Genomic DNA, 139,894 nt, shown 5'->3' on the forward strand with positions numbered 1-139,894 from the left:
ATTCTATGTTGTCCTGGAGAGCTTGCAGAGCACTGGGGAAAGGCAGGCAGAGAATTCCCTGCTAGCACCTTCTCTGTGCCTGGGAAGCAGAAGTGTTCACATTGCTTCGCAAGAATCGCTTTTGTGCAGAAAACACTAACACTTGTTCAGAAGGAAAGAAAGCACAGAGCCCCAGATTTTATGTTGTCCTGGAGAGCTTGCAGAGCACTGGGGAAAGGCAGGCAGAGAATTCCTTGCTAGCACCTTCTCTGTGCCTGGGAAGCAGAAGTGTTCACATTGCTTCGCAAGAATCGCTTTTGTGCAGAAAACAGTAACACTTGTTCAGAAGGAAAGAAAGCACAGAGCCCCAGATTTATGTTGTCCTGGAGAGCTTGCAGAGCACTGGGGAAAGGCAGGCAGAGAATTCCCTGATAGCACCTTCTCTGTGCCTGTTCACATTTCTTCGCAGAATCGCTTTTGTGCAGAAAACAGTAACACTTGTTCAGAACGAAAGAAAGCACAGAGCCCCAGATTCTATGTTGTCCTGGAGAGCTTGCAGAGCACTGGGGAAAGGCAGGCAGAGAATTCCCTGCTAGCACCTTCTCTGTGCCTGGGAAGCAGAAGTGTTCACATTGCTTCGCAAGAATCGCTTTTGTGCAGAAAACAGTAACACTTGTTCAGAAGGAAAGAAAGCACAGAGCCCCAGATTTTATGTTGTCCTGGAGAGCTTGCAGAGCACTGGGGAAAGGCAGGCAGAGAATTCCTTGCTAGCACCTTCTCTGTGCCTGGGAAGCAGAAGTGTTCACATTGCTTCGCAGAATCGCTTTTGTGCAGAAAACAGTAACACTTGTTCAGAAGGAAAGAAAGCACAGAGCCCCAGATTTTATGTTGTCCTGGAGAGCTTGCAGAGCACTGGGGAAAGGCAGGCAGAGAATTCCCTGATAGCACCTTCTCTGTGCCTGTTCACATTGCTTCGCAGAATCGCTTTTGTGCAGAAAACAGTAACACTTGTTCAGAAGGAAAGAAAGCACAGAGCCCCAGATTCTATGTTGTCCTGGAGAGCTTGCAGAGCACTGGGGAAAGGCAGGCAGAGAATTCCCTGATAGCACCTTCTCTGTGCCTGGGAAGCAGAAGTGTTCACATTGCTTCGCAATTATCGCTTTTGTGCAGAAAACACTAACACTTGTTCAGAACGAAAGAAAGCACAGAGCCCCAGATTCTATGTTGTCCTGGAGAGCTTGCAGAGCACTGGGGAAAGGCAGGCAGAGAATTCCCTGCTAGCACCTTCTCTGTGCCTGGGAAGCAGAAGTGTTCACATTGCTTCGCAGAATCGCCTTTGTGCAGAAAACACTAACACTTGTTCAGAACAAAAGAAAGCACAGAGCCCCAGATTCTATGTTGTCCTGGAGAGCTTGCAGAGCACTGGGGAAAGGCAGGCAGAGAATTCCCTGCTAGCCCCTTCTCTGTGTCTGGGAAGCAGAAGTGTTCACATTGCTTCGCAGAATCGCTTTTCTGCAGAAAACACTAACACTTGTTCAGAACAAAAGAAAGCACAGAGCCCCAGATTTGCTGTTGTCCTGGAGAGCTTGCAGAGCACTGGGGAAAGGCAGACAGAGAATTCCCTGATAGCACCTTCTCTGTGCCTGTTCACATTGCTTCGCAGAATCGCTTTTGTGCAGAAAACAGTAACACTTGTTCAGAAGGAAAGAAAGCACAGAGCCCCAGATTTTATGTTGTCCTGGAGAGCTTGCAGAGCACTGGGGAAAGGCAGGCAGAGAATTCCCTGATAGCACCTTCTCTGTGCCTGTTCACATTTCTTCGCAGAATCGCTTTTGTGCAGAAAACAGTAACACTTGTTCAGGAGGAAAGAAAGCACAGAGCCCCAGATTTTATGTTGTCCTGGAGAGCTTGCAGAGCCCTGGGGAAAGGCAGGCAGAGAATTCCCTGATAGCACCTTCTCTGTGCCTGGGAAGCAGAAGTGTTCACATTGCTTCGCAAGAATCGCTTTTGTGCAGAAAACACTAACACTTGTTCAGAAGGAAAGAAAGCACAGAGCCCCAGATTTTATGTTGTCCTGGAGAGCTTGCAGAGCACTGGGGAAAGGCAGGCAGAGAATTCCTTGCTAGCACCTTCTCTGTGCCTGGGAAGCAGAAGTGTTCACATTGCTTCGCAAGAATCGCTTTTGTGCAGAAAACAGTAACACTTGTTCAGAAGGAAAGAAAGCACAGAGCCCCAGATTTTATGTTGTCCTGGAGAGCTTGCAGAGCACTGGGGAAAGGCAGGCAGAGAATTCCCTGATAGCACCTTCTCTGTGCCTGTTCACATTGCTTCGCAGAATCGCTTTTGTGCAGAAAACAGTAACACTTGTTCAGAACGAAAGAAAGCACAGAGCCCCAGATTCTATGTTGTCCTGGAGAGCTTGCAGAGCACTGGGGAAAGGCAGGCAGAGAATTCCCTGCTAGCACCTTCTCTGTGCCTGGGAAGCAGAAGTGTTCACATTGCTTCGCAAGAATCGCTTTTGTGCAGAAAACACTAACACTTGTTCAGAAGGAAAGAAAGCACAGAGCCCCAGATTTTATGTTGTCCTGGAGAGCTTGCAGAGCACTGGGGAAAGGCAGGCAGAGAATTCCCTGCTAGCACCTTCTCTGTGCCTGGGAAGCAGAAGTGTTCACATTGCTTCGCAGAATCGCCTTTGTGCAGAAAACACTAACACTTGTTCAGAACAAAAGAAAGCACAGAGCCCCAGATTCTATGTTGTCCTGGAGAGCTTGCAGAGCACTGGGGAAAGGCAGGCAGAGAATTCCCTGCTAGCCCCTTCTCTGTGCCTGGGAAGCAGAAGTGTTCACATTGCTTCGCAGAATCGCTTTTCTGCAGAAAACACTAACACTTGTTCAGAAGGAAAGAAAGCACAGAGCCCCAGATTTGCTGTTGTCCTGGAGAGCTTGCAGAGCACTGGGGAAAGGCAGACAGAGAATTCCCTGCTAGCACCTTCTCTGTGCCTGGGAAGCAGAAGTGTTCACATTGCTTCGCAGAATCGCCTTTGTGCAGAAAACACTAACACTTGTTCAGAACAAAAGAAAGCACAGAGCCCCAGATTTGATGTTGTCCTGGAGAGCTTGCAGAGCACTGGGGAAAGGCAGGCAGAGAATTCCCTGATAGCACCTTCTCTGTGTCTGGGAAGCAGAAGAGTTCACATTGCTTCGCAGAATCGCTTTTCTGCAGAAAACACTAACACTTGTTCAGAACAAAAGAAAGCACAGAGCCCCAGATTTGCTGTTGTCCTGGAGAGCTTGCAGAGCACTGGGGAAAGGCAGGCAGAGAATTCCCTGATAGCACCTTCTCTGTGCCTGTTCACATTGTTTCGCAGAATCGCTTTTGTGCAGAAAACAGTAACACTTGTTCAGAAGGAAAGAAAGCACAGAGCCCCAGATTTTATGTTGTCCTGGAGAGCTTGCAGAGCACTGGGGAAAGGCAGGCAGAGAATTCCCTGATAGCACCTTCTCTGTGCCTGTTCACATTTCTTCGCAGAATCGCTTTTGTGCAGAAAACAGTAACACTTGTTCAGGAGGAAAGAAAGCACAGAGCCCCAGATTTTATGTTGTCCTGGAGAGCTTGCAGAGCCCTGGGGAAAGGCAGGCAGAGAATTCCCTGATAGCACCTTCTCTGTGCCTGGGAAGCAGAAGTGTTCACATTGCTTCGCAAGAATCGCTTTTGTGCAGAAAACACTAACACTTGTTCAGAAGGAAAGAAAGCACAGAGCCCCAGATTTTATGTTGTCCTGGAGAGCTTGCAGAGCACTGGGGAAAGGCAGGCAGAGAATTCCTTGCTAGCACCTTCTCTGTGCCTGGGAAGCAGAAGTGTTCACATTGCTTCGCAAGAATCGCTTTTGTGCAGAAAACAGTAACACTTGTTCAGAAGGAAAGAAAGCACAGAGCCCCAGATTTTATGTTGTCCTGGAGAGCTTGCAGAGCACTGGGGAAAGGCAGGCAGAGAATTCCCTGATAGCACCTTCTCTGTGCCTGTTCACATTGCTTCGCAGAATCGCTTTTGTGCAGAAAACAGTAACACTTGTTCAGAACGAAAGAAAGCACAGAGCCCCAGATTCTATGTTGTCCTGGAGAGCTTGCAGAGCACTGGGGAAAGGCAGGCAGAGAATTCCCTGCTAGCACCTTCTCTGTGCCTGGGAAGCAGAAGTGTTCACATTGCTTCGCAAGAATCGCTTTTGTGCAGAAAACACTAACACTTGTTCAGAAGGAAAGAAAGCACAGAGCCCCAGATTTTATGTTGTCCTGGAGAGCTTGCAGAGCACTGGGGAAAGGCAGGCAGAGAATTCCCTGATAGCACCTTCTCTGTGCCTGTTCACATTGCTTCGCAGAATCGCTTTTGTGCAGAAAACAGTAACACTTGTTCAGAAGGAAAGAAAGCACAGAGCCCCAGATTCTATGTTGTCCTGGAGAGCTTGCAGAGCACTGGGGAAAGGCAGGCAGAGAATTCCCTGATAGCACCTTCTCTGTGCCTGGGAAGCAGAAGTGTTCACATTGCTTCGCAATTATCGCTTTTGTGCAGAAAACACTAACACTTGTTCAGAACGAAAGAAAGCACAGAGCCCCAGATTCTATGTTGTCCTGGAGAGCTTGCAGAGCACTGGGGAAAGGCAGGCAGAGAATTCCCTGCTAGCACCTTCTCTGTGCCTGGGAAGCAGAAGTGTTCACATTGCTTCGCAGAATCGCCTTTGTGCAGAAAACACTAACACTTGTTCAGAACAAAAGAAAGCACAGAGCCCCAGATTCTATGTTGTCCTGGAGAGCTTGCAGAGCACTGGGGAAAGGCAGGCAGAGAATTCCCTGCTAGCCCCTTCTCTGTGTCTGGGAAGCAGAAGTGTTCACATTGCTTCGCAGAATCGCTTTTCTGCAGAAAACACTAACACTTGTTCAGAACAAAAGAAAGCACAGAGCCCCAGATTTGCTGTTGTCCTGGAGAGCTTGCAGAGCACTGGGGAAAGGCAGACAGAGAATTCCCTGATAGCACCTTCTCTGTGCCTGTTCACATTGCTTCGCAGAATCGCTTTTGTGCAGAAAACAGTAACACTTGTTCAGAAGGAAAGAAAGCACAGAGCCCCAGATTTTATGTTGTCCTGGAGAGCTTGCAGAGCACTGGGGAAAGGCAGGCAGAGAATTCCCTGATAGCACCTTCTCTGTGCCTGTTCACATTTCTTCGCAGAATCGCTTTTGTGCAGAAAACAGTAACACTTGTTCAGGAGGAAAGAAAGCACAGAGCCCCAGATTTTATGTTGTCCTGGAGAGCTTGCAGAGCCCTGGGGAAAGGCAGGCAGAGAATTCCCTGATAGCACCTTCTCTGTGCCTGGGAAGCAGAAGTGTTCACATTGCTTCGCAAGAATCGCTTTTGTGCAGAAAACACTAACACTTGTTCAGAAGGAAAGAAAGCACAGAGCCCCAGATTTTATGTTGTCCTGGAGAGCTTGCAGAGCACTGGGGAAAGGCAGGCAGAGAATTCCTTGCTAGCACCTTCTCTGTGCCTGGGAAGCAGAAGTGTTCACATTGCTTCGCAAGAATCGCTTTTGTGCAGAAAACAGTAACACTTGTTCAGAAGGAAAGAAAGCACAGAGCCCCAGATTTTATGTTGTCCTGGAGAGCTTGCAGAGCACTGGGGAAAGGCAGGCAGAGAATTCCCTGATAGCACCTTCTCTGTGCCTGTTCACATTGCTTCGCAGAATCGCTTTTGTGCAGAAAACAGTAACACTTGTTCAGAACGAAAGAAAGCACAGAGCCCCAGATTCTATGTTGTCCTGGAGAGCTTGCAGAGCACTGGGGAAAGGCAGGCAGAGAATTCCCTGCTAGCACCTTCTCTGTGCCTGGGAAGCAGAAGTGTTCACATTGCTTCGCAAGAATCGCTTTTGTGCAGAAAACACTAACACTTGTTCAGAAGGAAAGAAAGCACAGAGCCCCAGATTTTATGTTGTCCTGGAGAGCTTGCAGAGCACTGGGGAAAGGCAGGCAGAGAATTCCCTGCTAGCACCTTCTCTGTGCCTGGGAAGCAGAAGTGTTCACATTGCTTCGCAGAATCGCCTTTGTGCAGAAAACACTAACACTTGTTCAGAACAAAAGAAAGCACAGAGCCCCAGATTCTATGTTGTCCTGGAGAGCTTGCAGAGCACTGGGGAAAGGCAGGCAGAGAATTCCCTGCTAGCCCCTTCTCTGTGCCTGGGAAGCAGAAGTGTTCACATTGCTTCGCAGAATCGCTTTTCTGCAGAAAACACTAACACTTGTTCAGAAGGAAAGAAAGCACAGAGCCCCAGATTTGCTGTTGTCCTGGAGAGCTTGCAGAGCACTGGGGAAAGGCAGACAGAGAATTCCCTGCTAGCACCTTCTCTGTGCCTGGGAAGCAGAAGTGTTCACATTGCTTCGCAGAATCGCCTTTGTGCAGAAAACACTAACACTTGTTCAGAACAAAAGAAAGCACAGAGCCCCAGATTTGATGTTGTCCTGGAGAGCTTGCAGAGCACTGGGGAAAGGCAGGCAGAGAATTCCCTGATAGCACCTTCTCTGTGTCTGGGAAGCAGAAGAGTTCACATTGCTTCGCAGAATCGCTTTTCTGCAGAAAACACTAACACTTGTTCAGAACAAAAGAAAGCACAGAGCCCCAGATTTGCTGTTGTCCTGGAGAGCTTGCAGAGCACTGGGGAAAGGCAGGCAGAGAATTCCCTGATAGCACCTTCTCTGTGCCTGTTCACATTGTTTCGCAGAATCGCTTTTGTGCAGAAAACAGTAACACTTGTTCAGAAGGAAAGAAAGCACAGAGCCCCAGATTTTATGTTGTCCTGGAGAGCTTGCAGAGCACTGGGGAAAGGCAGGCAGAGAATTCCCTGATAGCACCTTCTCTGTGCCTGTTCACATTTCTTCGCAGAATCGCTTTTGTGCAGAAAACAGTAACACTTGTTCAGGAGGAAAGAAAGCACAGAGCCCCAGATTTTATGTTGTCCTGGAGAGCTTGCAGAGCCCTGGGGAAAGGCAGGCAGAGAATTCCCTGATAGCACCTTCTCTGTGCCTGGGAAGCAGAAGTGTTCACATTGCTTCGCAAGAATCGCTTTTGTGCAGAAAACACTAACACTTGTTCAGAAGGAAAGAAAGCACAGAGCCCCAGATTTTATGTTGTCCTGGAGAGCTTGCAGAGCACTGGGGAAAGGCAGGCAGAGAATTCCTTGCTAGCACCTTCTCTGTGCCTGGGAAGCAGAAGTGTTCACATTGCTTCGCAAGAATCGCTTTTGTGCAGAAAACAGTAACACTTGTTCAGAAGGAAAGAAAGCACAGAGCCCCAGATTTTATGTTGTCCTGGAGAGCTTGCAGAGCACTGGGGAAAGGCAGGCAGAGAATTCCCTGATAGCACCTTCTCTGTGCCTGTTCACATTGCTTCGCAGAATCGCTTTTGTGCAGAAAACAGTAACACTTGTTCAGAACGAAAGAAAGCACAGAGCCCCAGATTCTATGTTGTCCTGGAGAGCTTGCAGAGCACTGGGGAAAGGCAGGCAGAGAATTCCCTGCTAGCACCTTCTCTGTGCCTGGGAAGCAGAAGTGTTCACATTGCTTCGCAAGAATCGCTTTTGTGCAGAAAACACTAACACTTGTTCAGAAGGAAAGAAAGCACAGAGCCCCAGATTTTATGTTGTCCTGGAGAGCTTGCAGAGCACTGGGGAAAGGCAGGCAGAGAATTCCTTGCTAGCACCTTCTCTGTGCCTGGGAAGCAGAAGTGTTCACATTGCTTCGCAGAATCGCTTTTGTGCAGAAAACAGTAACACTTGTTCAGAAGGAAAGAAAGCACAGAGCCCCAGATTTTATGTTGTCCTGGAGAGCTTGCAGAGCACTGGGGAAAGGCAGGCAGAGAATTCCCTGATAGCACCTTCTCTGTGCCTGTTCACATTTCTTCGCAGAATCGCTTTTGTGCAGAAAACAGTAACACTTGTTCAGAACGAAAGAAAGCACAGAGCCCCAGATTCTATGTTGTCCTGGAGAGCTTGCAGAGCACTGGGGAAAGGCAGGCAGAGAATTCCCTGCTAGCACCTTCTCTGTGCCTGGGAAGCAGAAGTGTTCACATTGCTTCGCAAGAATCGCTTTTGTGCAGAAAACACTAACACTTGTTCAGAACTAAAGAAAGCACAGAGCCCCAGATTTTATGTTGTCCTGGAGAGCTTGCAGAGCACTGGGGAAAGGCAGGCAGAGAATTCCTTGCTAGCACCTTCTCTGTGCCTGGGAAGCAGAAGTGTTCACATTGCTTCGCAGAATCGCTTTTGTGCAGAAAACAGTAACACTTGTTCAGAAGGAAAGAAAGCACAGAGCCCCAGATTTTATGTTGTCCTGGAGAGCTTGCAGAGCACTGGGGAAAGGCAGGCAGAGAATTCCCTGATAGCACCTTCTCTGTGCCTGTTCACATTGCTTCGCAGAATCGCTTTTGTGCAGAAAACAGTAACACTTGTTCAGAAGGAAAGAAAGCACAGAGCCCCAGATTCTATGTTGTCCTGGAGAGCTTGCAGAGCACTGGGGAAAGGCAGGCAGAGAATTCCCTGATAGCACCTTCTCTGTGCCTGGGAAGCAGAAGTGTTCACATTGCTTCGCAATTATCGCTTTTGTGCAGAAAACACTAACACTTGTTCAGAACGAAAGAAAGCACAGAGCCCCAGATTCTATGTTGTCCTGGAGAGCTTGCAGAGCACTGGGGAAAGGCAGGCAGAGAATTCCCTGCTAGCACCTTCTCTGTGCCTGGGAAGCAGAAGTGTTCACATTAATTCGCAGAATCGCTTTTGTGCAGAAAACACTAACACTTGTTCAGAACAAAAGAAAGCACAGAGCCCCAGATTCTATGTTGTCCTGGAGAGCTTGCAGAGCACTGGGGAAAGGCAGGCAGAGAATTCCCTGCTAGCACCTTCTCTGTGCCTGGGAAGCAGAAGTGTTCACATTGCTTCGCAGAATCGCTTTTGTGCAGAAAACACTAACACTTGTTCAGAACAAAAGAAAGCACAGAGCCCCAGATTTGCTGTTGTTCTGGAGAGCTTGCAGAGCACTGGGGAAAGGCAGGCAGAGAATTCCCTGCTAGCACCTTCTCTGTGTCTGGGAAGGAGAAGAGTTCACATTGCTTCGCAGAATCGCCTTTGTGCAGAAAACACTAACACTTGTTCAGAACAAAATAAAGCACAGAGCCCCAGATTTTATGTTGTTCTGGAGAGCTTGCAGAGCACTGGGGAAAGGCAGGCAGAGAATTCCCTGCTAGCACCTTCTCTGTGCCTGGGAAGCAGAAGTGTTCACATTGCTTCGCAGAATCGCCTTTGTGCAGAAAACACTAACACTTGTTCAGAACAAAAGAAAGCACAGAGCCCCAGATTCTATGTTGTCCTGGAGAGCTTGCAGAGCACTGGGGAAAGGCAGGCAGAGAATTCCCTGCTAGCCCCTTCTCTGTGCCTGGGAAGCAGAAGTGTTCACATTGCTTCGCAGAATCGCTTTTCTGCAGAAAACACTAACACTTGTTCAGAAGGAAAGAAAGCACAGAGCCCCAGATTTGCTGTTGTCCTGGAGAGCTTGCAGAGCACTGGGGAAAGGCAGACAGAGAATTCCCTGCTAGCACCTTCTCTGTGCCTGGGAAGCAGAAGTGTTCACATTGCTTCGCAGAATCGCCTTTGTGCAGAAAACACTAACACTTGTTCAGAACAAAAGAAAGCACAGAGCCCCAGATTTGATGTTGTCCTGGAGAGCTTGCAGAGCACTGGGGAAAGGCAGGCAGAGAATTCCCTGATAGCACCTTCTCTGTGTCTGGGAAGCAGAAGAGTTCACATTGCTTCGCAGAATCGCTTTTCTGCAGAAAACACTAACACTTGTTCAGAACAAAAGAAAGCACAGAGCCCCAGATTTGCTGTTGTCCTGGAGAGCTTGCAGAGCACTGGGGAAAGGCAGGCAGAGAATTCCCTGATAGCACCTTCTCTGTGCCTGTTCACATTGTTTCGCAGAATCGCTTTTGTGCAGAAAACAGTAACACTTGTTCAGAAGGAAAGAAAGCACAGAGCCCCAGATTTTATGTTGTCCTGGAGAGCTTGCAGAGCACTGGGGAAAGGCAGGCAGAGAATTCCCTGATAGCACCTTCTCTGTGCCTGTTCACATTTCTTCGCAGAATCGCTTTTGTGCAGAAAACAGTAACACTTGTTCAGGAGGAAAGAAAGCACAGAGCCCCAGATTTTATGTTGTCCTGGAGAGCTTGCAGAGCCCTGGGGAAAGGCAGGCAGAGAATTCCCTGATAGCACCTTCTCTGTGCCTGGGAAGCAGAAGTGTTCACATTGCTTCGCAAGAATCGCTTTTGTGCAGAAAACACTAACACTTGTTCAGAAGGAAAGAAAGCACAGAGCCCCAGATTTTATGTTGTCCTGGAGAGCTTGCAGAGCACTGGGGAAAGGCAGGCAGAGAATTCCTTGCTAGCACCTTCTCTGTGCCTGGGAAGCAGAAGTGTTCACATTGCTTCGCAAGAATCGCTTTTGTGCAGAAAACAGTAACACTTGTTCAGAAGGAAAGAAAGCACAGAGCCCCAGATTTTATGTTGTCCTGGAGAGCTTGCAGAGCACTGGGGAAAGGCAGGCAGAGAATTCCCTGATAGCACCTTCTCTGTGCCTGTTCACATTGCTTCGCAGAATCGCTTTTGTGCAGAAAACAGTAACACTTGTTCAGAACGAAAGAAAGCACAGAGCCCCAGATTCTATGTTGTCCTGGAGAGCTTGCAGAGCACTGGGGAAAGGCAGGCAGAGAATTCCCTGCTAGCACCTTCTCTGTGCCTGGGAAGCAGAAGTGTTCACATTGCTTCGCAAGAATCGCTTTTGTGCAGAAAACACTAACACTTGTTCAGAAGGAAAGAAAGCACAGAGCCCCAGATTTTATGTTGTCCTGGAGAGCTTGCAGAGCACTGGGGAAAGGCAGGCAGAGAATTCCCTGATAGCACCTTCTCTGTGCCTGTTCACATTGTTTCGCAGAATCGCTTTTGTGCAGAAAACATTAACACTTGTTCAGAAGGAAAGCAAGCACAGAGCCCCAGATTCTATGTTGTCCTGGAGAGCTTGCAGAGCACTGGGGAAAGGCAGGCAGAGAATTCCCTGCTAGCACCTTCTCTGTGCCTGGGAAGCAGAAGTGTTCACATTGCTTCGCAAGAATCGCTTTTGTGCAGAAAACACTAACACTTGTTCAGAAGGAAAGAAAGCACAGAGCCCCAGATTTTATGTTGTCCTGGAGAGCTTGCAGAGCACTGGGGAAAGGCAGGCAGAGAATTCCTTGCTAGCACCTTCTCTGTGCCTGGGAAGCAGAAGTGTTCACATTGCTTCGCAGAATCGCTTTTGTGCAGAAAACAGTAACACTTGTTCAGAAGGAAAGAAAGCACAGAGCCCCAGATTTTATGTTGTCCTGGAGAGCTTGCAGAGCACTGGGGAAAGGCAGGCAGAGAATTCCTTGCTAGCACCTTCTCTGTGCCTGGGAAGCAGAAGTGTTCACATTGCTTCGCAAGAATCGCTTTTGTGCAGAAAACAGTAACACTTGTTCAGAAGGAAAGAAAGCACAGAGCCCCAGATTTTATGTTGTCCTGGAGAGCTTGCAGAGCACTGGGGAAAGGCAGGCAGAGAATTCCCTGATAGCACCTTCTCTGTGCCTGTTCACATTGCTTCGCAGAATCGCTTTTGTGCAGAAAACAGTAACACTTGTTCAGAACGAAAGAAAGCACAGAGCCCCAGATTCTATGTTGTCCTGGAGAGCTTGCAGAGCACTGGGGAAAGGCAGGCAGAGAATTCCCTGCTAGCACCTTCTCTGTGCCTGGGAAGCAGAAGTGTTCACATTGCTTCGCAAGAATCGCTTTTGTGCAGAAAACACTAACACTTGTTCAGAAGGAAAGAAAGCACAGAGCCCCAGATTTTATGTTGTCCTGGAGAGCTTGCAGAGCACTGGGGAAAGGCAGGCAGAGAATTCCCTGATAGCACCTTCTCTGTGCCTGTTCACATTGTTTCGCAGAATCGCTTTTGTGCAGAAAACATTAACACTTGTTCAGAAGGAAAGCAAGCACAGAGCCCCAGATTCTATGTTGTCCTGGAGAGCTTGCAGAGCACTGGGGAAAGGCAGGCAGAGAATTCCCTGCTAGCACCTTCTCTGTGCCTGGGAAGCAGAAGTGTTCACATTGCTTCGCAAGAATCGCTTTTGTGCAGAAAACACTAACACTTGTTCAGAAGGAAAGAAAGCACAGAGCCCCAGATTTTATGTTGTCCTGGAGAGCTTGCAGAGCACTGGGGAAAGGCAGGCAGAGAATTCCTTGCTAGCACCTTCTCTGTGCCTGGGAAGCAGAAGTGTTCACATTGCTTCGCAGAATCGCTTTTGTGCAGAAAACAGTAACACTTGTTCAGAAGGAAAGAAAGCACAGAGCCCCAGATTTTATGTTGTCCTGGAGAGCTTGCAGAGCACTGGGGAAAGGCAGGCAGAGAATTCCCTGATAGCACCTTCTCTGTGCCTGTTCACATTGCTTCGCAGAATCGCTTTTGTGCAGAAAACAGTAACACTTGTTCAGAAGGAAAGAAAGCACAGAGCCCCAGATTCTATGTTGTCCTGGAGAGCTTGCAGAGCACTGGGGAAAGGCAGGCAGAGAATTCCCTGATAGCACCTTCTCTGTGCCTGGGAAGCAGAAGTGTTCACATTGCTTCGCAATTATCGCTTTTGTGCAGAAAACACTAACACTTGTTCAGAACGAAAGAAAGCACAGAGCCCCAGATTCTATGTTGTCCTGGAGAGCTTGCAGAGCACTGGGGAAAGGCAGGCAGAGAATTCCCTGCTAGCACCTTCTCTGTGCCTGGGAAGCAGAAGTGTTCACATTAATTCGCAGAATCGCTTTTGTGCAGAAAACACTAACACTTGTTCAGAACAATATAAAGCACAGAGCCCCAGATTCTATGTTGTCCTGGAGAGCTTGCAGAGCACTGGGGAAAGGCAGGCAGAGAATTCCCTGCTAGCACCTTCTCTGTGCCTGGGAAGCAGAAGTGTTCACATTGCTTCGCAGAATCGCTTTTGTGCAGAAAACACTAACACTTGTTCAGAACAAAAGAAAGCACAGAGCCCCAGATTTGCTGTTGTTCTGGAGAGCTTGCAGAGCACTGGGGAAAGGCAGGCAGAGAATTCCCTGCTAGCACCTTCTCTGTGTCTGGGAAGGAGAAGAGTTCACATTGCTTCGCAGAATCGCCTTTGTGCAGAAAACACTAACACTTGTTCAGAACAAAATAAAGCACAGAGCCCCAGATTTTATGTTGTTCTGGAGAGCTTGCAGAGCACTGGGGAAAGGCAGGCAGAGAATTCCCTGATAGCACCTTCTCTGTGCCTGGGAAGCAGAAGTGTTCACATTGCTTCGCAGAATCGCTTTTGTGCAGAAAACACTAACACTTGTTCAGAACAAAAGAAAGCACAGAGCCCCAGATTTGCTGTTGTTCTGGAGAGCTTGCAGAGCACTGGGGAAAGGCAGGCAGAGAATTCCCTGCTAGCCCCTTCTCTGTGCCTGGGAAGCAGAAGTGTTCACATTGCTTCGCAGAATAGCTTTTGTGCAGAAAACACTAACAGTTGTTTAGAACGAAAGAAAGCACAGAGCCCCAGATTTGCTGTTGTCCTGGAGAGCTTGCAGAGCACTGGGGAAAGGCAGGCAGAGAATTCCCTGATAGCCCCTTCTCTGTGCCTGGGAAGCAGAAGTGTTCACATTGCTTCGCAGAATCGCTTTTCTGCAGAAAACACTAACACTTGTTCAGAACAAAAGAAAGCACAGAGCCCCAGATTTGCTGTTGTCCTGGAGAGCTTGCAGAGCACTGGGGAAAGGCAGGCAGAGAATTCCCTGATAGCACCTTCTCTGTGCCTGGGAAGCAGAAGTGTTCACATTGCTTCGCAGAATCGCCTTTGTGCAGAAAACACTAACACTTGTTCAGAACAAAAGAAAGCACAGAGCCCCAGATTTGCTGTTGTCCTGGAGAGCTTGCAGAGCACTGGGGAAAGGCAGGCATTGAATTCCTTGCTAGCACCTTCTCTGTGCCTGGGAAGCAGAAGTGTTCACATTGCTTCGCAAGAATCGCTTTTGTGCAGAAAACACTAACACTTGTTCAGAAGGAAAGAAAGCACAGAGCCCCAGATTCTATGTTGTCCTGGAGAGCTTGCAGAGCACTGGGGAAAGGCAGGCAGAGAATTCCTTGCTAGCCCCTTCTCTGTGCCTGGGAAGCAGAAGTGTTCACATTGCTTCGCAGAATCGCTTTTGTGCAGAAAACATTAACACTTGTTCAGAACGAAAGAAAGCACAGAGCCCCAGATTTTATGTTGTCCTGGAGAGCTTGCACAGCACCGGGGAAAGGCAGGCAAAGAATTCCCTGATAGCACCTTCTCTGTGCCTGTTCACATTGCTTCGCAGAATCGCTTTTGTGCAGAAAACAGTAACACTTGTTCAGAACGAAAGAAAGCACAGAGCCCCAGATTCTATGTTGTCCTGGAGAGCTTGCAGAGCACTGGGGAAAGGCAGGCAGAGAATTCCCTGCTAGCACCTTCTCTGTGCCTGGGAAGCAGAAGTGTTCACATTGCTTCGCAAGAATCGCTTTTGTGCAGAAAACACTAACACTTGTTCAGAACAAAAGAAAGCACAGAGCCCCAGATTCTATGTTGTCCTGGAGAGCTTGCAGAGCACTGGGGAAAGGTAGGCAGAGAATTCCCTGATAGCACCTTCTCTGTGCCTGGGAAGCAGAAGTGTTCACATTGCTTCGCAAGAATCGCTTTTGTGCAGAAAACACTAACACTTGTTCAGAAGGAAAGAAAGCACAGAGCCCCAGATTTTATGTTGTCCTGGAGAGCTTGCAGAGCACTGGGGAAAGGCAGGCAGAGAATTCCTTGCTAGCACCTTCTCTGTGCCTGGGAAGCAGAAGTGTTCACATTGCTTCGCAAGAATCGCTTTTGTGCAGAAAACAGTAACACTTGTTCAGAAGGAAAGAAAGTACAGAGCCCCAGATTTTATGTTGTCCTGGAGAGCTTGCAGAGCACTGGGGAAAGGCAGGCAGAGAATTCCCTGATAGCACCTTCTCTGTGCCTGTTCACATTGCTTCGCAGAATCGCTTTTGTGCAGAAAACAGTAACACTTGTTCAGAACGAAAGAAAGCACAGAGCCCCAGATTCTATGTTGTCCTGGAGAGCTTGCAGAGCACTGGGGAAAGGCAGGCAGAGAATTCCCTGCTAGCACCTTCTCTGTGCCTGGGAAGCAGAAGTGTTCACATTGCTTCGCAAGAATCGCTTTTGTGCAGAAAACACTAACACTTGTTCAGAAGGAAAGAAAGCACAGAGCCCCAGATTTTATGTTGTCCTGGAGAGCTTGCAGAGCACTGGGGAAAGGCAGGCAGAGAATTCCTTGCTAGCACCTTCTCTGTGCCTGGGAAGCAGAAGTGTTCACATTGCTTCGCAGAATCGCTTTTGTGCAGAAAACAGTAACAGTTGTTCAGAAGGAAAGAAAGCACAGAGCCCCAGATTTTATGTTGTCCTGGAGAGCTTGCAGAGCACTGGGGAAAGGCAGGCAGAGAATTCCCTGATAGCACCTTCTCTGTGCCTGTTCACATTGTTTCGCAGAATCGCTTTTGTGCAGAAAACATTAACACTTGTTCAGAAGGAAAGCAAGCACAGAGCCCCAGATTCTATGTTGTCCTGGAGAGCTTGCAGAGCACTGGGGAAAGGCAGGCAGAGAATTCCTTGCTAGCACCTTCTCTGTGCCTGGGAAGCAGAAGTGTTCACATTGCTTCGCAAGAATCGCTTTTGTGCAGAAAACACTAACACTTGTTCAGAAGGAAAGAAAGCACAGAGCCCCAGATTTTATGTTGTCCTGGAGAGCTTGCAGAGCACTGGGGAAAGGCAGGCAGAGAATTCCTTGCTAGCACCTTCTCTGTGCCTGGGAAGCAGAAGTGTTCACATTGCTTCGCAAGAATCGCTTTTGTGCAGAAAACAGTAACACTTGTTCAGAACGAAAGAAAGCACAGAGCCCCAGATTCTATGTTGTCCTGGAGAGCTTGCAGAGCACTGGGGAAAGGCAGGCAGAGAATTCCCTGCTAGCACCTTCTCTGTGCCTGGGAAGCAGAAGTGTTCACATTGCTTCGCAAGAATCGCTTTTGTGCAGAAAACACTAACACTTGTTCAGAAGGAAAGAAAGCACAGAGCCCCAGATTCTATGTTGTCCTGGAGAGCTTGCAGAGCACTGGGGAAAGGCAGGCAGAGAATTCCTTGCTAGCCCCTTCTCTGTGCCTGGGAAGCAGAAGTGTTCACATTGCTTCGCAGAATCGCTTTTGTGCAGAAAACATTAACACTTGTTCAGAACGAAAGAAAGCACAGAGCCCCAGATTTTATGTTGTCCTGGAGAGCTTGCACAGCACCGGGGAAAGGCAGGCAAAGAATTCCCTGATAGCACCTTCTCTGTGCCTGTTCACATTGCTTCGCAGAATCGCTTTTGTGCAGAAAACAGTAACACTTGTTCAGAACGAAAGAAAGCACAGAGCCCCAGATTCTATGTTGTCCTGGAGAGCTTGCAGAGCACTGGGGAAAGGCAGGCAGAGAATTCCCTGCTAGCACCTTCTCTGTGCCTGGGAAGCAGAAGTGTTCACATTGCTTCGCAAGAATCGCTTTTGTGCAGAAAACACTAACACTTGTTCAGAACAAAAGAAAGCACAGAGCCCCAGATTCTATGTTGTCCTGGAGAGCTTGCAGAGCACTGGGGAAAGGTAGGCAGAGAATTCCCTGATAGCACCTTCTCTGTGCCTGGGAAGCAGAAGTGTTCACATTGCTTCGCAAGAATCGCTTTTGTGCAGAAAACACTAACACTTGTTCAGAAGGAAAGAAAGCACAGAGCCCCAGATTTTATGTTGTCCTGGAGAGCTTGCAGAGCACTGGGGAAAGGCAGGCAGAGAATTCCTTGCTAGCACCTTCTCTGTGCCTGGGAAGCAGAAGTGTTCACATTGCTTCGCAAGAATCGCTTTTGTGCAGAAAACAGTAACACTTGTTCAGAAGGAAAGAAAGCACAGAGCCCCAGATTTTATGTTGTCCTGGAGAGCTTGCAGAGCACTGGGGAAAGGCAGGCAGAGAATTCCCTGATAGCACCTTCTCTGTGCCTGTTCACATTGCTTCGCAGAATCGCTTTTGTGCAGAAAACAGTAACACTTGTTCAGAACGAAAGAAAGCACAGAGCCCCAGATTCTATGTTGTCCTGGAGAGCTTGCAGAGCACTGGGGAAAGGCAGGCAGAGAATTCCCTGCTAGCACCTTCTCTGTGCCTGGGAAGCAGAAGTGTTCACATTGCTTCGCAAGAATCGCTTTTGTGCAGAAAACACTAACACTTGTTCAGAAGGAAAGAAAGCACAGAGCCCCAGATTTTATGTTGTCCTGGAGAGCTTGCAGAGCACTGGGGAAAGGCAGGCAGAGAATTCCTTGCTAGCACCTTCTCTGTGCCTGGGAAGCAGAAGTGTTCACATTGCTTCGCAGAATCGCTTTTGTGCAGAAAACAGTAACAGTTGTTCAGAAGGAAAGAAAGCACAGAGCCCCAGATTTTATGTTGTCCTGGAGAGCTTGCAGAGCACTGGGGAAAGGCAGGCAGAGAATTCCCTGATAGCACCTTCTCTGTGCCTGTTCACATTGTTTCGCAGAATCGCTTTTGTGCAGAAAACATTAACACTTGTTCAGAAGGAAAGCAAGCACAGAGCCCCAGATTCTATGTTGTCCTGGAGAGCTTGCAGAGCACTGGGGAAAGGCAGGCAGAGAATTCCTTGCTAGCACCTTCTCTGTGCCTGGGAAGCAGAAGTGTTCACATTGCTTCGCAAGAATCGCTTTTGTGCAGAAAACACTAACACTTGTTCAGAAGGAAAGAAAGCACAGAGCCCCAGATTTTATGTTGTCCTGGAGAGCTTGCAGAGCACTGGGGAAAGGCAGGCAGAGAATTCCTTGCTAGCACCTTCTCTGTGCCTGGGAAGCAGAAGTGTTCACATTGCTTCGCAAGAATCGCTTTTGTGCAGAAAACAGTAACACTTGTTCAGAAGGAAAGAAAGCACAGAGCCCCAGATTTTATGTTGTCCTGGAGAGCTTGCAGAGCACTGGGGAAAGGCAGGCAGAGAATTCCCTGATAGCACCTTCTCTGTGCCTGTTCACATTTCTTCGCAGAATCGCTTTTGTGCAGAAAACAGTAACACTTGTTCAGAACGAAAGAAAGCACAGAGCCCCAGATTCTATGTTGTCCTGGAGAGCTTGCAGAGCACTGGGGAAAGGCAGGCAGAGAATTCCCTGCTAGCACCTTCTCTGTGCCTGGGAAGCAGAAGTGTTCACATTGCTTCGCAAGAATCGCTTTTGTGCAGAAAACACTAACACTTGTTCAGAAGGAAAGAAAGCACAGAGCCCCAGATTTTATGTTGTCCTGGAGAGCTTGCAGAGCACTGGGGAAAGGCAGGCAGAGAATTCCTTGCTAGCACCTTCTCTGTGCCTGGGAAGCAGAAGTGTTCACATTGCTTCGCAGAATCGCTTTTGTGCAGAAAACAGTAACACTTGTTCAGAAGGAAAGAAAGCACAGAGCCCCAGATTTTATGTTGTCCTGGAGAGCTTGCAGAGCACTGGGGAAAGGCAGGCAGAGAATTCCCTGATAGCACCTTCTCTGTGCCTGTTCACATTGCTTCGCAGAATCGCTTTTGTGCAGAAAACAGTAACACTTGTTCAGAAGGAAAGAAAGCACAGAGCCCCAGATTTTATGTTGTCCTGGAGAGCTTGCAGAGCACTGGGGAAAGGCAGGCAGAGAATTCCCTGATAGCACCTTCTCTGTGCCTGGGAAGCAGAAGTGTTCACATTGCTTCGCAATTATCGCTTTTGTGCAGAAAACACTAACACTTGTTCAGAACGAAAGAAAGCACAGAGCCCCAGATTCTATGTTGTCCTGGAGAGCTTGCAGAGCACTGGGGAAAGGCAGGCAGAGAATTCCCTGATAGCACCTTCTCTGTGCCTGGGAAGCAGAAGTGTTCACATTGCTTCGCAGAATCGCTTTTGTGCAGAAAACACTAACACTTGTTCAGAACAAAAGAAAGCACAGAGCCCCAGATTTGCTGTTGTTCTGGAGAGCTTGCAGAGCACTGGGGAAAGGCAGGCAGAGAATTCCCTGCTAGCACCTTCTCTGTGTCTAGGAAGCAGAAGTGTTTACATTGCTTCGCAGAATCGCTTTTGTGCAGAAAACACTAACACTTGTTCAGAAGGAAAGAAAGCACAGAACCCCAGATTCTATGTTGTCCTGGAGAGCTTGCAGAGCACTGGGGAAAGGCAGGCAGAGAATTCCCTGCTAGCACCTTCTCTGTGTCTGGGAAGCAGAAGAGTTCACATTGCTTCGCAGAATCGCCTTTGTGCAGAAAACACTAACACTTGTTCAGAACAAAATAAAGCACAGAGCCCCAGATTTTATGTTGTTCTGGAGAGCTTGCAGAGCACTGGGGAAAGGCAGGCAGAGAATTCCCTGATAGCACCTTCTCTGTGCCTGGGAAGCAGAAGTGTTCACATTGCTTCGCAGAATCGCTTTTGTGCAGAAAACACTAACACTTGTTCAGAACAAAAGAAAGCACAGAGCCCCAGATTTGCTGTTGTTCTGGAGAGCTTGCAGAGCACTGGGGAAAGGCAGGCAGAGAATTCCCTGCTAGCCCCTTCTCTGTGCCTGGGAAGCAGAAGTGTTCACATTGCTTCTCAGAATAGCTTTTGTGCAGAAAACACTAACAGTTGTTTAGAACGAAAGAAAGCACAGAGCCCCAGATTTTATGTTGTCCTGGAGAGCTTGCAGAGCACTGGGGAAAGGCAGGCAGAGAATTCCCTGATAGCACCTTCTCTGTGCCTGGGAAGCAGAAGTGTTCACATTGCTTCGCAGAATCGCTTTTGTGCAGAAAACACTAACACTTGTTCAGAACAAAAGAAAGCACAGAGCCCCAGATTTGCTGTTGTCCTGGAGAGCTTGCAGAGCACTGGGGAAAGGCAGGCATTGAATTCCTTGCTAGCACCTTCTCTGTGCCTGGGAAGCAGAAGTGTTCACATTGCTTCGCAAGAATCGCTTTTGTGCAGAAAACAGTAACACTTGTTCAGAAGGAAAGAAAGCACAGAGCCCCAGATTCTATGTTGTCCTGGAGAGCTTGCAGAGCACTGGGGAAAGGCAGGCAGAGAATTCCTTGCTAGCACCTTCTCTGTGCCTGGGAAGCAGAAGTGTTCACATTGCTTCGCAGAATCGCTTTTGTGCAGAAAACAGTAACACTTGTTCAGAACGAAAGAAAGCACAGAGCCCCAGATTTTATGTTGTCCTGGAGAGCTTGCACAGCACTGGGGAAAGGCAGGCAAAGAATTCCCTGATAGCACCTTCTCTGTGCCTGTTCACATTGCTTCGCAGAATCGCTTTTGTGCAGAAAACAGTAACACTTGTTCAGAACGAAAGAAAGCACAGAGCCCCAGATTCTATGTTGTCCTGGAGAGCTTGCAGAGCACTGGGGAAAGGCAGGCAGAGAATTCCCTGCTAGCACCTTCTCTGTGCCTGGGAAGCAGAAGTGTTCACATTGCTTCGCAGAATCGCTTTTCTGCAGAAAACACTAACACTTGTTCAGAACAAAAGAAAGCACAGAGCCCCAGATTTGCTGTTGTCCTGGAGAGCTTGCAGAGCACTGGGGAAAGGTAGGCAGAGAATTCCTTGCTAGCACCTTCTCTGTGCCTGGGAAGCAGAAGTTTTCACATTGCTTCGCAAGAATCGCTTTTGTGCAGAAAACAGTAACACTTGTTCAGAAGGAAAGAAAGCACAGAGCCCCAGATTCTATGTTGTCCTGGAGAGCTTGCAGAGCACTGGGGAAAGGCAGGCAGAGAATTCCCTGCTAGCACCTTCTCTGTGCCTGTTCACATTGCTTCGCAGAATCGCTTTTGTGCAGAAAACACTAACACTTGTTTAGAAGGAAAGAAAGCACAGAGCCCCAGATTCTATGTTGTCCTGGAGAGCTTGCAGAGCACTGGGGAAATGCAGGCAGAGAATTCCCTGCTATCACCTTCTCTGTGCCTGGGAAGCAGAAGTGTTCACATTGCTTCGCAAGAACCGCTTTTGTGCAGAAACACTAACACTTGTTCAGAAGGAAAGAAAGCACAGAGCCCCAGATTTTATGTTGTCCTGGAGAGCTTGCAGAGCACTGGGTAAAGTTAGGCAGAGAGTTCCTTGCTAGCACCTTCTCTGTGCCTAGGAAGCAGAAGTGTTCACATTGCTTCGCAGAATCGCTTTTCTGCAGAAAACACTAACACTTGTTCAGAACAAAAGAAAGCACAGAGCCCCAGATTTGCTGTTGTCCTGGAGAGCTTGCACAGCACTGGGGAAAGGCAGGCAGAGAATTCCCTGATAGCACCTTCTCTGTGCCTGTTCACATTGCTTCGCAGAATCGCTTTTGTGCAGAAAACAGTAACACTTGTTCAGAACGAAAGAAAGCACAGAGCCCCAGAGTCTATGTTGTCCTGGAGAGCTTGCAGAGCACTGGGGAAAGGCAGGCAGAGAATTCCCTGCTAGCACCTTCTCTGTGCCTGGGAAGCAGAAGTGTTCACATTGCTTCGCAAGTATCGCTTTTGTGCAGAAAACAGTAACACTTGTTCAGAAGGAAAGAAAGCACAGAGCCCCAGATTTTATGTTGTCCTGGAGAGCTTGCAGAGCACTGGGGAAAGGCAGGCAGAGAATTCCTTGCTAGCACCTTCTCTGTGCCTGGGAAGCAGAAGAGTTCACATTGCTTCGCAGAATCGCTTTTGTGCAGAAAACAGTAACACTTGTTCAGAACGAAAGAAAGCACAGAGGCCCAGATTCTATGTTGTCCTGGAGAGCTTGCAGAGCACTGGGGAAAGGCAGGCAGAGAATTCCCTGCTAGCCCCTTCTCTGTGCCTGTTCACATTGCTTCGCAGAATCGCTTTTGTGCAGAAAACACTAACACTTGTTCAGAAGGAAAGAAAGCACAGAGCCCCAGATTTTATGTTGTCCTGGAGAGCTTGCAGAGCACTGGGGAAAGGCAGGCAGAGAATTCCCTGCTAGCACCTTCTCTGTGCCTGGGAAGCAGAAGTGTTCACATTGCTTCGCAAGAATCGCTTTTGTGCAGAAAACAGTAACACTTGTTCAGAAGGAAAGAAAGCACAGAGCCCCAGATTCTATGTTGTCCTGGAGAGCTTGCAGAGCACTGGGGAAAGGCAGGCAGAGAATTCCCTGATAGCACCTTCTCTGTGCCTATTCACATTGTTTCGCAGAATCGCTTTTGTGCAGAAAACAGTAACACTTGTTCAGAAGGAAAGAAAGCACAGAGCCCCAGATTTTATGTTGTCCTGGAGAGCTTGCAGAGCACTGGGGAAAGGCAGGCAGAGAATTCCTTGCTAGCACCTTCTCTGTGCCTGGGAAGCAGAAGTGTTCACATTGCTTCGCAAGAATCGCTTTTGTGCAGAAAACAGTAACACTTGTTCAGAAGGAAAGAAAGCACAGAGCCCCAGATTTTATGTTGTCCTGGAGAGCTTGCAGAGCACTGGGGAAAGGCAGGCAGAGAATTCCCTGCTAGCACCTTCTCTGTGCCTGTTCACATTGCTTCGCAGAATCGCTTTTGTGCAGAAAACAGTAACACTTGTTTAGAAGGAAAGAAAGCACAGAGCCCCAGATTCTATGTTGTCCTGGAGAGCTTGCAGAGCACTGGGGAAAGGCAGGCAGAGAATTCCCTGCTATCACCTTCTCTGTGCCTGGGAAGCAGAAGTGTTCACATTGCTTCGCAAGAACCGCTTTTGTGCAGAAACACTAACACTTGTTCAGAAGGAAAGAAAGCACAGAGCCCCAGATTTTATGTTGTCCTGGAGAGCTTGCAGAGCACTGGGTAAAGTTAGGCAGAGAGTTCCTTGCTAGCACCTTCTCTGTGCCTGGGAAGCAGAAGTGTTCACATTGCTTCGCAAGAATCGCTTTTGTGCAGAAAACACTAACACTTGTTCAGAAGGAAAGAAAGCACAGAGCCCCAGATTTGCTGTTGCCCTGGAGAGCTTGCACAGCACTGGGAAAAGGCAGGCAGAGAATTCCCTGATAGCACCTTCTCTGTGCCTGTTCACATTGCTTCGCAGAATCGCTTTTGTGCAGAAAACAGTAACACTTGTTCAGAACGAAAGAAAGCACAGAGCCCCAGATTCTATGTTGTCCTGGAGAGCTTGCAGAGCACTGGGGAAAGGCAGGCAGAGAATTCCCTGCTAGCACCTTCTCTGTGCCTGGGAAGCAGAAGTGTTCACATTGCTTCGCAAGTATCGCTTTTGTGCAGAAAACAGTAACACTTGTTCAGAAGGAAAGAAAGCACAGAGCCCCAGATTTGCTGTTGTCCTGGAGAGCTTGCAGAGCACTGGGGAAAGGCAGGCAGAGAATTCCTTGCTAGCACCTTCTCTGTGCCTGGGAAGCAGAAGTGTTCACATTGCTTCGCAGAATCGCTTTTGTGCAGAAAACAGTAACACTTGTTCAGAACGAAAGAAAGCACAGAGCCCCAGATTTGCTGTTGTCCTGGAGAGCTTGCAGAGCACTGGGGAAAGGCAGGCAGAGAATTCCCTGCTAGCCCCTTCTCTGTGCCTGTTCACATTGCTTCGCAGAATCGCTTTTGTGCAGAAAACACTAACACTTGTTCAGAACGAAAGAAAGCACAGAGCCCCAGATTTTATGTTGTCCTGGAGAGCTTGCAGAGCACTGGGGAAAGGCAGGCAGAGAATTCCCTGCTAGCACCTTCTCTGTGCCTGGGAAGCAGAAGTGTTCACATTGCTTCGCAAGAATCGCTTTTGTGCAGAAAACAGTAACACTTGTTCAGAAGGAAAGAAAGCACAGAGCCCCAGATTTTATGTTGTCCTGGAGAGCTTGCAGAGCACTGGGGAAAGGCAGGCAGAGAATTCCCTGATAGCACCTTCTCTGTGCCTGTTCACATTGCTTCGCAGAATCGCTTTTGTGCAGAAAACAGTAACAGTTGTTCAGAAGGAAAGAAAGCACAGAGCCCCAGATTCTATGTTGTCCTGGAGAGCTTGCAGAGCACTGGGGAAAGGCAGGCAGAGAATTCCCTGCTAGCACCTTCTCTGTGCCTGGGAAGCAGAAGTGTTCACATTGCTTCGCAAGAATCGCTTTTGTGCAGAAAACAGTAACACTTGTTCAGAAGGAAAGAAAGCACAGAGCCCCAGATTTTATGTTGTCCTGGAGAGCTTGCAGAGCACTGGGGAAAGGCAGGCAGAGAATTCCTTGCTAGCACCTTCTCTGTGCCTGGGAAGCAGAAGTGTTCACATTGCTTCGCAGAATCGCTTTTGTGCAGAAAACAGTAACAGTTGTTCAGAAGGAAAGAAAGCACAGAGCCCCAGATTCTATGTTGTCCTGGAGAGCTTGCAGAGCACTGGGGAAAGGCAGGCAGAGAATTCCCTGATAGCACCTTCTTTGTGCCTGTTAGCATTGCTTCGCAGAATCGCTTTTGTGCAGAAAACATTAACACTTGTTCAGAAGGAAAGAAAGCACAGAGCCCCAGATTTTATGTTGTCCTGGATAGCTTGCAGAACACTGGGGAAAGGCAGGCAGAGAATTCCCTGCTAGCACCTTCTCTGTGCCTGTTCACATTGCTTCGCAGAATCGCTTTTGTGCAGAAAACAGTAACACTTGTTCAGAAGGAAAGAAAGCACAGAGCCCCAGATTTTATGTTGTCCTGGAGAGCTTGCAGAGCACTGGGGAAAGGCAGGCAGAGAATTCCTTGCTAGCACCTTCTCTGTGCCTGGGAAGCAGAAGTGTTCACATTGCTTCGCAAGAATCGCTTTTGTGCAGAAAACAGTAACACTTGTTCAGAAGGAAAGAAAGCACAGAGCCCCAGATTTTATGTTGTCCTGGAGAGCTTGCAGAGCACTGGGGAAAGGCAGGCAGAGAATTCCCTGATAGCACCTTCTCTGTGCCTGTTCACATTGCTTCGCAGAATCGCTTTTGTGCAGAAAACAGTAACACTTGTTCAGAACGAAAGAAAGCACAGAGCCCCAGATTCTATGTTGTCCTGGAGAGCTTGCAGAGCACTGGGGAAAGGCAGGCAGAGAATTCCCTGCTAGCACCTTCTCTGTGCCTGGGAAGCAGAAGTGTTCACATTGCTTCGCAGAATCGCTTTTGTGCAGAAAACAGTAACACTTGTTCAGAAGGAAAGAAAGCACAGAGCCCCAGATTTTATGTTGTCCTGGAGAGCTTGCAGAGCACTGGGGAAAGGCAGGCAGAGAATTCCCTGCTAGCACCTTCTCTGTGTCTACGAAGCAGAAGTGTTCACATTGCTTCGCAAGAATCGCTTTTGTGCAGAAAACACTAACACTTGTTCAGAAGGAAAGAAAGCACAGAGCCCCAGATTTTATGTTGTCCTGGAGAGCTTGCAGAGCACTGGGGAAAGGCAGGCAGAGAATTCCCTGCTAGCACCTTCTCTGTGCCTGTTCACATTGCTTCGCAGAATCGCTTTTGTGCAGAAAACAGTAACACTTGTTCAGAAGGAAAGAAAGCACAGAGCCCCAGATTCTATGTTGTCCTGGAGAGCTTGCAGAGCACTGGGGAAAGGCAGGCAGAGAATTCCCTGCTAGCACCTTCTCTGTGCCTGGGAAGCAGAAGTGTTCACATTGCTTCGCAAGAATCGCTTTTGTGCAGAAAACAGTAACACTTGTTCAGAAGGAAAGAAAGCACAGAGCCCCAGATTTGCGGTTGTCCTGGAGAGCTTGCAGAGCACTGGGGAAAGGCAGGCAGAGAATTCCTTGCTAGCACCTTCTCTGTGCCTGGGAAGCAGAAGTGTTCACATTGCTTCACAGAATCGCTTTTGTGCAGAAAACAGTAACACTTGTTCAGAAGGAAAGAAAGCACAGAGCCCCAGATTTTATGTTGTCCTGGAGAGCTTGCAGAGCACTGGGGAAAGGCAGGCAGAGAATTCCCTGATAGCACCTTCTCTGTGCCTGTTCACATTGCTTCGCAGAATCGCTTTTGTGCAGAAAACAGTAACACTTGTTCAGAAGGAAAGAAAGCACAGAGCCCCAGATTCTATGTTGTCCTGGAGAGCTTGCAGAGCACTGGGGAAAGGCAGGCAGAGAATTCCCTGCTAGCACCTTCTCTGTGCCTGGGAAGCAGAAGTGTTCACATTGCTTCACAAGAATCGCTTTTGTGCAGAAAACACTAACACTTGTTCAGAAGGAAAGAAAGCACAGAGCCCCAGATTTTATGTTGTCCTGGAGAGCTTGCAGAGCACTGGGGAAAGGCAGGCAGAGAATTCCTTGCTAGCACCTTCTCTGTGCCTGGGAAGCAGAAGTGTTCACATTGCTTCGCAGAATCGCTTTTGTGCAGAAAACAGTAAAACTTGTTCAGAAGGAAAGAAAGCACAGAGCCCCAGATTTTATGTTGTCCTGGAGAGCTTGCAGAGCACTGGGGAAAGGCAGGCAGAGAATTCCCTGATAGCACCTTCTCTGTGCCTGTTCACATTGCTTCGCAGAATCGCTTTTGTGCAGAAAACAGTAACACTTGTTCAGAAGGAAAGAAAGCACAGAGCCCCAGATTCTATGTTGTCCTGGAGAGCTTGCAGAGCACTGGGGAAAGGCAGGCAGAGAATTCCCTGCTAGCACCTTCTCTGTGCCTGGGAAGCAGAAGTGTTCACATTGCTTCGCAAGAATCGCTTTTGTGCAGAAAACAGTAACACTTGTTCAGAAGGAAAGAAAGCACAGAGCCCCAGATTTGCGGTTGTCCTGGAGAGCTTGCAGAGCACTGGGGAAAGGCAGGCAGAGAATTCCTTGCTAGCACCTTCTCTGTGCCTGGGAAGCAGAAGTGTTCACATTGCTTCACAGAATCGCTTTTGTGCAGAAAACAGTAACACTTGTTCAGAAGGAAAGAAAGCACAGAGCCCCAGATTTTATGTTGTCCTGGAGAGCTTGCAGAGCACTGGGGAAAGGCAGGCAGAGAATTCCCTGATAGCACCTTCTCTGTGCCTGTTCACATTGCTTCGCAGAATCGCTTTTGTGCAGAAAACAGTAACACTTGTTCAGAAGGAAAGAAAGCACAGAGCCCCAGATTCTATGTTGTCCTGGAGAGCTTGCAGAGCACTGGGGAAAGGCAGGCAGAGAATTCCCTGCTAGCACCTTCTCTGTGCCTGGGAAGCAGAAGTGTTCACATTGCTTCACAAGAATCGCTTTTGTGCAGAAAACACTAACACTTGTTCAGAAGGAAAGAAAGCACAGAGCCCCAGATTTTATGTTGTCCTGGAGAGCTTGCAGAGCACTGGGGAAAGGCAGGCAGAGAATTCCTTGCTAGCACCTTCTCTGTGCCTGGGAAGCAGAAGTGTTCACATTGCTTCGCAGAATCGCTTTTGTGCAGAAAACAGTAAAACTTGTTCAGAAGGAAAGAAAGCACAGAGCCCCAGATTTTATGTTGTCCTGGAGAGCTTGCAGAGCACTGGGGAAAGGCAGGCAGAGAATTCCCTGATAGCACCTTCTCTGTGCCTGTTCACATTGCTTCGCAGAATCGCTTTTGTGCAGAAAACAGTAACACTTGTTCAGAAGGAAAGAAAGCACAGAGCCCCAGATTTTATGTTGTCCTGGAGAGCTTGCAGAGCACTGGGGAAAGGCAGGCAGAGAATTCCTTGCTAGCACCTTCTCTGTGCCTGGGAAGCAGAAGTGTTCACATTGCTTCGCAGAATCGCTTTTGTGCAGAAAACAGTAACAGTTGTTCAGAAGGAAAGAAAGCACAGAGCCCCAGATTCTATGTTGTCCTGGAGAGCTTGCAGAGCACTGGGGAAAGGCAGGCAGAGAATTCCCTGATAGCACCTTCTTTGTGCCTGTTAGCATTGCTTCGCAGAATCGCTTTTGTGCAGAAAACATTAACACTTGTTCAGAAGGAAAGAAAGCACAGAGCCCCAGATTTTATGTTGTCCTGGATAGCTTGCAGAACACTGGGGAAAGGCAGGCAGAGAATTCCCTGCTAGCACCTTCTCTGTGCCTGTTCACATTGCTTCGCAGAATCGCTTTTGTGCAGAAAACAGTAACACTTGTTCAGAACGAAAGAAAGCACAGAGCCCCAGATTTTATGTTGTCCTGGAGAGCTTGCAGAGCACTGGGGAAAGGCAGGCAGAGAATTCCTTACTAGCACCTTCTCTGTGCCTGGGAAGCAGAGGTGTTCACATTGCTTCGCAAGAATCGCTTTTGTGCAGAAAACACTAACACTTGTTCAGAAGGAAAGAAAGCACAGAGCCCCAGATTTTATGTTGTCCTGGAGAGCTTGCAGAGCACTGGGGAAAGGCAGGCAGAGAATTCCTTGCTAGCACCTTCTCTGTGCCTGGGAAGCAGAAGTGTTCACATTGCTTCGCAAGAATCGCTTTTGTGCAGAAAACAGTAACACTTGTTCAGAAGGAAAGAAAGCACAGAGCCCCAGATTTTATGTTGTCCTGGAGAGCTTGCAGAGCACTGGGGAAAGGCAGGCAGAGAATTCCCTGATAGCACCTTCTCTGTGCCTGTTCACATTGCTTCGCAGAATCGCTTTTGTGCAGAAAACAGTAACACTTGTTCAGAACGAAAGAAAGCACAGAGCCCCAGATTCTATGTTGTCCTGGAGAGCTTGCAGAGCACTGGGGAAAGGCAGGCAGAGAATTCCCTGCTAGCACCTTCTCTGTGCCTGGGAAGCAGAAGTGTTCACATTGCTTCGCAGAATCGCTTTTCTGCAGAAAACACTAACACTTGTTCAGAACAAAAGAAAGCACAGAGCCCCAGATTTTATGTTGTCCTGGAGAGCTTGCAGAGCACTGGGGAAAGGCAGGCAGAGAATTCCCTGCTAGCACCTTCTCTGTGTCTACGAAGCAGAAGTGTTCACATTGCTTCGCAAGAATCGCTTTTGTGCAGAAAACACTAACACTTGTTCAGAAGGAAAGAAAGCACAGAGCCCCAGATTTTATGTTGTCCTGGAGAGCTTGCAGAGCACTGGGGAAAGGCAGGCAGAGAATTCCCTGCTAGCACCTTCTCTGTGCCTGTTCACATTGCTTCGCAGAATCGCTTTTGTGCAGAAAACAGTAACACTTGTTCAGAAGGAAAGAAAGCACAGAGCCCCAGATTCTATGTTGTCCTGGAGAGCTTGCAGAGCACTGGGGAAAGGCAGGCAGAGAATTACTTGCTAGCACCTTCTCTGTGCCTGGGAAGCAGAAGTGTTCACATTGCTTCACAGAATCGCTTTTGTGCAGAAAACAGTAACACTTGTTCAGAAGGAAAGAAAGCACAGAGCCCCAGATTTTATGTTGTCCTGGAGAGCTTGCAGAGCACTGGGGAAAGGCAGGCAGAGAATTCCCTGATAGCACCTTCTCTGTGCCTGTTCACATTGCTTCGCAGAATCGCTTTTGTGCAGAAAACAGTAACACTTGTTCAGAAGGAAAGAAAGCACAGAGCCCCAGATTCTATGTTGTCCTGGAGAGCTTGCAGAGCACTGGGGAAAGGCAGGCAGAGAATTCCCTGCTAGCACCTTCTCTGTGCCTGGGAAGCAGAAGTGTTCACATTGCTTCACAAGAATCGCTTTTGTGCAGAAAACACTAACACTTGTTCAGAAGGAAAGAAAGCACAGAGCCCCAGATTTTATGTTGTCCTGGAGAGCTTGCAGAGCACTGGGGAAAGGCAGGCAGAGAATTCCCTGATAGCACCTTCTCTGTGCCTGTTCACATTGCTTCGCAGAATCGCTTTTGTGCAGAAAACAGTAACACTTGTTCAGAACGAAAGAAAGCACAGAGCCCCAGATTCTATGTTGTCCTGGAGAGCTTGCAGAGCACTGGGGAAAGGCAGGCAGAGAATTCCCTGCTAGCACCTTCTCTGTGCCTGGGAAGCAGAAGTGTTCACATTGCTTCACAAGAATCGCTTTTGTGCAGAAAACACTAACACTTGTTCAGAAGGAAAGAAAGCACAGAGCCCCAGATTTTATGTTGTCCTGGAGAGCTTGCAGAGCACTGGGCAAAGGCAGGCAGAGAATTCCTTGCTAGCACCTTCTCTGTGCCTGGGAAGCAGAAGTGTTCACATTGCTTCGCAAGAATCGCTTTTGTGCAGAAAACAGTAACACTTGTTCAGAACGAAAGAAAGCACAGAGCCCCAGATTTTATGTTGTCCTGGAGAGCTTGCAGAGCACTGGGGAAAGGCAGGCAGAGAATTCCCTGATAGCACCTTCTCTGTGCCTGTTCACATTGCTTCGCAGAATCGCTTTTGTGCAGAAAACAGTAACACTTGTTCAGAACGAAAGAAAGCACAGAGCCCCAGATTCTATGTTGTCCTGGAGAGCTTGCAGAGCACTGGGGAAAGGCAGGCAGAGAATTCCCTGCTAGCACCTTCTCTGTGCCTGTGAAGCAGAAGTGTTCACATTGCTTCGCAAGAATCGCTTTTGTGCAGAAAACAGTAACAGTTGTACAGAAGGAAAGAAAGCACAGAGCCCCAGATTTTATGTTGTCCTGGAGAGCTTGCAGAGCACTGGGGAAAGGCAGGCAGAGAATTCCTTGCTAGCACCTTCTCTGTGCCTGGGAAGCAGAAGTGTTCACATTGCTTCGCAGAATCGCTTTTGTGCAGAAAACAGTAACAGTTGTTCAGAAGGAAAGAAAGCACAGAGCCCCAGATTTTATGTTGTCCTGGAGAGCTTGCAGAGCACTGGGGAAAGGCAGGCAGAGAATTCCCTGATAGCACCTTCTCTGTGCCTGGGAAGCAGAAGTGTTCACATTGCTTCGCAGAATCGCCTTTGTGCAGAAAACAGTAACACTTGTTCAGAACTAAAGAAAGCACAGAGCCCCAGATTTTATGTTGTCCTGGAGAGCTTGCAGAGCACTGGGGAAAGGCAGGCAGAGAATTCCCTGCTAGCACCTTCTCTGTGCCTGGGAAGCAGAAGTGTTCACATTGCTTCGCAGAATCGCCTTTGTGCAGAAAACACTAACACTTGTTCAGAACAAAAGAAAGCACAGAGCCCCAGATTCTATGTTGTCCTGGAGAGCTTGCAGAGCACTGGGGAAAGGCAGGCAGAGAATTCCCTGCTAGCCCCTTCTCTGTGCCTGGGAAGCAGAAGTGTTCACATTGCTTCGCAGAATCGCTTTTGTGCAGAAAACAGTAACACTTGTTCAGAACAAAAGAAAGCACAGAGCCCCAGATTTGCTGTTGTTCTGGAGAGCTTGCAGAGCACTGGGGAAAGGCAGGCAGAGACTTCCCTGCTAGCACCTTCTCTGTGCCTGGGAAGCAGAAGTGTTCACATTGCTTCGCAGAATCGCCTTTGTGCAGAAAACACTAACACTTGTTCAGAACAAAAGAAAGCACAGAGCCCCAGATTCTATGTTGTCCTGGAGAGCTTGCAGAGCACTGGGGAAAGGCAGGCAGAGAATTCCCTGCTAGCCCCTTCTCTGTGCCTGGGAAGCAGAAGTGTTCACATTGCTTCGCAGAATCGCTTTTCTGCAGAAAACACTAACACTTGTTCAGAAGGAAAGAAAGCACAGAGCCCCAGATTTGCTGTTGTCCTGGAGAGCTTGCAGAGCACTGGGGAAAGGCAGACAGAGAATTCCCTGCTAGCACCTTCTCTGTGCCTGGGAAGCAGAAGTGTTCACATTGCTTCGCAGAATCGCCTTTGTGCAGAAAACACTAACACTTGTTCAGAACAAAAGAAAGCACAGAGCCCCAGATTTGATGTTGTCCTGGAGAGCTTGCAGAGCACTGGGGAAAGGCAGGCAGAGAATTCCCTGATAGCACCTTCTCTGTGTCTGGGAAGCAGAAGAGTTCACATTGCTTCGCAGAATCGCTTTTCTGCAGAAAACACTAACACTTGTTCAGAACAAAAGAAAGCACAGAGCCCCAGATTTGCTGTTGTCCTGGAGAGCTTGCAGAGCACTGGGGAAAGGCAGGCAGAGAATTCCCTGATAGCACCTTCTCTGTGCCTGTTCACATTGTTTCGCAGAATCGCTTTTGTGCAGAAAACAGTAACACTTGTTCAGAAGGAAAGAAAGCACAGAGCCCCAGATTTTATGTTGTCCTGGAGAGCTTGCAGAGCACTGGGGAAAGGCAGGCAGAGAATTCCCTGATAGCACCTTCTCTGTGCCTGTTCACATTTCTTCGCAGAATCGCTTTTGTGCAGAAAACAGTAACACTTGTTCAGGAGGAAAGAAAGCACAGAGCCCCAGATTTTATGTTGTCCTGGAGAGCTTGCAGAGCCCTGGGGAAAGGCAGGCAGAGAATTCCCTGATAGCACCTTCTCTGTGCCTGGGAAGCAGAAGTGTTCACATTGCTTCGCAAGAATCGCTTTTGTGCAGAAAACAGTAACACTTGTTCAGAAGGAAAGAAAGCACAGAGCCCCAGATTTTATGTTGTCCTGGAGAGCTTGCAGAGCACTGGGGAAAGGCAGGCAGAGAATTCCCTGCTAGCACCTTCTCTGTGCCTGTTCACATTGCTTCGCAGAATCGCTTTTGTGCAGAAAACAGTAACACTTGTTCAGAACGAAAGAAAGCACAGAGCCCCAGATTCTATGTTGTCCTGGAGAGCTTGCAGAGCACTGGGGAAAGGCAGGCAGAGAATTCCCTGCTAGCACCTTCTCTGTGCCTGGGAAGCAGAAGTGTTCACATTGCTTCGCAAGAATCGCTTTTGTGCAGAAAACAGTAACACTTGTTCAGAAGGAAAGAAAGCACAGAGCCCCAGATTTTATGTTGTCCTGGAGAGCTTGCAGAGCACTGGGGAAAGGCAGGCAGAGAATTCCTTGCTAGCACCTTCTCTGTGCCTGGGAAGCAGAAGTGTTCACATTGCTTCGCAGAATCGCTTTTGTGCAGAAAACAGTAACAGTTGTTCAGAAGGAAAGAAAGCACAGAGCCCCAGATTCTATGTTGTCCTGGAGAGCTTGCAGAGCACTGGGGAAAGGCAGGCAGAGAATTCCCTGATAGCACCTTCTTTGTGCCTGTTAGCATTGCTTCGCAGAATCGCTTTTGTGCAGAAAACATTAACACTTGTTCAGAAGGAAAGAAAGCACAGAGCCCCAGATTTTATGTTGTCCTGGATAGCTTGCAGAACACTGGGGAAAGGCAGGCAGAGAATTCCCTGCTAGCACCTTCTCTGTGCCTGTTCACATTGCTTCGCAGAATCGCTTTTGTGCAGAAAACAGTAACACTTCTTCAGAAGGAAAGAAAGCACAGAGCCCCAGATTTTATGTTGTTCTGGAGAGCTTGCAGAGCACTGGGGAAAGGCAGGCAGAGAATTCCTTACTAGCACCTTCTCTGTGCCTGGGAAGCAGAGGTGTTCACATTGCTTCGCAAGAATCGCTTTTGTGCAGAAAACACTAACACTTGTTCAGAAGGAAAGAAAGCACAGAGCCCCAGATTTTATGTTGTCCTGGAGAGCTTGCAGAGCACTGGGGAAAGGCAGGCAGAGAATTCCTTGCTAGCACCTTCTCTGTGCCTGGGAAGCAGAAGTGTTCACATTGCTTCGCAAGAATCGCTTTTGTGCAGAAAACAGTAACACTTGTTCAGAAGGAAAGAAAGCACAGAGCCCCAGATTTTATGTTGTCCTGGAGAGCTTGCAGAGCACTGGGGAAAGGCAGGCAGAAAATTCCCTGATAGCACCTTCTCTGTGCCTGTTCACATTGCTTCGCAGAATCGCTTTTGTGCAGAAAACAGTAACACTTGTTCAGAACGAAAGAAAGCACAGAGCCCCAGATTCTATGTTGTCCTGGAGAGCTTGCAGAGCACTGGGGAAAGGCAGGCAGAGAATTCCCTGCTAGCACCTTCTCTGTGCCTGGGAAGCAGAAGTGTTCACATTGCTTCGCAGAATCGCTTTTGTGCAGAAAACAGTAACACTTGTTCAGAAGGAAAGAAAGCACAGAGCCCCAGATTTTATGTTGTCCTGGAGAGCTTGCAGAGCACTGGGGAAAGGCAGGCAGGGAATTCCCTGCTAGCACCTTCTCTGTGTCTACGAAGCAGAAGTGTTCACATTGCTTCGCAAGAATCGCTTTTGTGCAGAAAACACTAACACTTGTTCAGAAGGAAAGAAAGCACAGAGCCCCAGATTTTATGTTGTCCTGGAGAGCTTGCAGAGCACTGGGGAAAGGCAGGCAGAGAATTCCCTGCTAGCACCTTCTCTGTGCCTGTTCACATTGCTTCGCAGAATCGCTTTTGTGCAGAAAACAGTAACACTTGTTCAGAACGAAAGAAAGCACAGAGCCCCAGATTCTATGTTGTCCTGGAGAGCTTGCAGAGCACTGGGGAAAGGCAGGCAGGGAATTCCCTGCTAGCACCTTCTCTGTGCCTGGGAAGCAGAAGAGTTCACATTGCTTCGCAGAATCGCTTTTGTGCAGAAAACACTAACACTTGTTCAGAAGGAAAGAAAGCACAGAGCCCCAGATTTGCTGTTGTTCTGGAGAGCTTGCAGAGCACTGGGGAAAGGCAGGCAGAGAATTCCCTGCTAGCCCCTTCTCTGTGCCTGGGAAGCAGAAGTGTTCACATTGCTTCGCAGAATAGCTTTTGTGCAGAAAACACTAACACTTGTTTAGAACGAAAGAAAGCACAGAGCCCCAGATTTTATGTTGTCCTGGAGAGCTTGCAGAGCACTGGGGAAAGGCAGGCAGAGAATTCCCTGCTAGCACCTTCTCTGTGCCTGGGAAGCAGAAGAGTTCACATTGCTTCGCAGAATCGCCTTTGTGCAGAAAACACTAACACTTGTTCAGAACAAAAGAAAGCACAGAGCCCCAGATTCTATGTTGTCCTGGAGAGCTTGCAGAGCACTGGGGAAAGGCAGGCAGAGAATTCCCTGCTAGCCCCTTCTCTGTGCCTGGGAAGCAGAAGTGTTCACATTGCTTCGCAGAATCGCTTTTCTGCAGAAAACACTAACACTTGTTCAGAAGGAAAGAAAGCACAGAGCCCCAGATTTGCTGTTGTCCTGGAGAGCTTGCAGAGCACTGGGGAAAGGCAGGCAGAGAATTCCCTGCTAGCACCTTCTCTGTGCCTGGGAAGCAGAAGTGTTCACATTGCTTCGCAGAATCGCCTTTGTGCAGAAAACACTAACACTTGTTCAGAACAAAAGAAAGCACAGAGCCCCAGATTTGATGTTGTCCTGGAGAGCTTGCAGAGCACTGGGGAAAGGCAGGCAGAGAATTCCCTGCTAGCCCCTTCTCTGTGCCTGGGAAGCAGAAGTGTTCACATTGCTTCGCAGAATCGCTTTTCTGCAGAAAACACTAACACTTGTTCAGAAGGAAAGAAAGCACAGAGCCCCAGATTTGCTGTTGTCCTGGAGAGCTTGCAGAGCACTGGGGAAAGGCAGGCAGAGAATTCCCTGCTAGCACCTTCTCTGTGCCTGGGAAGCAGAAGTGTTCACATTGTTTCGCAGAATCGCTTTTGTGCAGAAAACAGTAACACTTGTTCAGAAGGAAAGAAAGCACAGAGCCCCAGATTTTATGTTGTCCTGGAGAGCTTGCAGAGCACTGGGGAAAGGCAGGCAGAGAATTCCCTGATAGCACCTTCTCTGTGCCTGTTCACATTTCTTCGCAGAATCGCTTTTGTGCAGAAAACAGTAACACTTGTTCAGGAGGAAAGAAAGCACAGAGCCCCAGATTTTATGTTGTCCTGGAGAGCTTGCAGAGCCCTGGGGAAAGGCAGGCAGAGAATTCCCTGATAGCACCTTCTCTGTGCCTGGGAAGCAGAAGTGTTCACATTGCTTCGCAAGAATCGCTTTTGTGCAGAAAACAGTAACACTTGTTCAGAAGGAAAGAAAGCACAGAGCCCCAGATTTTATGTTGTCCTGGAGAGCTTGCAGAGCACTGGGGAAAGGCAGGCAGAGAATTCCCTGATAGCACCTTCTCTGTGCCTGTTCACATTGCTTCGCAGAATCGCTTTTGTGCAGAAAACAGTAACACTTGTTCAGAACGAAAGAAAGCACAGAGCCCCAGATTCTATGTTGTCCTGGAGAGCTTGCAGAGCACTGGGGAAAGGCAGGCAGAGAATTCCTTGCTAGCACCTTCTCTGTGCCTGGGAAGCAGAAGTGTTCACATTGCTTCGCAAGAATCGCTTTTGTGCAGAAAACAGTAACACTTGTTCAGAAGGAAAGAAAGCACAGAGCCCCAGATTTTATGTTGTCCTGGAGAGCTTGCAGAGCACTGGGGAAAGGCAGGCAGAGAATTCCTTGCTAGCACCTTCTCTGTGCCTGGGAAGCAGAAGTGTTCACATTGCTTCGCAGAATCGCTTTTGTGCAGAAAACAGTAACAGTTGTACAGAAGGAAAGAAAGCACAGAGCCCCAGATTCTATGTTGTCCTGGAGAGCTTGCAGAGCACTGGGGAAAGGCAGGCAGAGAATTCCCTGATAGCACCTTCTTTGTGCCTGTTAGCATTGCTTCGCAGAATCGCTTTTGTGCAGAAAACATTAACACTTGTTCAGAAGGAAAGAAAGCACAGAGCCCCAGATTTTATGTTGTCCTGGATAGCTTGCAGAACACTGGGGAAAGGCAGGCAGAGAATTCCCTGCTAGCACCTTCTCTGTGCCTGTTCACATTGCTTCGCAGAATCGCTTTTGTGCAGAAAACAGTAACACTTGTTCAGAAGGAAAGAAAGCACAGAGCCCCAGATTTTATGTTGTTCTGGAGAGCTTGCAGAGCACTGGGGAAAGGCAGGCAGAGAATTCCTTACTAGCACCTTCTCTGTGCCTGGAGAGCAGAGGTGTTCACATTGCTTCGCAAGAATCGCTTTTGTGCAGAAAACACTAACACTTGTTCAGAAGGAAAGAAAGCACAGAGCCCCAGATTTTATGTTGTCCTGGAGAGCTTGCAGAGCACTGGGGAAAGGCAGGCAGAAAATTCCCTGATAGCACCTTCTCTGTGCCTGTTCACATTGCTTCGCAGAATCGCTTTTGTGCAGAAAACAGTAACACTTGTTCAGAACGAAAGAAAGCACAGAGCCCCAGATTCTATGTTGTCCTGGAGAGCTTGCAGAGCACTGGGGAAAGGCAGGCAGAGAATTCCCTGCTAGCACCTTCTCTGTGCCTGGGAAGCAGAAGTGTTCACATTGCTTCGCAGAATCGCTTTTGTGCAGAAAACAGTAACACTTGTTCAGAAGGAAATAAAGCACAGAGCCCCAGATTCTATGTTGTCCTGGAGAGCTTGCAGAGCACTGGGGAAAGGCAGGCAGAGAATTCCCTGCTAGCACCTTCTCTGTGTCTACGAAGCAGAAGTGTTCACATTGCTTCGCAAGAATCGCTTTTGTGCAGAAAACACTAACACTTGTTCAGAAGGAAAGAAAGCACAGAGCCCCAGATTTTATGTTGTCCTGGAGAGCTTGCAGAGCACTGGGGAAAGGCAGGCAGAGAATTCCCTGCTAGCACCTTCTCTGTGTCTACGAAGCAGAAGTGTTCACATTGCTTCGCAGAATCGCTTTTGTGCAGAAAACAGTAACACTTGTTCAGAAGGAAAGAAAGCACAGAGCCCCAGATTTTATGTTGTCCTGAGGAGCTTGCAGAGCACTGGGGAAAGGCAGGCAGAGAATTCCCTGATAGCACCTTCTCTGTGCCTGTTCACATTGCTTCGCAGAATCGCTTTTGTGCAGAAAACAGTAACACTTGTTCAGAAGGAAAGAAAGCACAGAGCCCCAGATTCTATGTTGTCCTGGAGAGCTTGCAGAGCACTGGGGAAAGGCAGGCAGAGAATTCCCTGCTAGCACCTTCTCTGTGCCTGGGAAGCAGAAGTGTTCACATTGCTTCGCAAGAATCGCTTTTGTGCAGAAAACAGTAACACTTGTTCAGAAGGAAAGAAAGCACAGAGCCCCAGATTTGCGGTTGTCCTGGAGAGCTTGCAGAGCACTGGGGAAAGGCAGGCAGAGAATTCCTTGCTAGCACCTTCTCTGTTCCTGGGAAGCAGAAGTGTTCACATTGCTTCACAGAATCGCTTTTGTGCAGAAAACAGTAACACTTGTTCAGAAGGAAAGAAAGCACAGAGCCCCAGATTTTATGTTGTCCTGGAGAGCTTGCAGAGCACTGGGGAAAGGCAGGCAGAGAATTCCCTGATAGCACCTTCTCTGTGCCTGTTCACATTGCTTCGCAGAATCGCTTTTGTGCAGAAAACAGTAACACTTGTTCAGAAGGAAAGAAAGCACAGAGCCCCAGATTCTATGTTGTCCTGGAGAGCTTGCAGAGCACTGGGGAAAGGCAGGCAGAGAATTCCCTGCTAGCACCTTCTCTGTGCCTGGGAAGGAGAAGTGTTCACATTGCTTCACAAGAATCGCTTTTGTGCAGAAAACACTAACACTTGTTCAGAAGGAAAGAAAGCACAGAGCCCCAGATTTTATGTTGTCCTGGAGAGCTTGCAGAGCACTGGGGAAAGGCAGGCAGAGAATTCCTTGCTAGCACCTTCTCTGTGCCTGGGAAGCAGAAGTGTTCACATTGCTTCGCAGAATCGCTTTTGTGCAGAAAACAGTAAAACTTGTTCAGAAGGAAAGAAAGCACAGAGCCCCAGATTTTATGTTGTCCTGGAGAGCTTGCAGAGCACTGGGGAAAGGCAGGCAGAGAATTCCCTGCTAGCACCTTCTCTGTGCCTGTTCACATTGCTTCGCAGAATCGCTTTTGTGCAGAAAACAGTAACACTTGTTCAGAAGGAAATAAAGCACAGAGCCCCAGATTCTATGTTGTCCTGGAGAGCTTGCAGAGCACTGGGGAAAGGCAGGCAGAGAATTCCCTGCTAGCACCTTCTCTGTGCCTGGGAAGCAGAAGTGTTCACATTGCTTCACAAGAATCGCTTTTGTGCAGAAAACACTAACACTTGTTCAGAAGGAAAGAAAGCACAGAGCCCCAGATTTTATGTTGTCCTGGAGAGCTTGCAGAGCACTGGGGAAAGGCAGGCAGAGAATTCCCTGCTAGCACCTTCTCTGTGCCTGGGAAGCAGAAGTGTTCACATTGCTTCGCAAGAATCGCTTTTGTGCAGAAAACAGTAACACTTGTTCAGAACGAAAGAAAGCACAGAGCCCCAGATTTGCTGTTGTCCTGGAGAGCTTGCAGAGCACTGGGGAAAGGCAGGCAGAGAATTCCCTGCTAGCACCTTCTCTGTGCCTGTTCACATTGCTTCGCAGAATCGCTTTTGTGCAGAAAACAGTAACACTTGTTCAGAACGAAAGAAAGCACAGAGCCCCAGATTCTATGTTGTCCTGGAGAGCTTGCAGAGCACTGGGGAAAGGCAGGCAGGGAATTCCCTGCTAGCACCTTCTCTGTGCCTGGGAAGCAGAAGAGTTCACATTGCTTCGCAGAATCGCTTTTGTGCAGAAAACACTAACACTTGTTCAGAACAAAAGAAAGCACAGAGCCCCAGATTTGCTGTTGTTCTGGAGAGCTTGCAGAGCACTGGGGAAAGGCAGGCAGAGAATTCCCTGCTAGCCCCTTCTCTGTGCCTGGGAAGCAGAAGTGTTCACATTGCTTCGCAGAATAGCTTTTGTGCAGAAAACAGTAACACTTGTTCAGAAGGAAAGAAAGCACAGAGCCCCAGATTTTATGTTGTCCTGGAGAGCTTGCAGAGCACTGGGGAAAGGCAGGCAGAGAATTCCCTGCTAGCACCTTCTCTGTGTCTGGGAAGCAGAAGAGTTCACATTGCTTCGCAGAATCGCTTTTCTGCAGAAAACAGTAACACTTGTTCAGAACAAAAGAAAGCACAGAGCCCCAGATTTGCTGTTGTTCTGGAGAGCTTGCAGAGCAGTGGGGAAAGGCAGGCAGATAATTCCCTGCTAGCACCTTCTCTGTGCCTGGGAAGCAGAAGTGTTCACATTGCTTCGCAGAATCGCCTTTGTGCAGAAAACACTAACACTTGTTCAGAACAAAAGAAAGCACAGAGCCCCAGATTCTATGTTGTCCTGGAGAGCTTGCAGAGCACTGGGGAAAGGCAGGCAGAGAATTCCCTGCTAGCCCCTTCTCTGTGCCTGGGAAGCAGAAGTGTTCACATTGCTTCGCAGAATCGCTTTTCTGCAGAAAACAGTAACACTTGTTCAGAAGGAAAGAAAGCACAGAGCCCCAGATTTTATGTTGTCCTGGAGAGCTTGCAGAGCACTGGGGAAAGGCAGGCAGAGAATTCCCTGCTAGCCCCTTCTCTGTGCCTGGGAAGCAGAAGTGTTCACATTGCTTCGCAGAATCGCTTTTCTGCAGAAAACACTAACACTTGTTCAGAAGGAAAGAAAGCACAGAGCCCCAGATTTTATGTTGTCCTGGAGAGCTTGCAGAGCACTGGGGAAAGGCAGGCAGAGAATTCCCTGCTAGCACCTTCTCTGTGCCTGGGAAGCAGAAGTGTTCACATTGCTTCGCAGAATCGCCTTTGTGCAGAAAACACTAACACTTGTTCAGAACAAAAGAAAGCACAGAGCCCCAGATTTGATGTTGTCCTGGAGAGCTTGCAGAGCACTGGGGAAAGGCAGGCAGAGAATTCCCTGCTAGCACCTTCTCTGTGCCTGTTCACATTGCTTCGCAGAATCGCTTTTGTGCAGAAAACAGTAACACTTGTTCAGAAGGAAATAAAGCACAGAGCCCCAGATTCTATGTTGTCCTGGAGAGCTTGCAGAGCACTGGGGAAAGGCAGGCAGAGAATTCCCTGCTAGCACCTTCTCTGTGCCTGGGAAGCAGAAGTGTTCACATTGCTTCACAAGAATCGCTTTTGTGCAGAAAACACTAACACTTGTTCAGAAGGAAAGAAAGCACAGAGCCCCAGATTTTATGTTGTCCTGGAGAGCTTGCAGAGCACTGGGGAAAGGCAGGCAGAGAATTCCCTGCTAGCACCTTCTCTGTGCCTGGGAAGCAGAAGTGTTCACATTGCTTCGCAAGAATCGCTTTTGTGCAGAAAACAGTAACACTTGTTCAGAACGAAAGAAAGCACAGAGCCCCAGATTTGCTGTTGTCCTGGAGAGCTTGCAGAGCACTGGGGAAAGGCAGGCAGAGAATTCCCTGCTAGCACCTTCTCTGTGCCTGTTCACATTGCTTCGCAGAATCGCTTTTGTGCAGAAAACAGTAACACTTGTTCAGAAGGAAAGAAAGCACAGAGCCCCAGATTCTATGTTGTCCTGGAGAGCTTGCAGAGCACTGGGGAAAGGCAGGCAGGGAATTCCCTGCTAGCACCTTCTCTGTGCCTGGGAAGCAGAAGAGTTCACATTGCTTCGCAGAATCGCTTTTGTGCAGAAAACACTAACACTTGTTCAGAACAAAAGAAAGCACAGAGCCCCAGATTCTATGTTGTCCTGGAGAGCTTGCAGAGCACTGGGGAAAGGCAGGCAGAGAATTCCCTGCTAGCCCCTTCTCTGTGCCTGGGAAGCAGAAGTGTTCACATTGCTTCGCAGAATAGCTTTTGTGCAGAAAACACTAACACTTGTTTAGAACGAAAGAAAGCACAGAGCCCCAGATTTTATGTTGTCCTGGAGAGCTTGCAGAGCACTGGGGAAAGGCAGGCAGAGAATTCCCTGCTAGCACCTTCTCTGTGTCTGGGAAGCAGAAGAGTTCACATTGCTTCGCAGAATCGCTTTTCTGCAGAAAACACTAACACTTGTTCAGAACAAAAGAAAGCACAGAGCCCCAGATTTGCTGTTGTTCTGGAGAGCTTGCAGAGCAGTGGGGAAAGGCAGGCAGATAATTCCCTGCTAGCACCTTCTCTGTGCCTGGGAAGCAGAAGTGTTCACATTGCTTCGCAGAATCGCCTTTGTGCAGAAAACACTAACACTTGTTTAGAACAAAAGAAAGCACAGAGCCCCAGATTCTATGTTGTCCTGGAGAGCTTGCAGAGCACTGGGGAAAGGCAGGCAGAGAATTCCCTGCTAGCCCCTTCTCTGTGCCTGGGAAGCAGAAGTGTTCACATTGCTTCGCAGAATCGCTTTTCTGCAGAAAACACTAACACTTGTTCAGAAGGAAAGAAAGCACAGAGCCCCAGATTTGCTGTTGTCCTGGAGAGCTTGCAGAGCACTGGGGAAAGGCAGGCAGAGAATTCCCTGCTAGCACCTTCTCTGTGCCTGGGAAGCAGAAGTGTTCACATTGCTTCGCAGAATCGCCTTTGTGCAGAAAACACTAACACTTGTTCAGAACAAAAGAAAGCACAGAGCCCCAGATTTGCTGTTGTCCTGGAGAGCTTGCAGAGCACTGGGGAAAGGCAGGCAGAGAATTCCCTGCTAGCCCCTTCTCTGTGCCTGGGAAGCAGAAGTGTTCACATTGCTTCGCAGAATCGCTTTTCTGCAGAAAACACTAACACTTGTTCAGAAGGAAAGAAAGCACAGAGCCCCAGATTTGCTGTTGTCCTGGAGAGCTTGCAGAGCACTGGGGAAAGGCAGGCAGAGAATTCCCTGCTAGCACCTTCTCTGTGCCTGGGAAGCAGAAGTGTTCACATTGCTTCGCAGAATCGCCTTTGTGCAGAAAACACTAACACTTGTTCAGAACAAAAGAAAGCACAGAGCCCCAGATTTGATGTTGTCCTGGAGAGCTTGCAGAGCACTGGGGAAAGGCAGGCAGAGAATTCCTTGCTAGCACCTTCTCTGTGCCTGGGAAGCAGAAGTGTTCACATTGCTTCGCAGAATCTCTTTTCTGCAGAAAACACTAACACTTGTTCAGAACAAAAGAAAGCACAGAGCCCCAGATTTGCTGTTGTCCTGGAGAGCTTGCAGAGCACTGGGGAAAGGCAGGCAGAGAATTCCCTGATAGCACCTTCTCTGTGCCTGTTCACATTGTTTCGCAGAATCGCTTTTGTGCAGAAAACAGTAACACTTGTTCAGAAGGAAAGAAAGCACAGAGCCCCAGATTTTATGTTGTCCTGGAGAGCTTGCAGAGCACTGGGGAAAGGCAGGCAGAGAATTCCCTGATAGCACCTTCTCTGTGCCTGTTCACATTTCTTCGCAGAATCGCTTTTGTGCAGAAAACAGTAACACTTGTTCAGGAGGAAAGAAAGCACAGAGCCCCAGATTTTATGTTGTCCTGGAGAGCTTGCAGAGCCCTGGGGAAAGGCAGGCAGAGAATTCCCTGATAGCACCTTCTCTGTGCCTGGGAAGCAGAAGTGTTCACATTGCTTCGCAAGAATCGCTTTTGTGCAGAAAACACTAACACTTGTTCAGAAGGAAAGAAAGCACAGAGCCCCAGATTTTATGTTGTCCTGGAGAGCTTGCAGAGCACTGGGGAAAGGCAGGCAGAGAATTCCCTGCTAGCACCTTCTCTGTGCCTGGGAAGCAGAAGTGTTCACATTGCTTCGCAAGAATCGCTTTTGTGCAGAAAACAGTAACACTTGTTCAGAAGGAAAGAAAGCACAGAGCCCCAGATTTTATGTTGTCCTGGAGAGCTTGCAGAGCACTGGGGAAAGGCAGGCAGAGAATTCCCTGCTAGCACCTTCTCTGTGCCTGTTCACATTGCTTCGCAGAATCGCTTTTGTGCAGAAAACAGTAACACTTGTTCAGAAGGAAAGAAAGCACAGAGCCCCAGATTCTATGTTGTCCTGGAGAGCTTGCAGAGCACTGGGGAAAGGCAGGCAGAGAATTCCCTGCTAGCACCTTCTCTGTGCCTGTGAAGCAGAAGTGTTCACATTGCTTCGCAAGAATCGCTTTTGTGCAGAAAACACTAACACTTGTTCAGAAGGAAAGAAAGCACAGAGCCCCAGATTTTATGTTGTCCTGGAGAGCTTGCAGAGCACTGGGGAAAGGCAGGCAGAGAATTCCTTGCTAGCACCTTCTCTGTGCCTGGGAAGCAGAAGTGTTCACATTGCTTCGCAGAATCGCTTTTGTGCAGAAAACAGTAACAGTTGTTCAGAAGGAAAGAAAGCACAGAGCCCCAGATTTTATGTTGTCCTGGAGAGCTTGCAGAGCACTGGGGAAAGGCAGGCAGAGAATTCCCTGATAGCACCTTCTCTGTGCCTGGGAAGCAGAAGTGTTCACATTGCTTCGCAGAATCGCCTTTGTGCAGAAAACAGTAACACTTGTTCAGAACTAAAGAAAGCACAGAGCCCCAGATTTTATGTTGTCCTGGAGAGCTTGCAGAGCACTGGGGAAAGGCAGGCAGAGAATTCCCTGCTAGCACCTTCTCTGTGCCTGGGAAGCAGAAGTGTTCACATTGCTTCGCAGAATCGCCTTTGTGCAGAAAACACTAACACTTGTTCAGAAGGAAAGAAAGCACAGAGCCCCAGATTCTATGTTGTCCTGGAGAGCTTGCAGAGCACTGGGGAAAGGCAGGCAGAGAATTCCCTGCTAGCCCCTTCTCTGTGCCTGGGAAGCAGAAGTGTTCACATTGCTTCGCAGAATCGCTTTTGTGCAGAAAACACTAACACTTGTTCAGAACAAAAGAAAGCACAGAGCCCCAGATTTGCTGTTGTTCTGGAGAGCTTGCAGAGCACTGGGGAAAGGCAGGCAGGGAATTCCCTGCTAGCACCTTCTCTGTGCCTGGGAAGCAGAAGTGTTCACATTGCTTCGCAGAATCGCCTTTGTGCAGAAAACACTAACACTTGTTCAGAACAAAAGAAAGCACAGAGCCCCAGATTCTATGTTGTCCTGGAGAGCTTGCAGAGCACTGGGGAAAGGCAGGCAGAGAATTCCCTGCTAGCCCCTTCTCTGTGCCTGGGAAGCAGAAGTGTTCACATTGCTTCGCAGAATCGCTTTTCTGCAGAAAACACTAACACTTGTTCAGAAGGAAAGAAAGCACAGAGCCCCAGATTTGCTGTTGTCCTGGAGAGCTTGCAGAGCACTGGGGAAAGGCAGACAGAGAATTCCCTGCTAGCACCTTCTCTGTGCCTGGGAAGCAGAAGTGTTCACATTGCTTCGCAGAATCGCCTTTGTGCAGAAAACACTAACACTTGTTCAGAACAAAAGAAAGCACAGAGCCCCAGATTTGATGTTGTCCTGGAGAGCTTGCAGAGCACTGGGGAAAGGCAGGCAGAGAATTCCCTGATAGCACCTTCTCTGTGTCTGGGAAGCAGAAGAGTTCACATTGCTTCGCAGAATCGCTTTTCTGCAGAAAACACTAACACTTGTTCAGAACAAAAGAAAGCACAGAGCCCCAGATTTGCTGTTGTCCTGGAGAGCTTGCAGAGCACTGGGGAAAGGCAGGCAGAGAATTCCCTGATAGCACCTTCTCTGTGCCTGTTCACATTGTTTCGCAGAATCGCTTTTGTGCAGAAAACAGTAACACTTGTTCAGAAGGAAAGAAAGCACAGAGCCCCAGATTTTATGTTGTCCTGGAGAGCTTGCAGAGCACTGGGGAAAGGCAGGCAGAGAATTCCCTGATAGCACCTTCTCTGTGCCTGTTCACATTTCTTCGCAGAATCGCTTTTGTGCAGAAAACAGTAACACTTGTTCAGGAGGAAAGAAAGCACAGAGCCCCAGATTTTATGTTGTCCTGGAGAGCTTGCAGAGCCCTGGGGAAAGGCAGGCAGAGAATTCCCTGATAGCACCTTCTCTGTGCCTGGGAAGCAGAAGTGTTCACATTGCTTCGCCAGAATCGCTTTTGTGCAGAAAACACTAACACTGGTTCAGAAGGAAAGAAAGCACAGAGCCCCAGATTTTATGTTGTCCTGGAGAGCTTGCAGAGCACTGGGGAAAGGCAGGCAGAGAATTCCTTGCTAGCACCTTCTCTGTGCCTGGGAAGCAGAAGTGTTCACATTGCTTCGCAAGAATCGCTTTTGTGCAGAAAACAGTAACACTTGTTCAGAAGGAAAGAAAGCACAGAGCCCCAGATTTTATGTTGTCCTGGAGAGCTTGCAGAGCACTGGGGAAAGGCAGGCAGAGAATTCCCTGATAGCACCTTCTCTGTGCCTGTTCACATTGCTTCGCAGAATCGCTTTTGTGCAGAAAACAGTAACACTTGTTCAGAAGGAAAGAAAGCACAGAGCCCCAGATTCTATGTTGTCCTGGAGAGCTTGCAGAGCACTGGGGAAAGGCAGGCAGAGAATTCCCTGCTAGCACCTTCTCTGTGCCTGGGAAGCAGAAGTGTTCACATTGCTTCGCAAGAATCGCTTTTGTGCAGAAAACAGTAACACTTGTTCAGAACGAAAGAAAGCACAGAGCCCCAGATTTGCTGTTGTCCTGGAGAGCTTGCAGAGCACTGGGGAAAGGCAGGCAGAGAATTCCCTGATAGCACCTTCTCTGTGCCTGGGAAGCAGAAGTGTTCACATTGCTTCGCAGAATCGCTTTTGTGCAGAAAACAGTAACACTTGTTCAGAAGGAAAGAAAGCACAGAGCCCCAGATTTTATGTTGTCCTGGAGAGCTTGCAGAGCACTGGGGAAAGGCAGGCAGAGAATTCCCTGATAGCACCTTCTCTGTGCCTGTTCACATTGCTTCGCAGAATCGCTTTTGTGCAGAAAACATTAACACTTGTTCAGAAGGAAAGCAAGCACAGAGCCCCAGATTCTATGTTGTCCTGGAGAGCTTGCAGAGCACTGGGGAAAGGCAGGCAGAGAATTCCTTGCTAGCACCTTCTCTGTGCCTGGGAAGCAGAAGTGTTCACATTGCTTCGCAAGAATCGCTTTTGTGCAGAAAACACTAACACTTGTTCAGAAGGAAAGAAAGCACAGAGCCCCAGATTTTATGTTGTCCTGGAGAGCTTGCAGAGCACTGGGGAAAGGCAGGCAGAGAATTCCTTGCTAGCACCTTCTCTGTGCCTGGGAAGCAGAAGTGTTCACATTGCTTCGCAAGAATCGCTTTTGTGCAGAAAACAGTAACACTTGTTCAGAAGGAAAGAAAGCACAGAGCCCCAGATTTTATGTTGTCCTGGAGAGCTTGCAGAGCACTGGGGAAAGGCAGGCAGAGAATTCCCTGATAGCACCTTCTCTGTGCCTGTTCACATTTCTTCGCAGAATCGCTTTTGTGCAGAAAACAGTAACACTTGTTCAGAACGAAAGAAAGCACAGAGCCCCAGATTCTATGTTGTCCTGGAGAGCTTGCAGAGCACTGGGGAAAGGCAGGCAGAGAATTCCCTGCTAGCACCTTCTCTGTGCCTGGGAAGCAGAAGTGTTCACATTGCTTCGCAAGAATCGCTTTTGTGCAGAAAACACTAACACTTGTTCAGAAGGAAAGAAAGCACAGAGCCCCAGATTTTATGTTGTCCTGGAGAGCTTGCAGAGCACTGGGGAAAGGCAGGCAGAGAATTCCTTGCTAGCACCTTCTCTGTGCCTGGGAAGCAGAAGTGTTCACATTGCTTCGCAGAATCGCTTTTGTGCAGAAAACAGTAACACTTGTTCAGAAGGAAAGAAAGCACAGAGCCCCAGATTTTATGTTGTCCTGGAGAGCTTGCAGAGCACTGGGGAAAGGCAGGCAGAGAATTCCCTGATAGCACCTTCTCTGTGCCTGGGAAGCAGAAGTGTTCACATTGCTTCGCAATTATCGCTTTTGTGCAGAAAACACTAACACTTGTTCAGAACGAAAGAAAGCACAGAGCCCCAGATTCTATGTTGTCCTGGAGAGCTTGCAGAGCACTGGGGAAAGGCAGGCAGAGAATTCCCTGCTAGCACCTTCTCTGTGCCTGGGAAGCAGAAGTGTTCACATTGCTTCGCAGAATCGCTTTTGTGCAGAAAACACTAACACTTGTTCAGAACAAAAGAAAGCACAGAGCCCCAGATTTGCTGTTGTTCTGGAGAGCTTGCAGAGCACTGGGGAAAGGCAGGCAGAGAATTCCCTGCTAGCACCTTCTCTGTGTCTAGGAAGCAGAATTGTTTACATTGCTTCGCAGAATCGCTTTTGTGCAGAAAACACTAACACTTGTTCAGAAGGAAAGAAAGCACAGAACCCCAGATTCTATGTTGTCCTGGAGAGCTTGCAGAGCACTGGGGAAAGGCAGGCAGAGAATTCCCTGCTAGCACCTTCTCTGTGTCTGGGAAGCAGAAGAGTTCACATTGCTTCGCAGAATCGCCTTTGTGCAGAAAACACTAACACTTGTTCAGAACAAAATAAAGCACAGAGCCCCAGATTTTATGTTGTTCTGGAGAGCTTGCAGAGCACTGGGGAAAGGCAGGCAGAGAATTCCCTGATAGCACCTTCTCTGTGCCTGGGAAGCAGAAGTGTTCACATTGCTTCGCAGAATCGCTTTTGTGCAGAAAACACTAACACTTGTTCAGAACAAAAGAAAGCACAGAGCCCCAGATTTGCTGTTGTTCTGGAGAGCTTGCAGAGCACTGGGGAAAGGCAGGCAGAGAATTCCCTGCTAGCCCCTTCTCTGTGCCTGGGAAGCAGAAGTGTTCACATTGCTTCGCAGAATAGCTTTTGTGCAGAAAACACTAACAGTTGTTTAGAACGAAAGAAAGCACAGAGCCCCAGATTTGCTGTTGTCCTGGAGAGCTTGCAGAGCACTGGGGAAAGGCAGGCAGAGAATTCCCTGCTAGCCCCTTCTCTGTGCCTGGGAAGCAGAAGTGTTCACATTGCTTCGCAGAATCGCTTTTCTGCAGAAAACACTAACACTTGTTCAGAACAAAAGAAAGCACAGAGCCCCAGATTTGCTGTTGTCCTGGAGAGCTTGCAGAGCACTGGGGAAAGGCAGGCAGAGAATTCCCTGATAGCACCTTCTCTGTGCCTGGGAAGCAGAAATGTTCACATTGCTTCGCAGAATCGCTTTTGTGCAGAAAACACTAACACTTGTTCAGAACAAAAGAAAGCACAGAGCCCCAGATTTGCTGTTGTCCTGGAGAGCTTGCAGAGCACTGGGGAAAGGCAGGCATTGAATTCCTTGCTAGCACCTTCTCTGTGCCTGGGAAGCAGAAGTGTTCACATTGCTTCGCAAGAATCGCTTTTGTGCAGAAAACACTAACACTTGTTCAGAAGGAAAGAAAGCACAGAGCCCCAGATTCTATGTTGTCCTGGAGAGCTTGCAGAGCACTGGGGAAAGGCAGGCAGAGAATTCCTTGCTAGCACCTTCTCTGTGCCTGGGAAGCAGAAGTGTTCACATTGCTTCGCAGAATCGCTTTTGTGCAGAAAACAGTAACACTTGTTCAGAACGAAAGAAAGCACAGAGCCCCAGATTTTATGTTGTCCTGGAGAGCTTGCACAGCACTGGGGAAAGGCAGGCAAAGAATTCCCTGATAGCACCTTCTCTGTGCCTGTTCACATTGCTTCGCAGAATCGCTTTTGTGCAGAAAACAGTAACACTTGTTCAGAACGAAAGAAAGCACAGAGCCCCAGATTCTATGTTGTCCTGGAGAGCTTGCAGAGCACTGGGGAAAGGCAGGCAGAGAATTCCCTGCTAGCACCTTCTCTGTGCCTGGGAAGCAGAAGTGTTCACATTGCTTCGCAGAATCGCTTTTGTGCAGAAAACACTAACACTTGTTCAGAACAAAAGAAAGCACAGAGCCCCAGATTTGCTGTTGTCCTGGAGAGCTTGCAGAGCACTGGGGAAAGGCAGGCAGAGAATTCCCTGCTAGCACCTTCTCTGTGCCTGTTCACATTGCTTCGCAGAATCGCTTTTGTGCAGAAAACAGTAACACTTGTTCAGAAGGAAATAAAGCACAGAGCCCCAGATTCTATGTTGTCCTGGAGAGCTTGCAGAGCACTGGGGAAAGGCAGGCAGAGAATTCCCTGCTAGCACCTTCTCTGTGCCTGGGAAGCAGAAGTGTTCACATTGCTTCACAAGAATCGCTTTTGTGCAGAAAACACTAACACTTGTTCAGAAGGAAAGAAAGCACAGAGCCCCAGATTTTATGTTGTCCTGGAGAGCTTGCAGAGCACTGGGGAAAGGCAGGCAGAGAATTCCCTGCTAGCACCTTCTCTGTGCCTGGGAAGCAGAAGTGTTCACATTGCTTCGCAAGAATCGCTTTTGTGCAGAAAACAGTAACACTTGTTCAGAACGAAAGAAAGCACAGAGCCCCAGATTTGCTGTTGTCCTGGAGAGCTTGCAGAGCACTGGGGAAAGGCAGGCAGAGAATTCCCTGCTAGCACCTTCTCTGTGCCTGTTCACATTGCTTCGCAGAATCGCTTTTGTGCAGAAAACAGTAACACTTGTTCAGAACGAAAGAAAGCACAGAGCCCCAGATTCTATGTTGTCCTGGAGAGCTTGCAGAGCACTGGGGAAAGGCAGGCAGGGAATTCCCTGCTAGCACCTTCTCTGTGCCTGGGAAGCAGAAGAGTTCACATTGCTTCGCAGAATCGCTTTTGTGCAGAAAACACTAACACTTGTTCAGAACAAAAGAAAGCACAGAGCCCCAGATTTGCTGTTGTTCTGGAGAGCTTGCAGAGCACTGGGGAAAGGCAGGCAGAGAATTCCCTGCTAGCCCCTTCTCTGTGCCTGGGAAGCAGAAGTGTTCACATTGCTTCGCAGAATAGCTTTTGTGCAGAAAACAGTAACACTTGTTCAGAAGGAAAGAAAGCACAGAGCCCCAGATTTTATGTTGTCCTGGAGAGCTTGCAGAGCACTGGGGAAAGGCAGGCAGAGAATTCCCTGCTAGCACCTTCTCTGTGTCTGGGAAGCAGAAGAGTTCACATTGCTTCGCAGAATCGCTTTTCTGCAGAAAACAGTAACACTTGTTCAGAACAAAAGAAAGCACAGAGCCCCAGATTTGCTGTTGTTCTGGAGAGCTTGCAGAGCAGTGGGGAAAGGCAGGCAGATAATTCCCTGCTAGCACCTTCTCTGTGCCTGGGAAGCAGAAGTGTTCACATTGCTTCGCAGAATCGCCTTTGTGCAGAAAACACTAACACTTGTTCAGAACAAAAGAAAGCACAGAGCCCCAGATTCTATGTTGTCCTGGAGAGCTTGCAGAGCACTGGGGAAAGGCAGGCAGAGAATTCCCTGCTAGCCCCTTCTCTGTGCCTGGGAAGCAGAAGTGTTCACATTGCTTCGCAGAATCGCTTTTCTGCAGAAAACAGTAACACTTGTTCAGAAGGAAAGAAAGCACAGAGCCCCAGATTTTATGTTGTCCTGGAGAGCTTGCAGAGCACTGGGGAAAGGCAGGCAGAGAATTCCCTGCTAGCCCCTTCTCTGTGCCTGGGAAGCAGAAGTGTTCACATTGCTTCGCAGAATCGCTTTTCTGCAGAAAACACTAACACTTGTTCAGAAGGAAAGAAAGCACAGAGCCCCAGATTTTATGTTGTCCTGGAGAGCTTGCAGAGCACTGGGGAAAGGCAGGCAGAGAATTCCCTGCTAGCACCTTCTCTGTGCCTGGGAAGCAGAAGTGTTCACATTGCTTCGCAGAATCGCCTTTGTGCAGAAAACACTAACACTTGTTCAGAACAAAAGAAAGCACAGAGCCCCAGATTTGATGTTGTCCTGGAGAGCTTGCAGAGCACTGGGGAAAGGCAGGCAGAGAATTCCCTGCTAGCACCTTCTCTGTGCCTGTTCACATTGCTTCGCAGAATCGCTTTTGTGCAGAAAACAGTAACACTTGTTCAGAAGGAAATAAAGCACAGAGCCCCAGATTCTATGTTGTCCTGGAGAGCTTGCAGAGCACTGGGGAAAGGCAGGCAGAGAATTCCCTGCTAGCACCTTCTCTGTGCCTGGGAAGCAGAAGTGTTCACATTGCTTCACAAGAATCGCTTTTGTGCAGAAAACACTAACACTTGTTCAGAAGGAAAGAAAGCACAGAGCCCCAGATTTTATGTTGTCCTGGAGAGCTTGCAGAGCACTGGGGAAAGGCAGGCAGAGAATTCCCTGCTAGCACCTTCTCTGTGCCTGGGAAGCAGAAGTGTTCACATTGCTTCGCAAGAATCGCTTTTGTGCAGAAAACAGTAACACTTGTTCAGAACGAAAGAAAGCACAGAGCCCCAGATTTGCTGTTGTCCTGGAGAGCTTGCAGAGCACTGGGGAAAGGCAGGCAGAGAATTCCCTGCTAGCACCTTCTCTGTGCCTGTTCACATTGCTTCGCAGAATCGCTTTTGTGCAGAAAACAGTAACACTTGTTCAGAACGAAAGAAAGCACAGAGCCCCAGATTCTATGTTGTCCTGGAGAGCTTGCAGAGCACTGGGGAAAGGCAGGCAGGGAATTCCCTGCTAGCACCTTCTCTGTGCCTGGGAAGCAGAAGAGTTCACATTGCTTCGCAGAATCGCTTTTGTGCAGAAAACACTAACACTTGTTCAGAACAAAAGAAAGCACAGAGCCCCAGATTCTATGTTGTCCTGGAGAGCTTGCAGAGCACTGGGGAAAGGCAGGCAGAGAATTCCCTGCTAGCCCCTTCTCTGTGCCTGGGAAGCAGAAGTGTTCACATTGCTTCGCAGAATAGCTTTTGTGCAGAAAACACTAACACTTGTTTAGAACGAAAGAAAGCACAGAGCCCCAGATTTTATGTTGTCCTGGAGAGCTTGCAGAGCACTGGGGAAAGGCAGGCAGAGAATTCCCTGCTAGCACCTTCTCTGTGTCTGGGAAGCAGAAGAGTTCACATTGCTTCGCAGAATCGCTTTTCTGCAGAAAACACTAACACTTGTTCAGAACAAAAGAAAGCACAGAGCCCCAGATTTGCTGTTGTTCTGGAGAGCTTGCAGAGCAGTGGGGAAAGGCAGGCAGATAATTCCCTGCTAGCACCTTCTCTGTGCCTGGGAAGCAGAAGTGTTCACATTGCTTCGCAGAATCGCCTTTGTGCAGAAAACACTAACACTTGTTTAGAACAAAAGAAAGCACAGAGCCCCAGATTCTATGTTGTCCTGGAGAGCTTGCAGAGCACTGGGGAAAGGCAGGCAGAGAATTCCCTGCTAGCCCCTTCTCTGTGCCTGGGAAGCAGAAGTGTTCACATTGCTTCGCAGAATCGCTTTTCTGCAGAAAACACTAACACTTGTTCAGAAGGAAAGAAAGCACAGAGCCCCAGATTTGCTGTTGTCCTGGAGAGCTTGCAGAGCACTGGGGAAAGGCAGGCAGAGAATTCCCTGCTAGCACCTTCTCTGTGCCTGGGAAGCAGAAGTGTTCACATTGCTTCGCAGAATCGCCTTTGTGCAGAAAACACTAACACTTGTTCAGAACAAAAGAAAGCACAGAGCCCCAGATTTGCTGTTGTCCTGGAGAGCTTGCAGAGCACTGGGGAAAGGCAGGCAGAGAATTCCCTGCTAGCCCCTTCTCTGTGCCTGGGAAGCAGAAGTGTTCACATTGCTTCGCAGAATCGCTTTTCTGCAGAAAACACTAACACTTGTTCAGAAGGAAAGAAAGCACAGAGCCCCAGATTTGCTGTTGTCCTGGAGAGCTTGCAGAGCACTGGGGAAAGGCAGGCAGAGAATTCCCTGCTAGCACCTTCTCTGTGCCTGGGAAGCAGAAGTGTTCACATTGCTTCGCAGAATCGCCTTTGTGCAGAAAACACTAACACTTGTTCAGAACAAAAGAAAGCACAGAGCCCCAGATTTGATGTTGTCCTGGAGAGCTTGCAGAGCACTGGGGAAAGGCAGGCAGAGAATTCCTTGCTAGCACCTTCTCTGTGCCTGGGAAGCAGAAGTGTTCACATTGCTTCGCAGAATCGCTTTTCTGCAGAAAACACTAACACTTGTTCAGAACAAAAGAAAGCACAGAGCCCCAGATTTGCTGTTGTCCTGGAGAGCTTGCAGAGCACTGGGGAAAGGCAGGCAGAGAATTCCCTGATAGCACCTTCTCTGTGCCTGTTCACATTGTTTCGCAGAATCGCTTTTGTGCAGAAAACAGTAACACTTGTTCAGAAGGAAAGAAAGCACAGAGCCCCAGATTTTATGTTGTCCTGGAGAGCTTGCAGAGCACTGGGGAAAGGCAGGCAGAGAATTCCCTGATAGCACCTTCTCTGTGCCTGTTCACATTTCTTCGCAGAATCGCTTTTGTGCAGAAAACAGTAACACTTGTTCAGGAGGAAAGAAAGCACAGAGCCCCAGATTTTATGTTGTCCTGGAGAGCTTGCAGAGCCCTGGGGAAAGGCAGGCAGAGAATTCCCTGATAGCACCTTCTCTGTGCCTGGGAAGCAGAAGTGTTCACATTGCTTCGCAAGAATCGCTTTTGTGCAGAAAACACTAACACTTGTTCAGAAGGAAAGAAAGCACAGAGCCCCAGATTTTATGTTGTCCTGGAGAGCTTGCAGAGCACTGGGGAAAGGCAGGCAGAGAATTCCCTGCTAGCACCTTCTCTGTGCCTGGGAAGCAGAAGTGTTCACATTGCTTCGCAAGAATCGCTTTTGTGCAGAAAACAGTAACACTTGTTCAGAAGGAAAGAAAGCACAGAGCCCCAGATTTTATGTTGTCCTGGAGAGCTTGCAGAGCACTGGGGAAAGGCAGGCAGAGAATTCCCTGCTAGCACCTTCTCTGTGCCTGTTCACATTGCTTCGCAGAATCGCTTTTGTGCAGAAAACAGTAACACTTGTTCAGAAGGAAAGAAAGCACAGAGCCCCAGATTCTATGTTGTCCTGGAGAGCTTGCAGAGCACTGGGGAAAGGCAGGCAGAGAATTCCCTGCTAGCACCTTCTCTGTGCCTGTGAAGCAGAAGTGTTCACATTGCTTCGCAAGAATCGCTTTTGTGCAGAAAACACTAACACTTGTTCAGAAGGAAAGAAAGCACAGAGCCCCAGATTTTATGTTGTCCTGGAGAGCTTGCAGAGCACTGGGGAAAGGCAGGCAGAGAATTCCTTGCTAGCACCTTCTCTGTGCCTGGGAAGCAGAAGTGTTCACATTGCTTCGCAGAATCGCTTTTGTGCAGAAAACAGTAACAGTTGTTCAGAAGGAAAGAAAGCACAGAGCCCCAGATTTTATGTTGTCCTGGAGAGCTTGCAGAGCACTGGGGAAAGGCAGGCAGAGAATTCCCTGATAGCACCTTCTCTGTGCCTGGGAAGCAGAAGTGTTCACATTGCTTCGCAGAATCGCCTTTGTGCAGAAAACAGTAACACTTGTTCAGAACTAAAAAAAGCACAGAGCCCCAGATTTTATGTTGTCCTGGAGAGCTTGCAGAGCACTGGGGAAAGGCAGGCAGAGAATTCCCTGCTAGCACCTTCTCTGTGCCTGGGAAGCAGAAGTGTTCACATTGCTTCGCAGAATCGCCTTTGTGCAGAAAACACTAACACTTGTTCAGAAGGAAAGAAAGCACAGAGCCCCAGATTCTATGTTGTCCTGGAGAGCTTGCAGAGCACTGGGGAAAGGCAGGCAGAGAATTCCCTGCTAGCCCCTTCTCTGTGCCTGGGAAGCAGAAGTGTTCACATTGCTTCGCAGAATCGCTTTTGTGCAGAAAACACTAACACTTGTTCAGAACAAAAGAAAGCACAGAGCCCCAGATTTGCTGTTGTTCTGGAGAGCTTGCAGAGCACTGGGGAAAGGCAGGCAGGGAATTCCCTGCTAGCACCTTCTCTGTGCCTGGGAAGCAGAAGTGTTCACATTGCTTCGCAGAATCGCCTTTGTGCAGAAAACACTAACACTTGTTCAGAACAAAAGAAAGCACAGAGCCCCAGATTCTATGTTGTCCTGGAGAGCTTGCAGAGCACTGGGGAAAGGCAGGCAGAGAATTCCCTGCTAGCCCCTTCTCTGTGCCTGGGAAGCAGAAGTGTTCACATTGCTTCGCAGAATCGCTTTTCTGCAGAAAACACTAACACTTGTTCAGAAGGAAAGAAAGCACAGAGCCCCAGATTTGCTGTTGTCCTGGAGAGCTTGCAGAGCACTGGGGAAAGGCAGACAGAGAATTCCCTGCTAGCACCTTCTCTGTGCCTGGGAAGCAGAAGTGTTCACATTGCTTCGCAGAATCGCCTTTGTGCAGAAAACACTAACACTTGTTCAGAACAAAAGAAAGCACAGAGCCCCAGATTTGATGTTGTCCTGGAGAGCTTGCAGAGCACTGGGGAAAGGCAGGCAGAGAATTCCCTGATAGCACCTTCTCTGTGTCTGGGAAGCAGAAGAGTTCACATTGCTTCGCAGAATCGCTTTTCTGCAGAAAACACTAACACTTGTTCAGAACAAAAGAAAGCACAGAGCCCCAGATTTGCTGTTGTCCTGGAGAGCTTGCAGAGCACTGGGGAAAGGCAGGCAGAGAATTCCCTGATAGCACCTTCTCTGTGCCTGTTCACATTGTTTCGCAGAATCGCTTTTGTGCAGAAAACAGTAACACTTGTTCAGAAGGAAAGAAAGCACAGAGCCCCAGATTTTATGTTGTCCTGGAGAGCTTGCAGAGCACTGGGGAAAGGCAGGCAGAGAATTCCCTGATAGCACCTTCTCTGTGCCTGTTCACATTTCTTCGCAGAATCGCTTTTGTGCAGAAAACAGTAACACTTGTTCAGGAGGAAAGAAAGCACAGAGCCCCAGATTTTATGTTGTCCTGGAGAGCTTGCAGAGCCCTGGGGAAAGGCAGGCAGAGAATTCCCTGATAGCACCTTCTCTGTGCCTGGGAAGCAGAAGTGTTCACATTGCTTCGCAAGAATCGCTTTTGTGCAGAAAACACTAACACTTGTTCAGAAGGAAAGAAAGCACAGAGCCCCAGATTTTATGTTGTCCTGGAGAGCTTGCAGAGCACTGGGGAAAGGCAGGCAGAGAATTCCTTGCTAGCACCTTCTCTGTGCCTGGGAAGCAGAAGTGTTCACATTGCTTCGCAAGAATCGCTTTTGTGCAGAAAACAGTAACACTTGTTCAGAAGGAAAGAAAGCACAGAGCCCCAGATTTTATGTTGTCCTGGAGAGCTTGCAGAGCACTGGGGAAAGGCAGGCAGAGAATTCCCGAATAGCACCTTCTCTGTGCCTGTTCACATTGCTTCGCAGAATCGCTTTTGTGCAGAAAACAGTAACACTTGTTCAGAAGGAAAGAAAGCACAGAGCCCCAGATTCTATGTTGTCCTGGAGAGCTTGCAGAGCACTGGGGAAAGGCAGGCAGAGAATTCCCTGCTAGCACCTTCTCTGTGCCTGGGAAGCAGAAGTGTTCACATTGCTTCGCAAGAATCGCTTTTGTGCAGAAAACAGTAACACTTGTTCAGAACGAAAGAAAGCACAGAGCCCCAGATTTGCTGTTGTCCTGGAGAGCTTGCAGAGCACTGGGGAAAGGCAGGCAGAGAATTCCCTGATAGCACCTTCTCTGTGCCTGGGAAGCAGAAGTGTTCACATTGCTTCGCAGAATCGCTTTTGTGCAGAAAACAGTAACACTTGTTCAGAAGGAAAGAAAGCACAGAGCCCCAGATTTTATGTTGTCCTGGAGAGCTTGCAGAGCACTGGGGAAAGGCAGGCAGAGAATTCCCTGATAGCACCTTCTCTGTGCCTGTTCACATTGCTTCGCAGAATCGCTTTTGTGCAGAAAACATTAACACTTGTTCAGAAGGAAAGCAAGCACAGAGCCCCAGATTCTATGTTGTCCTGGAGAGCTTGCAGAGCACTGGGGAAAGGCAGGCAGAGAATTCCTTGCTAGCACCTTCTCTGTGCCTGGGAAGCAGAAGTGTTCACATTGCTTCGCAAGAATCGCTTTTGTGCAGAAAACACTAACACTTGTTCAGAAGGAAAGAAAGCACAGAGCCCCAGATTTTATGTTGTCCTGGAGAGCTTGCAGAGCACTGGGGAAAGGCAGGCAGAGAATTCCTTGCTAGCACCTTCTCTGTGCCTGGGAAGCAGAAGTGTTCACATTGCTTCGCAAGAATCGCTTTTGTGCAGAAAACAGTAACACTTGTTCAGAAGGAAAGAAAGCACAGAGCCCCAGATTTTATGTTGTCCTGGAGAGCTTGCAGAGCACTGGGGAAAGGCAGGCAGAGAATTCCCTGATAGCACCTTCTCTGTGCCTGTTCACATTTCTTCGCAGAATCGCTTTTGTGCAGAAAACAGTAACACTTGTTCAGAACGAAAGAAAGCACAGAGCCCCAGATTCTATGTTGTCCTGGAGAGCTTGCAGAGCACTGGGGAAAGGCAGGCAGAGAATTCCCTGCTAGCACCTTCTCTGTGCCTGGGAAGCAGAAGTGTTCACATTGCTTCGCAAGAATCGCTTTTGTGCAGAAAACACTAACACTTGTTCAGAAGGAAAGAAAGCACAGAGCCCCAGATTTTATGTTGTCCTGGAGAGCTTGCAGAGCACTGGGGAAAGGCAGGCAGAGAATTCCTTGCTAGCACCTTCTCTGTGCCTGGGAAGCAGAAGTGTTCACATTGCTTCGCAGAATCGCTTTTGTGCAGAAAACAGTAACACTTGTTCAGAAGGAAAGAAAGCACAGAGCCCCAGATTTTATGTTGTCCTGGAGAGCTTGCAGAGCACTGGGGAAAGGCAGGCAGAGAATTCCCTGATAGCACCTTCTCTGTGCCTGGGAAGCAGAAGTGTTCACATTGCTTCGCAATTATCGCTTTTGTGCAGAAAACACTAACACTTGTTCAGAACGAAAGAAAGCACAGAGCCCCAGATTCTATGTTGTCCTGGAGAGCTTGCAGAGCACTGGGGAAAGGCAGGCAGAGAATTCCCTGCTAGCACCTTCTCTGTGCCTGGGAAGCAGAAGTGTTCACATTGCTTCGCAGAATCGCTTTTGTGCAGAAAACACTAACACTTGTTCAGAACAAAAGAAAGCACAGAGCCCCAGATTTGCTGTTGTTCTGGAGAGCTTGCAGAGCACTGGGGAAAGGCAGGCAGAGAATTCCCTGCTAGCACCTTCTCTGTGTCTAGGAAGCAGAATTGTTTACATTGCTTCGCAGAATCGCTTTTGTGCAGAAAACACTAACACTTGTTCAGAAGGAAAGAAAGCACAGAACCCCAGATTCTATGTTGTCCTGGAGAGCTTGCAGAGCACTGGGGAAAGGCAGGCAGAGAATTCCCTGCTAGCACCTTCTCTGTGTCTGGGAAGCAGAAGAGTTCACATTGCTTCGCAGAATCGCCTTTGTGCAGAAAACACTAACACTTGTTCAGAACAAAATAAAGCACAGAGCCCCAGATTTTATGTTGTTCTGGAGAGCTTGCAGAGCACTGGGGAAAGGCAGGCAGAGAATTCCCTGATAGCACCTTCTCTGTGCCTGGGAAGCAGAAGTGTTCACATTGCTTCGCAGAATCGCTTTTGTGCAGAAAACACTAACACTTGTTCAGAACAAAAGAAAGCACAGAGCCCCAGATTTGCTGTTGTTCTGGAGAGCTTGCAGAGCACTGGGGAAAGGCAGGCAGAGAATTCCCTGCTAGCCCCTTCTCTGTGCCTGGGAAGCAGAAGTGTTCACATTGCTTCGCAGAATAGCTTTTGTGCAGAAAACACTAACAGTTGTTTAGAACGAAAGAAAGCACAGAGCCCCAGATTTGCTGTTGTCCTGGAGAGCTTGCAGAGCACTGGGGAAAGGCAGGCAGAGAATTCCCTGCTAGCCCCTTCTCTGTGCCTGGGAAGCAGAAGTGTTCACATTGCTTCGCAGAATCGCTTTTCTGCAGAAAACAGTAACACTTGTTCAGAAGGAAAGAAAGCACAGAGCCCCAGATTTTATGTTGTCCTGGAGAGCTTGCAGAGCACTGGGGAAAGGCAGGCAGAGAATTCCCTGATAGCACCTTCTCTGTGCCTGTTCACATTGCTTCGCAGAATCGCTTTTGTGCAGAAAACAGTAACACTTGTTCAGAAGGAAAGAAAGCACAGAGCCCCAGATTCTATGTTGTCCTGGAGAGCTTGCAGAGCACTGGGGAAAGGCAGGCAGAGAATTCCCTGCTAGCACCTTCTCTGTGCCTGGGAAGCAGAAGTGTTCACATTGCTTCGCAAGAATCGCTTTTGTGCAGAAAACAGTAACACTTGTTCAGAACGAAAGAAAGCACAGAGCCCCAGATTTGCTGTTGTCCTGGAGAGCTTGCAGAGCACTGGGGAAAGGCAGGCAGAGAATTCCCTGATAGCACCTTCTCTGTGCCTGGGAAGCAGAAGTGTTCACATTGCTTCGCAGAATCGCTTTTGTGCAGAAAACAGTAACACTTGTTCAGAAGGAAAGAAAGCACAGAGCCCCAGATTTTATGTTGTCCTGGAGAGCTTGCAGAGCACTGGGGAAAGGCAGGCAGAGAATTCCCTGATAGCACCTTCTCTGTGCCTGTTCACATTGCTTCGCAGAATCGCTTTTGTGCAGAAAACATTAACACTTGTTCAGAAGGAAAGCAAGCACAGAGCCCCAGATTCTATGTTGTCCTGGAGAGCTTGCAGAGCACTGGGGAAAGGCAGGCAGAGAATTCCTTGCTAGCACCTTCTCTGTGCCTGGGAAGCAGAAGTGTTCACATTGCTTCGCAAGAATCGCTTTTGTGCAGAAAACACTAACACTTGTTCAGAAGGAAAGAAAGCACAGAGCCCCAGATTTTATGTTGTCCTGGAGAGCTTGCAGAGCACTGGGGAAAGGCAGGCAGAGAATTCCTTGCTAGCACCTTCTCTGTGCCTGGGAAGCAGAAGTGTTCACATTGCTTCGCAAGAATCGCTTTTGTGCAGAAAACAGTAACACTTGTTCAGAAGGAAAGAAAGCACAGAGCCCCAGATTTTATGTTGTCCTGGAGAGCTTGCAGAGCACTGGGGAAAGGCAGGCAGAGAATTCCCTGATAGCACCTTCTCTGTGCCTGTTCACATTTCTTCGCAGAATCGCTTTTGTGCAGAAAACAGTAACACTTGTTCAGAACGAAAGAAAGCACAGAGCCCCAGATTCTATGTTGTCCTGGAGAGCTTGCAGAGCACTGGGGAAAGGCAGGCAGAGAATTCCCTGCTAGCACCTTCTCTGTGCCTGGGAAGCAGAAGTGTTCACATTGCTTCGCAAGAATCGCTTTTGTGCAGAAAACACTAACACTTGTTCAGAAGGAAAGAAAGCACAGAGCCCCAGATTTTATGTTGTCCTGGAGAGCTTGCAGAGCACTGGGGAAAGGCAGGCAGAGAATTCCTTGCTAGCACCTTCTCTGTGCCTGGGAAGCAGAAGTGTTCACATTGCTTCGCAGAATCGCTTTTGTGCAGAAAACAGTAACACTTGTTCAGAAGGAAAGAAAGCACAGAGCCCCAGATTTTATGTTGTCCTGGAGAGCTTGCAGAGCACTGGGGAAAGGCAGGCAGAGAATTCCCTGATAGCACCTTCTCTGTGCCTGGGAAGCAGAAGTGTTCACATTGCTTCGCAATTATCGCTTTTGTGCAGAAAACACTAACACTTGTTCAGAACGAAAGAAAGCACAGAGCCCCAGATTCTATGTTGTCCTGGAGAGCTTGCAGAGCACTGGGGAAAGGCAGGCAGAGAATTCCCTGCTAGCACCTTCTCTGTGCCTGGGAAGCAGAAGTGTTCACATTGCTTCGCAGAATCGCTTTTGTGCAGAAAACACTAACACTTGTTCAGAACAAAAGAAAGCACAGAGCCCCAGATTTGCTGTTGTTCTGGAGAGCTTGCAGAGCACTGGGGAAAGGCAGGCAGAGAATTCCCTGCTAGCACCTTCTCTGTGTCTAGGAAGCAGAATTGTTTACATTGCTTCGCAGAATCGCTTTTGTGCAGAAAACACTAACACTTGTTCAGAAGGAAAGAAAGCACAGAACCCCAGATTCTATGTTGTCCTGGAGAGCTTGCAGAGCACTGGGGAAAGGCAGGCAGAGAATTCCCTGCTAGCACCTTCTCTGTGTCTGGGAAGCAGAAGAGTTCACATTGCTTCGCAGAATCGCCTTTGTGCAGAAAACACTAACACTTGTTCAGAACAAAATAAAGCACAGAGCCCCAGATTTTATGTTGTTCTGGAGAGCTTGCAGAGCACTGGGGAAAGGCAGGCAGAGAATTCCCTGATAGCACCTTCTCTGTGCCTGGGAAGCAGAAGTGTTCACATTGCTTCGCAGAATCGCTTTTGTGCAGAAAACACTAACACTTGTTCAGAACAAAAGAAAGCACAGAGCCCCAGATTTGCTGTTGTTCTGGAGAGCTTGCAGAGCACTGGGGAAAGGCAGGCAGAGAATTCCCTGCTAGCCCCTTCTCTGTGCCTGGGAAGCAGAAGTGTTCACATTGCTTCGCAGAATAGCTTTTGTGCAGAAAACACTAACAGTTGTTTAGAACGAAAGAAAGCACAGAGCCCCAGATTTGCTGTTGTCCTGGAGAGCTTGCAGAGCACTGGGGAAAGGCAGGCAGAGAATTCCCTGCTAGCCCCTTCTCTGTGCCTGGGAAGCAGAAGTGTTCACATTGCTTCGCAGAATCGCTTTTCTGCAGAAAACACTAACACTTGTTCAGAACAAAAGAAAGCACAGAGCCCCAGATTTGCTGTTGTCCTGGAGAGCTTGCAGAGCACTGGGGAAAGGCAGGCAGAGAATTCCCTGATAGCACCTTCTCTGTGCCTGGGAAGCAGAAATGTTCACATTGCTTCGCAGAATCGCTTTTGTGCAGAAAACACTAACACTTGTTCAGAACAAAAGAAAGCACAGAGCCCCAGATTTGCTGTTGTCCTGGAGAGCTTGCAGAGCACTGGGGAAAGGCAGGCATTGAATTCCTTGCTAGCACCTTCTCTGTGCCTGGGAAGCAGAAGTGTTCACATTGCTTCGCAAGAATCGCTTTTGTGCAGAAAACACTAACACTTGTTCAGAAGGAAAGAAAGCACAGAGCCCCAGATTCTATGTTGTCCTGGAGAGCTTGCAGAGCACTGGGGAAAGGCAGGCAGAGAATTCCTTGCTAGCACCTTCTCTGTGCCTGGGAAGCAGAAGTGTTCACATTGCTTCGCAGAATCGCTTTTGTGCAGAAAACAGTAACACTTGTTCAGAACGAAAGAAAGCACAGAGCCCCAGATTTTATGTTGTCCTGGAGAGCTTGCACAGCACTGGGGAAAGGCAGGCAAAGAATTCCCTGATAGCACCTTCTCTGTGCCTGTTCACATTGCTTCGCAGAATCGCTTTTGTGCAGAAAACAGTAACACTTGTTCAGAACGAAAGAAAGCACAGAGCCCCAGATTCTATGTTGTCCTGGAGAGCTTGCAGAGCACTGGGGAAAGGCAGGCAGAGAATTCCCTGCTAGCACCTTCTCTGTGCCTGGGAAGCAGAAGTGTTCACATTGCTTCGCAGAATCGCTTTTGTGCAGAAAACACTAACACTTGTTCAGAACAAAAGAAAGCACAGAGCCCCAGATTTGCTGTTGTCCTGGAGAGCTTGCAGAGCACTGGGGAAAGGCAGGCAGAGAATTCCTTGCTAGCACCTTCTCTGTGCCTGGGAAGCAGAAGTGTTCACATTGCTTCGCAGAATCGCTTTTGTGCAGAAAACAGTAACACTTGTTCAGAAGGAAAGAAAGCACAGAGCCCCAGATTCTATGTTGTCCTGGAGAGCTTGCAGAGCACTGGGGAAAGGCAGGCAGAGAATTCCCTGCTAGCACCTTCTCTGTGCCTGTTCACATTGCTTCGCAGAATCGCTTTTGTGCAGAAAACAGTAACACTTGTTTAGAAGGAAAGAAAGCACAGAGCCCCAGATTTTATGTTGTCCTGGAGAGCTTGCAGAGCACTGGGGAAAGGCAGGCAGAGAATTCCTTGCTAGCACCTTCTCTGTGCCTGGGAAGCAGAAGTGTTCACATTGCTTCGCAGAATCGCTTTTGTGCAGAAAACAGTAACACTTGTTCAGAAGGAAAGAAAGCACAGAGCCCCAGATTTTATGTTGTCCTGGAGAGCTTGCAGAGCACTGGGGAAAGGCAGGCAGAGAATTCCTTGCTAGCACCTTCTCTGTGCCTGGGAAGCAGAAGTGTTCACATTGCTTCGCAAGAATCGCTTTTGTGCAGAAAACAGTAACACTTGTTCAGAAGGAAAGCAAGCACAGAGCCCCAGATTTGCTGTTGTCCTGGAGAGCTTGCAGAGCACTGGGGAAAGGCAGGCAGAGAATTCCCTGATAGCACCTTCTCTGTGCCTGTTCACATTGCTTCGCAGAATCGCTTTTGTGCAGAAAACAGTAACACTTGTTCAGAACGAAAGAAAGCACAGAGCCCCAGATTCTATGTTGTCCTGGAGAGCTTGCAGAGCACTGGGGAAAGGCAGGCAGAGAATTCCCTGCTAGCACCTTCTCTGTGCCTGGGAAGCAGAAGTGTTCACATTGCTTCGCAAGAATCGCTTTTGTGCAGAAAACACTAACACTTGTTCAGAAGGAAAGAAAGCACAGAGCCCCAGATTTTATGTTGTCCTGGAGAGCTTGCAGAGCACTGGGGAAAGGCAGGCAGAGAATTCCTTGCTAGCACCTTCTCTGTGCCTGGGAAGCAGAAGTGTTCACATTGCTTCGCAGAATCGCTTTTGTGCAGAAAACAGTAACACTTGTTCAGAAGGAAAGAAAGCACAGAGCCCCAGATTTTATGTTGTCCTGGAGAGCTTGCAGAGCACTGGGGAAAGGCAGGCAGAGAATTCCCTGATAGCACCTTCTCTGTGCCTGTTCACATTGTTTCGCAGAATCGCTTTTGTGCAGAAAACATTAACACTTGTTCAGAAGGAAAGCAAGCACAGAGCCCCAGATTCTATGTTGTCCTGGAGAGCTTGCAGAGCACTGGGGAAAGGCAGGCAGAGAATTCCTTGCTAGCACCTTCTCTGTGCCTGGGAAGCAGAAGTGTTCACATTGCTTCGCAAGAATCGCTTTTGTGCAGAAAACACTAACACTTGTTCAGAAGGAAAGAAAGCACAGAGCCCCAGATTTTATGTTGTCCTGGAGAGCTTGCAGAGCACTGGGGAAAGGCAGGCAGAGAATTCCCTGATAGCACCTTCTCTGTGCCTGTTCACATTTCTTCGCAGAATCGCTTTTGTGCAGAAAACAGTAACACTTGTTGAGAACGAAAGAAAGCACAGAGCCCCAGATTTGCTGTTGTCCTGGAGAGCTTGCAGAGCACTGGGGAAAGGCAGGCAGAGAATTCCCTGCTAGCACCTTCTCTGTGCCTGGGAAGCAGAAGTGTTCACATTGCTTCGCAAGAATCGCTTTTGTGCAGAAAACACTAACACTTGTTCAGAAGGAAAGAAAGCACAGAGCCCCAGATTTTATGTTGTCCTGGAGAGCTTGCAGAGCACTGGGGAAAGGCAGGCAGAGAATTCCTTGCTAGCACCTTCTCTGTGCCTGGGAAGCAGAAGTGTTCACATTGCTTCGCAGAATCGCTTTTGTGCAGAAAACAGTAACACTTGTTCAGAAGGAAAGAAAGCACAGAGCCCCAGATTTTATGTTGTCCTGGAGAGCTTGCAGAGCACTGGGGAAAGGCAGGCAGAGAATTCCCTGCTAGCACCTTCTCTGTGCCTGTTCACATTGCTTCGCAGAATCGCTTTTGTGCAGAAAACAGTAACACTTGTTTAGAAGGAAAGAAAGCACAGAGCCCCAGATTTTATGTTGTCCTGGAGAGCTTGCAGAGCACTGGGGAAAGGCAGGCAGAGAATTCCTTGCTAGCACCTTCTCTGTGCCTGGGAAGCAGAAGTGTTCACATTGCTTCGCAATTATCGCTTTTGTGCAGAAAACACTAACACTTGTTCAGAACGAAAGAAAGCACAGAGCCCCAGATTCTATGTTGTCCTGGAGAGCTTGCAGAGCACTGGGGAAAGGCAGGCAGAGAATTCCCTGCTAGCACCTTCTCTGTGCCTGGGAAGCAGAAGTGTTCACATTAATTCGCAGAATCGCTTTTGTGCAGAAAACACTAACACTTGTTCAGAACGAAAGAAAGCACAGAGCCCCAGATTCTATGTTGTCCTGGAGAGCTTGCAGAGCACTGGGGAAAGGCAGGCAGAGAATTCCCTGCTAGCACCTTCTCTGTGCCTGGGAAGCAGAAGTGTTCACATTAATTCGCAGAATCGCTTTTGTGCAGAAAACACTAACACTTGTTCAGAACAAAAGAAAGCACAGAGCCCCAGATTCTATGTTGTCCTGGAGAGCTTGCAGAGCACTGGGGAAAGGCAGGCAGAGAATTCCCTGCTAGCACCTTCTCTGTGCCTGGGAAGCAGAAGTGTTCACATTGCTTCGCAGAATCGCTTTTGTGCAGAAAACACTAACACTTGTTCAGAACAAAAGAAAGCACAGAGCCCCAGATTTGCTGTTGTTCTGGAGAGCTTGCAGAGCACTGGGGAAAGGCAGGCAGAGAATTCCCTGCTAGCACCTTCTCTGTGTCTAGGAAGCAGAAGTGTTTACATTGCTTCGCAGAATCGCTTTTGTGCAGAAAACACTAACACTTGTTCAGAAGGAAAGAAAGCACAGAACCCCAGATTCTATGTTGTCCTGGAGAGCTTGCAGAGCACTGGGGAAAGGCAGGCAGAGAATTCCCTGATAGCACCTTCTCTGTGTCTGGGAAGCAGAAGAGTTCACATTGCTTCGCAGAATCGCCTTTGTGCAGAAAACACTAACACTTGTTCAGAACAAAATAAAGCACAGAGCCCCAGATTTTATGTTGTTCTGGAGAGCTTGCAGAGCACTGGGGAAAGGCAGGCAGAGAATTCCCTGATAGCACCTTCTCTGTGCCTGGGAAGCAGAAGTGTTCACATTGCTTCGCAGAATCGCTTTTGTGCAGAAAACACTAACACTTGTTCAGAACAAAAGAAAGCACAGAGCCCCAGATTTGCTGTTGTTCTGGAGAGCTTGCAGAGCACTGGGGAAAGGCAGGCAGAGAATTCCCTGCTAGCCCCTTCTCTGTGCCTGGGAAGCAGAAGTGTTCACATTGCTTCGCAGAATAGCTTTTGTGCAGAAAACACTAACAGTTGTTTAGAACGAAAGAAAGCACAGAGCCCCAGATTTGCTGTTGTCCTGGAGAGCTTGCAGAGCACTGGGGAAAGGCAGGCAGAGAATTCCCTGCTAGCCCCTTCTCTGTGCCTGGGAAGCAGAAGTGTTCACATTGCTTCGCAGAATCGCTTTTCTGCAGAAAACACTAACACTTGTTCAGAACAAAAGAAAGCACAGAGCCCCAGATTTGCTGTTGTCCTGGAGAGCTTGCAGAGCACTGGGGAAAGGCAGGCAGAGAATTCCCTGATAGCACCTTCTCTGTGCCTGGGAAGCAGAAGTGTTCACATTGCTTCGCAGAATCGCTTTTGTGCAGAAAACACTAACACTTGTTCAGAACAAAAGAAAGCACAGAGCCCCAGATTTGCTGTTGTCCTGGAGAGCTTGCAGAGCACTGGGGAAAGGCAGGCATTGAATTCCTTGCTAGCACCTTCTCTGTGCCTGGGAAGCAGAAGTGTTCACATTGCTTCGCAAGAATCGCTTTTGTGCAGAAAACACTAACACTTGTTCAGAAGGAAAGAAAGCACAGAGCCCCAGATTCTATGTTGTCCTGGAGAGCTTGCAGAGCACTGGGGAAAGGCAGGCAGAGAATTCCTTGCTAGCACCTTCTCTGTGCCTGGGAAGCAGAAGTGTTCACATTGCTTCGCAGAATCGCTTTTGTGCAGAAAACAGTAACACTTGTTCAGAACGAAAGAAAGCACAGAGCCCCAGATTTTATGTTGTCCTGGAGAGCTTGCACAGCACTGGGGAAAGGCAGGCAAAGAATTCCCTGATAGCACCTTCTCTGTGCCTGTTCACATTGCTTCGCAGAATCGCTTTTGTGCAGAAAACAGTAACACTTGTTCAGAACGAAAGAAAGCACAGAGCCCCAGATTCTATGTTGTCCTGGAGAGCTTGCAGAGCACTGGGGAAAGGCAGGCAGAGAATTCCCTGCTAGCACCTTCTCTGTGCCTGGGAAGCAGAAGTGTTCACATTGCTTCGCAAGAATCGCTTTTGTGCAGAAAACACTAACACTTGTTCAGAACAAAAGAAAGCACAGAGCCCCAGATTTGCTGTTGTCCTGGAGAGCTTGCAGAGCACTGGGGAAAGGTAGGCAGAGAATTCCCTGATAGCACCTTCTCTGTGCCTGGGAAGCAGAAGTGTTCACATTGCTTCGCAAGAATCGCTTTTGTGCAGAAAACACTAACACTTGTTCAGAAGGAAAGAAAGCACAGAGCCCCAGATTTTATGTTGTCCTGGAGAGCTTGCAGAGCACTGGGGAAAGGCAGGCAGAGAATTCCTTGCTAGCACCTTCTCTGTGCCTGGGAAGCAGAAGTGTTCACATTGCTTCGCAAGAATCGCTTTTGTGCAGAAAACAGTAACACTTGTTCAGAAGGAAAGAAAGCACAGAGCCCCAGATTTTATGTTGTCCTGGAGAGCTTGCAGAGCACTGGGGAAAGGCAGGCAGAGAATTCCCTGATAGCACCTTCTCTGTGCCTGTTCACATTGCTTCGCAGAATCGCTTTTGTGCAGAAAACAGTAACACTTGTTCAGAACGAAAGAAAGCACAGAGCCCCAGATTCTATGTTGTCCTGGAGAGCTTGCAGAGCACTGGGGAAAGGCAGGCAGAGAATTCCCTGCTAGCACCTTCTCTGTGCCTGGGAAGCAGAAGTGTTCACATTGCTTCGCAAGAATCGCTTTTGTGCAGAAAACACTAACACTTGTTCAGAAGGAAAGAAAGCACAGAGCCCCAGATTTTATGTTGTCCTGGAGAGCTTGCAGAGCACTGGGGAAAGGCAGGCAGAGAATTCCCTGATAGCACCTTCTCTGTGCCTGGGAAGCAGAAATGTTCACATTGCTTCGCAGAATCGCTTTTGTGCAGAAAACACTAACACTTGTTCAGAACAAAAGAAAGCACAGAGCCCCAGATTTGCTGTTGTCCTGGAGAGCTTGCAGAGCACTGGGGAAAGGCAGGCATTGAATTCCTTGCTAGCACCTTCTCTGTGCCTGGGAAGCAGAAGTGTTCACATTGCTTCGCAAGAATCGCTTTTGTGCAGAAAACACTAACACTTGTTCAGAAGGAAAGAAAGCACAGAGCCCCAGATTCTATGTTGTCCTGGAGAGCTTGCAGAGCACTGGGGAAAGGCAGGCAGAGAATTCCTTGCTAGCACCTTCTCTGTGCCTGGGAAGCAGAAGTGTTCACATTGCTTCGCAGAATCGCTTTTGTGCAGAAAACAGTAACACTTGTTCAGAACGAAAGAAAGCACAGAGCCCCAGATTTTATGTTGTCCTGGAGAGCTTGCAGAGCACTGGGGAAAGGCAGGCAAAGAATTCCCTGCTAGCACCTTCTCTGTGCCTGTTCACATTGCTTCGCAGAATCGCTTTTGTGCAGAAAACAGTAACACTTGTTCAGAAGGAAAGAAAGCACAGAGCCCCAGATTCTATGTTGTCCTGGAGAGCTTGCAGAGCACTGGGGAAAGGCAGGCAGAGAATTCCCTGCTAGCACCTTCTCTGTGCCTGTTCACATTGCTTCGCAGAATCGCTTTTGTGCAGAAAACAGTAACACTTGTTTAGAAGGAAAGAAAGCACAGAGCCCCAGATTCTATGTTGTCCTGGAGAGCTTGCAGAGCACTGGGGAAAGGCAGGCAGAGAATTCCCTGATAGCACCTTCTCTATGCCTATTCACATTGCTTCGCAGAATCGCTTTTGTGCAGAAAACAGTAACACTTGTTCAGAAGGAAAGAAAGCACAGAGCCCCAGATTTTATGTTGTCCTGGAGAGCTTGCAGAGCACTGGGGAAAGGCAGGCAGAGAATTCCTTGCTAGCACCTTCTCTGTGCCTGGGAAGCAGAAGTGTTCACATTGCTTCGCAGAATCGCTTTTGTGCAGAAAATAGTAACACTTGTTCAGAAGGAAAGAAAGCACAGAGCCCCAGATTTTATGTTGTCCTGGAGAGCTTGCAGAGCACTGGGGAAAGGCAGGCAGAGAATTCCTTGCTAGCACCTTCTCTGTGCCTGGGAAGCAGAAGTGTTCACATTGCTTCGCAAGAATCGCTTTTGTGCAGAAAACAGTAACACTTGTTCAGAAGGAAAGCAAGCACAGAGCCCCAGATTTGCTGTTGTCCTGGAGAGCTTGCAGAGCACTGGGGAAAGGCAGGCAGAGAATTCCCTGCTAGCACCTTCTCTGTGCCTGGGAAGCAGAAGTGTTCACATTGCTTCGCAAGAATCGCTTTTGTGCAGAAAACAGTAACACTTGTTCAGAAGGAAAGAAAGCACAGAGCCCCAGATTTTATGTTGTCCTGGAGAGCTTGCAGAGCACTGGGGAAAGGCAGGCAGAGAATTCCTTGCTAGCACCTTCTCTGTGCCTGGGAAGCAGAAGTGTTCACATTGCTTCGCAGAATCGCTTTTGTGCAGAAAACAGTAACACTTGTTCAGAAGGAAAGAAAGCACAGAGCCCCAGATTTTATGTTGTCCTGGAGAGCTTGCAGAGCACTGGGGAAAGGCAGGCAGAGAATTCCCTGATAGCACCTTCTCTGTGCCTGTTCACATTGTTTCGCAGAATCGCTTTTGTGCAGAAAACATTAACACTTGTTCAGAAGGAAAGCAAGCACAGAGCCCCAGATTCTATGTTGTCCTGGAGAGCTTGCAGAGCACTGGGGAAAGGCAGGCAGAGAATTCCTTGCTAGCACCTTCTCTGTGCCTGGGAAGCAGAAGTGTTCACATTGCTTCGCAAGAATCGCTTTTGTGCAGAAAACACTAACACTTGTTCAGAAGGAAAGAAAGCACAGAGCCCCAGATTTTATGTTGTCCTGGAGAGCTTGCAGAGCACTGGGGAAAGGCAGGCAGAGAATTCCCTGATAGCACCTTCTCTGTGCCTGTTCACATTGCTTCGCAGAATCGCTTTTGTGCAGAAAACAGTAACACTTGTTGAGAACGAAAGAAAGCACAGAGCCCCAGATTCTATGTTGTCCTGGAGAGCTTGCAGAGCACTGGGGAAAGGCAGGCAGAGAATTCCCTGCTAGCACCTTCTCTGTGCCTGGGAAGCAGAAGTGTTCACATTGCTTCGCAAGAATCGCTTTTGTGCAGAAAACACTAACACTTGTTCAGAAGGAAAGAAAGCACAGAGCCCCAGATTTTATGTTGTCCTGGAGAGCTTGCAGAGCACTGGGGAAAGGCAGGCAGAGAATTCCTTGCTAGCACCTTCTCTGTGCCTGGGAAGCAGAAGTGTTCACATTGCTTCGCAGAATCGCTTTTGTGCAGAAAACAGTAACACTTGTTCAGAAGGAAAGAAAGCACAGAGCCCCAGATTTTATGTTGTCCTGGAGAGCTTGCAGAGCACTGGGGAAAGGCAGGCAGAGAATTCCCTGATAGCACCTTCTCTGTGCCTGTTCACATTGCTTCGCAGAATCGCTTTTGTGCAGAAAACAGTAACACTTGTTCAGAAGGAAAGAAAGCACAGAGCCCCAGATTCTATGTTGTCCTGGAGAGCTTGCAGAGCACTGGGGAAAGGCAGGCAGAGAATTCCCTGATAGCACCTTCTCTGTGCCTGGGAAGCAGAAGTGTTCACATTGCTTCGCAATTATCGCTTTTGTGCAGAAAACACTAACACTTGTTCAGAACGAAAGAAAGCACAGAGCCCCAGATTCTATGTTGTCCTGGAGAGCTTGCAGAGCACTGGGGAAAGGCAGGCAGAGAATTCCCTGCTAGCACCTTCTCTGTGCCTGGGAAGCAGAAGTGTTCACATTAATTCGCAGAATCGCTTTTGTGCAGAAAACACTAACACTTGTTCAGAACAAAAGAAAGCACAGAGCCCCAGATTCTATGTTGTCCTGGAGAGCTTGCAGAGCACTGGGGAAAGGCAGGCAGAGAATTCCCTGCTAGCACCTTCTCTGTGCCTGGGAAGCAGAAGTGTTCACATTGCTTCGCAGAATCGCTTTTGTGCAGAAAACACTAACACTTGTTCAGAACAAAAGAAAGCACAGAGCCCCAGATTTGCTGTTGTTCTGGAGAGCTTGCAGAGCACTGGGGAAAGGCAGGCAGAGAATTCCCTGCTAGCACCTTCTCTGTGTCTAGGAAGCAGAAGTGTTTACATTGCTTCGCAGAATCGCCTTTGTGCAGAAAACACTAACACTTGTTCAGAACAAAATAAAGCACAGAGCCCCAGATTTTATGTTGTTCTGGAGAGCTTGCAGAGCACTGGGGAAAGGCAGGCAGAGAATTCCCTGATAGCACCTTCTCTGTGCCTGGGAAGCAGAAGTGTTCACATTGCTTCGCAGAATCGCTTTTGTGCAGAAAACACTAACACTTGTTCAGAACAAAAGAAAGCACAGAGCCCCAGATTTGCTGTTGTTCTGGAGAGCTTGCAGAGCACTGGGGAAAGGCAGGCAGAGAATTCCCTGCTAGCCCCTTCTCTGTGCCTGGGAAGCAGAAGTGTTCACATTGCTTCGCAGAATAGCTTTTGTGCAGAAAACACTAACAGTTGTTTAGAACGAAAGAAAGCACAGAGCCCCAGATTTGCTGTTGTCCTGGAGAGCTTGCAGAGCACTGGGGAAAGGCAGGCAGAGAATTCCCTGCTAGCCCCTTCTCTGTGCCTGGGAAGCAGAAGTGTTCACATTGCTTCGCAGAATCGCTTTTCTGCAGAAAACACTAACACTTGTTCAGAACAAAAGAAAGCACAGAGCCCCAGATTTGCTGTTGTCCTGGAGAGCTTGCAGAGCACTGGGGAAAGGCAGGCAGAGAATTCCCTGATAGCACCTTCTCTGTGCCTGGGAAGCAGAAGTGTTCACATTGCTTCGCAGAATCGCTTTTGTGCAGAAAACACTAACACTTGTTCAGAACAAAAGAAAGCACAGAGCCCCAGATTTGCTGTTGTCCTGGAGAGCTTGCAGAGCACTGGGGAAAGGCAGGCATTGAATTCCTTGCTAGCACCTTCTCTGTGCCTGGGAAGCAGAAGTGTTCACATTGCTTCGCAAGAATCGCTTTTGTGCAGAAAACACTAACACTTGTTCAGAAGGAAAGAAAGCACAGAGCCCCAGATTCTATGTTGTCCTGGAGAGCTTGCAGAGCACTGGGGAAAGGCAGGCAGAGAATTCCTTGCTAGCACCTTCTCTGTGCCTGGGAAGCAGAAGTGTTCACATTGCTTCGCAAGAATCGCTTTTGTGCAGAAAACAGTAACACTTGTTCAGAAGGAAAGAAAGCACAGAGCCCCAGATTTTATGTTGTCCTGGAGAGCTTGCAGAGCACTGGGGAAAGGCAGGCAGAGAATTCCCTGATAGCACCTTCTCTGTGCCTGTTCACATTGCTTCGCAGAATCGCTTTTGTGCAGAAAACAGTAACACTTGTTCAGAACGAAAGAAAGCACAGAGCCCCAGATTCTATGTTGTCCTGGAGAGCTTGCAGAGCACTGGGGAAAGGCAGGCAGAGAATTCCCTGCTAGCACCTTCTCTGTGCCTGGGAAGCAGAAGTGTTCACATTGCTTCGCAAGAATCGCTTTTGTGCAGAAAACACTAACACTTGTTCAGAAGGAAAGAAAGCACAGAGCCCCAGATTTTATGTTGTCCTGGAGAGCTTGCAGAGCACTGGGGAAAGGCAGGCAGAGAATTCCTTGCTAGCACCTTCTCTGTGCCTGGGAAGCAGAAGTGTTCACATTGCTTCGCAGAATCGCTTTTGTGCAGAAAACAGTAACAGTTGTTCAGAAGGAAAGAAAGCACAGAGCCCCAGATTTTATGTTGTCCTGGAGAGCTTGCAGAGCACTGGGGAAAGGCAGGCAGAGAATTCCCTGATAGCACCTTCTCTGTGCCTGTTCACATTGTTTCGCAGAATCGCTTTTGTGCAGAAAACATTAACACTTGTTCAGAAGGAAAGAAAGCACAGAGCCCCAGATTCTATGTTGTCCTGGAGAGCTTGCAGAGCACTGGGGAAAGGCAGGCAGAGAATTCCCTGATAGCACCTTCTCTGTGCCTGTTCACATTTCTTCGCAGAATCGCTTTTGTGCAGAAAACAGTAACACTTGTTGAGAACGAAAGAAAGCACAGAGCCCCAGATTTGCTGTTGTCCTGGAGAGCTTGCAGAGCACTGGGGAAAGGCAGGCAGAGAATTCCCTGCTAGCACCTTCTCTGTGCCTGGGAAGCAGAAGTGTTCACATTGCTTCGCAAGAATCGCTTTTGTGCAGAAAACACTAACACTTGTTCAGAAGGAAAGAAAGCACAGAGCCCCAGATTTTATGTTGTCCTGGAGAGCTTGCAGAGCACTGGGGAAAGGCAGGCAGAGAATTCCTTGCTAGCACCTTCTCTGTGCCTGGGAAGCAGAAGTGTTCACATTGCTTCGCAGAATCGCTTTTGTGCAGAAAACAGTAACACTTGTTCAGAAGGAAAGAAAGCACAGAGCCCCAGATTTTATGTTGTCCTGGAGAGCTTGCAGAGCACTGGGGAAAGGCAGGCAGAGAATTCCCTGATAGCACCTTCTCTGTGCCTGTTCACATTGCTTCGCAGAATCGCTTTTGTGCAGAAAACAGTAACACTTGTTCAGAAGGAAAGAAAGCACAGAGCCCCAGATTCTATGTTGTCCTGGAGAGCTTGCAGAGCACTGGGGAAAGGCAGGCAGAGAATTCCCTGATAGCACCTTCTCTGTGCCTGGGAAGCAGAAGTGTTCACATTGCTTCGCAGAATCGCTTTTGTGCAGAAAACACTAACACTTGTTCAGAACGAAAGAAAGCACAGAGCCCCAGATTCTATGTTGTCCTGGAGAGCTTGCAGAGCACTGGGGAAAGGCAGGCAGAGAATTCCCTGCTAGCACCTTCTCTGTGCCTGGGAAGCAGAAGTGTTCACATTAATTCGCAGAATCGCTTTTGTGCAGAAAACACTAACACTTGTTCAGAACAAAAGAAAGCACAGAGCCCCAGATTCTATGTTGTCCTGGAGAGCTTGCAGAGCACTGGGGAAAGGCAGGCAGAGAATTCCCTGCTAGCACCTTCTCTGTGCCTGGGAAGCAGAAGTGTTCACATTGCTTCGCAGAATCGCTTTTGTGCAGAAAACACTAACACTTGTTCAGAACAAAAGAAAGCACAGAGCCCCAGATTTGCTGTTGTTCTGGAGAGCTTGCAGAGCACTGGGGAAAGGCAGGCAGAGAATTCCCTGCTAGCACCTTCTCTGTGTCTAGGAAGCAGAAGTGTTTACATTGCTTCGCAGAATCGCTTTTGTGCAGAAAACACTAACACTTGTTCAGAAGGAAAGAAAGCACAGAACCCCAGATTCTATGTTGTCCTGGAGAGCTTGCAGAGCACTGGGGAAAGGCAGGCAGAGAATTCCCTGATAGCACCTTCTCTGTGTCTGGGAAGCAGAAGAGTTCACATTGCTTCGCAGAATCGCCTTTGTGCAGAAAACACTAACACTTGTTCAGAACAAAATAAAGCACAGAGCCCCAGATTTTATGTTGTTCTGGAGAGCTTGCAGAGCACTGGGGAAAGGCAGGCAGAGAATTCCCTGATAGCACCTTCTCTGTGCCTGGGAAGCAGAAGTGTTCACATTGCTTCGCAGAATCGCTTTTGTGCAGAAAACACTAACACTTGTTCAGAACAAAAGAAAGCACAGAGCCCCAGATTTGCTGTTGTTCTGGAGAGCTTGCAGAGCACTGGGGAAAGGCAGGCAGAGAATTCCCTGCTAGCCCCTTCTCTGTGCCTGGGAAGCAGAAGTGTTCACATTGCTTCGCAGAATAGCTTTTGTGCAGAAAACACTAACAGTTGTTTAGAACGAAAGAAAGCACAGAGCCCCAGATTTGCTGTTGTCCTGGAGAGCTTGCAGAGCACTGGGGAAAGGCAGGCAGAGAATTCCCTGCTAGCCCCTTCTCTGTGCCTGGGAAGCAGAAGTGTTCACATTGCTTCGCAGAATCGCTTTTCTGCAGAAAACACTAACACTTGTTCAGAACAAAAGAAAGCACAGAGCCCCAGATTTGCTGTTGTCCTGGAGAGCTTGCAGAGCACTGGGGAAAGGCAGGCAGAGAATTCCCTGATAGCACCTTCTCTGTGCCTGGGAAGCAGAAGTGTTCACATTCCTTCGCAGAATCGCTTTTGTGCAGAAAACACTAACACTTGTTCAGAACAAAAGAAAGCACAGAGCCCCAGATTTGCTGTTGTCCTGGAGAGCTTGCAGAGCACTGGGGAAAGGCAGGCATTGAATTCCTTGCTAGCACCTTCTCTGTGCCTGGGAAGCAGAAGTGTTCACATTGCTTCGCAAGAATCGCTTTTGTGCAGAAAACACTAACACTTGTTCAGAAGGAAAGAAAGCACAGAGCCCCAGATTCTATGTTGTCCTGGAGAGCTTGCAGAGCACTGGGGAAAGGCAGGCAGAGAATTCCTTGCTAGCACCTTCTCTGTGCCTGGGAAGCAGAAGTGTTCACATTGCTTCGCAGAATCGCTTTTGTGCAGAAAACAGTAACACTTGTTCAGAACGAAAGAAAGCACAGAGCCCCAGATTTTATGTTGTCCTGGAGAGCTTGCACAGCACTGGGGAAAGGCAGGCAAAGAATTCCCTGATAGCACCTTCTCTGTGCCTGTTCACATTGCTTCGCAGAATCGCTTTTGTGCAGAAAACAGTAACACTTGTTCAGAACGAAAGAAAGCACAGAGCCCCAGATTCTATGTTGTCCTGGAGAGCTTGCAGAGCACTGGGGAAAGGCAGGCAGAGAATTCCCTGCTAGCACCTTCTCTGTGCCTGGGAAGCAGAAGTGTTCACATTGCTTCGCAAGAATCGCTTTTGTGCAGAAAACACTAACACTTGTTCAGAACAAAAGAAAGCACAGAGCCCCAGATTTGCTGTTGTCCTGGAGAGCTTGCAGAGCACTGGGGAAAGGTAGGCAGAGAATTCCCTGATAGCACCTTCTCTGTGCCTGGGAAGCAGAAGTGTTCACATTGCTTCGCAAGAATCGCTTTTGTGCAGAAAACACTAACACTTGTTCAGAAGGAAAGAAAGCACAGAGCCCCAGATTTTATGTTGTCCTGGAGAGCTTGCAGAGCACTGGGGAAAGGCAGGCAGAGAATTCCTTGCTAGCACCTTCTCTGTGCCTGGGAAGCAGAAGTGTTCACATTGCTTCGCAAGAATCGCTTTTGTGCAGAAAACAGTAACACTTGTTCAGAAGGAAAGAAAGCACAGAGCCCCAGATTTTATGTTGTCCTGGAGAGCTTGCAGAGCACTGGGGAAAGGCAGGCAGAGAATTCCCTGATAGCACCTTCTCTGTGCCTGTTCACATTGCTTCGCAGAATCGCTTTTGTGCAGAAAACAGTAACACTTGTTCAGAACGAAAGAAAGCACAGAGCCCCAGATTCTATGTTGTCCTGGAGAGCTTGCAGAGCACTGGGGAAAGGCAGGCAGAGAATTCCCTGCTAGCACCTTCTCTGTGCCTGGGAAGCAGAAGTGTTCACATTGCTTCGCAAGAATCGCTTTTGTGCAGAAAACACTAACACTTGTTCAGAAGGAAAGAAAGCACAGAGCCCCAGATTTTATGTTGTCCTGGAGAGCTTGCAGAGCACTGGGGAAAGGCAGGCAGAGAATTCCCTGATAGCACCTTCTCTGTGCCTGGGAAGCAGAAATGTTCACATTGCTTCGCAGAATCGCTTTTGTGCAGAAAACACTAACACTTGTTCAGAACAAAAGAAAGCACAGAGCCCCAGATTTGCTGTTGTCCTGGAGAGCTTGCAGAGCACTGGGGAAAGGCAGGCATTGAATTCCTTGCTAGCACCTTCTCTGTGCCTGGGAAGCAGAAGTGTTCACATTGCTTCGCAAGAATCGCTTTTGTGCAGAAAACACTAACACTTGTTCAGAAGGAAAGAAAGCACAGAGCCCCAGATTCTATGTTGTCCTGGAGAGCTTGCAGAGCACTGGGGAAAGGCAGGCAGAGAATTCCTTGCTAGCACCTTCTCTGTGCCTGGGAAGCAGAAGTGTTCACATTGCTTCGCAGAATCGCTTTTGTGCAGAAAACAGTAACACTTGTTCAGAACGAAAGAAAGCACAGAGCCCCAGATTTTATGTTGTCCTGGAGAGCTTGCACAGCACTGGGGAAAGGCAGGCAAAGAATTCCCTGATAGCACCTTCTCTGTGCCTGTTCACATTGCTTCGCAGAATCGCTTTTGTGCAGAAAACAGTAACACTTGTTCAGGAGGAAAGAAAGCACAGAGCCCCAGATTCTATGTTGTCCTGGAGAGCTTGCAGAGCACTGGGGAAAGGCAGGCAGAGAATTCCCTGCTAGCACCTTCTCTGTGCCTGGGAAGCAGAAGTGTTCACATTGCTTCGCAGAATCGCTTTTGTGCAGAAAACACTAACACTTGTTCAGAACAAAAGAAAGCACAGAGCCCCAGATTTGCTGTTGTCCTGGAGAGCTTGCAGAGCACTGGGGAAAGGTAGGCAGAGAATTCCTTGCTAGCACCTTCTCTGTGCCTGGGAAGCAGAAGTTTTCACATTGCTTCGCAAGAATCGCTTTTGTGCAGAAAACAGTAACACTTGTTCAGAAGGAAAGAAAGCACAGAGCCCCAGATTTTATGTTGTCCTGGAGAGCTTGCAGAGCACTGGGGAAAGGCAGGCAGAGAATTCCCTGCTAGCACCTTCTCTGTTCCTGTTCACATTGCTTCGCAGAATCGCTTTTGTGCAGAAAACAGTAACACTTGTTCAGAAGGAAAGAAAGCACAGAGCCCCAGATTCTATGTTGTCCTGGAGAGCTTGCAGAGCACTGGGGAAAGGCAGGCAGAGAATTCCCTGCTAGCACCTTCTCTGTGCCTGTTCACATTGCTTCGCAGAATCGCTTTTGTGCAGAAAACAGTAACACTTGTTTAGAAGGAAAGAAAGCACAGAGCCCCAGATTCTATGTTGTCCTGGAGAGCTTGCAGAGCACTGGGGAAAGGCAGGCAGAGAATTCCCTGATAGCACCTTCTCTATGCCTATTCACATTGTTTCGCAGAATCGCTTTTGTGCAGAAAACAGTAACACTTGTTCAGAAGGAAAGAAAGCACAGAGCCCCAGATTTTATGTTGTCCTGGAGAGCTTGCAGAGCACTGGGGAAAGGCAGGCAGAGAATTCCTTGCTAGCACCTTCTCTGTGCCTGGGAAGCAGAAGTGTTCACATTGCTTCGCAGAATCGCTTTTGTGCAGAAAATAGTAACACTTGTTCAGAAGGAAAGAAAGCACAGAGCCCCAGATTTTATGTTGTCCTGGAGAGCTTGCAGAGCACTGGGGAAAGGCAGGCAGAGAATTCCTTGCTAGCACCTTCTCTGTGCCTGGGAAGCAGAAGTGTTCACATTGCTTCGCAAGAATCGCTTTTGTGCAGAAAACAGTAACACTTGTTCAGAAGGAAAGCAAGCACAGAGCCCCAGATTTGCTGTTGTCCTGGAGAGCTTGCAGAGCACTGGGGAAAGGCAGGCAGAGAATTCCCTGATAGCACCTTCTCTGTGCCTGTTCACATTGCTTCGCAGAATCGCTTTTGTGCAGAAAACAGTAACACTTGTTCAGAAGGAAAGAAAGCACAGAGCCCCAGATTCTATGTTGTCCTGGAGAGCTTGCAGAGCACTGGGGAAAGGCAGGCAGAGAATTCCCTGCTAGCACCTTCTCTGTGCCTGGGAAGCAGAAGTGTTCACATTGCTTCGCAAGAATCGCTTTTGTGCAGAAAACAGTAACACTTGTTCAGAAGGAAAGAAAGCACAGAGCCCCAGATTTTATGTTGTCCTGGAGAGCTTGCAGAGCACTGGGGAAAGGCAGGCAGAGAATTCCTTGCTAGCACCTTCTCTGTGCCTGGGAAGCAGAAGTGTTCACATTGCTTCGCAGAATCGCTTTTGTGCAGAAAACAGTAACACTTGTTCAGAAGGAAAGAAAGCACAGAGCCCCAGATTTTATGTTGTCCTGGAGAGCTTGCAGAGCACTGGGGAAAGGCAGGCAGAGAATTCCCTGATAGCACCTTCTCTGTGCCTGTTCACATTGTTTCGCAGAATCGCTTTTGTGCAGAAAACATTAACACTTGTTCAGAAGGAAAGCAAGCACAGAGCCCCAGATTCTATGTTGTCCTGGAGAGCTTGCAGAGCACTGGGGAAAGGCAGGCAGAGAATTCCTTGCTAGCACCTTCTCTGTGCCTGGGAAGCAGAAGTGTTCACATTGCTTCGCAAGAATCGCTTTTGTGCAGAAAACACTAACACTTGTTCAGAAGGAAAGAAAGCACAGAGCCCCAGATTTTATGTTGTCCTGGAGAGCTTGCAGAGCACTGGGGAAAGGCAGGCAGAGAATTCCCTGATAGCACCTCCTCTGTGCCTGTTCACATTGCTTCGCAGAATCGCTTTTGTGCAGAAAACAGTAACACTTGTTGAGAACGAAAGAAAGCACAGAGCCCCAGATTCTATGTTGTCCTGGAGAGCTTGCAGAGCACTGGGGAAAGGCAGGCAGAGAATTCCCTGCTAGCACCTTCTCTGTGCCTGGGAAGCAGAAGTGTTCACATTGCTTCGCAAGAATCGCTTTTGTGCAGAAAACACTAACACTTGTTCAGAAGGAAAGAAAGCACAGAGCCCCAGATTTTATGTTGTCCTGGAGAGCTTGCAGAGCACTGGGGAAAGGCAGGCAGAGAATTCCTTGCTAGCACCTTCTCTGTGCCTGGGAAGCAGAAGTGTTCACATTGCTTCGCAGAATCGCTTTTGTGCAGAAAACAGTAACACTTGTTCAGAAGGAAAGAAAGCACAGAGCCCCAGATTTTATGTTGTCCTGGAGAGCTTGCAGAGCACTGGGGAAAGGCAGGCAGAGAATTCCCTGATAGCACCTTCTCTGTGCCTGTTCACATTGCTTCGCAGAATCGCTTTTGTGCAGAAAACAGTAACACTTGTTCAGAAGGAAAGAAAGCACAGAGCCCCAGATTCTATGTTGTCCTGGAGAGCTTGCAGAGCACTGGGGAAAGGCAGGCAGAGAATTCCCTGATAGCACCTTCTCTGTGCCTGGGAAGCAGAAGTGTTCACATTGCTTCGCAATTATCGCTTTTGTGCAGAAAACACTAACACTTGTTCAGAACGAAAGAAAGCACAGAGCCCCAGATTCTATGTTGTCCTGGAGAGCTTGCAGAGCACTGGGGAAAGGCAGGCAGAGAATTCCCTGCTAGCACCTTCTCTGTGCCTGGGAAGCAGAAGTGTTCACATTAATTCGCAGAATCGCTTTTGTGCAGAAAACACTAACACTTGTTCAGAACAAAAGAAAGCACAGAGCCCCAGATTCTATGTTGTCCTGGAGAGCTTGCAGAGCACTGGGGAAAGGCAGGCAGAGAATTCCCTGCTAGCACCTTCTCTGTGCCTGGGAAGCAGAAGTGTTCACATTGCTTCGCAGAATCGCTTTTGTGCAGAAAACACTAACACTTGTTCAGAACAAAAGAAAGCACAGAGCCCCAGATTTGCTGTTGTTCTGGAGAGCTTGCAGAGCACTGGGGAAAGGCAGGCAGAGAATTCCCTGCTAGCACCTTCTCTGTGTCTAGGAAGCAGAAGTGTTTACATTGCTTCGCAGAATCGCCTTTGTGCAGAAAACACTAACACTTGTTCAGAACAAAATAAAGCACAGAGCCCCAGATTTTATGTTGTTCTGGAGAGCTTGTAGAGCACTGGGGAAAGGCAGGCAGAGAATTCCCTGATAGCACCTTCTCTGTGCCTGGGAAGCAGAAGTGTTCACATTGCTTCGCAGAATCGCTTTTGTGCAGAAAACACTAACACTTGTTCAGAACAAAAGAAAGCACAGAGCCCCAGATTTGCTGTTGTTCTGGAGAGCTTGCAGAGCACTGGGGAAAGGCAGGCAGAGAATTCCCTGCTAGCCCCTTCTCTGTGCCTGGGAAGCAGAAGTGTTCACATTGCTTCGCAGAATAGCTTTTGTGCAGAAAACACTAACAGTTGTTTAGAACGAAAGAAAGCACAGAGCCCCAGATTTGCTGTTGTCCTGGAGAGCTTGCAGAGCACTGGGGAAAGGCAGGCAGAGAATTCCCTGCTAGCCCCTTCTCTGTGCCTGGGAAGCAGAAGTGTTCACATTGCTTCGCAGAATCGCTTTTCTGCAGAAAACACTAACACTTGTTCAGAACAAAAGAAAGCACAGAGCCCCAGATTTGCTGTTGTCCTGGAGAGCTTGCAGAGCACTGGGGAAAGGCAGGCAGAGAATTCCCTGATAGCACCTTCTCTGTGCCTGGGAAGCAGAAGTGTTCACATTGCTTCGCAGAATCGCTTTTGTGCAGAAAACACTAACACTTGTTCAGAACAAAAGAAAGCACAGAGCCCCAGATTTGCTGTTGTCCTGGAGAGCTTGCAGAGCACTGGGGAAAGGCAGGCATTGAATTCCTTGCTAGCACCTTCTCTGTGCCTGGGAAGCAGAAGTGTTCACATTGCTTCGCAAGAATCGCTTTTGTGCAGAAAACACTAACACTTGTTCAGAAGGAAAGAAAGCACAGAGCCCCAGATTCTATGTTGTCCTGGAGAGCTTGCAGAGCACTGGGGAAAGGCAGGCAGAGAATTCCTTGCTAGCACCTTCTCTGTGCCTGGGAAGCAGAAGTGTTCACATTGCTTCGCAAGAATCGCTTTTGTGCAGAAAACAGTAACACTTGTTCAGAAGGAAAGAAAGCACAGAGCCCCAGATTTTATGTTGTCCTGGAGAGCTTGCAGAGCACTGGGGAAAGGCAGGCAGAGAATTCCCTGATAGCACCTTCTCTGTGCCTGTTCACATTGCTTCGCAGAATCGCTTTTGTGCAGAAAACAGTAACACTTGTTCAGAACGAAAGAAAGCACAGAGCCCCAGATTCTATGTTGTCCTGGAGAGCTTGCAGAGCACTGGGGAAAGGCAGGCAGAGAATTCCCTGCTAGCACCTTCTCTGTGCCTGGGAAGCAGAAGTGTTCACATTGCTTCGCAAGAATCGCTTTTGTGCAGAAAACACTAACACTTGTTCAGAAGGAAAGAAAGCACAGAGCCCCAGATTTTATGTTGTCCTGGAGAGCTTGCAGAGCACTGGGGAAAGGCAGGCAGAGAATTCCTTGCTAGCACCTTCTCTGTGCCTGGGAAGCAGAAGTGTTCACATTGCTTCGCAGAATCGCTTTTGTGCAGAAAACAGTAACAGTTGTTCAGAAGGAAAGAAAGCACAGAGCCCCAGATTTTATGTTGTCCTGGAGAGCTTGCAGAGCACTGGGGAAAGGCAGGCAGAGAATTCCCTGATAGCACCTTCTCTGTGCCTGTTCACATTGTTTCGCAGAATCGCTTTTGTGCAGAAAACATTAACACTTGTTCAGAAGGAAAGAAAGCACAGAGCCCCAGATTCTATGTTGTCCTGGAGAGCTTGCAGAGCACTGGGGAAAGGCAGGCAGAGAATTCCTTGCTAGCACCTTCTCTGTGCCTGGGAAGCAGAAGTGTTCACATTGCTTCGCAAGAATCGCTTTTCTGCAGAAAACACTAACACTTGTTCAGAAGGAAAGAAAGCACAGAGCCCCAGATTTTATGTTGTCCTGGAGAGCTTGCAGAGCACTGGGGAAAGGCAGGCAGAGAATTCCTTGCTAGCACCTTCTCTGTGCCTGGGAAGCAGAAGTGTTCACATTGCTTCGCAAGAATCGCTTTTGTGCAGAAAACAGTAACACTTGTTCAGAAGGAAAGAAAGCACAGAGCCCCAGATTTTATGTTGTCCTGGAGAGCTTGCAGAGCACTGGGGAAAGGCAGGCAGAGAATTCCCTGATAGCACCTTCTCTGTGCCTGTTCACATTTCTTCGCAGAATCGCTTTTGTGCAGAAAACAGTAACACTTGTTCAGAACGAAAGAAAGCACAGAGCCCCAGATTCTATGTTGTCCTGGAGAGCTTGCAGAGCACTGGGGAAAGGCAGGCAGAGAATTCCCTGCTAGCACCTTCTCTGTGCCTGGGAAGCAGAAGTGTTCACATTGCTTCGCAAGAATCGCTTTTGTGCAGAAAACACTAACACTTGTTCAGAAGGAAAGAAAGCACAGAGCCCCAGATTTTATGTTGTCCTGGAGAGCTTGCAGAGCACTGGGGAAAGGCAGGCAGAGAATTCCTTGCTAGCACCTTCTCTGTGCCTGGGAAGCAGAAGTGTTCACATTGCTTCGCAGAATCGCTTTTGTGCAGAAAACAGTAACACTTGTTCAGAAGGAAAGAAAGCACAGAGCCCCAGATTTTATGTTGTCCTGGAGAGCTTGCAGAGCACTGGGGAAAGGCAGGCAGAGAATTCCCTGATAGCACCTTCTCTGTGCCTGTTCACATTGCTTCGCAGAATCGCTTTTGTGCAGAAAACAGTAACACTTGTTCAGAAGGAAAGAAAGCACAGAGCCCCAGATTCTATGTTGTCCTGGAGAGCTTGCAGAGCACTGGGGAAAGGCAGGCAGAGAATTCCCTGATAGCACCTTCTCTGTGCCTGGGAAGCAGAAGTGTTCACATTGCTTCGCAATTATCGCTTTTGTGCAGAAAACACTAACACTTGTTCAGAACGAAAGAAAGCACAGAGCCCCAGATTCTATGTTGTCCTGGAGAGCTTGCAGAGCACTGGGGAAAGGCAGGCAGAGAATTCCCTGCTAGCACCTTCTCTGTGCCTGGGAAGCAGAAGTGTTCACATTAATTCGCAGAATCGCTTTTGTGCAGAAAACACTAACACTTGTTCAGAACAAAAGAAAGCACAGAGCCCCAGATTCTATGTTGTCCTGGAGAGCTTGCAGAGCACTGGGGAAAGGCAGGCAGAGAATTCCCTGCTAGCACCTTCTCTGTGCCTGGGAAGCAGAAGTGTTCACATTGCTTCGCAGAATCGCTTTTGTGCAGAAAACACTAACACTTGTTCAGAACAAAAGAAAGCACAGAGCCCCAGATTTGCTGTTGTTCTGGAGAGCTTGCAGAGCACTGGGGAAAGGCAGGCAGAGAATTCCCTGCTAGCACCTTCTCTGTGTCTAGGAAGCAGAAGTGTTTACATTGCTTCGCAGAATCGCTTTTGTGCAGAAAACACTAACACTTGTTCAGAAGGAAAGAAAGCACAGAACCCCAGATTCTATGTTGTCCTGGAGAGCTTGCAGAGCACTGGGGAAAGGCAGGCAGAGAATTCCCTGCTAGCACCTTCTCTGTGTCTGGGAAGCAGAAGAGTTCACATTGCTTCGCAGAATCGCCTTTGTGCAGAAAACACTAACACTTGTTCAGAACAAAATAAAGCACAGAGCCCCAGATTTTATGTTGTTCTGGAGAGCTTGCAGAGCACTGGGGAAAGGCAGGCAGAGAATTCCCTGATAGCACCTTCTCTGTGCCTGGGAAGCAGAAGTGTTCACATTGCTTCGCAGAATCGCTTTTGTGCAGAAAACACTAACACTTGTTCAGAACAAAAGAAAGCACAGAGCCCCAGATTTGCTGTTGTTCTGGAGAGCTTGCAGAGCACTGGGGAAAGGCAGGCAGAGAATTCCCTGCTAGCCCCTTCTCTGTGCCTGGGAAGCAGAAGTGTTCACATTGCTTCGCAGAATAGCTTTTGTGCAGAAAACACTAACAGTTGTTTAGAACGAAAGAAAGCACAGAGCCCCAGATTTGCTGTTGTCCTGGAGAGCTTGCAGAGCACTGGGGAAAGGCAGGCAGAGAATTCCCTGCTAGCCCCTTCTCTGTGCCTGGGAAGCAGAAGTGTTCACATTGCTTCGCAGAATCGCTTTTCTGCAGAAAACACTAACACTTGTTCAGAACAAAAGAAAGCACAGAGCCCCAGATTTGCTGTTGTCCTGGAGAGCTTGCAGAGCACTGGGGAAAGGCAGGCAGAGAATTCCCTGATAGCACCTTCTCTGTGCCTGGGAAGCAGAAGTGTTCACATTGCTTCGCAGAATCGCTTTTGTGCAGAAAACACTAACACTTGTTCAGAACAAAAGAAAGCACAGAGCCCCAGATTTGCTGTTGTCCTGGAGAGCTTGCAGAGCACTGGGGAAAGGCAGGCATTGAATTCCTTGCTAGCACCTTCTCTGTGCCTGGGAAGCAGAAGTGTTCACATTGCTTCGCAAGAATCGCTTTTGTGCAGAAAACACTAACACTTGTTCAGAAGGAAAGAAAGCACAGAGCCCCAGATTCTATGTTGTCCTGGAGAGCTTGCAGAGCACTGGGGAAAGGCAGGCAGAGAATTCCTTGCTAGCACCTTCTCTGTGCCTGGGAAGCAGAAGTGTTCACATTGCTTCGCAGAATCGCTTTTGTGCAGAAAACACTAACACTTGTTCAGAACGAAAGAAAGCACAGAGCCCCAGATTTTATGTTGTCCTGGAGAGCTTGCACAGCACTGGGGAAAGGCAGGCAAAGAATTCCCTGATAGCACCTTCTCTGTGCCTGTTCACATTGCTTCGCAGAATCGCTTTTGTGCAGAAAACAGTAACACTTGTTCAGAACGAAAGAAAGCACAGAGCCCCAGATTCTATGTTGTCCTGGAGAGCTTGCAGAGCACTGGGGAAAGGCAGGCAGAGAATTCCCTGCTAGCACCTTCTCTGTGCCTGGGAAGCAGAAGTGTTCACATTGCTTCGCAGAATCGCTTTTCTGCAGAAAACACTAACACTTGTTCAGAACAAAAGAAAGCACAGAGCCCCAGATTTGCTGTTGTCCTGGAGAGCTTGCAGAGCACTGGGGAAAGGTAGGCAGAGAATTCCTTGCTAGCACCTTCTCTGTGCCTGGGAAGCAGAAGTTTTCACATTGCTTCGCAAGAATCGCTTTTGTGCAGAAAACAGTAACACTTGTTCAGAAGGAAAGAAAGCACAGAGCCCCAGATTTTATGTTGTCCTGGAGAGCTTGCAGAGCACTGGGGAAAGGCAGGCAGAGAATTCCCTGCTAGCACCTTCTCTGTTCCTGTTCACATTGCTTCGCAGAATCGCTTTTGTGCAGAAAACAGTAACACTTGTTCAGAAGGAAAGAAAGCACAGAGCCCCAGATTCTATGTTGTCCTGGAGAGCTTGCAGAGCACTGGGGAAAGGCAGGCAGAGAATTCCCTGCTAGCACCTTCTCTGTGCCTGTTCACATTGCTTCGCAGAATCGCTTTTGTGCAGAAAACAGTAACACTTGTTTAGAAGGAAAGAAAGCACAGAGCCCCAGATTCTATGTTGTCCTGGAGAGCTTGCAGAGCACTGGGGAAATGCAGGCAGAGAATTCCCTGCTATCACCTTCTCTGTGCCTGGGAAGCAGAAGTGTTCACATTGCTTCGCAAGAATCGCTTTTGTGCAGAAACACTAACACTTGTTCAGAAGGAAAGAAAGCACAGAGCCCCAGATTTTATGTTGTCCTGGAGAGCTTGCAGAGCACTGGGTAAAGTTAGGCAGAGAGTTCCTTGCTAGCACCTTCTCTGTGCCTGGGAAGCAGAAGTGTTCACATTGCTTCGCAAGAATCGCTTTTGTGCAGAAAACACTAACACTTGTTCAGAAGGAAAGAAAGCACAGAGCCCCAGATTTGCTGTTGCCCTGGAGAGCTTGCACAGCACTGGGGAAAGGCAGGCAGAGAATTCCCTGATAGCACCTTCTCTGTGCCTGTTCACATTGCTTCGCAGAATCGCTTTTGTGCAGAAAACAGTAACACTTGTTCAGAAGGAAAGAAAGCACAGAGCCCCAGATTCTATGTTGTCCTGGAGAGCTTGCAGAGCACTGGGGAAAGGCAGGCAGAGAATTCCCTGCTAGCACCTTCTCTGTGCCTGGGAAGCAGAAGTGTTCACATTGCTTCGCAAGTATCGCTTTTGTGCAGAAAACAGTAACACTTGTTCAGAACAAAAGAAAGCACAGAGCCCCAGATTTTATGTTGTCCTGGAGAGCTTGCAGAGCACTGGGGAAAGGCAGGCAGAGAATTCCTTGCTAGCACCTTCTCTGTGCCTGGGAAGCAGAAGTGTTCACATTGCTTCGCAGAATCGCTTTTGTGCAGAAAACAGTAACACTTGTTCAGAACGAAAGAAAGCACAGAGGCCCAGATTCTATGTTGTCCTGGAGAGCTTGCAGAGCACTGGGGAAAGGCAGGCAGAGAATTCCCTGCTAGCCCCTTCTCTGTGCCTGTTCACATTGCTTCGCAGAATCGCTTTTGTGCAGAAAACACTAACACTTGTTCAGAAGGAAAGAAAGCACAGAGCCCCAGATTTTATGTTGTCCTGGAGAGCTTGCAGAGCACTGGGGAAAGGCAGGCAGAGAATTCCCTGCTAGCACCTTCTCTGTGCCTGGGAAGCAGAAGTGTTCACATTGCTTCGCAAGAATCGCTTTTGTGCAGAAAACAGTAACACTTGTTCAGAAGGAAAGAAAGCACAGAGCCCCAGATTCTATGTTGTCCTGGAGAGCTTGCAGAGCACTGGGGAAAGGCAGGCAGAGAATTCCCTGATAGCACCTTCTCTGTGCCTATTCACATTGTTTCGCAGAATCGCTTTTGTGCAGAAAACAGTAACACTTGTTCAGAAGGAAAGAAAGCACAGAGCCCCAGATTTTATGTTGTCCTGGAGAGCTTGCAGAGCACTGGGGAAAGGCAGGCAGAGAATTCCTTGCTAGCACCTTCTCTGTGCCTGGGAAGCAGAAGTGTTCACATTGCTTCGCAAGAATCGCTTTTGTGCAGAAAACAGTAACACTTGTTCAGAAGGAAAGAAAGCACAGAGCCCCAGATTTTATGTTGTCCTGGAGAGCTTGCAGAGCACTGGGGAAAGGCAGGCAGAGAATTCCCTGCTAGCACCTTCTCTGTGCCTGTTCACATTGCTTCGCAGAATCGCTTTTGTGCAGAAAACAGTAACACTTGTTTAGAAGGAAAGAAAGCACAGAGCCCCAGATTCTATGTTGTCCTGGAGAGCTTGCAGAGCACTGGGGAAAGGCAGGCAGAGAATTCCCTGCTAGCACCTTCTCTGTGCCTGGGAAGCAGAAGTGTTCACATTGCTTCGCAAGAACCGCTTTTGTGCAGAAACACTAACACTTGTTCAGAAGGAAAGAAAGCACAGAGCCCCAGATTTTATGTTGTCCTGGAGAGCTTGCAGAGCACTGGGTAAAGTTAGGCAGAGAGTTCCTTGCTAGCACCTTCTCTGTGCCTGGGAAGCAGAAGTGTTCACATTGCTTCGCAAGAATCGCTTTTGTGCAGAAAACACTAACACTTGTTCAGAAGGAAAGAAAGCACAGAGCCCCAGATTTGCTGTTGCCCTGGAGAGCTTGCACAGCACTGGGGAAAGGCAGGCAGAGAATTCCCTGATAGCACCTTCTCTGTGCCTGTTCACATTGCTTCGCAGAATCGCTTTTGTGCAGAAAACAGTAACACTTGTTCAGAAGGAAAGAAAGCACAGAGCCCCAGATTCTATGTTGTCCTGGAGAGCTTGCAGAGCACTGGGGAAAGGCAGGCAGAGAATTCCCTGCTAGCACCTTCTCTGTGCCTGGGAAGCAGAAGTGTTCACATTGCTTCGCAAGTATCGCTTTTGTGCAGAAAACAGTAACACTTGTTCAGAACAAAAGAAAGCACAGAGCCCCAGATTTTATGTTGTCCTGGAGAGCTTGCAGAGCACTGGGGAAAGGCAGGCAGAGAATTCCTTGCTAGCACCTTCTCTGTGCCTGGGAAGCAGAAGTGTTCACATTGCTTCGCAGAATCGCTTTTGTGCAGAAAACAGTAACACTTGTTCAGAACGAAAGAAAGCACAGAGGCCCAGATTCTATGTTGTCCTGGAGAGCTTGCAGAGCACTGGGGAAAGGCAGGCAGAGAATTCCCTGCTAGCCCCTTCTCTGTGCCTGTTCACATTGCTTCGCAGAATCGCTTTTGTGCAGAAAACACTAACACTTGTTCAGAAGGAAAGAAAGCACAGAGCCCCAGATTTTATGTTGTCCTGGAGAGCTTGCAGAGCACTGGGGAAAGGCAGGCAGAGAATTCCCTGCTAGCACCTTCTCTGTGCCTGGGAAGCAGAAGTGTTCACATTGCTTCGCAAGAATCGCTTTTGTGCAGAAAACAGTAACACTTGTTCAGAAGGAAAGAAAGCACAGAGCCCCAGATTCTATGTTGTCCTGGAGAGCTTGCAGAGCACTGGGGAAAGGCAGGCAGAGAATTCCCTGATAGCACCTTCTCTGTGCCTATTCACATTGTTTCGCAGAATCGCTTTTGTGCAGAAAACAGTAACACTTGTTCAGAAGGAAAGAAAGCACAGAGCCCCAGATTTTATGTTGTCCTGGAGAGCTTGCAGAGCACTGGGGAAAGGCAGGCAGAGAATTCCTTGCTAGCACCTTCTCTGTGCCTGGGAAGCAGAAGTGTTCACATTGCTTCGCAAGAATCGCTTTTGTGCAGAAAACAGTAACACTTGTTCAGAAGGAAAGAAAGCACAGAGCCCCAGATTTTATGTTGTCCTGGAGAGCTTGCAGAGCACTGGGGAAAGGCAGGCAGAGAATTCCCTGCTAGCACCTTCTCTGTGCCTGTTCACATTGCTTCGCAGAATCGCTTTTGTGCAGAAAACAGTAACACTTGTTTAGAAGGAAAGAAAGCACAGAGCCCCAGATTCTATGTTGTCCTGGAGAGCTTGCAGAGCACTGGGGAAAGGCAGGCAGAGAATTCCCTGCTAGCACCTTCTCTGTGCCTGGGAAGCAGAAGTGTTCACATTGCTTCGCAAGAACCGCTTTTGTGCAGAAACACTAACACTTGTTCAGAAGGAAAGAAAGCACAGAGCCCCAGATTTTATGTTGTCCTGGAGAGCTTGCAGAGCACTGGGTAAAGTTAGGCAGAGAGTTCCTTGCTAGCACCTTCTCTGTGCCTGGGAAGCAGAAGTGTTCACATTGCTTCGCAAGAATCGCTTTTGTGCAGAAAACACTAACACTTGTTCAGAAGGAAAGAAAGCACAGAGCCCCAGATTTGCTGTTGCCCTGGAGAGCTTGCACAGCACTGGGGAAAGGCAGGCAGAGAATTCCCTGATAGCACCTTCTCTGTGCCTGTTCACATTGCTTCGCAGAATCGCTTTTGTGCAGAAAACAGTAACACTTGTTCAGAAGGAAAGAAAGCACAGAGCCCCAGATTCTATGTTGTCCTGGAGAGCTTGCAGAGCACTGGGGAAAGGCAGGCAGAGAATTCCCTGCTAGCACCTTCTCTGTGCCTGGGAAGCAGAAGTGTTCACATTGCTTCGCAAGTATCGCTTTTGTGCAGAAAACAGTAACACTTGTTCAGAACAAAAGAAAGCACAGAGCCCCAGATTTTATGTTGTCCTGGAGAGCTTGCAGAGCACTGGGGAAAGGCAGGCAGAGAATTCCTTGCTAGCACCTTCTCTGTGCCTGGGAAGCAGAAGTGTTCACATTGCTTCGCAGAATCGCTTTTGTGCAGAAAACAGTAACACTTGTTCAGAACGAAAGAAAGCACAGAGGCCCAGATTCTATGTTGTCCTGGAGAGCTTGCAGAGCACTGGGGAAAGGCAGGCAGAGAATTCCCTGCTAGCCCCTTCTCTGTGCCTGTTCACATTGCTTCGCAGAATCGCTTTTGTGCAGAAAACACTAACACTTGTTCAGAAGGAAAGAAAGCACAGAGCCCCAGATTTTATGTTGTCCTGGAGAGCTTGCAGAGCACTGGGGAAAGGCAGGCAGAGAATTCCCTGCTAGCACCTTCTCTGTGCCTGGGAAGCAGAAGTGTTCACATTGCTTCGCAAGAATCGCTTTTGTGCAGAAAACAGTAACACTTGTTCAGAAGGAAAGAAAGCACAGAGCCCCAGATTCTATGTTGTCCTGGAGAGCTTGCAGAGCACTGGGGAAAGGCAGGCAGAGAATTCCCTGATAGCACCTTCTCTGTGCCTATTCACATTGTTTCGCAGAATCGCTTTTGTGCAGAAAACAGTAACACTTGTTCAGAAGGAAAGAAAGCACAGAGCCCCAGATTTTATGTTGTCCTGGAGAGCTTGCAGAGCACTGGGGAAAGGCAGGCAGAGAATTCCTTGCTAGCACCTTCTCTGTGCCTGGGAAGCAGAAGTGTTCACATTGCTTCGCAAGAATCGCTTTTGTGCAGAAAACAGTAACACTTGTTCAGAAGGAAAGAAAGCACAGAGCCCCAGATTTTATGTTGTCCTGGAGAGCTTGCAGAGCACTGGGGAAAGGCAGGCAGAGAATTCCCTGCTAGCACCTTCTCTGTGCCTGTTCACATTGCTTCGCAGAATCGCTTTTGTGCAGAAAACAGTAACACTTGTTTAGAAGGAAAGAAAGCACAGAGCCCCAGATTCTATGTTGTCCTGGAGAGCTTGCAGAGCACTGGGGAAAGGCAGGCAGAGAATTCCCTGCTAGCACCTTCTCTGTGCCTGGGAAGCAGAAGTGTTCACATTGCTTCGCAAGAACCGCTTTTGTGCAGAAACACTAACACTTGTTCAGAAGGAAAGAAAGCACAGAGCCCCAGATTTTATGTTGTCCTGGAGAGCTTGCAGAGCACTGGGTAAAGTTAGGCAGAGAGTTCCTTGCTAGCACCTTCTCTGTGCCTGGGAAGCAGAAGTGTTCACATTGCTTCGCAAGAATCGCTTTTGTGCAGAAAACACTAACACTTGTTCAGAAGGAAAGAAAGCACAGAGCCCCAGATTTGCTGTTGCCCTGGAGAGCTTGCACAGCACTGGGGAAAGGCAGGCAGAGAATTCCCTGATAGCACCTTCTCTGTGCCTGTTCACATTGCTTCGCAGAATCGCTTTTGTGCAGAAAACAGTAACACTTGTTCAGAACGAAAGAAAGCACAGAGCCCCAGATTCTATGTTGTCCTGGAGAGCTTGCAGAGCACTGGGGAAAGGCAGGCAGAGAATTCCCTGCTAGCACCTTCTCTGTGCCTGGGAAGCAGAAGTGTTCACATTGCTTCGCAAGTATCGCTTTTGTGCAGAAAACAGTAACACTTGTTCAGAAGGAAAGAAAGCACAGAGCCCCAGATTTGCTGTTGTCCTGGAGAGCTTGCAGAGCACTGGGGAAAGGCAGGCAGAGAATTCCTTGCTAGCACCTTCTCTGTGCCTGGGAAGCAGAAGTGTTCACATTGCTTCGCAGAATCGCTTTTGTGCAGAAAACAGTAACACTTGTTCAGAACGAAAGAAAGCACAGAGGCCCAGATTCTATGTTGTCCTGGAGAGCTTGCAGAGCACTGGGGAAAGGCAGGCAGAGAATTCCCTGCTAGCCCCTTCTCTGTGCCTGTTCACATTGCTTCGCAGAATCGCTTTTGTGCAGAAAACACTAACACTTGTTCAGAAGGAAAGAAAGCACAGAGCCCCAGATTTTATGTTGTCCTGGAGAGCTTGCAGAGCACTGGGGAAAGGCAGGCAGAGAATTCCTTGCTAGCACCTTCTCTGTGCCTGGGAAGCAGAAGTGTTCACATTGCTTCGCAGAATCGCTTTTGTGCAGAAAACACTAACAGTTGTTCAGAAGGAAAGAAAGCACAGAGCCCCAGATTCTATGTTGTCCTGGAGAGCTTGCAGAGCACTGGGGAAAGGCAGGCAGAGAATTCCCTGATAGCACCTTCTTTGTGCCTGTTCACATTGCTTCGCAGAATCGCTTTTGTGCAGAAAACATTAACACTTGTTCAGAAGGAAAGAAAGCACAGAGCCCCAGATTTTATGTTGTCCTGGAGAGCTTGCAGAACACTGGGGAAAGGCAGGCAGAGAATTCCCTGCTAGCACCTTCTCTGTGCCTGTTCACATTGCTTCGCAGAATCGCTTTTGTGCAGAAAACAGTAACACTTGTTCAGAAGGAAAGAAAGCACAGAGCCCCAGATTTTATGTTGTCCTGGAGAGCTTGCAGAGCACTGGGGAAAGGCAGGCAGAGAATTCCTTACTAGCACCTTCTCTGTGCCTGGGAAGCAGAGGTGTTCACATTGCTTCGCAAGAATCGCTTTTGTGCAGAAAACACTAACACTTGTTCAGAAGGAAAGAAAGCACAGAGCCCCAGATTTTATGTTGTCCTGGAGAGCTTGCAGAGCACTGGGGAAAGGCAGGCAGAGAATTCCTTGCTAGCACCTTCTCTGTGCCTGGGAAGCAGAAGTGTTCACATTGCTTCGCAAGAATCGCTTTTGTGCAGAAAACAGTAACACTTGTTCAGAAGGAAAGAAAGCACAGAGCCCCAGATTTTATGTTGTCCTGGAGAGCTTGCAGAGCACTGGGGAAAGGCAGGCAGAGAATTCCCTGATAGCACCTTCTCTGTGCCTGTTCACATTGCTTCGCAGAATCGCTTTTGTGCAGAAAACAGTAACACTTGTTCAGAACGAAAGAAAGCACAGAGCCCCAGATTCTATGTTGTCCTGGAGAGCTTGCAGAGCACTGGGGAAAGGCAGGCAGAGAATTCCCTGCTAGCACCTTCTCTGTGCCTGGGAAGCAGAAGTGTTCACATTGCTTCGCAGAATCGCTTTTGTGCAGAAAACAGTAACACTTGTTCAGAAGGAAAGAAAGCACAGAGCCCCAGATTTTATGTTGTCCTGGAGAGCTTGCAGAGCACTGGGGAAAGGCAGGCAGAGAATTCCTTGCTAGCACCTTCTCTGTGCCTGGGAAGCAGAAGTGTTCACATTGCTTCGCAGAATCGCTTTTGTGCAGAAAACAGTAACACTTGTTCAGAAGGAAAGAAAGCACAGAGCCCCAGATTTTATGTTGTCCTGGAGAGCTTGCAGAGCACTGGGGAAAGGCAGGCAGAGAATTCCCTGCTAGCACCTTCTCTGTGCCTGGGAAGCAGAAGTGTTCACATTGCTTCGCAAGAATCGCTTTTGTGCAGAAAACACTAACACTTGTTCAGAAGGAAAGAAAGCACAGAGCCCCAGATTTTATGTTGTCCTGGAGAGCTTGCAGAGCACTGGGGAAAGGCAGGCAGAGAATTCCCTGCTAGCACCTTCTCTGTGTCTACGAAGCAGAAGTGTTCACATTGCTTCGCAGAATCGCTTTTGTGCAGAAAACAGTAACACTTGTTCAGAAGGAAAGAAAGCACAGAGCCCCAGATTTTATGTTGTCCTGAGGAGCTTGCAGAGCACTGGGGAAAGGCAGGCAGAGAATTCCCTGATAGCACCTTCTCTGTGCCTGTTCACATTGCTTCGCAGAATCGCTTTTGTGCAGAAAACAGTAACACTTGTTCAGAACGAAAGAAAGCACAGAGCCCCAGATTCTATGTTGTCCTGGAGATCTTGCAGAGCACTGGGGAAAGGCAGGCAGAGAATTCCCTGCTAGCACCTTCTCTGTGCCTGGGAAGCAGAAGTGTTCACATTGCTTCGCAAGAATCGCTTTTGTGCAGAAAACAGTAACACTTGTTCAGAAGGAAAGAAAGCACAGAGCCCCAGATTTGCGGTTGTCCTGGAGAGCTTGCAGAGCACTGGGGAAAGGCAGGCAGAGAATTCCTTGCTAGCACCTTCTCTGTTCCTGGGAAGCAGAAGTGTTCACATTGCTTCACAGAATCGCTTTTGTGCAGAAAACAGTAACACTTGTTCAGAAGAAAAGAAAGCACAGAGCCCCAGATTTAATGTTGTCCTGGAGAGCTTGCAGAGCACTGGGGAAAGGCAGGCAGAGAATTCCCTGATAGCACCTTCTCTGTGCCTGTTCACATTGCTTCGCAGAATCGCTTTTCTGCAGAAAACAGTAACACTTGTTCAGAAGGAAAGAAAGCACAGAGCCCCAGATTCTATGTTGTCCTGGAGAGCTTGCAGAGCACTGGGGAAAGGCAGGCAGAGAATTCCCTGCTAGCACCTTCTCCGTGCCTTGGAAGCAGAAGTGTTCACATTGCTTCACAAGAATCGCTTTTGTGCAGAAAACACTAACACTTGTTCAGAAGGAAAGAAAGCACAGAGCCCCAGATTTTATGTTGTCCTGGAGAGCTTGCAGAGCACTGGGGAAAGGCAGGCAGAGAATTCCCTGCTAGCACCTTCTCTGTGCCTGGGAAGCAGAAGTGTTCACATTGCTTCGCAGAATCGCTTTTGTGCAGAAAACACTAACACTTGTTCAGAACGAAAGAAAGCACAGAGCCCCAGATTCTATGTTGTCCTGGAGAGCTTGCAGAGCACTGGGGAAAGGCAGGCAGAGAATTCCCTGATAGCACCTTCTCTGTGCCTGTTCACATTGCTTCGCAGAATCGCTTTTCTGCAGAAAACAGTAACACTTGTTCAGAAGGAAAGAAAGCACAGAGCCCCAGATTCTATGTTGTCCTGGAGAGCTTGCAGAGCACTGGGGAAAGGCAGGCAGAGAATTCCCTGCTAGCACCTTCTCTGTGCCTGGGAAGCAGAAGTGTTCACATTGCTTCACAAGAATCGCTTTTGTGCAGAAAACACTAACACTTGTTCAGAAGGAAAGAAAGCACAGAGCCCCAGATTTTATGTTGTCCTGGAGAGCTTGCAGAGCACTGGGGAAAGGCAGGCAGAGAATTCCCTGCTAGCACCTTCTCTGTGCCTGGGAAGCAGAAGTGTTCACATTGCTTCGCAAGAATCGCTTTTGTGCAGAAAACAGTAACACTTGTTCAGAACGAAAGAAAGCACAGAGCCCCAGATTTGCTGTTGTCCTGGAGAGCTTGCAGAGCACTGGGGAAAGGCAGGCAGAGAATTCCCTGCTAGCACCTTCTCTGTGCCTGTTCACATTGCTTCGCAGAATCGCTTTTGTGCAGAAAACAGTAACACTTGTTCAGAACGAAAGAAAGCACAGAGCCCCAGATTCTATGTTGTCCTGGAGAGCTTGCAGAGCACTGGGGAAAGGCAGGCAGGGAATTCCCTGCTAGCACCTTCTCTGTGCCTGGGAAGCAGAAGAGTTCACATTGCTTCGCAGAATCGCTTTTGTGCAGAAAACACTAACACTTGTTCAGAACAAAAGAAAGCACAGAGCCCCAGATTTGCTGTTGTTCTGGAGAGCTTGCAGAGCACTGGGGAAAGGCAGGCAGAGAATTCCCTGCTAGCCCCTTCTCTGTGCCTGGGAAGCAGAAGTGTTCACATTGCTTCGCAGAATAGCTTTTGTGCAGAAAACACTAACACTTGTTTAGAACGAAAGAAAGCACAGAGCCCCAGATTTTATGTTGTCCTGGAGAGCTTGCAGAGCACTGGGGAAAGGCAGGCAGAGAATTCCCTGATAGCACCTTCTCTGTGCCTGTTCACATTGTTTCGCAGAATCGCTTTTGTGCAGAAAACATTAACACTTGTTCAGAAGGAAAGCAAGCACAGAGCCCCAGATTCTATGTTGTCCTGGAGAGCTTGCAGAGCACTGGGGAAAGGCAGGCAGAGAATTCCTTGCTAGCACCTTCTCTGTGCCTGGGAAGCAGAAGTGTTCACATTGCTTCGCAAGAATCGCTTTTGTGCAGAAAACACTAACACTTGTTCAGAAGGAAAGAAAGCACAGAGCCCCAGATTTTATGTTGTCCTGGAGAGCTTGCAGAGCACTGGGGAAAGGCAGGCAGAGAATTCCCTGATAGCACCTTCTCTGTGCCTGTTCACATTTCTTCGCAGAATCGCTTTTGTGCAGAAAACAGTAACACTTGTTGAGAACGAAAGAAAGCACAGAGCCCCAGATTCTATGTTGTCCTGGAGAGCTTGCAGAGCACTGGGGAAAGGCAGGCAGAGAATTCCCTGCTAGCACCTTCTCTGTGCCTGGGAAGCAGAAGTGTTCACATTGCTTCGCAAGAATCGCTTTTGTGCAGAAAACAGTAACACTTGTTCAGAAGGAAAGAAAGCACAGAGCCCCAGATTTTATGTTGTCCTGGAGAGCTTGCAGAGCACTGGGGAAAGGCAGGCAGAGAATTCCCTGATAGCACCTTCTCTGTGCCTGTTCACATTGCTTCGCAGAATCGCTTTTGTGCAGAAAACAGTAACACTTGTTCAGAACGAAAGAAAGCACAGAGCCCCAGATTCTATGTTGTCCTGGAGAGCTTGCAGAGCACTGGGGAAAGGCAGGCAGAGAATTCCCTGATAGCACCTTCTCTGTGCCTGGGAAGCAGAAGTGTTCACATTGCTTCGCAAGAATCGCTTTTGTGCAGAAAACAGTAACACTTGTTCAGAAGGAAAGAAAGCACAGAGCCCCAGATTTTATGTTGTCCTGGAGAGCTTGCAGAGCACTGGGGAAAGGCAGGCAGAGAATTCCTTGCTAGCACCTTCTCTGTGCCTGGGAAGCAGAAGTGTTCACATTGCTTCGCAGAATCGCTTTTGTGCAGAAAACAGTAACAGTTGTTCAGAAGGAAAGAAAGCACAGAGCCCCAGATTCTATGTTGTCCTGGAGAGCTTGCAGAGCACTGGGGAAAGGCAGGCAGAGAATTCCCTGATAGCACCTTCTTTGTGCCTGTTCACATTGCTTCGCAGAATCGCTTTTGTGCAGAAAACATTAACACTTGTTCAGAAGGAAAGAAAGCACAGAGCCCCAGATTTTATGTTGTCCTGGAGAGCTTGCAGAACACTGGGGAAAGGCAGGCAGAGAATTCCCTGCTAGCACCTTCTCTGTGCCTGTTCACATTGCTTCGCAGAATCGCTTTTGTGCAGAAAACAGTAACACTTGTTCAGAAGGAAAGAAAGCACAGAGCCCCAGATTTTATGTTGTCCTGGAGAGCTTGCAGAGCACTGGGGAAAGGCAGGCAGAGAATTCCTTACTAGCACCTTCTCTGTGCCTGGGAAGCAGAGGTGTTCACATTGCTTCGCAAGAATCGCTTTTGTGCAGAAAACACTAACACTTGTTCAGAAGGAAAGAAAGCACAGAGCCCCAGATTTTATGTTGTCCTGGAGAGCTTGCAGAGCACTGGGGAAAGGCAGGCAGAGAATTCCTTGCTAGCACCTTCTCTGTGCCTGGGAAGCAGAAGTGTTCACATTGCTTCGCAAGAATCGCTTTTGTGCAGAAAACAGTAACACTTGTTCAGAAGGAAAGAAAGCACAGAGCCCCAGATTTTATGTTGTCCTGGAGAGCTTGCAGAGCACTGGGGAAAGGCAGGCAGAGAATTCCCTGATAGCACCTTCTCTGTGCCTGTTCACATTGCTTCGCAGAATCGCTTTTGTGCAGAAAACAGTAACACTTGTTCAGAACGAAAGAAAGCACAGAGCCCCAGATTCTATGTTGTCCTGGAGAGCTTGCAGAGCACTGGGGAAAGGCAGGCAGAGAATTCCCTGCTAGCACCTTCTCTGTGCCTGGGAAGCAGAAGTGTTCACATTGCTTCGCAGAATCGCTTTTGTGCAGAAAACAGTAACACTTGTTCAGAAGGAAAGAAAGCACAGAGCCCCAGATTTTATGTTGTCCTGGAGAGCTTGCAGAGCACTGGGGAAAGGCAGGCAGAGAATTCCTTGCTAGCACCTTCTCTGTGCCTGGGAAGCAGAAGTGTTCACATTGCTTCGCAGAATCGCTTTTGTGCAGAAAACAGTAACACTTGTTCAGAAGGAAAGAAAGCACAGAGCCCCAGATTTTATGTTGTCCTGGAGAGCTTGCAGAGCACTGGGGAAAGGCAGGCAGAGAATTCCCTGCTAGCACCTTCTCTGTGCCTGGGAAGCAGAAGTGTTCACATTGCTTCGCAAGAATCGCTTTTGTGCAGAAAACACTAACACTTGTTCAGAAGGAAAGAAAGCACAGAGCCCCAGATTTTATGTTGTCCTGGAGAGCTTGCAGAGCACTGGGGAAAGGCAGGCAGAGAATTCCCTGCTAGCACCTTCTCTGTGTCTACGTAGCAGAAGTGTTCACATTGCTTCGCAGAATCGCTTTTGTGCAGAAAACAGTAACACTTGTTCAGAAGGAAAGAAAGCACAGAGCCCCAGATTTTATGTTGTCCTGAGGAGCTTGCAGAGCACTGGGGAAAGGCAGGCAGAGAATTCCCTGATAGCACCTTCTCTGTGCCTGTTCACATTGCTTCGCAGAATCGCTTTTGTGCAGAAAACAGTAACACTTGTTCAGAACGAAAGAAAGCACAGAGCCCCAGATTCTATGTTGTCCTGGAGAGCTTGCAGAGCACTGGGGAAAGGCAGGCAGAGAATTCCCTGCTAGCACCTTCTCTGTGCCTGGGAAGCAGAAGTGTTCACATTGCTTCGCAAGAATCGCTTTTGTGCAGAAAACAGTAACACTTGTTCAGAAGGAAAGAAAGCACAGAGCCCCAGATTTGCGGTTGTCCTGGAGAGCTTGCAGAGCACTGGGGAAAGGCAGGCAGAGAATTCCTTGCTAGCACCTTCTCTGTTCCTGGGAAGCAGAAGTGTTCACATTGCTTCACAGAATCGCTTTTGTGCAGAAAACAGTAACACTTGTTCAGAAGAAAAGAAAGCACAGAGCCCCAGATTTAATGTTGTCCTGGAGAGCTTGCAGAGCACTGGGGAAAGGCAGGCAGAGAATTCCCTGATAGCACCTTCTCTGTGCCTGTTCACATTGCTTCGCAGAATCGCTTTTCTGCAGAAAACAGTAACACTTGTTCAGAAGGAAAGAAAGCACAGAGCCCCAGATTCTATGTTGTCCTGGAGAGCTTGCAGAGCACTGGGGAAAGGCAGGCAGAGAATTCCCTGCTAGCACCTTCTCCGTGCCTTGGAAGCAGAAGTGTTCACATTGCTTCACAAGAATCGCTTTTGTGCAGAAAACACTAACACTTGTTCAGAAGGAAAGAAAGCACAGAGCCCCAGATTTTATGTTGTCCTGGAGAGCTTGCAGAGCACTGGGGAAAGGCAGGCAGAGAATTCCTTGCTAGCACCTTCTCTGTGCCTGGGAAGCAGAAGTGTTCACATTGCTTCGCAGAATCGCTTTTGTGCAGAAAACAGTAAAACTTGTTCAGAAGGAAAGAAAGCACAGAGCCCCAGATTTTATGTTGTCCTGGAGAGCTTGCAGAGCACTGGGGAAAGGCAGGCAGAGAATTCCCTGATAGCACCTTCTCTGTGCCTGTTCACATTGCTTCGCAGAATCGCTTTTCTGCAGAAAACAGTAACACTTGTTCAGAAGGAAAGAAAGCACAGAGCCCCAGATTCTATGTTGTCCTGGAGAGCTTGCAGAGCACTGGGGAAAGGCAGGCAGAGAATTCCCTGCTAGCACCTTCTCTGTGCCTGGGAAGCAGAAGTGTTCACATTGCTTCACAAGAATCGCTTTTGTGCAGAAAACACTAACACTTGTTCAGAAGGAAAGAAAGCACAGAGCCCCAGATTTTATGTTGTCCTGGAGAGCTTGCAGAGCACTGGGGAAAGGCAGGCAGAGAATTCCCTGCTAGCACCTTCTCTGTGCCTGGGAAGCAGAAGTGTTCACATTGCTTCGCAAGAATCGCTTTTGTGCAGAAAACAGTAACACTTGTTCAGAACGAAAGAAAGCACAGAGCCCCAGATTTGCTGTTGTCCTGGAGAGCTTGCAGAGCACTGGGGAAAGGCAGGCAGAGAATTCCCTGCTAGCACCTTCTCTGTGCCTGTTCACATTGCTTCGCAGAATCGCTTTTGTGCAGAAAACAGTAACACTTGTTCAGAACGAAAGAAAGCACAGAGCCCCAGATTCTATGTTGTCCTGGAGAGCTTGCAGAGCACTGGGGAAAGGCAGGCAGGGAATTCCCTGCTAGCACCTTCTCTGTGCCTGGGAAGCAGAAGAGTTCACATTGCTTCGCAGAATCGCTTTTGTGCAGAAAACACTAACACTTGTTCAGAACAAAAGAAAGCACAGAGCCCCAGATTTGCTGTTGTTCTGGAGAGCTTGCAGAGCACTGGGGAAAGGCAGGCAGAGAATTCCCTGCTAGCCCCTTCTCTGTGCCTGGGAAGCAGAAGTGTTCACATTGCTTCGCAGAATAGCTTTTGTGCAGAAAACACTAACACTTGTTTAGAACGAAAGAAAGCACAGAGCCCCAGATTTTATGTTGTCCTGGAGAGCTTGCAGAGCACTGGGGAAAGGCAGGCAGAGAATTCCCTGATAGCACCTTCTCTGTGCCTGTTCACATTGTTTCGCAGAATCGCTTTTGTGCAGAAAACATTAACACTTGTTCAGAAGGAAAGCAAGCACAGAGCCCCAGATTCTATGTTGTCCTGGAGAGCTTGCAGAGCACTGGGGAAAGGCAGGCAGAGAATTCCTTGCTAGCACCTTCTCTGTGCCTGGGAAGCAGAAGTGTTCACATTGCTTCGCAAGAATCGCTTTTGTGCAGAAAACACTAACACTTGTTCAGAAGGAAAGAAAGCACAGAGCCCCAGATTTTATGTTGTCCTGGAGAGCTTGCAGAGCACTGGGGAAAGGCAGGCAGAGAATTCCCTGATAGCACCTTCTCTGTGCCTGTTCACATTTCTTCGCAGAATCGCTTTTGTGCAGAAAACAGTAACACTTGTTGAGAACGAAAGAAAGCACAGAGCCCCAGATTCTATGTTGTCCTGGAGAGCTTGCAGAGCACTGGGGAAAGGCAGGCAGAGAATTCCCTGCTAGCACCTTCTCTGTGCCTGGGAAGCAGAAGTGTTCACATTGCTTCGCAAGAATCGCTTTTGTGCAGAAAACACTAACACTTGTTCAGAAGGAAAGAAAGCACAGAGCCCCAGATTTTATGTTGTCCTGGAGAGCTTGCAGAGCACTGGGGAAAGGCAGGCAGAGAATTCCTTGCTAGCACCTTCTCTGTGCCTGGGAAGCAGAAGTGTTCACATTGCTTCGCAGAATCGCTTTTGTGCAGAAAACAGTAACACTTGTTCAGAAGGAAAGAAAGCACAGAGCCCCAGATTTTATGTTGTCCTGGAGAGCTTGCAGAGCACTGGGGAAAGGCAGGCAGAGAATTCCCTGATAGCACCTTCTCTGTGCCTGTTCACATTGCTTCGCAGAATCGCTTTTGTGCAGAAAACAGTAACACTTGTTCAGAAGGAAAGAAAGCACAGAGCCCCAGATTCTATGTTGTCCTGGAGAGCTTGCAGAGCACTGGGGAAAGGCAGGCAGAGAATTCCCTGCTAGCACCTTCTCTGTGCCTGGGAAGCAGAAGTGTTCACATTAATTCGCAGAATCGCTTTTGTGCAGAAAACACTAACACTTGTTCAGAACAAAAGAAAGCACAGAGCCCCAGATTCTATGTTGTCCTGGAGAGCTTGCAGAGCACTGGGGAAAGGCAGGCAGAGAATTCCCTGCTAGCACCTTCTCTGTGCCTGGGAAGCAGAAGTGTTCACATTGCTTCGCAGAATCGCTTTTGTGCAGAAAACACTAACACTTGTTCAGAACAAAAGAAAGCACAGAGCCCCAGATTTGCTGTTGTTCTGGAGAGCTTGCAGAGCACTGGGGAAAGGCAGGCAGAGAATTCCCTGCTAGCACCTTCTCTGTGTCTAGGAAGCAGAAGTGTTTACATTGCTTCGCAGAATCGCCTTTGTGCAGAAAACAGTAACACTTGTTCAGAACAAAATAAAGCACAGAGCCCCAGATTTTATGTTGTTCTGGAGAGCTTGCAGAGCACTGGGGAAAGGCAGGCAGAGAATTCCCTGCTAGCCCCTTCTCTGTGCCTGGGAAGCAGAAGTGTTCACATTGCTTCGCAGAATCGCTTTTGTGCAGAAAACACTAACACTTGTTCAGAACAAAAGAAAGCACAGAGCCCCAGATTTGCTGTTGTTCTGGAGAGCTTGCAGAGCACTGGGGAAAGGCAGGCAGAGAATTCCCTGCTAGCCCCTTCTCTGTGCCTGGGAAGCAGAAGTGTTCACATTAATTCGCAGAATAGCTTTTGTGCAGAAAACACTAACAGTTGTTTAGAACGAAAGAAAGCACAGAGCCCCAGATTTGCTGTTGTCCTGGAGAGCTTGCAGAGCACTGGGGAAAGGCAGGCAGAGAATTCCCTGCTAGCCCCTTCTCTGTGCCTGGGAAGCAGAAGTGTTCACATTGCTTCGCAGAATCGCTTTTCTGCAGAAAACACTAACACTTGTTCAGAACAAAAGAAAGCACAGAGCCCCAGATTTGCTGTTGTCCTGGAGAGCTTGCAGAGCACTGGGGAAAGGCAGGCAGAGAATTCCCTGATAGCACCTTCTCTGTGCCTGGGAAGCAGAAGTGTTCACATTGCTTCGCAGAATCGCTTTTGTGCAGAAAACACTAACACTTGTTCAGAACAAAAGAAAGCACAGAGCCCCAGATTTGCTGTTGTCCTGGAGAGCTTGCAGAGCACTGGGGAAAGGCAGGCATTGAATTCCTTGCTAGCACCTTCTCTGTGCCTGGGAAGCAGAAGTGTTCACATTGCTTCGCAAGAATCGCTTTTGTGCAGAAAACACTAACACTTGTTCAGAAGGAAAGAAAGCACAGAGCCCCAGATTCTATGTTGTCCTGGAGAGCTTGCAGAGCACTGGGGAAAGGCAGGCAGAGAATTCCTTGCTAGCACCTTCTCTGTGCCTGGGAAGCAGAAGTGTTCACATTGCTTCGCAGAATCGCTTTTGTGCAGAAAACAGTAACACTTGTTCAGAACGAAAGAAAGCACAGAGCCCCAGATTTTATGTTGTCCTGGAGAGCTTGCACAGCACTGGGGAAAGGCAGGCAAAGAATTCCCTGATAGCACCTTCTCTGTGCCTGTTCACATTGCTTCGCAGAATCGCTTTTGTGCAGAAAACAGTAACACTTGTTCAGAACGAAAGAAAGCACAGAGCCCCAGATTCTATGTTGTCCTGGAGAGCTTGCAGAGCACTGGGGAAAGGCAGGCAGAGAATTCCCTGCTAGCACCTTCTCTGTGCCTGGGAAGCAGAAGTGTTCACATTGCTTCGCAAGAATCGCTTTTGTGCAGAAAACACTAACACTTGTTCAGAACAAAAGAAAGCACAGAGCCCCAGATTTGCTGTTGTCCTGGAGAGCTTGCAGAGCACTGGGGAAAGGTAGGCAGAGAATTCCCTGATAGCACCTTCTCTGTGCCTGGGAAGCAGAAGTGTTCACATTGCTTCGCAAGAATCGCTTTTGTGCAGAAAACACTAACACTTGTTCAGAAGGAAAGAAAGCACAGAGCCCCAGATTTTATGTTGTCCTGGAGAGCTTGCAGAGCACTGGGGAAAGGCAGGCAGAGAATTCCTTGCTAGCACCTTCTCTGTGCCTGGGAAGCAGAAGTGTTCACATTGCTTCGCAAGAATCGCTTTTGTGCAGAAAACAGTAACACTTGTTCAGAAGGAAAGAAAGCACAGAGCCCCAGATTTTATGTTGTCCTGGAGAGCTTGCAGAGCACTGGGGAAAGGCAGGCAGAGAATTCCCTGATAGCACCTTCTCTGTGCCTGTTCACATTGCTTCGCAGAATCGCTTTTGTGCAGAAAACAGTAACACTTGTTCAGAACGAAAGAAAGCACAGAGCCCCAGATTCTATGTTGTCCTGGAGAGCTTGCAGAGCACTGGGGAAAGGCAGGCAGAGAATTCCCTGCTAGCCCCTTCTCTGTGCCTGGGAAGCAGAAGTGTTCACATTGCTTCGCAAGAATCGCTTTTGTGCAGAAAACACTAACACTTGTTCAGAAGGAAAGAAAGCACAGAGCCCCAGATTTTATGTTGTCCTGGAGAGCTTGCAGAGCACTGGGGAAAGGCAGGCAGAGAATTCCTTGCTAGCACCTTCTCTGTGCCTGGGAAGCAGAAGTGTTCACATTGCTTCGCAGAATCGCTTTTGTGCAGAAAACAGTAACAGTTGTTCAGAAGGAAAGAAAGCACAGAGCCCCAGATTTTATGTTGTCCTGGAGAGCTTGCAGAGCACTGGGGAAAGGCAGGCAGAGAATTCCCTGATAGCACCTTCTCTGTGCCTGTTCACATTGTTTCGCAGAATCGCTTTTGTGCAGAAAACATTAACACTTGTTCAGAAGGAAAGAAAGCACAGAGCCCCAGATTCTATGTTGTCCTGGAGAGCTTGCAGAGCACTGGGGAAAGGCAGGCAGAGAATTCCCTGCTAGCACCTTCTCTGTGCCTGGGAAGCAGAAGTGTTCACATTAATTCGCAGAATCGCTTTTGTGCAGAAAACACTAACACTTGTTCAGAACAAAAGAAAGCACAGAGCCCCAGATTCTATGTTGTCCTGGAGAGCTTGCAGAGCACTGGGGAAAGGCAGGCAGAGAATTCCCTGCTAGCACCTTCTCTGTGCCTGGGAAGCAGAAGTGTTCACATTGCTTCGCAGAATCGCTTTTGTGCAGAAAACACTAACACTTGTTCAGAACGAAAGAAAGCACAGAGCCCCAGATTCTATGTTGTCCTGGAGAGCTTGCAGAGCACTGGGGAAAGGCAGGCAGAGAATTCCCTGCTAGCACCTTCTCTGTGCCTGGGAAGCAGAAGTGTTCACATTAATTCGCAGAATCGCTTTTGTGCAGAAAACACTAACACTTGTTCAGAACAAAAGAAAGCACAGAGCCCCAGATTCTATGTTGTCCTGGAGAGCTTGCAGAGCACTGGGGAAAGGCAGGCAGAGAATTCCCTGCTAGCACCTTCTCTGTGCCTGGGAAGCAGAAGTGTTCACATTGCTTCGCAGAATCGCTTTTGTGCAGAAAACACTAACACTTGTTCAGAACAAAAGAAAGCACAGAGCCCCAGATTTGCTGTTGTTCTGGAGAGCTTGCAGAGCACTGGGGAAAGGCAGGCAGAGAATTCCCTGCTAGCACCTTCTCTGTGTCTAGGAAGCAGAAGTGTTTACATTGCTTCGCAGAATCGCTTTTGTGCAGAAAACACTAACACTTGTTCAGAAGGAAAGAAAGCACAGAACCCCAGATTCTATGTTGTCCTGGAGAGCTTGCAGAGCACTGGGGAAAGGCAGGCAGAGAATTCCCTGCTAGCACCTTCTCTGTGTCTGGGAAGCAGAAGAGTTCACATTGCTTCGCAGAATCGCCTTTGTGCAGAAAACACTAACACTTGTTCAGAACAAAATAAAGCACAGAGCCCCAGATTTTATGTTGTTCTGGAGAGCTTGCAGAGCACTGGGGAAAGGCAGGCAGAGAATTCCCTGATAGCACCTTCTCTGTGCCTGGGAAGCAGAAGTGTTCACATAACTTCGCAGAATCGCTTTTGTGCAGAAAACACTAACACTTGTTCAGAACAAAAGAAAGCACAGAGCCCCAGATTTGCTGTTGTTCTGGAGAGCTTGCAGAGCACTGGGGAAAGGCAGGCAGAGAATTCCCTGCTAGCCCCTTCTCTGTGCCTGGGAAGCAGAAGTGTTCACATTGCTTCGCAGAATAGCTTTTGTGCAGAAAACACTAACAGTTGTTTAGAACGAAAGAAAGCACAGAGCCCCAGATTTGCTGTTGTCCTGGAGAGCTTGCAGAGCACTGGGGAAAGGCAGGCAGAGAATTCCCTGCTAGCCCCTTCTCTGTGCCTGGGAAGCAGAAGTGTTCACATTGCTTCGCAGAATCGCTTTTCTGCAGAAAACACTAACACTTGTTCAGAACAAAAGAAAGCACAGAGCCCCAGATTTGCTGTTGTCCTGGAGAGCTTGCAGAGCACTGGGGAAAGGCAGGCAGAGAATTCCCTGATAGCACCTTCTCTGTGCCTGGGAAGCAGAAGTGTTCACATTGCTTCGCAGAATCGCTTTTGTGCAGAAAACACTAACACTTGTTCAGAACAAAAGAAAGCACAGAGCCCCAGATTTGCTGTTGTCCTGGAGAGCTTGCAGAGCACTGGGGAAAGGCAGGCATTGAATTCCTTGCTAGCACCTTCTCTGTGCCTGGGAAGCAGAAGTGTTCACATTGCTTCGCAAGAATCGCTTTTGTGCAGAAAACACTAACACTTGTTCAGAAGGAAAGAAAGCACAGAGCCCCAGATTCTATGTTGTCCTGGAGAGCTTGCAGAGCACTGGGGAAAGGCAGGCAGAGAATTCCTTGCTAGCACCTTCTCTGTGCCTGGGAAGCAGAAGTGTTCACATTGCTTCGCAGAATCGCTTTTGTGCAGAAAACACTAACACTTGTTCAGAACGAAAGAAAGCACAGAGCCCCAGATTTTATGTTGTCCTGGAGAGCTTGCACAGCACTGGGGAAAGGCAGGCAAAGAATTCCCTGATAGCACCTTCTCTGTGCCTGTTCACATTGCTTCGCAGAATCGCTTTTGTGCAGAAAACAGTAACACTTGTTCAGAACGAAAGAAAGCACAGAGCCCCAGATTCTATGTTGTCCTGGAGAGCTTGCAGAGCACTGGGGAAAGGCAGGCAGAGAATTCCCTGCTAGCACCTTCTCTGTGCCTGGGAAGCAGAAGTGTTCACATTGCTTCGCAGAATCGCTTTTCTGCAGAAAACACTAACACTTGTTCAGAACAAAAGAAAGCACAGAGCCCCAGATTTGCTGTTGTCCTGGAGAGCTTGCAGAGCACTGGGGAAAGGCAGGCAGAGAATTCCTTGCTAGCACCTTCTCTGTGCCTGGGAAGCAGAAGTGTTCACATTGCTTCGCAGAATCGCTTTTGTGCAGAAAACAGTAACACTTGTTCAGAACGAAAGAAAGCACAGAGGCCCAGATTCTATGTTGTCCTGGAGAGCTTGCAGAGCACTGGGGAAAGGCAGGCAGAGAATTCCCTGCTAGCCCCTTCTCTGTGCCTGTTCACATAGCTTCGCAGAATCGCTTTTGTGCAGAAAACACTAACACTTGTTCAGAAGGAAAGAAAGCACAGAGCCCCAGATTTTATGTTGTCCTGGAGAGCTTGCAGAGCACTGGGGAAAGGCAGGCAGAGAATTCCCTGCTAGCACCTTCTCTGTGCCTGGGAAGCAGAAGTGTTCACATTGCTTCGCAAGAATCGCTTTTGTGCAGAAAACAGTAACACTTGTTCAGAAGGAAAGAAAGCACAGAGCCCCAGATTCTATGTTGTCCTGGAGAGCTTGCAGAGCACTGGGGAAAGGCAGGCAGAGAATTCCCTGATAGCACCTTCTCTGTGCCTATTCACATTGTTTCGCAGAATCGCTTTTGTGCAGAAAACAGTAACACTTGTTCAGAAGGAAAGAAAGCACAGAGCCCCAGATTTTATGTTGTCCTGGAGAGCTTGCAGAGCACTGGGGAAAGGCAGGCAGAGAATTCCTTGCTAGCACCTTCTCTGTGCCTGGGAAGCAGAAGTGTTCACATTGCTTCGCAAGAATCGCTTTTGTGCAGAAAACAGTAACACTTGTTCAGAAGGAAAGAAAGCACAGAGCCCCAGATTTTATGTTGTCCTGGAGAGCTTGCAGAGCACTGGGGAAAGGCAGGCAGAGAATTCCCTGCTAGCACCTTCTCTGTGCCTGTTCACATTGCTTCGCAGAATCGCTTTTGTGCAGAAAACAGTAACACTTGTTTAGAAGGAAAGAAAGCACAGAGCCCCAGATTCTATGTTGTCCTGGAGAGCTTGCAGAGCACTGGGGAAAGGCAGGCAGAGAATTCCCTGCTAGCACCTTCTCTGTGCCTGGGAAGCAGAAGTGTTCACATTGCTTCGCAAGAACCGCTTTTGTGCAGAAACACTAACACTTGTTCAGAAGGAAAGAAAGCACAGAGCCCCAGATTTTATGTTGTCCTGGAGAGCTTGCAGAGCACTGGGTAAAGTTAGGCAGAGAGTTCCTTGCTAGCACCTTCTCTGTGCCTGGGAAGCAGAAGTGTTCACATTGCTTCGCAAGAATCGCTTTTGTGCAGAAAACACTAACACTTGTTCAGAAGGAAAGAAAGCACAGAGCCCCAGATTTGCTGTTGCCCTGGAGAGCTTGCACAGCACTGGGGAAAGGCAGGCAGAGAATTCCCTGATAGCACCTTCTCTGTGCCTGTTCACATTGCTTCGCAGAATCGCTTTTGTGCAGAAAACAGTAACACTTGTTCAGAACGAAAGAAAGCACAGAGCCCCAGATTCTATGTTGTCCTGGAGAGCTTGCAGAGCACTGGGGAAAGGCAGGCAGAGAATTCCCTGCTAGCACCTTCTCTGTGCCTGGGAAGCAGAAGTGTTCACATTGCTTCGCAAGTATCGCTTTTGTGCAGAAAACAGTAACACTTGTTCAGAAGGAAAGAAAGCACAGAGCCCCAGATTTGCTGTTGTCCTGGAGAGCTTGCAGAGCACTGGGGAAAGGCAGGCAGAGAATTCCTTGCTAGCACCTTCTCTGTGCCTGGGAAGCAGAAGTGTTCACATTGCTTCGCAGAATCGCTTTTGTGCAGAAAACAGTAACACTTGTTCAGAACGAAAGAAAGCACAGAGGCCCAGATTCTATGTTGTCCTGGAGAGCTTGCAGAGCACTGGGGAAAGGCAGGCAGAGAATTCCCTGCTAGCACCTTCTCTGTGCCTGTTCACATTGTTTCGCAGAATCGCTTTTGTGCAGAAAACACTAACACTTGTTCAGAAGGAAAGAAAGCACAGAGCCCCAGATTTTATGTTGTCCTGGAGAGCTTGCAGAGCACTGGGGAAAGGGAGGCAGAGAATTCCCTGCTAGCACCTTCTCTGTGCCTGGGAAGCAGAAGTGTTCACATTGCTTCGCAAGAATCGCTTTTGTGCAGAAAACAGTAACACTTGTTCAGAAGGAAAGAAAGCACAGAGCCCCAGATTTTATGTTGTCCTGGAGAGCTTGCAGAGCACTGGGGAAAGGCAGGCAGAGAATTCCCTGATAGCACCTTCTCTGTGCCTGTTCACATTGCTTCGCAGAATCGCTTTTGTGCAGAAAACAGTAACACTTGTTCAGAACGAAAGAAAGCACAGAGCCCCAGATTCTATGTTGTCCTGGAGAGCTTGCAGAGCACTGGGGAAAGGCAGGCAGAGAATTCCCTGATAGCACCTTCTCTGTGCCTGGGAAGCAGAAGTGTTCACATTGCTTCGCAAGAATCGCTTTTGTGCAGAAAACAGTAACACTTGTTCAGAAGGAAAGAAAGCACAGAGCCCCAGATTTTATGTTGTCCTGGAGAGCTTGCAGAGCACTGGGGAAAGGCAGGCAGAGAATTCCTTGCTAGCACCTTCTCTGTGCCTGGGAAGCAGAAGTGTTCACATTGCTTCGCAGAATCGCTTTTGTGCAGAAAACAGTAACAGTTGTTCAGAAGGAAAGAAAGCACAGAGCCCCAGATTCTATGTTGTCCTGGAGAGCTTGCAGAGCACTGGGGAAAGGCAGGCAGAGAATTCCCTGATAGCACCTTCTTTGTGCCTGTTCACATTGCTTCGCAGAATCGCTTTTGTGCAGAAAACATTAACACTTGTTCAGAAGGAAAGAAAGCACAGAGCCCCAGATTTTATGTTGTCCTGGAGAGCTTGCAGAACACTGGGGAAAGGCAGGCAGAGAATTCCCTGCTAGCACCTTCTCTGTGCCTGTTCACATTGCTTCGCAGAATCGCTTTTGTGCAGAAAACAGTAACACTTGTTCAGAAGGAAAGAAAGCACAGAGCCCCAGATTTTATGTTGTCCTGGAGAGCTTGCAGAGCACTGGGGAAAGGCAGGCAGAGAATTCCTTACTAGCACCTTCTCTGTGCCTGGGAAGCAGAGGTGTTCACATTGCTTCGCAAGAATCGCTTTTGTGCAGAAAACACTAACACTTGTTCAGAAGGAAAGAAAGCACAGAGCCCCAGATTTTATGTTGTCCTGGAGAGCTTGCAGAGCACTGGGGAAAGGCAGGCAGAGAATTCCTTGCTAGCACCTTCTCTGTGCCTGGGAAGCAGAAGTGTTCACATTGCTTCGCAAGAATCGCTTTTGTGCAGAAAACAGTAACACTTGTTCAGAAGGAAAGAAAGCACAGAGCCCCAGATTTTATGTTGTCCTGGAGAGCTTGCAGAGCACTGGGGAAAGGCAGGCAGAGAATTCCCTGCTAGCACCTTCTCTGTGCCTGGGAAGCAGAAGTGTTCACATTGCTTCGCAGAATCGCTTTTGTGCAGAAAACAGTAACACTTGTTCAGAAGGAAAGAAAGCACAGAGCCCCAGATTTTATGTTGTCCTGGAGAGCTTGCAGAGCACTGGGGAAAGGCAGGCAGAGAATTCCTTGCTAGCACCTTCTCTGTGCCTGGGAAGCAGAAGTGTTCACATTGCTTCGCAGAATCGCTTTTGTGCAGAAAACAGTAACACTTGTTCAGAAGGAAAGAAAGCACAGAGCCCCAGATTTTATGTTGTCCTGGAGAGCTTGCAGAGCACTGGGGAAAGGCAGGCAGAGAATTCCCTGCTAGCACCTTCTCTGTGCCTGGGAAGCAGAAGTGTTCACATTGCTTCGCAGAATCGCTTTTGTGCAGAAAACACTAACACTTGTTCAGAAGGAAAGAAAGCACAGAGCCCCAGATTTTATGTTGTCCTGGAGAGCTTGCAGAGCACTGGGGAAAGGCAGGCAGAGAATTCCCTGCTAGCACCTTCTCTGTGCCTGGGAAGCAGAAGTGTTCACATTGCTTCGCAAGAATCGCTTTTGTGCAGAAAACAGTAACACTTGTTCAGAAGGAAAGAAAGCACAGAGCCCCAGATTTGCGGTTGTCCTGGAGAGCTTGCAGAGCACTGGGGAAAGGCAGGCAGAGAATTCCTTGCTAGCACCTTCTCTGTGCCTGGGAAGCAGAAGTGTTCACATTGCTTCACAGAATCGCTTTTGTGCAGAAAACAGTAACACTTGTTCAGAAGGAAAGAAAGCACAGAGCCCCAGATTTTATGTTGTCCTGGAGAGCTTGCAGAGCACTGGGGAAAGGCAGGCAGAGAATTCCCTGATAGCACCTTCTCTGTGCCTGTTCACATTGCTTCGCAGAATCGCTTTTCTGCAGAAAACAGTAACACTTGTTCAGAAGGAAAGAAAGCACAGAGCCCCAGATTCTATGTTGTCCTGGAGAGCTTGCAGAGCACTGGGGAAAGGCAGGCAGAGAATTCCCTGCTAGCACCTTCTCCGTGCCTTGGAAGCAGAAGTGTTCACATTGCTTCACAAGAATCGCTTTTGTGCAGAAAACACTAACACTTGTTCAGAAGGAAAGAAAGCACAGAGCCCCAGATTTTATGTTGTCCTGGAGAGCTTGCAGAGCACTGGGGAAAGGCAGGCAGAGAATTCCTTGCTAGCACCTTCTCTGTGCCTGGGAAGCAGAAGTGTTCACATTGCTTCGCAGAATCGCTTTTGTGCAGAAAACAGTAAAACTTGTTCAGAAGGAAAGAAAGCACAGAGCCCCAGATTTTATGTTGTCCTGGAGAGCTTGCAGAGCACTGGGGAAAGGCAGGCAGAGAATTCCCTGCTAGCACCTTCTCTGTGCCTGTTCACATTGCTTCGCAGAATCGCTTTTCTGCAGAAAACAGTAACACTTGTTCAGAAGGAAAGAAAGCACAGAGCCCCAGATTCTATGTTGTCCTGGAGAGCTTGCAGAGCACTGGGGAAAGGCAGGCAGAGAATTCCCTGCCAGCACCTTCTCTGTGCCTGGGAAGCAGAATTGTTCACATTGCTTCACAAGAATCGCTTTTGTGCAGAAAACACTAACACTTGTTCAGAAGGAAAGAAAGCACAGAGCCCCAGATTTTATGTTGTCCTGGAGAGCTTGCAGAGCACTGGGGAAAGGCAGGCAGAGAATTCCCTGCTAGCACCTTCTCTGTGCCTGGGAAGCAGAAGTGTTCACATTGCTTCGCAAGAATCGCTTTTGTGCAGAAAACAGTAACACTTGTTCAGAACGAAAGAAAGCACAGAGCCCCAGATTTGCTGTTGTTCTGGAGAGCTTGCAGAGCACTGGGGAAAGGCAGGCAGAGAATTCCCTGCTAGCACCTTCTCTGTGCCTGTTCACATTGCTTCGCAGAATCGCTTTTGTGCAGAAAACAGTAACACTTGTTCAGAACGAAAGAAAGCACAGAGCCCCAGATTCTATGTTGTCCTGGAGAGCTTGCAGAGCACTGGGGAAAGGCAGGCAGGGAATTCCCTGCTAGCACCTTCTCTGTGCCTGGGAAGCAGAAGAGTTCACATTGCTTCGCAGAATCGCTTTTGTGCAGAAAACACTAACACTTGTTCAGAACAAAAGAAAGCACAGAGCCCCAGATTTGCTGTTGTTCTGGAGAGCTTGCAGAGCACTGGGGAAAGGCAGGCAGAGAATTCCCTGCTAGCCCCTTCTCTGTGCCTGGGAAGCAGAAGTGTTCACATTGCTTCGCAGAATAGCTTTTGTGCAGAAAACACTAACACTTGTTTAGAACGAAAGAAAGCACAGAGCCCCAGATTTGCTGTTGTCCTGGAGAGCTTGCAGAGCACTGGGGAAAGGCAGGCAGAGAATTCCCTGCTAGCACCTTCTCTGTGTCTGGGAAGCAGAAGAGTTCACATTGCTTCGCAGAATCGCTTTTCTGCAGAAAACACTAACACTTGTTCAGAACAAAAGAAAGCACAGAGCCCCAGATTTGCTGTTGTTCTGGAGAGCTTGCAGAGCAGTGGGGAAAGGCAGGCAGATAATTCCCTGCTAGCACCTTCTCTGTGCCTGGGAAGCAGAAGTGTTCACATTGCTTCGCAGAATCGCCTTTGTGCAGAAAACACTAACACTTGTTCAGAACAAAAGAAAGCACAGAGCCCCAGATTCTATGTTGTCCTGGAGAGCTTGCAGAGCACTGGGGAAAGGCAGGCAGAGAATTCCCTGCTAGCCCCTTCTCTGTGCCTGGGAAGCAGAAGTGTTCACATTGCTTCGCAGAATCGCTTTTCTGCACAAAACACTAACACTTGTTCAGAAGGAAAGAAAGCACAGAGCCCCAGATTTGCTGTTGTCCTGGAGAGCTTGCAGAGCACTGGGGAAAGGCAGGCAGAGAATTCCCTGCTAGCACCTTCTCTGTGCCTGGGAAGCAGAAGTGTTCACATTGCTTCGCAGAATCGCCTTTGTGCAGAAAACACTAACACTTGTTCAGAAGGAAAGAAAGCACAGAGCCCCAGATTTGATGTTGTCCTGGAGAGCTTGCAGAGCACTGGGGAAAGGCAGGCAGAGAATTCCCTGCTAGCCCCTTCTCTGTGCCTGGGAAGCAGAAGTGTTCACATTGCTTCGCAGAATCGCTTTTCTGCAGAAAACACTAACACTTGTTCAGAAGGAAAGAAAGCACAGAGCCCCAGATTTGCTGTTGTCCTGGAGAGCTTGCAGAGCACTGGGGAAAGGCAGGCAGAGAATTCCCTGCTAGCACCTTCTCTGTGCCTGGGAAGCAGAAGTGTTCACATTGCTTCGCAGAATCGCCTTTGTGCAGAAAACACTAACACTTGTTCAGAACAAAAGAAAGCACAGAGCCCCAGATTTGATGTTGTCCTGGAGAGCTTGCAGAGCACTGGGGAAAGGCAGGCAGAGAATTCCCTGATAGCACCTTCTCTGTGTCTGGGAAGCAGAAGAGTTCACATTGCTTCGCAGAATCGCTTTTCTGCAGAAAACACTAACACTTGTTCAGAACAAAAGAAAGCACAGAGCCCCAGATTTGCTGTTGTCCTGGAGAGCTTGCAGAGCACTGGGGAAAGGCAGGCAGAGAATTCCCTGATAGCACCTTCTCTGTGCCTGTTCACATTGTTTCGCAGAATCGCTTTTGTGCAGAAAACAGTAACACTTGTTCAGAAGGAAAGAAAGCACAGAGCCCCAGATTTTATGTTGTCCTGGAGAGCTTGCAGAGCACTGGGGAAAGGCAGGCAGAGAATTCCCTGATAGCACCTTCTCTGTGCCTGTTCACATTTCTTCGCAGAATCGCTTTTGTGCAGAAAACAGTAACACTTGTTCAGGAGGAAAGAAAGCACAGAGCCCCAGATTTTATGTTGTCCTGGAGAGCTTGCAGAGCCCTGGGGAAAGGCAGGCAGAGAATTCCCTGATAGCACCTTCTCTGTGCCTGGGAAGCAGAAGTGTTCACATTGCTTCGCAAGAATCGCTTTTGTGCAGAAAACACTAACACTTGTTCAGAAGGAAAGAAAGCACAGAGCCCCAGATTTTATGTTGTCCTGGAGAGCTTGCAGAGCACTGGGGAAAGGCAGGCAGAGAATTCCTTGCTAGCACCTTCTCTGTGCCTGGGAAGCAGAAGTGTTCACATTGCTTCGCAAGAATCGCTTTTGTGCAGAAAACAGTAACACTTGTTCAGAAGGAAAGAAAGCACAGAGCCCCAGATTTTATGTTGTCCTGGAGAGCTTGCAGAGCACTGGGGAAAGGCAGGCAGAGAATTCCCTGATAGCACCTTCTCTGTGCCTGTTCACATTGCTTCGCAGAATCGCTTTTGTGCAGAAAACAGTAACACTTGTTCAGAACGAAAGAAAGCACAGAGCCCCAGATTCTATGTTGTCCTGGAGAGCTTGCAGAGCACTGGGGAAAGGCAGGCAGAGAATTCCCTGCTAGCACCTTCTCTGTGCCTGTGAAGCAGAAGTGTTCACATTGCTTCGCAAGAATCGCTTTTGTGCAGAAAACACTAACACTTGTTCAGAAGGAAAGAAAGCACAGAGCCCCAGATTTTATGTTGTCCTGGAGAGCTTGCAGAGCACTGGGGAAAGGCAGGCAGAGAATTCCTTGCTAGCACCTTCTCTGTGCCTGGGAAGCAGAAGTGTTCACATTGCTTCGCAGAATCGCTTTTGTGCAGAAAACAGTAACACTTGTTCAGAAGGAAAGAAAGCACAGAGCCCCAGATTTTATGTTGTCCTGGAGAGCTTGCAGAGCACTGGGGAAAGGCACGCAGAGAATTCCCTGATAGCACCTTCTCTGTGCCTGTTCACATTGTTTCGCAGAATCGCTTTTGTGCAGAAAACATTAACACTTGTTCAGAAGGAAAGCAAGCACAGAGCCCCAGATTCTATGTTGTCCTGGAGAGCTTGCAGAGCACTGGGGAAAGGCAGGCAGAGAATTCCTTGCTAGCACCTTCTCTGTGCCTGGGAAGCAGAAGTGTTCACATTGCTTCGCAAGAATCGCTTTTGTGCAGAAAACACTAACACTTGTTCAGAAGGAAAGAAAGCACAGAGCCCCAGATTTTATGTTGTCCTGGAGAGCTTGCAGAGCACTGGGGAAAGGCAGGCAGAGAATTCCTTGCTAGCACCTTCTCTGTGCCTGGGAAGCAGAAGTGTTCACATTGCTTCGCAAGAATCGCTTTTGTGCAGAAAACAGTAACACTTGTTCAGAAGGAAAGAAAGCACAGAGCCCCAGATTCTATGTTGTCCTGGAGAGCTTGCAGAGCACTGGGGAAAGGCAGGCAGAGAATTCCCTGCTAGCACCTTCTCTGTGCCTGTTCACATTGCTTCGCAGAATCGCTTTTGTGCAGAAAACAGTAACACTTGTTCAGAACGAAAGAAAGCACAGAGCCCCAGATTCTATGTTGTCCTGGAGAGCTTGCAGAGCACTGGGGAAAGGCAGGCAGAGAATTCCCTGCTAGCACCTTCTCTGTGCCTGGGAAGCAGAAGTGTTCACATTGCTTCGCAAGTATCGCTTTTGTGCAGAAAACAGTAACACTTGTTCAGAAGGAAAGAAAGCACAGAGCCCCAGATTTTATGTTGTCCTGGAGAGCTTGCAGAGCACTGGGGAAAGGCAGGCAGAGAATTCCTTGCTAGCACCTTCTCTGTGCCTGGGAAGCAGAAGTGTTCACATTGCTTCGCAGAATCGCTTTTGTGCAGAAAACAGTAACACTTGTTCAGAAGGAAAGAAAGCACAGAGCCCCAGATTTTATGTTGTCCTGGAGAGCTTGCAGAGCACTGGGGAAAGGCAGGCAGAGAATTCCCTGATAGCACCTTCTCTGTGCCTGTTCACATTGCTTCGCAGAATCGCTTTTGTGCAGAAAACAGTAACACTTGTTCAGAAGGAAAGAAAGCACAGAGCCCCAGATTCTATGTTGTCCTGGAGAGCTTGCAGAGCACTGGGGAAAGGCAGGCAGAGAATTCCCTGCTAGCACCTTCTCTGTGCCTGGGAAGCAGAAGTGTTCACATTGCTTCGCAGAATCGCTTTTGTGCAGAAAACAGTAACACTTGTTGAGTAGGAAAGAATGCACAGAGCCCCAGATTTTATGTTGTCCTGGAGAGCTTGCAGAGCACTGGGGATAGGCAGGCAGAGAATTCCCTGCTAGCACCTTCTCTGTGCCTGTGAAGCAGAAGTGTTCACATTGCTTCGCAAAAATCGCTTTTGTGCAGAAAACAGTAACACTTGTTCAGAAGGAAAGAAATCACAGAGCCCCAGATTCTATGTTGTCCTGGAGAGCTTGCAGAGCACTGGGGAAAGGCAGGCAGAGAATTCCCTGCTAGCCCCTTCTCTGTGCCTGGGAAGCAGAAGTGTTTACATTGCTTCGCAGAATCGCTTTTGTGCAGAAAACACTAACACTTGTTCAGAAGGAAAGAAAGCACAGAACCCCAGATTCTATGTTGTCCTGGAGAGCTTGCAGAGCACTGGGGAAAGGCAGGCAGAGAATTCCCTGCTAGCACCTTCTCTGTGTCTGGGAAGCAGAAGAGTTCACATTGCTTCGCAGAATCGCCTTTGTGCAGAAAACACTAACACTTGTTCAGAGCAAAATAAAGCACAGAGCCCCAGATTTTATGTTGTTCTGGAGAGCTTGCAGAGCACTGGGGAAAGGCAGGCAGAGAATTCCCTGATAGCACCTTCTCTGTGCCTGGGAAGCAGAAGTGTTCACATTGCTTCGCAGAATCGCTTTTGTGCAGAAAACACTAACACTTGTTCAGAACAAAAGAAAGCACAGAGCCCCAGATTTGCTGTTGTTCTGGAGAGCTTGCAGAGCACTGGGGAAAGGCAGGCAGAGAATTCCCTGCTAGCCCCTTCTCTGTGCCTGGGAAGCAGAAGTGTTCACATTGCTTCGCAGAATAGCTTTTGTGCAGAAAACACTAACAGTTGTTTAGAACGAAAGAAAGCACAGAGCCCCAGATTTGCTGTTGTCCTGGAGAGCTTGCAGAGCACTGGGGAAAGGCAGGCAGAGAATTCCCTGCTAGCCCCTTCTCTGTGCCTGGGAAGCAGAAGTGTTCACATTGCTTCGCAGAATCGCTTTTCTGCAGAAAACACTAACACTTGTTCAGAACAAAAGAAAGCACAGAGCCCCAGATTCTATGTTGTCCTGGAGAGCTTGCAGAGCACTGGGGAAAGGCAGGCAGAGAATTCCCTGATAGCACCTTCTCTGTGCCTGGGAAGCAGAAGTGTTCACATTGCTTCGCAGAATCGCTTTTGTGCAGAAAACACTAACACTTGTTCAGAACAAAAGAAAGCACAGAGCCCCAGATTTGCTGTTGTCCTGGAGAGCTTGCAGAGCACTGGGGAAAGGCAGGCATTGAATTCCTTGCTAGCACCTTCTCTGTGCCTGGGAAGCAGAAGTGTTCACATTGCTTCGCAAGAATCGCTTTTGTGCAGAAAACACTAACACTTGTTCAGAAGGAAAGAAAGCACAGAGCCCCAGATTCTATGTTGTCCTGGAGAGCTTGCAGAGCACTGGGGAAAGGCAGGCAGAGAATTCCTTGCTAGCACCTTCTCTGTGCCTGGGAAGCAGAAGTGTTCACATTGCTTCGCAGAATCGCTTTTGTGCAGAAAACAGTAACACTTGTTCAGAAGGAAAGAAAGCACAGAGCCCCAGATTCTATGTTGTCCTGGAGAGCTTGCAGAGCACTGGGGAAAGGCAGGCAGAGAATTCCCTGCTAGCACCTTCTCTGTGCCTGTTCACATTGCTTCGCAGAATCGCTTTTGTGCAGAAAACAGTAACACTTGTTTAGAAGGAAAGAAAGCACAGAGCCCCAGATTCTATGTTGTCCTGGAGAGCTTGCAGAGCACTGGGGAAAGGCAGGCAGAGAATTCCCTGATAGCACCTTCTCTGTGCCTGTTCACATTGCTTCGCAGAATCGCTTTTGTGCAGAAAACAGTAACACTTGTTCAGAACGAAAGAAAGCACAGAGCCCCAGATTCTATGTTGTCCTGGAGAGCTTGCAGAGCACTGGGGAAAGGCAGGCAGAGAATTCCCTGCTAGCACCTTCTCTGTGCCTGTGAAGCAGAAGTGTTCACATTGCTTCGCAAGAATCGCTTTTGTGCAGAAAACACTAACACTTGTTCAGAAGGAAAGAAAGCACAGAGCCCCAGATTTTATGTTGTCCTGGAGAGCTTGCAGAGCACTGGGGAAAGGCAGGCAGAGAATTCCTTGCTAGCACCTTCTCTGTGCCTGGGAAGCAGAAGTGTTCACATTGCTTCGCAGAATCGCTTTTGTGCAGAAAACAGTAACAGTTGTTCAGAAGGAAAGAAAGCACAGAGCCCCAGATTTTATGTTGTCCTGGAGAGCTTGCAGAGCACTGGGGAAAGGCACGCAGAGAATTCCCTGATAGCACCTTCTCTGTGCCTGTTCACATTGTTTCGCAGAATCGCTTTTGTGCAGAAAACATTAACACTTGTTCAGAAGGAAAGCAAGCACAGAGCCCCAGATTCTATGTTGTCCTGGAGAGCTTGCAGAGCACTGGGGAAAGGCAGGCAGAGAATTCCTTGCTAGCACCTTCTCTGTGCCTGGGAAGCAGAAGTGTTCACATTGCTTCGCAAGAATCGCTTTTGTGCAGAAAACACTAACACTTGTTCAGAAGGAAAGAAAGCACAGAGCCCCAGATTTGCTGTTGTCCTGGAGAGCTTGCAGAGCACTGGGGAAAGGCAGGCAGAGAATTCCTTGCTAGCACCTTCTCTGTGCCTGGGAAGCAGAAGTGTTCACATTGCTTCGCAAGAATCGCTTTTGTGCAGAAAACAGTAACACTTGTTCAGAAGGAAAGAAAGCACAGAGCCCCAGATTTTATGTTGTCCTGGAGAGGTTGCACAGCACTGGGGAAAGGCAGGCAGAGAGTTCCCTGATAGCACCTTCTCTGTGCCTGTTCACATTGCTTCGCAGAATCGCTTTTGTGCAGAAAACAGTAACACTTGTTCAGAACGAAAGAAAGCACAGAGCCCCAGATTCTATGTTGTCCTGGAGAGCTTGCAGAGCACTGGGGAAAGGCAGGCAGAGAATTCCCTGCTAGCACCTTCTCTGTGCCTGGGAAGCAGAAGTGTTCACATTGCTTCGCAAGAATCGCTTTTGTGCAGAAAACAGTAACACTTGTTCAGAAGGAAAGAAAGCACAGAGCCCCAGATTTTATGTTGTCCTGGAGAGCTTGCAGACCACTGGGGAAAGGCAGGCAGAGAATTCCTTGCTAGCACCTTCTCTGTGCCTGGGAAGCAGAAGTGTTCACATTGCTTCGCAGAATCGCTTTTGTGCAGAAAACAGTAACACTTGTTCAGAAGGAAAGAAAGCACAGAGCCCCAGATTCTATGTTGTCCTGGAGAGCTTGCAGAGCACTGGGGAAAGGCAGGCAGAGAATTCCCTGCTAGCACCTTCTCTGTGCCTGGGAAGCAGAAGTGTTCACATTGCTTCGCAGAATCGCTTTTGTGCAGAAAACAGTAACACTTGTTGAGTAGGAAAGAATGCACAGAGACCCAGATTTTATGTTGTCCTGGAGAGCTTGCAGAGCACTGGGGATAGGCAGGCAGAGAATTCCCTGCTAGCACCTTCTCTGTGCCTGTGAAGCGGAAGTGTTCACATTGCTTCGCAAAAATCGCTTTTGTGCAGAAAACAGTAACACTTGTTCAGAAGGAAAGAAATCACAGAGCCCCAGATTCTATGTTGTCCTGGAGAGCTTGCAGAGCACTGGGGAAAGGCAGGCAGAGAATTCCCTGCTAGCCCCTTCTCTGTGCCTGGGAAGCAGAAGTGTTTACATTGCTTCGCAGAATCGCTTTTGTGCAGAAAACACTAACACTTGTTCAGAAGGAAAGAAAGCACAGAACCCCAGATTCTATGTTGTCCTGGAGAGCTTGCAGAGCACTGGGGAAAGGCAGGCAGAGAATTCCCTGCTAGCACCTTCTCTGTGTCTGGGAAGCAGAAGAGTTCACATTGCTTCGCAGAATCGCCTTTGTGCAGAAAACACTAACACTTGTTCAGAGCAAAATAAAGCACAGAGCCCCAGATTTTATGTTGTTCTGGAGAGCTTGCAGAGCACTGGGGAAAGGCAGGCAGAGAATTCCCTGATAGCACCTTCTCTGTGCCTGGGAAGCAGAAGTGTTCACATTGCTTCGCAGAATCGCTTTTGTGCAGAAAACACTAACACTTGTTCAGAACAAAAGAAAGCACAGAGCCCCAGATTTGCTGTTGTTCTGGAGAGCTTGCAGAGCACTGGGGAAAGGCAGGCAGAGAATTCCCTGCTAGCCCCTTCTCTGTGCCTGGGAAGCAGAAGTGTTCACATTGCTTCTCAGAATAGCTTTTGTGCAGAAAACACTAACAGTTGTTTAGAACGAAAGAAAGCACAGAGCCCCAGATTTGCTGTTGTCCTGGAGAGCTTGCAGAGCACTGGGGAAAGGCAGGCAGAGAATTCCCTGCTAGCCCCTTCTCTGTGCCTGGGAAGCAGAAGTGTTCACATTGCTTCGCAGAATCGCTTTTCTGCAGAAAACACTAACACTTGTTCAGAACAAAAGAAAGCACAGAGCCCCAGATTCTATGTTGTCCTGGAGAGCTTGCAGAGCACTGGGGAAAGGCAGGCAGAGAATTCCCTGATAGCACCTTCTCTGTGCCTGGGAAGCAGAAGTGTTCACATTGCTTCGCAGAATCGCTTTTGTGCAGAAAACACTAACACTTGTTCAGAACAAAAGAAAGCACAGAGCCCCAGATTTGCTGTTGTCCTGGAGAGCTTGCAGAGCACTGGGGAAAGGCAGGCATTGAATTCCTTGCTAGCACCTTCTCTGTGCCTGGGAAGCAGAAGTGTTCACATTGCTTCGCAAGAATCGCTTTTGTGCAGAAAACACTAACACTTGTTCAGAAGGAAAGAAAGCACAGAGCCCCAGATTCTATGTTGTCCTGGAGAGCTTGCAGAGCACTGGGGAAAGGCAGGCAGAGAATTCCTTGCTAGCACCTTCTCTGTGCCTGGGAAGCAGAAGTGTTCACATTGCTTCGCAGAATCGCTTTTGTGCAGAAAACAGTAACACTTGTTCAGAACGAAAGAAAGCACAGAGCCCCAGATTTTATGTTGTCCTGGAGAGCTTGCACAGCACTGGGGAAAGGCAGGCAAAGAATTCCCTGATAGCACCTTCTCTGTGCCTGTTCACATTGCTTCGCAGAATCGCTTTTGTGCAGAAAACAGTAACACTTGTTCAGAACGAAAGAAAGCACAGAGCCCCAGATTCTATGTTGTCCTGGAGAGCTTGCAGAGCACTGGGGAAAGGCAGGCAGAGAATTCCCTGCTAGCACCTTCTCTGTGCCTGGGAAGCAGAAGTGTTCACATTGCTTCGCAAGAATCGCTTTTGTGCAGAAAACACTAACACTTGTTCAGAAGGAAAGAAAGCACAGAGCCCCAGATTTTATGTTGTCCTGGAGAGCTTGCAGAGCACTGGGGAAAGGTAGGCAGAGAATTCCTTGCTAGCACCTTCTCTGTGCCTGGGAAGCAGAAGTTTTCACATTGCTTCGCAAGAATCGCTTTTGTGCAGAAAACAGTAACACTTGTTCAGAAGGAAAGAAAGCACAGAGCCCCAGATTTTATGTTGTCCTGGAGAGCTTGCAGAGCACTGGGGAAAGGCAGGCAGAGAATTCCCTGCTAGCACCTTCTCTGTTCCTGTTCACATTGCTTCGCAAGAATCGCTTTTGTGCAGAAAACAGTAACACTTGTTCAGAAGGAAAGAAAGCACAGAGCCCCAGATTCTATGTTGTCCTGGAGAGCTTGCAGAGCACTGGGGAAAGGCAGGCAGAGAATTCCCTGCTAGCACCTTCTCTGTGCCTGGGAAGCAGAAGTGTTCACATTGCTTCGCAAGAACCGCTTTTGTGCAGAAACACTAACACTTGTTCAGAAGGAAAGAAAGCACAGAGCCCCAGATTTTATGTTGTCCTGGAGAGCTTGCAGAGCACTGGGTAAAGTTAGGCAGAGAGTTCCTTGCTAGCACCTTCTCTGTGCCTGGGAAGCAGAAGTGTTCACATTGCTTCGCAAGAATCGCTTTTGTGCAGAAAACAGTAACACTTGTTCAGAAGGAAAGAAAGCACAGAGCCCCAGATTCTATGTTGTCCTGGAGAGCTTGCAGAGCACTGGGGAAAGGCAGGCAGAGAATTCCCTGATAGCACCTTCTCTGTGCCTATTCACATTGTTTCGCAGAATCGCTTTTGTGCAGAAAACAGTAACACTTGTTCAGAAGGAAAGAAAGCACAGAGCCCCAGATTTTATGTTGTCCTGGAGAGCTTGCAGAGCACTGGGGAAAGGCAGGCAGAGAATTCCTTGCTAGCACCTTCTCTGTGCCTGGGAAGCAGAAGTGTTCACATTGCTTCACAAGAATCGCTTTTGTGCAGAAAACAGTAACACTTGTTCAGAAGGAAAGAAAGCACAGAGCCCCAGATTTTATGTTGTCCTGGAGAGCTTGCAGAGCACTGGGGAAAGGCAGGCAGAGAATTCCCTGCTAGCACCTTCTCTGTGCCTGTTCACATTGCTTCGCAGAATCGCTTTTGTGCAGAAAACAGTAACACTTGTTTAGAAGGAAAGAAAGCACAGAGCCCCAGATTCTATGTTGTCCTGGAGAGCTTGCAGAGCACTGGGGAAAGGCAGGCAGAGAATTCCCTGCTATCACCTTCTCTGTGCCTGGGAAGCAGAAGTGTTCACATTGCTTCGCAAGAACCGCTTTTGTGCAGAAACACTAACACTTGTTCAGAAGGAAAGAAAGCACAGAGCCCCAGATTTTATGTTGTCCTGGAGAGCTTGCAGAGCACTGGGTAAAGTTAGGCAGAGAGTTCCTTGCTAGCACCTTCTCTGTGCCTGGGAAGCAGAAGTGTTCACATTGCTTCGCAAGAATCGCTTTTGTGCAGAAAACACTAACACTTGTTCAGAAGGAAAGAAAGCACAGAGCCCCAGATTTGCTGTTGCCCTGGAGAGCTTGCACAGCACTGGGGAAAGGCAGGCAGAGAATTCCCTGATAGCACCTTCTCTGTGCCTGTTCACATTGCTTCGCAGAATCGCTTTTGTGCAGAAAACAGTAACACTTGTTCAGAACGAAAGAAAGCACAGAGCCCCAGATTCTATGTTGTCCTGGAGAGCTTGCAGAGCACTGGGGAAAGGCAGGCAGAGAATTCCCTGCTAGCACCTTCTCTGTGCCTGGGAAGCAGAAGTGTTCACATTGCTTCGCAAGTATCGCTTTTGTGCAGAAAACAGTAACACTTGTTCAGAACGAAAGAAAGCACAGAGCCCCAGATTTGCTGTTGTCCTGGAGAGCTTGCAGAGCACTGGGGAAAGGCAGGCAGAGAATTCCTTGCTAGCACCTTCTCTGTGCCTGGGAAGCAGAAGTGTTCACATTGCTTCGCAGAATCGCTTTTGTGCAGAAAACAGTAACACTTGTTCAGAACGAAAGAAAGCACAGAGGCCCAGATTCTATGTTGTCCTGGAAAGCTTGCAGAGCACTGGGGAAAGGCAGGCAGAGAGTTCCCTGCTAGCCCCTTCTCTGTGCCTGTTCACATTGCTTCGCAGAATCGCTTTTGTGCAGAAAACACTAACACTTGTTCAGAAGGAAAGAAAGCACAGAGCCCCAGATTTTATGTTGTCCTGGAGAGCTTGCAGAGCACTGGGGAAAGGCAGGCAGAGAATTCCCTGCTAGCACCTTCTCTGTGCCTGGGAAGCAGAAGTGTTCACATTGCTTCGCAAGAATCGCTTTTGTGCAGAAAACAGTAACACTTGTTCAGAAGGAAAGAAAGCACAGAGCCCCAGATTCTATGTTGTCCTGGAGAGCTTGCAGAGCACTGGGGAAAGGCAGGCAGAGAATTCCCTGATAGCACCTTCTCTGTGCCTGTTCACATTGCTTCGCAGAATCGCTTTTGTGCAGAAAACAGTAACACTTGTTCAGAAGGAAAGAAAGCACAGAGCCCCAGATTCTATGTTGTCCTGGAGAGCTTGCAGAGCACTGGGGAAAGGCAGGCAGAGAATTCCCTGCTAGCACCTTCTCTGTGCCTGGGAAGCAGAAGTGTTCACATTGCTTCGCAAGAATCGCTTTTGTGCAGAAAACAGTAACACTTGTTCAGAAGGAAAGAAAGCACAGAGCCCCAGATTTTATGTTGTCCTGGAGAGCTTGCAGAGCACTGGGGAAAGGCAGGCAGAGAATTCCTTGCTAGCACCTTCTCTGTGCCTGGGAAGCAGAAGTGTTCACATTGCTTCGCAGAATCGCTTTTGTGCAGAAAACAGTAACAGTTGTTCAGAAGGAAAGAAAGCACAGAGCCCCAGATTCTATGTTGTCCTGGAGAGCTTGCAGAGCACTGGGGAAAGGCAGGCAGAGAATTCCCTGATAGCACCTTCTTTGTGCCTGTTCACATTGCTTCGCAGAATCGCTTTTGTGCAGAAAACATTAACACTTGTTCAGAAGGAAAGAAAGCACAGAGCCCCAGATTTTATGTTGTCCTGGATAGCTTGCAGAACACTGGGGAAAGGCAGGCAGAGAATTCCCTGCTAGCACCTTCTCTGTGCCTGTTCACATTGCTTCGCAGAATCGCTTTTGTGCAGGAAACAGTAGCACTTGTTCAGAAGGAAAGAAAGCACAGAGCCCCAGATTTTATGTTGTCCTGGAGAGCTTGCAGAGCACTGGGGAAAGGCAGGCAGAGAATTCCTTACTAGCACCTTCTCTGTGCCTGGGAAGCAGAGGTGTTCACATTGCTTCGCAAGAATCGCTTTTGTGCAGAAAACACTAACACTTGTTCAGAAGGAAAGAAAGCACAGAGCCCCAGATTTTATGTTGTCCTGGAGAGCTTGCAGAGCACTGGGGAAAGGCAGGCAGAGAATTCCTTGCTAGCACCTTCTCTGTGCCTGGGAAGCAGAAGTGTTCACATTGCTTCGCAGAATCGCTTTTGTGCAGAAAACAGTAACACTTGTTCAGAAGGAAAGAAAGCACAGAGCCCCAGATTTGCTGTTGTCCTGGAGAGCTTGCAGAGCACTGGGGAAAGGCAGGCAGAGAATTCCCTGATAGCACCTTCTCTGTGCCTGTTCACATTGCTTCGCAGAATCGCTTTTGTGCAGAAAACAGTAACACTTGTTCAGAACGAAAGAAAGCACAGAGCCCCAGATTCTATGTTGTCCTGGAGAGCTTGCAGAGCACTGGGGAAAGGCAGGCAGAGAATTCCCTGCTAGCCCCTTCTCTGTGCCTGGGAAGCAGAAGTGTTCACATTGCTTCGCAGAATCGCTTTTGTGCAGAAAACAGTAACACTTGTTCAGAAGGAAAGAAAGCACAGAGCCCCAGATTTTATGTTGTCCTGGAGAGCTTGCAGAGCACTGGGGAAAGGCAGGCAGAGAATTCCCTGCTAGCACCTTCTCTGTGCCTGGGAAGCAGAAGTGTTCACATTGCTTCGCAAGAATCGCTTTTGTGCAGAAAACACTAACACTTGTTCAGAAGGAAAGAAAGCACAGAGCCCCAGATTTTATGTTGTCCTGGAGAGCTTGCAGAGCACTGGGGAAAGGCAGGCAGAGAATTCCCTGCTAGCACCTTCTCTGTGTCTACGAAGCAGAAGTGTTCACATTGCTTCGCAGAATCGCTTTTGTGCAGAAAACAGTAACACTTGTTCAGAAGGAAAGAAAGCACAGAGCCCCAGATTTTATGTTGTCCTGAGGAGCTTGCAGAGCACTGGGGAAAGGCAGGCAGAGAATTCCCTGATAGCACCTTCTCTGTGCCTGTTCACATTGCTTCGCAGAATCGCTTTTGTGCAGAAAACAGTAACACTTGTTCAGAACAAAAGAAAGCACAGAGCCCCAGATTCTATGTTGTCCTGGAGAGCTTGCAGAGCACTGGGGAAAGACAGGCAGAGAATTCCCTGCTAGCACCTTCTCTGTGCCTGGGAAGCAGAAGTGTTCACATTGCTTCGCAAGAATCGCTTTTGTGCAGAAAACATTAACACTTGTTCAGAAGGAAAGAAAGCACAGAGCCCCAGATTTGCGGTTGTCCTGGAGAGCTTGCAGAGCACTGGGGAAAGGCAGGCAGAGAATTCCTTGCTAGCACCTTCTCTGTTCCTGGGAAGCAGAAGTGTTCACATTGCTTCACAGAATCGCTTTTGTGCAGAAAACAGTAACACTTGTTCAGAAGGAAAGAAAGCACAGAGCCCCAGATTTTATGTTGTCCTGGAGAGCTTGCAGAGCACTGGGGAAAGGCAGGCAGAGAATTCCCTGATAGCACCTTCTCTGTGCCTGTTCACATTGCTTCGCAGAATCGCTTTTGTGCAGAAAACAGTAACACTTGTTCAGAAGGAAAGAAAGCACAGAGCCCCAGATTCTATGTTGTCCTGGAGAGCTTGCAGAGCACTGGGGAAAGGCAGGCAGAGAATTCCCTGCTAGCACCTTCTCTGTGCCTGGGAAGCAGAAGTGTTCACATTGCTTCACAAGAATCGCTTTTGTGCAGAAAACACTAACACTTGTTCAGAAGGAAAGAAAGCACAGAGCCCCAGATTTTATGTTGTCCTGGAGAGCTTGCAGAGCACTGGGGAAAGGCAGGCAGAGAATTCCCTGCTAGCACCTTCTCTGTGCCTGGGAAGCAGAAGTGTTCACATTGCTTCGCAAGAATCGCTTTTGTGCAGAAAACAGTAACACTTGTTCAGAACGAAAGAAAGCACAGAGCCCCAGATTTTATGTTGTCCTGGAGAGCTTGCAGAGCACTGGGGAAAGGCAGGCAGAGAATTCCCTGATAGCACCTTCTCTGTGCCTGTTCACATTGCTTCGCAGAATCGCTTTTGTGCAGAAAACAGTAACACTTGTTCAGAACGAAAGAAAGCACAGAGCCCCAGATTCTATGTTGTCCTGGAGAGCTTGCAGAGCACTGGGGAAAGGCAGGCAGGGAATTCCCTGCTAGCACCTTCTCTGTGCCTGGGAAGCAGAAGAGTTCACATTGCTTCGCAGAATCGCTTTTGTGCAGAAAACACTAACACTTGTTCAGAACAAAAGAAAGCACAGAGCCCCAGATTTGCTGTTGTCCTGGAGAGCTTGCAGAGCACTGGGGAAAGGCAGGCAGAGAATTCCCTGCTAGCCCATTCTCTGTGCCTGGGAAGCAGAAGTGTTCACATTGCTTCGCAGAATAGCTTTTGTGCAGAAAACACTAACACTTGTTTAGAACGAAAGAAAGCACAGAGCCCCAGATTTGCTGTTGTCCTGGAGAGCTTGCAGAGCACTGGGGAAAGGCAGGCAGAGAATTCCCTGCTAGCACCTTCTCTGTGTCTGGGAAGCAGAAGAGTTCACATTGCTTCGCAGAATCGCTTTTCTGCAGAAAACACTAACACTTGTTCAGAACAAAAGAAAGCACAGAGCCCCAGATTTGCTGTTGTTCTGGAGAGCTTGCAGAGCAGTGGGGAAAGGCAGGCAGATAATTCCCTGCTAGCACCTTCTCTGTGCCTGGGAAGCAGAAGTGTTCACATTACTTCGCAGAATCGCTTTTGTGCAGAAAACACTAACAATTGTTCAGAACAAAATAAAGCACAGAGCCCCAGATTTTATGTTGTTCTGGAGAGCTTGCAGAGCACTGGGGAAAGGCAGGCAGAGAATTCCCTGCTAGCACCTTCTCTGTGCCTGGGAAGCAGAGAGTTCACATTGCTTCGCAGAATCGCCTTTGTGCAGAAAACACTAACAATTGTTCAGAACTAAAGAAAGCACAGAGCCCCAGATTTTATGTTGTCCTGGAGAGCTTGCAGAGCACTGGGGAAAGGCAGGCAGAGATTTCCTTGCTAGCCCTTTCTCTGTGCCTGGGAAGCAGAAGTGTTCACATTGCTTCGCAGAATCGCTTTTGTGCAGAAAACACTAACACTTGTTCAGAACAAAAGAAAGCACAGAGCCCCAGATTTGCTGTTGTTCTGGAGAGCTTGCAGAGCACTGGGGAAAGGCAGGCAGATAATTCCCTGCTAGCACCTTCTCTGTGCCTGGGAAGCAGAAGTGTTCACATTACTTCGCAGAATCGCTTTTGTGCAGAAAACACTAACAATTGTTCAGAACAAAATAAAGCACAGAGCCCCAGATTTTATGTTGTTCTGGAGAGCTTGCAGAGCACTGGGGAAAGGCAGGCAGAGAATTCCCTGCTAGCACCTTCTCTGTGCCTGGGAAGCAGAGAGTTCACATTGCTTCGCAGAATCGCCTTTGTGCAGAAAACACTAACAATTGTTCAGAACAAAATAAAGCACAGAGCCCCAGATTTTATGTTGTTCTGGAGAGCTTGCAGAGCACTGGGGAAAGGCAGGCAGAGAATTCCCTGCTAGCACCTTCTCTGTGCCTGGGAAGCAGAGAGTTCACATTGCTTCGCAGAATCGCCTTTGTGCAGAAAACACTAACACTTGTTCAGAACTAAAGAAAGCACAGAGCCCCAGATTTTATGTTGTCCTGGAGAGCTTGCAGAGCACTGGGGAAAGGCAGGCAGAGATTTCCTTGCTAGCCCTTTCTCTGTGCCTGGGAAGCAGAAGTGTTCACATTGCTTCGCAGAATCGCTTTTGTGCAGAAAACACTAACACTTGTTCAGAACAAAAGAAAGCACAGAGCCCCAGATTTGCTGTTGTTCTGGAGAGCTTGCAGAGCACTGGGGAAAGGCAGGCAGAGAATTCCCTGCTAGCACCTTCTCTGTGCCTGGGAAGCAGAAGTGTTCACATTGCTTCGCAGAATCGCTTTTGTGCAGAAAACAGTAACACTTGTTCAGAACGAAAGAAAGCACAGAGCCCCAGATTTGCTGTTGTCCTGGAGAGCTTGCAGAGCACTGGGGAAAGGCAGGCAGAGAATTCCCTGCTAGCACCTTCTCTGTGCCTGGGAAGCAGAACTGTTCACATTGCTTCGCAGAATCGCTTTTCTGCAGAAAACACTAACAATTGTTAAGAACTAAAGAAAGCACAGAGCCCCAGATTTGCTGTTGTCCTGGAGAGCTTGCAGAGCACTGGGGAAAGGCAGGCAGAGAATTCCCTGCTAGCCCCTTCTCTGTGCCTGGGAAGCAGAAGTGTTCACATTGCTTCGCAGAATCGCCTTTGTGCAGAAAACACTAACACTTGTTCAGAAGGAAAGAAAGCACAGAGCCCCAGATTCTATGTTGTCCTGGAGAGCTTGCAGAGCACTGGGGAAAGGCACGCAGAGAATTCCCTGATAGCACCTTCTCTGTGCCTGGGAAGCAGAAGTGTTCACATTGCTTCGCAGAATCGCCTTTGTGCAGAAAACACTAACACTTGTTCAGAACAAAAGAAAGCACAGAGCCCCAGATTCTATGTTGTCCTGGAGAGCTTGCAGAGCACTGGGGAAAGGCAGGCAGGGAATTCCCTGATAGCACCTTCTCTGTGCCTGGGAAGCAGAAGAGTTCACATTGCTTCGCAGAATCGCTTTTCTGCAGAAAACACTAACACTTGTTCAGAACAAAAGAAAGCACAGAGCCCCAGATTTGCTGTTGTCCTGGAGAGCTTGCAGAGCACTGGGGAAAGGCAGGCAGAGAATTCCCTGATAGCACCTTCTCTGTGCCTGGGAAGCAGAAGAGTTCACATTGCTTCGCAGAATCGCTTTTCTGCAGAAAACACTAACACTTGTTCAGAACAAAAGAAAGCACAGAGCCCCAGATTTGCTGTTGTCCTGGAGAGCTTGCAGAGCACTGGGGAAAGGCAGGCAGAGAATTCCCTGCTAGCACCTTCTCTGTGCCTGGGAAGCAGAAGTGTTCACATTGCTTCGCAGAATCGCCTTTGTGCAGAAAACACTAACACTTGTTCAGAAGGAAAGAAAGCACAGAGCCCCAGATTTTATGTTGTCCTGGAGAGCTTGCAGAGCACTGGGGAAAGGCAGGCAGAGAATTCCCTGATAGCACCTTCTCTGTGTCTGGGAAGCAGAAGAGTTCACATTGCTTCGCAGAATCGCTTTTCTGCAGAAAACACTAACACTTGTTCAGAACAAAAGAAAGCACAGAGCCCCAGATTTGCTGTTGTCCTGGAGAGCTTGCAGAGCACTGGGGAAAGGCAGGCAGAGAATTCCCTGATAGCACCTTCTCTGTGCCTGTTCACATTGCTTCGCAGGATCGCTTTTGTGCAGAAAACAGTAACACTTCTTCAGAAGGAAAGAAAGCACAGAGCCCCAGATTTTATGTTGTCCTGGAGAGCTTGCAGAGCACTGGGGAAAGGCAGGCAGAGAATTCCCTGATAGCACCTTCTCTGTGCCTGGGAAGCAGAAGTGTTCACATTGCTTCGCAGAATCGCCTTTGTGCAGAAAACAGTAACACTTGTTCAGAACTAAAGAAAGCACAGAGCCCCAGATTTTATGTTGTCCTGGAGAGCTTGCAGAGCACTGGGGAAAGGCAGGCAGAGAATTCCCTGCTAGCCCCTTCTCTGTGCCTGGGAAGCAGAAGTGTTCACATTGCTTCGCAGAATCGCTTTTGTGCAGAAAACACTAACACTTGTTCAGAACAAAAGAAAGCACAGAGCCCCAGATTTGCTGTTGTTCTGGAGAGCTTGCAGAGCACTGGGGAAAGGCAGGCAGAGAATTCCCTGCTAGCACCTTCTCTGTGCCTGGGAAGCAGAAGTGTTCACATTGCTTCGCAGAATCGCCTTTGTGCAGAAAACACTAACACTTGTTCAGAACAAAAGAAAGCACAGAGCCCCAGATTCTATGTTGTCCTGGAGAGCTTGCAGAGCACTGGGGAAAGGCAGGCAGAGAATTCCCTGCTAGCCCCTTCTCTGTGCCTGGGAAGCAGAAGTGTTCACATTGCTTCGCAGAATCGCTTTTGTGCAGAAAACAGTAACACTTGTTCAGAAGGAAAGAAAGCACAGAGCCCCAGATTTGCTGTTGTCCTGGAGAGCTTGCAGAGCACTGGGGAAAGGCAGGCAGAGAATTCCCTGCTAGCACCTTCTCTGTGCCTGGGAAGCAGAAGTGTTCACATTGCTTCGCAGAATCGCCTTTGTGCAGAAAACACTAACACTTGTTCAGAACAAAAGAAAGCACAGAGCCCCAGATTTGATGTTGTCCTGGAGAGCTTGCAGAGCACTGGGGAAAGGCAGGCAGAGAATTCCCTGATAGCACCTTCTCTGTGTCTGGGAAGCAGAAGACTTCACATTGCTTCGCAGAATCGCTTTTCTGCAGAAAACACTAACACTTGTTCAGAACAAAAGAAAGCACAGAGCCCCAGATTGCTGTTGTCCTGGAGAGCTTGCAGAGCACTGGGGAAAGGCAGGCAGAGAATTCCCTGATAGCACCTTCTCTGTGCCTGTTCACATTGCTTCGCAGGATCGCTTTTGTGCAGAAAACAGTAACACTTCTTCAGAAGGAAAGAAAGCACAGAGCCCCAGATTTTATGTTGTCCTGGAGAGCTTGCAGAGCACTGGGGAAAGGCAGGCAGAGAATTCCCTGCTAGCACCTTCTCTGTGCCTGGGAAGCAGAAGTGATCACATTGATTCGCAGAATCCCCTTTGTGCAGAAAACACTAACACTTGTTCAGAACAAAAGAAAGCACAGAGCCGCAGATTTGCTGTTGTTCTGGAGAGCTTGCAGAGCACTGGGGAAAGGCAGGCAGAGAATTCCCTGCTAGCACCTTCTCTGTGCCTGGGAAGCAGAAGTGTTCACATTGCTTCGCAGAATCGCCTTTGTGCAGAAAACACTAACACTTGTTCAGAACAAAAGAAAGCACAGAGCCCCAGATTCTATGTTGTCCTGGAGAGCTTGCAGAGCACTGGGGAAAGGCAGGCAGAGAATTCCCTGCTAGCCCCTTCTCTGTGCCTGGGAAGCAGAAGTGTTCACATTGCTTCGCAGAATCGCTTTTCTGCAGAAAACAGTAACACTTGTTCAGAAGGAAAGAAAGCACAGAGCCCCAGATTTGCTGTTGTCCTGGAGAGCTTGCAGAGCACTGGGGAAAGGCAGGCAGAGAATTCCCTGCTAGCACCTTCTCTGTGCCTGGGAAGCAGAAGTGTTCACATTGCTTCGCAGAATCGCCTTTGTGCAGAAAACACTAACACTTGTTCAGAACAAAAGAAAGCACAGAGCCCCAGATTTGATGTTGTCCTGGAGAGCTTGCAGAGCACTGGGGAAAGGCAGGCAGAGAATTCCCTGATAGCACCTTCTCTGTGTCTGGGAAGCAGAAGAGTTCACATTGCTTCGCAGAATCGGTTTTCTGCAGAAAACACTAACACTTGTTCAGAACAAAAGAAAGCACAGAGCCCCAGATTTGCTGTTGTCCTGGAGAGCTTGCAGAGCACTGGGGAAAGGCAGGCAGAGAATTCCCTGATAGCACCTTCTCTGTGCCTGTTCACATTGCTTCGCAAGAATCGCTTTTGTGCAGAAAACAGTAACACTTGTTCAGAAGGAAAGAAAGCACAGAGCCCCAGATTTGCTGTTGTTCTGGAGAGCTTGCAGAGCACTGGGGAAAGGCAGGCAGAGAATTCCCTGATAGCACCTTCTCTGTGCCTGTTCACATTGCTTCGCAGAATCGCTTTTGTGCAGAAAACAGTAACACTTGTTCAGGAGGAAAGAAAGCACAGAGCCCCAGATTTTATGTTGTCCTGGAGAGCTTGCAGAGCACTGGGGAAAGGCAGGCAGAGAATTCCTTGCTAGCACCTTCTCTGTGCCTGGGAAGCAGAAGTGTTCACATTGCTTCGCAAGAATCGCTTTTGTGCAGAAAACAGTAACACTTGTTCAGAAGGAAAGAAAGCACAGAGCCCCAGATTTTATGTTGTCCTGGAGAGCTTGCAGAGCACTGGGGAAAGGCAGGCAGAGAATTCCTTGCTAGCACCTTCTCTGTGCCTGGGAAGCAGAAGTGTTCACATTGCTTCGCAAGAATCGCTTTTGTGCAGAAAACAGTAACACTTGTTCAGAAGGAAAGAAAGCACAGAGCCCCAGATTTTATGTTGTCCTGGAGAGCTTGCAGAGCACTGGGGAAAGGCAGGCAGAGAATTCCCTGATAGCACCTTCTCTGTGCCTGTTCACAATGCTTCGCAGAATCGCTTTTGTGCAGAAAACAGTAACACTTGTTCAGAACGAAAGAAAGCACAGAGCCCCAGATTCTATGTTGTCCTGGAGAGCTTGCAGAGCACTGGGGAAAGGCAGGCAGAGAATTCCCTGCTAGCACCTTCTCTGTGCCTGGGAAGCAGAAGTGTTCACATTGCTTCGCAAGAATCGCTTTTGTGCAGAAAACAGTAACACTTGTTCAGAAGGAAAGAAAGCACAGAGCCCCAGATTTTATGTTGTCCTGGAGAGCTTGCAGAGCACTGGGGAAAGGCAGGCAGAGAATTCCTTGCTAGCACCTTCTCTGTGCCTGGGAAGCAGAAGTGTTCACATTGCTTCGCAGAATCGCTTTTGTGCAGAAAACAGTAACAGTTGTTCAGAAGGAAAGAAAGCACAGAGCCCCAGATTTTATGTTGTCCTGGAGAGCTTGCAGAGCACTGGGGAAAGGCAGGCAGAGAATTCCCTGATAGCACCTTCTCTGTGCCTGTTCACATTGTTTCGCAGAATCGCTTTTGTGCAGAAAACATTAAAACTTGTTTAGAAGGAAAGAAAGCACAGAGCCCCAGATTTTATGTTGTCCTGGAGAGCTTGCAGAGCACTGGGGAAAGGCAGGCAGAGAATTCCTTGCTAGCACCTTCTCTGTGCCTGGGAAGCAGAAGTGTTCACATTGCTTCGCAAGAATCGCTTTTGTGCAGAAAACACTAACACTTGTTCAGAAGGAAAGAAAGCACAGAGCCCCAGATTTTATGTTGTCCTGGAGAGCTTGCAGAGCACTGGGGAAAGGCAGGCAGAGAATTCCTTGCTAGCACCTTCTCTGTGCCTGGGAAGCAGAAGTGTTCACATTGCTTCGCAAGAATCGCTTTTGTGCAGAAAACAGTAACACTTGTTCAGAAGGAAAGAAAGCACAGAGCCCCAGATTTTATGTTGTCCTGGAGAGCTTGCAGAGCACTGGGGAAAGGCAGGCAGAGAATTCCCTGATAGCACCTTCTCTGTGCCTGTTCACATTGCTTCGCAGAATCGCTTTTGTGCAGAAAACAGTAACACTTGTTCAGAACGAAAGAAAGCACAGAGCCCCAGATTCTATGTTGTCCTGGAGAGCTTGCAGAGCACTGGGGAAAGGCAGGCAGAGAATTCCCTGCTAGCACCTTCTCTGTGCCTGGGAAGCAGAAGTGTTCACATTGCTTCGCAAGAATCGCTTTTGTGCAGAAAACACTAACACTTGTTCAGAAGGAAAGAAAGCACAGAGCCCCAGATTTGCTGTTGTTCTGGAGAGCTTGCAGAGCACTGGGGAAAGGCAGGCAGAGAATTCCCTGCTAGCACCTTCTCTGTGCCTGGGAAGCAGAAGTGTTCACATTAATTCGCAGAATCGCTTTTGTGCAGAAAACACTAACACTTGTTCAGAACAAAAGAAAGCACAGAGCCCCAGATTCTATGTTGTCCTGGAGAGCTTGCAGAGCACTGGGGAAAGGCAGGCAGAGAATTCCCTGCTAGCACCTTCTCTGTGCCTGGGAAGCAGAAGTGTTCACATTGCTTCGCAGAATCGCTTTTGTGCAGAAAACACTAACACTTGTTCAGAACAAAAGAAAGCACAGAGCCCCAGATTTGCTGTTGTTCTGGAGAGCTTGCAGAGCACTGGGGAAAGGCAGGCAGAGAATTCCCTGCTAGCACCTTCTCTGTGTCTAGGGAGCAGAAGTGTTTACGTTGCTTCGCAGAATCGCTTTTGTGCAGAAAACACTAACACTTGTTCAGAAGGAAAGAAAGCACAGAACCCCAGATTCTATGTTGTCCTGGAGAGCTTGCAGAGCACTGGGGAAAGGCAGGCAGAGAATTCCCTGCTAGCACCTTCTCTGTGTCTGGGAAGCAGAAGAGTTCACATTGCTTCGCAGAATCGCCTTTGTGCAGAAAACACTAACACTTGTTCAGAACAAAATAAAGCACAGAGCCCCAGATTTTATGTTGTTCTGGAGAGCTTGCAGAGCACTGGGGAAAGGCAGGCAGAGAATTCCCTGATAGCACCTTCTCTGTGCCTGGGAAGCAGAAGTGTTCACATTGCTTCGCAGAATCGCTTTTGTGCAGAAAACACTAACACTTGTTCAGAACAAAAGAAAGCACAGAGCCCCAGATTTGCTGTTGTTCTGGAGAGCTTGCAGAGCACTGGGGAAAGGCAGGCAGAGAATTCCCTGCTAGCCCCTTCTCTGTGCCTGGGAAGCAGAAGTGTTCACATTGCTTCGCAGAATAGCTTTTGTGCAGAAAACACTAACAGTTGTTTAGAACGAAAGAAAGCACAGAGCCCCAGATTTGCTGTTGTCCTGGAGAGCTTGCAGAGCACTGGGGAAAGGCAGGCAGAGAATTCCCTGCTAGCCCCTTCTCTGTGCCTGGGAAGCAGAAGTGTTCACATTGCTTCGCAGAATCGCTTTTCTGCAGAAAACACTAACACTTGTTCAGAACAAAAGAAAGCACAGAGCCCCAGATTTGCTGTTGTTCTGGAGAGCTTGCAGAGCACTGGGGAAAGGCAGGCAGAGAATTCCCTGCTAGCACCTTCTCTGTGCCTGGGAAGCAGAAGTGTTCACATTGCTTCGCAGAATCGCCTTTGTGCAGAAAACACTAACACTTGTTCAGAACAAAAGAAAGCACAGAGCCCCAGATTCTATGTTGTCCTGGAGAGCTTGCAGAGCACTGGGGAAAGGCAGGCAGAGAATTCCCTGCTAGCCCCTTCTCTATGCCTGGGAAGCAGAAGTGTTCACATTGCTTCGCAGAATCGCTTTTCTGCAGAAAACACTAACACTTGTTCAGAAGGAAAGAAAGCACAGAGCCCCAGATTTGCTGTTGTCCTGGAGAGCTTGCAGAGCACTGGGGAAGGCAGGCAGAGAATTCCCTGATAGCACCTTCTCTGTGCCTGGGAAGCAGAGAGTTCACATTGCTTCGCAGAATCGCTTTTGTGCAGAAAACACTAACACTTGTTCAGAACAAAAGAAAGCACAGAGCCCCAGATTTGCTGTTGTCCTGGAGAGCTTGCAGAGCACTGGGGAAAGGCAGGCAGAGAATTCCCTGCTAGCACCTTCTCTGTGTCTGTGAAGCAGAAGAGTTCACATTGCTTCGCAGAATCGCTTTTCTGCAGAAAACACTAACACTTGTTCAGAACGAAAGAAAGCACAGAGCCCCAGATTTGCTGTTGTTCTGGAGAGCTTGCAGAGCAGTGGGGAAAGGCAGGCAGATAATTCCCTGCTAGCCCCTTCTCTGTGCCTGGGAAGCAGAAGTGTTCACATTACTTCGCAGAATCGCTTTTGTGCAGAAAACACTAACAATTGTTCAGAATAAAATAAAGCACAGAGCCCCAGATTTTATGTTGTCCTGGAGAGCTTGCAGAGCACTGGGGAAAGGCAGGCAGAGAATTCCCTGCTAGCACCTTCTCTGTGCCTGGGAAGCAGAAGTGTTCACATTGCTTCGCAATTATCGCTTTTGTGCAGAAAACACTAACACTTGTTCAGAACGAAAGAAAGCACAGAGCCCCAGATTCTATGTTGTCCTGGAGAGCTTGCAGAGCACTGGGGAAAGGCAGGCAGAGAATTCCCTGATAGCACCTTCTCTGTGCCTGGGAAGCAGAAGTGTTCACATTAATTCGCAGAATCGCTTTTGTGCAGAAAACACTAACACTTGTTCAGAACAAAAGAAAGCACAGAGCCCCAGATTCTATGTTGTCCTGGAGAGCTTGCAGAGCACTGGGGAAAGGCAGGCAGAGAATTCCCTGCTAGCACCTTCTCTGTGCCTGGGAAGCAGAAGTGTTCACATTGCTTCGCAGAATCGCTTTTGTGCAGAAAACACTAACACTTGTTCAGAACAAAAGAAAGCACAGAGCCCCAGATTTGCTGTTGTTCTGGAGAGCTTGCAGAGCACTGGGGAAAGGCAGGCAGAGAATTCCCTGCTAGCACCTTCTCTGTGTCTAGGAAGCAGAAGTGTTTACGTTGCTTCGCAGAATCGCTTTTGTGCAGAAAACACTAACACTTGTTCAGAAGGAAAGAAAGCACAGAACCCCAGATTCTATGTTGTCCTGGAGAGCTTGCAGAGCACTGGGGAAAGGCAGGCAGAGAATTCCCTGCTAGCACCTTCTCTGTGTCTGGGAAGCAGAAGTGTTCACATTGCTTCGCAGAATCGCCTTTGTGCAGAAAACACTAACACTTGTTCAGAACAAAATAAAGCACAGAGCCCCAGATTTTATGTTGTTCTGGAGAGCTTGCAGAGCACTGGGGAAAGGCAGGCAGAGAATTCCCTGATAGCACCTTCTCTGTGCCTGGGAAGCAGAAGTGTTCACATTGCTTCGCAGAATCGCTTTTGTGCAGAAATCACTAACACTTGTTCAGAACAAAAGAAAGCACAGAGCCCCAGATTTGCTGTTGTTCTGGAGAGCTTGCAGAGCACTGGGGAAAGGCAGGCAGAGAATTCCCTGCTAGCCCCTTCTCTGTGCCTGGGAAGCAGAAGTGTTCACATTGCTTCGCAGAATAGCTTTTGTGCAGAAAACACTAACAGTTGTTTAGAACGAAAGAAAGCACAGAGTCCCAGATTTGCTGTTGTCCTGGAGAGCTTGCAGAGCACTGGGGAAAGGCAGGCAGAGAATTCCCTGCTAGCCCCTTCTCTATGCCTGGGAAGCAGAAGTGTTCACATTGCTTCGCAGAATCGCTTTTCTGCAGAAAACACTAACACTTGTTCAGAAGGAAAGAAAGCACAGAGCCCCAGATTTGCTGTTGTCCTGGAGAGCTTGCAGAGCACTGGGGAAAGGCAGGCAGAGAATTCCCTGCTAGCACCTTCTCTGTGCCTGGGAAGCAGAAGTGTTCACATTGCTTCGCAGAATCGCCTTTGTGCAGAAAACACTAACACTTGTTCAGAACAAAAGAAAGCACAGAGCCCCAGATTCTATGTTGTCCTGGAGAGCTTGCAGAGCACTGGGGAAAGGCAGGCAGAGAATTCCCTGATAGCACCTTCTCTGTGTCTGGGAAGCAGAAGAGTTCACATTGCTTCGCAGAATCGCTTTTCTGCAGAAAACACTAACACTTGTTCAGAACAAAAGAAAGCACAGAGCCCCAGATTTGCTGTTGTCCTGGAGAGCTTGCAGAGCACTGGGGAAAGGCAGGCAGAGAATTCCCTGATAGCACCTTCTCTGTGCCTGTTCACATTGCTTCGCAGAATCGCTTTTGTGCAGAAAACAGTAACACTTGTTCAGAACGAAAGAAAGCACAGAGCCCCAGATTCTATGTTGTCCTGGAGAGCTTGCAGAGCACTGGGGAAAGGCAGGCAGAGAATTCCCTGCTAGCACCTTCTCTGTGCCTGGGAAGCAGAAGTGTTCACATTGCTTCGCAAGAATCGCTTTTGTGCAGAAAACACTAACACTTGTTCAGAAGGAAAGAAAGCACAGAGCCCCAGATTTTATGTTGTCCTGGAGAGCTTGCAGAGCACTGGGGAAAGGCAGGCAGAGAATTCCTTGCTAGCACCTTCTCTGTGCCTGGGAAGCAGAAGTGTTCACATTGCTTCGCAGAATCGCTTTTGTGCAGAAAACAGTAACACTTGTTCAGAAGGAAAGAAAGCACAGAGCCCCAGATTTTATGTTGTCCTGGAGAGCTTGCAGAGCACTGGGGAAAGGCAGGCAGAGAATTCCCTGATAGCACCTTCTCTGTGCCTGTTCACATTGCTTCGCAGAATCGCTTTTGTGCAGAAAACAGTAACACTTGTTCAGAAGGAAAGAAAGCACAGAGCCCCAGATTCTATGTTGTCCTGGAGAGCTTGCAGAGCACTGGGGAAAGGCAGGCAGAGAATTCCCTGCTAGCACCTTCTCTGTGCCTGGGAAGCAGAAGTGTTCACATTGCTTCGCAATTATCGCTTTTGTGCAGAAAACACTAACACTTGTTCAGAACGAAAGAAAGCACAGAGCCCCAGATTCTATGTTGTCCTGGAGAGCTTGCAGAGCACTGGGGAAAGGCAGGCAGAGAATTCCCTGCTAGCACCTTCTCTGTGCCTGGGAAGCAGAAGTGTTCACATTAATTCGC

Source organism: Strix aluco, chromosome 20 (genome assembly GCF_031877795.1).
Source record: "Strix aluco isolate bStrAlu1 chromosome 20, bStrAlu1.hap1, whole genome shotgun sequence".
NCBI lineage: Eukaryota > Metazoa > Chordata > Aves > Strigiformes > Strigidae > Strix > Strix aluco.